The 110,991-nt window shown below is 42.8% G+C and overlaps 5 protein-coding genes and 1 long non-coding RNA gene across 13 annotated transcripts; 5 read left to right on the top strand and 1 right to left on the bottom strand.

Annotated features, from left to right (window-relative positions):
• The first annotated feature begins 4,166 nt into the window (after positions 1 to 4,166).
• CAMLG (calcium modulating ligand) lies at positions 4,167 to 11,129 on the top strand. Its single transcript, XM_065644099.1, has 4 exons — positions 4,167 to 4,358; positions 5,726 to 6,171; positions 6,841 to 6,906; positions 8,576 to 11,129. Exons 1-4 carry the CDS (start codon positions 4,193 to 4,195, stop codon positions 8,765 to 8,767), a joined length of 870 nt encoding a protein of 289 aa, XP_065500171.1. The 5' UTR covers positions 4,167 to 4,192; the 3' UTR covers positions 8,768 to 11,129.
• A 226-nt stretch (positions 11,130 to 11,355) lies between these two features.
• DDX46 (DEAD-box helicase 46) lies at positions 11,356 to 33,457 on the top strand. 2 transcript variants are annotated; one of them, XM_065643752.1, is made up of 24 exons: positions 11,356 to 11,455; positions 13,715 to 13,900; positions 14,174 to 14,314; positions 15,927 to 16,044; positions 16,356 to 16,521; positions 16,825 to 16,967; positions 17,324 to 17,434; positions 18,345 to 18,510; positions 18,881 to 19,001; positions 19,353 to 19,528; positions 19,965 to 20,086; positions 20,910 to 20,988; positions 22,827 to 22,909; positions 23,652 to 23,816; positions 24,180 to 24,342; positions 25,261 to 25,454; positions 26,028 to 26,165; positions 26,796 to 26,945; positions 27,606 to 27,803; positions 28,370 to 28,588; positions 29,885 to 30,029; positions 30,706 to 30,779; positions 31,537 to 31,615; positions 32,447 to 33,457. In XM_065643752.1, exons 1-23 carry the CDS (start codon positions 11,439 to 11,441, stop codon positions 31,582 to 31,584), a joined length of 3,123 nt encoding a protein of 1,040 aa, XP_065499824.1. In that variant the 5' UTR covers positions 11,356 to 11,438; the 3' UTR covers positions 31,585 to 31,615; positions 32,447 to 33,457. The 2 variants fall into 2 exon arrangements, with proteins under 2 accessions (XP_065499824.1, XP_065499823.1); XM_065643751.1 differs by lacking the exon at positions 32,447 to 33,457 and having other exon boundaries at positions 31,537 to 32,246.
• Positions 31,588 to 51,557, top strand: C13H5orf24 (chromosome 13 C5orf24 homolog). 3 transcript variants are annotated; one of them, XM_065643757.1, is made up of 3 exons: positions 38,349 to 38,447; positions 46,886 to 47,315; positions 49,179 to 51,557. In XM_065643757.1, the coding sequence occupies exons 2-3, from the start codon at positions 46,889 to 46,891 to the stop codon at positions 49,217 to 49,219; spliced, it is 468 nt and encodes a 155-aa protein (XP_065499829.1). In that variant the 5' UTR covers positions 38,349 to 38,447; positions 46,886 to 46,888; the 3' UTR covers positions 49,220 to 51,557. The 3 variants fall into 3 exon arrangements, with proteins under 3 accessions (XP_065499826.1, XP_065499829.1, XP_065499825.1); XM_065643754.1 differs by lacking the exon at positions 38,349 to 38,447 and adding an exon at positions 31,588 to 31,615 and having other exon boundaries at positions 46,886 to 51,557; XM_065643753.1 differs by having other exon boundaries at positions 46,886 to 51,557.
• On the bottom strand, positions 50,816 to 55,913 carry LOC135993730 (uncharacterized). The gene is made up of 2 exons (XR_010606914.1): positions 55,474 to 55,913; positions 50,816 to 54,004 (listed from the first exon to the last, which is right to left on the bottom strand). It is a non-coding gene; the product is annotated as an uncharacterized LOC135993730 (long non-coding RNA).
• A 71-nt stretch (positions 55,914 to 55,984) lies between these two features.
• Positions 55,985 to 60,130, top strand: TXNDC15 (thioredoxin domain containing 15). The gene is made up of 5 exons (XM_065644088.1): positions 55,985 to 56,077; positions 56,177 to 56,586; positions 57,153 to 57,316; positions 57,523 to 57,653; positions 58,533 to 60,130. Exons 1-5 carry the CDS (start codon positions 56,026 to 56,028, stop codon positions 58,727 to 58,729), a joined length of 954 nt encoding a protein of 317 aa, XP_065500160.1. The 5' UTR covers positions 55,985 to 56,025; the 3' UTR covers positions 58,730 to 60,130.
• A 491-nt stretch (positions 60,131 to 60,621) lies between these two features.
• Positions 60,622 to 88,320, top strand: PCBD2 (pterin-4 alpha-carbinolamine dehydratase 2). Of its 5 annotated transcripts, none has more exons than XR_010606941.1 (6): positions 60,622 to 60,714; positions 63,119 to 63,250; positions 80,851 to 80,931; positions 82,410 to 82,512; positions 84,975 to 85,127; positions 85,259 to 85,860. XR_010606941.1 is itself a non-coding variant. In XM_065644056.1 (5 exons), exons 1-4 carry the CDS (start codon positions 60,631 to 60,633, stop codon positions 82,503 to 82,505), a joined length of 393 nt encoding a protein of 130 aa, XP_065500128.1. In that variant the 5' UTR covers positions 60,622 to 60,630; the 3' UTR covers positions 82,506 to 82,512; positions 88,293 to 88,320. The 5 variants fall into 5 exon arrangements, 3 of the variants coding, with proteins under 3 accessions (XP_065500128.1, XP_065500126.1, XP_065500125.1); XR_010606940.1 differs by having other exon boundaries at positions 82,410 to 82,987; positions 85,259 to 85,829; XM_065644056.1 differs by lacking the exons at positions 84,975 to 85,127; positions 85,259 to 85,860 and adding an exon at positions 88,293 to 88,320.
• Positions 88,321 to 110,991: the final 22,671 nt, after the last annotated feature.

The raw sequence follows: 110,991 nt of genomic DNA, 5'->3' as shown, positions 1-110,991 counted from the left end.
GTTTATATGACAGGACTTCAAACCTAATCTTTTGAGACAACATTTAATATTGTGATGTTAAAATTGGAAATGAAATCATTTTTCCAAAGACAAAAATTTTATATTGTGTTTGAAGTTTTGTCCATGGTTTCAGACAGGTTTGAAGTTTTTAAACTTTCAGGTTTTTTTTACTGCAGCCGTGTCTAGGTCCAAAGCCAGTGTGCACCAAATAAAAGCTTTAAATATACTCTTACATGCTTGGCAGAGCTACAGATGGAGGTTGACATTGAACTTAAAGTGAAAATTTATGCACGAAAATAATTTTATAAAAATGTATTAATAATTGTTCTGTTTTGGATATTAAGCTATCATTGATGCCTAGCAATGTAAAGAGTATTTAAGTTACTGTATCCCTATGCCCTTGGAAGTCTTTCATATGGAAAAATCTTGATTTGTTTTTTTGGTTAATAGTGGTAAACTTAAAGGTCTTGCAAAACCTACTTCCTGGGGCAAGTAACTTGAACAGGTGAAACACTTCGAAGTGGTCAAACATACTGTGATGAGGCTAATTAACTTACATTTTGTGATATAAATGTCAAAGGACATCATAGGATAATAATTTGCTACCATTTCAGGCTGTAGCTTCATGTGATTGTCAGGAGTTGCCTTATTTCAGGGGAGGAGTTTCTTTGGGGAAATTGTTGTTGTCACTTGAGCACGAGAAGTTGAAGTTCAGAACGATGTCTGAAATAGCATGAAAAGATTATTATGGAACCAACTTAAGCTTCCCTGTCTGCTGGCTCCATAGCACACAGGAGTATATTTACTTGAACAGCTTTTCAGAGAATTGCACATTTTCTAGTCATAGCAAAGAGGTTTTTTAAGTTTCGACAGTCTGATTTTTTTTTTTCTTTTTTTTTTCCCTGGAGGAAAGGAGTCTCTTCATTTAAATCATAAATGGCAGTTATGCAGTTGCATAGGCTATGACTTAAAACCTGTGTTTTGGGTGTATTATCACTCAGATGTTGAAAATCATCCTTGCATCTAACAGGCCACCCAAAGTCTGTTTCTTACTATGACTGTATTTTGCTACTATTATATATCCCATATTTTTTAAAACAAACAAATATTGGAATTGGCTTCATTGCGTTATGTACACCAGCCTACTGGCTAAAGATGTCAGTCTTTGTGGCAGTTAACAACTTTGAATTAGGGTCCTTAAGTTTTACAGAGTAAAACATTATAACCAAGACTCAGATGAACCCTCTTTGGGAGTTCTCTTCACCTTGGAAGAAATTCTGTATTGACCTTCGTTAGTTTATTCGCTTGCGCTGGGAAAGTCCTGCTGGTTCACCTTGGATTGCCGTAAGGGCAATACAGGGCAGGTGAACATACAAACTACCTGATTTTTTTACCTACAATTGAAAAATGAGGACACTGAAGATTGAACTGCAAAAACAGGCAAGAGTGGCTCTGGTACTTAGATCTCAGCACGACAACTCTACCGCTGCAGATGTACTCTATTTTTCTAGTTGAAGACTTTTTTTTGTTTAAACTATTGCTGTATTCGACACATTAGTGTTCAGCCAACATTGTTACCATCCATTTTACTTTGCTTTCATTATCGTTTTTAATTTAATATATTTGAGTCTAAGTTCACATAGACTTTGTTGCAATAACTAGAAGGATTCACTTTTATTTAGAATTAATTTCTTAACAGAAACTAATCAAAGATGCAGAATGGCTGTTAGATAAGGGACCATTAAATGTGATTTTAAGGTTCTGTTTACTATTATGGATGTAATCCTTATAGTAAATTTAATTTTGTAAAGTAGTGTATAATATTGTAATATTAAATCTTTGTTTTATGAACTCAAACTTTTGATCTTCAGTATGAAGCTATAAATCTTCCCCCTTCTGAATTTGAGACAGGATTTACTTGTCCTCCTTTTTACAGTTTGTAATTTTCACTGTTTTATTCTGTAAAAAGTCATTTGTAACACGTGCAAATGCTTATTTTATCTGTGCTAATTTATCAGATTTGGCTACGCAATAAAATTAATTGAAAGAACTCATGCAAGTCCATCAGTCCTTTCTTATAAATAGAATAATATATTTGATTGGTCTAGATACCATTTACCAACAAGTGATAAATTCTACTTTTAGCTAAAACGTAATGTTTAGGTGATATAAACTGAGGGGGAAGTTGAGAAAATTAGTTGCAGCTGATCCAAACTTCCCTTCTGTCCCTGGCATTTTTTTGTCCCTCCAGAGCATGTCTTGTCAGTCAGCACAGTTAATTCCATCCTACCTTGGGGTTTGTTCTGCCAGTACCCCCACAGCAGGGCTGTCCCCTGCTGTGTGGTCCTCGCCAGCTGACATCAGTGGTTGGAATTTAGCCTTCAGCAGTGTTCCCAAGGTGATGATCAATTTTATTGTAGGTAATCCTAGATCTTCATTTAACAGCCTATTATTTCAACACCCTTTTATAAAAGGCATTCCATCTTCTGCTTGACAGGTTTTTTATGAGCTGTCATCACTGCTGCTTCTGGTTCATCATATATAACTTAATGCATGAGCTTGGTACTTTCATCTCAGTTTTTGAATACAGGATTGTATCATTCTCTAAATCACTTAGTATCATAGAAATACTAATTGGACTTGTCAATACAAAGGTTTTCCCCAATATGTGTAACCACCTCTGTCCTGCTGCTGCTGAATTTCATTAGCGGCCACATGTTCCATCCTGGCACCAGTCTGTGGAAATTCAAGAACAGGATCCTGAAGCCGAGTCTTGCTTCTAATGGAAGTGCCTGTGGTGCAGTCTGGGAGTTATGGAGTGCAAGTTGTTCAGTGTCGCGGATGTTAAGGTAATTAATTTGAAGTATTGATCCATGTCACTGTCTTCATTTGGTTTGGCTTTCGGGTGCTTTCGCTATGTGTGTTAGCCACAGAATGTTCAGCTAAGGGAAGAATACTGCAGCCTGGTTTTATCACTTTTTGTCAACGCAATTAGAGGTGTAATGGACTTTTTATTGTACATAAATATGAATATTACACCAACTGTATCTTGGTAGAAATAACTGGAGATCTTTCCTGGTTTATAGTGTTATGGTAATTCTGGAATCCTTGAGCGGTCCTTGTTCCTTGGTTTTTTTCTGCTCAGTATCCACAGTCAATCCCTTCAGATGCTTAATGTATTAACAGCTGTGCAGTGACACCATATGGGGAACAGCCTTTGGGAAGCGGCCCCGTGCTGCCCAGCAGCTCCCTGAAGGCACTTTCCTATGTTAGGATCCCTTTCATGTACACGTGAAAACATCTGTTTGCTGGCACTCCAATAAGCAGCATATTCTCTTCCCTCCTTTGGAGCGTGCCCAGAGATGACAGATTAATTTCCCAAATTCGGCTGTACAGCAGCACTCGCAGCTTTTCCAACAGCAAATCTCCACCCCCAGGCCTGCTCCTCCGTGTGCTGCTCTGCTGAACATCGTGTGCTGGAACTTGAACTCTGTTGATTTGCCGTTCTGAACACCTCTGATGTTCTGCTGCTTCTGCATGGTCACAATTTTGTAGAGTGTTAGGTAAATACAACTTTGGCTAGAAACATGCATTTTTGCTTATTCTAATACTGTATGTTTCTATATAGAACACTGCTCTCGTCTCTTTGTACGATAAGGAAAATGTTACCACCCTGCCCTAGTTTTTATATCGCATTGTTAAGCAGATTCTCCTCACTGAACACAAGGCGGATTTGCCAGGTTTACTGAAACCAGAATTCAAGCCAATTAAGGAAGAAGCTGGCCGCCGCTCGCCCTCGGAGGACGGCGTCACGTCACTGCTGCTTTGCTTTTCCTATAGCCATGCAAAACCCCTCGCCTTGACTGACGCTCTCAGTCAGGTTTCTGTCAGCGCCGAGTCTCCCCCGCCGCCGCCTCAGCTCTCGCCATTCCCGTCCCCTCACTGCGCAGACGCCATCTCCTCTCGCGCCGTAATGTCACTTCCGAGGCCGGAGCGGCCATCTTTAATGCGGGCACCGTACTGTCAGAGAGCACGGCTAGTGAAAGCGACTCCCTGCCTGGCCCGTTGTTCTGCCCTTGCGCAAGATGGCGGCGTCTGCTTCAGCGGCTGGAGGGTGCTAGCGCCTGCGCGCTGAGGCGGGGCGGCCCCATTGTGCGGCGCTGAGATAACGCCGCGGCCTTTTCCGCCGGGGATGGAGGACGGTGGCGGGGCGGGAGCGGTGCCCGCGCCCCCGGGGGCCCCCGCTGGCCCCTCGGCCTCGCAGCGCCGAGCCGAGCTGCGGCGGAGGAAGCTGCTGATGAACTCGGAGGAGCGGATCAACCGCATCATGGGCTTCCACCGGCCCGCGGCGGGCAAGGGTGAGCCCTGTGACAGGCGGCGGCGTGAGGGCTCCCGGCCGTGGGGCTGGCGGTGGCGGCCGGCGGCGGCCTCCTCCTGCCGGAGCCGCTCCCCGTGGGACGGGAGCGGCTGCTGTTTGCCTTCCCAGCGCGATCTCTCGTTTCAGCGATGCTTTAAGTGAAGCCCGAGCTTCTCGAGAGACCCGCGGGTAAAACCCAAATGCCACCAGAAATGTGCCGAGATCAGGTCACGGGCCTGTTGCTGTGCACACGCAGCGAGTGGACAGCCTGGCACTTCAAGTGGTTTTTCTTAGCTGAAGAAATGATGACCCTCCCCCACGTTTTCATTCAGTAACTGTTTCCTTCCATAGTTGTGTTTGATATCAAAGTTTTCTTGCATTTGGATAATAATCAGTCATAGTTTATTTGCGGTTGGCATGCAGCATTTTCTTGCAGATTTATAAGTTGGCTATTTGTATTTCTGCACATACTTGGAGGAGGCTGACTGGCTTGACAGGAAAGAGGTCTCAGATTTCAGTTTACAAGGATGCCCATAAGCCATGAATTAGTCTGCTTTAATGCTGAAAAATACTCCTTAAGTGTTGGACCAGACCTGTTCCGCATGCCCCTCCATTCGGTTTGTCTTCTCTGGCATCACTTCCTTCGCTGTAAGATGAGGCCTTCAGGTTTAATACAAGTTAATGCTGCTTTGCCTCTGACAATGGAGAACAAGCCAAAGTACACTTCTTCTATTGCCTGCACATTTCTCACTCTAATATTCCTTCTGTGTGACTCATTTTCTTTGAATGTTTGTCTTTTTTTACATTGCTCCCTGTATTTGCAACATCTTTCCTCTTGTGCATGCAATGTTGCTGCTTGAGGAAGTCCAGTATTTTCATTTCTCCTTTGCTGACTGACAGCTTCAGCTTCCAACCTGACTTGCACAGCTTGCTGTCTCATGTCTCTGCCATTTCTGAAGAGTGGTATGTGCAGGGTTCTTTGTAGGCTGGCGGAAGTGAGACAGGAGCGTGCCGAGTCTAGTTGTATAAAAGCATAATCTGGGTGAAGCTGATGAGCATTTAAGTCTAGTCCACTCCGTGCTCTTCCCTTTTCATTATCATCATCTGTGATGTGTGTGTGTAAACCTTTCCTTTGATACACAAACAGGTTGTGTATCAGCTGAACCCATTTCTTTTTATAATACGATTACTTCTATTCAGGTATGTCAAATGGCTTTGTGATTAATAATTAGCACGTTTATTAATAATAAATCTGTGCTTTCACTTTGGAAGTGGAGACATCAACCCAGGACCTCAGTCCAGTATGGCTAAAGTGTTGTTCCTTGTGGCCGGTGAGCATAACTCTGTATTTTTATTTCTCTTCTTTAGATGATGAAAGTCACACAGAATCAAAACTTCAGCACGAACAAGATATATCAAACTCCCTTCCCATTCCTTCAGTTTCCAAGCGAATAGTTCTTGGTGATTCTGTCTGTAATGTGGCTGGTGCAGCTGACCATGGAGGCAGCGTGGTAGGGGATAAGGACTTCTTCAGTAAAACTCCAGAGCTTATCAGTGAGGGTACAAGCGAGCTCCGTCACCGTCACAGAGCAGAGCTGCCATCTGAAGCTGCACCGCGACCACCTAGACGTGGATTAGACCAGTACTTATCCAGATTTGATGAAGCTCTGAAGCTGAGGAACCAGCTGATGAATGAGAAGCCAAGCCAAGAGAATGGGAATGCGGTGGAGGAGTTTGACTCTTTCCGCATTTTCAGATTGGTGGGATGTGCTCTGCTTGCCATCACAGTCAGGGCTTTTGTGTGCAAGTACTTGGTGAGTTCAGGGAAAAAACAATCCTATTTTGTTTTGCTAGTTAACTGCAAACTTACTGTGAAATACTCTTTATTTAGGGGTGAAATCTATCAGCAGTGACTGGGAACTTCAGCCACTCTTCACATTTCCAACAACTGTATAAAACAGTGTTTGATTGGTAGAAGCACTGGAATAGTTATTGCAGCTTAAGTCTCGTGCAAGTTTATTCCTGTCTTTGTGAGCATGAGTCAACTGCACTTCTAGTTTGGAGTCTATGAAAGAATAATAGAGTAAGAACAATAGTTGTCCCACTATAAGCAGATCCTACTCAATTATCAGTCTTCTGAGAAAAGTAGTTCCTCAGTATTCAGGGTGTCTGCCAGTACATCGTGCAGAAGTGTGTGGCTGGTACAGCCTTCCACCTCTGGGATCACTGGGCTCATTTTTACACACTGCTGTACGCTTCTGCAATTTCAGGTTTTTAGGCTCTAGTAAGGCAGAAGGTTATTTTTGACATGTAACTTGTCTACTTAGGTTTGTAGTATTCAAGAATACTGTTGCTATTGTCCACAAATTATTTTTTACCTGCTTAATTTTCTTTTATGACTTGGGAAGCATTAAATTTCTGTGTTTTCTTTGCTGTTACTTCTGACCAAGTTAATTTTTGTATATTCTTTTATGTTCCTTCAGTCAATATTTGCACCATTTCTTACTCTACAACTTGCTTACATGGGACTGTCCAAGTACTTTCCAAAGGTAAGGTATTTTTTCAGAATTAGATTTAAAATGTTTAATTTGAACTTGTGCTTAGATTGTCTTGTTTTAGAACCAACGCATGTGAAGTATTCTTCCCTTGTTTTAAACTGTAGAATTGGGAGTTACCAAATGCTGATAGTCTATACTAGTTTTTAATCTACCCGGATTTCGTCCAAATCTTTTTTAAAGTTGCTGTGAAAATGTATACTAGCAACTTATTTAGCTGTAGCCTAATTAAAAGCACATGACCAGGAAAGCCAGTTAGTTCATTCATGCATTTGGGAAACTTTTTTTTTTTGTCTTGTAGGTCATGCTTTTCTGTGGTTACTGCTTGCTCTGTCAACAGCTGTTTTGCATGTGATACATGGACGAAATTTGGGAGAGTGTTTGTTAAAAAATGAGACAGTCCTTCGGTTTTAAGGGCTCTGTGTTCCATTGCTAGTATCAGTTTGAATGGCAACTTGAAATAAGACATTTCTTCGTGTGTGAACCTTGCTGCTTATTAGCAAGATTTGCTATATCACCTGCTTTGTATATTTACACCAGTTAATTGTGCTGAAGTATTTGTTTGGTTAATGACTTGTCAGGTCTGCAGTGCAAAGGGGGTTTGAATGATGCTCAATCCGTACTTGAAAGCAAACATTTGCATTTAAAAAGGAAAAATAGATTAGCTGTAGCATGTCAGAATAAATCAGTGGTTCTTGCGTAGTTAAGTATCTAATTCAAAACTAAACTTCACATTACGCATTCTAAGCTGATGTGTCAAAACACGAAACACTAGAATTACCCTTAGACTTGTAGTAGCTTATCTGCTAGATCATCTTGATCTTGTTTCTATTGTTTTAAAAATCAGCTCTTCAGTTTCAGCATTTAAAGAGTTGGTTCCTTTCCACAACTTGCTTTTACTGCACTTATACTCAGATGAGCTCCATCAGCGTGTTATCCTTAATTTTTCTCTCATGAAACCTAGAAAGATTTTTGAAAACTTTAGATTGGATTAAATCAAGATATCCAGCAAGTATCATCAAATTACCAACCTTTTCAGCCACTATCATCTTTTCCTGCCTGTCAGACTTCCCATCCTTGGGATTCGTCATCTTAAGGACAGAAGAACAGCTTTCAAAAGGGTTTGGGGGCATTTCTGAGTTGAAAGGATAAAACTACCAAGTAGAGTCTTACTAAAATAGAAAGGAACAGTTGGTTTTCAGTTCTAAATAATTTTTCTGTATTAGAAAAGTAGCAGTATCCTTTGCCAAGCAGTGTGGTGAGATTAATCCTGTTCTGCCCGTGCAGATGCCTGACTTGCCTTCTTACACCCAAGTTACCCTTGTCTGGGACTCTTCCCACTCATGCAGAAGCTGCTGCGCTTCACAGCCTGCTTGGAGTGCCAGCATGAAGTAGACATATTATCTGTGGTAAATTTTATCTGCTGTTAACCAGGCTCTCACTTGGCTCTGCTGGATCCATCACAGCTTCAGTGTGTAGCTGGGCTAAGTGCTGTGAATCCAGGAGCCTGTCTGGAGAGAATGAGTCCACACCTGCTGCTCGTAGCAATGAATCTGGAACATGCCTGGCTAGGTGTGAAATGGACACAACACCTTAAAGCAGAATTGAATTATAACAGAGGAACTAACTTCATATTGTTGTGTTTTGTTTTGTTTTCTTTTAGTGTGAGAAGAAGGTGAAAACAACAGTACTAACTGCTGCCCTTTTACTGTCTGGAATCCCTGCAGAAGTGATAAGTCGCTCCATGGACACTTACAGCAAAATGGGAGATGTTTTCACAGACCTTTGTGTCTATTTCTTTACTTTTATCTTTTGCCATGAACTTACGTTGGTTTTTGGTTCTGAAGTACCATGATGGCTGTAGAATTCAACACGATAGTTACACTAAAGCTTTCTGGACTGTATTCCTTTAATGTCTGACTCTGCAGACAGGTTTAAACCTTCATTAAAATTCTTACCTGTTCAAATGCTTGAAAGGAGCCATCTTGGGAAAGGAAGAGCAGGTTCCCAGACTGCCAGTTGCATTGGTTCAGTTTATTTAAATACTGTGTCTGCCTGTTACAAATGTGAAGAATAGGATGCAAGTGTCAGTGGATTATTTCTTTGGTTTAGTTAATGCTACTCTTCTCACCCTCCTTCATAAACATTTACAAAGCTGCCTTTGTTCTTTTCAGTGAGAACAAAGAGGATTCCTTTCAGCAAAACCATATATATATATCTATATATCTCCAGTATCACTATAGCTAATAAGAACTGCTCATTTTGTGGTGTTCCCATTTTTTAAGCAAGCTCTCAATAAAAGAAATCCCTGTATTCTGTCATTCAAATTCAGACTGTTGAACGAAGTAGCTGCTTCTGGAGAATGTTGGTGAAACATGCCACTTGGTTGTCCTAATCCTTGCCTTGCTATACATAATTTGTTGTGATTGTGATTAATTTCATTTGATGATTATAATGCAAAACAGCTAAGCAAAACCAACAACAAAGTCCTGTTGCTCACAAATGTCATTAATCAAAAAGCAGGAAGAAACAAAATTGTTAATCTCACCTGTTTGTGAGTTTCCAGCAGCCTAGTCCTAGTGTAGCTCACACATGTGTTTTCAGTCTGATGTCTTTATTTTAACAGTTCATTTCATGAGGAGAAACTTGTATACGTTGGCAACAAACCTGCAGCATCAGATGGTTGCTCTAGTAGACTAAAACTGCCAAGGGAAGTATTTTTGGTTTTTTTCTAGCTCCTTCCCAGATTGCATAAGACAACTTTTAATCTGACACTAATTTCTGCAGTTTGTTTCTGTTTATTACCAGACATTTGCATGTAAACAGGATCTTAATTGTGGAGTTCTGCTCCTGCTATGTAATGCTACAACCCAACAGCATACAGCCTTTGATTCAGCAGAGCTATTTATCTTAATTTTTTTGGTGTGTTTTGGAAATTGGCCCAGCGAAATCACAGTAGCCATTCCTCTTTAAATCCTAAATACTCCAAGAGACAGTGAAATAAAAACCAGTGCTTTGAGTTGACTCCCACATGAAGATCTATGTATGAAGGGACAATAGTGCTTTGTATTTTGTTCTGTGGATGTCCAGCCACACAGGTGAAATAATGACAAATGCAGATGAATCCTGTCACTGGACGCAGTCATGAAGTAGCAAACTGCTCTAGTTTTCAGTCTTGTGAATTTTGCACGCTGAGAGGGAGTGTCATTCCATGTAGCTTAAACAATGATAATCTGTGAAGATTTCTATTGAAGCTAAATTTGCTATTATTTTCAACTTGCAGTTTTCTGTTTAGAATTTCGACTTTCAGGTAATCTAGGCCAATGCTTTTTTTTAACATAGAGAAACACCTATTTCTGTTGGTATTTGCAGAAATTTTTTAGGGAGCAAAAATGTTTGATTATGCCTTGTTAAAGTAAATAGCCCTGCTTTCTGCTTAATCTTCTCTGCTAAAGCTTCCTGCTTTAATTTTAGCACTGCATGTCTAACCTCTAAGTTAAATATATGTTTGTTTGTTGCATGAAAACAAAAAGCCTATGTTTTGATTTGACAATTTTCTTTTTTACTGATTATTTTACAGTACGTATCGTGTTACAGTTGTCCAGGGCTGGGCTGCAGAAGATTCTGATTTAGGTCTATTAGCACAATTATTTATTCGGAATCTTTAAATTTGTGTTAGGAACTTCAGCGAATTGAAATAGCTGTCATTTAAATTAAGGTTGAGATATGTAAATGAGTTTGCTCAAAAGTTAGACTTGTTCTGACTCTATATGCCCAAAAGTAATACAAATAAATTGCAAGAATACTGGCTACTAACACCTGCAAAGGCAATGTTTTTTTTAATCCTCAGTGTGAAGATTTTAATCCCAATGAATGAAATGCTAAGGAAAGAGCTGCCCCACCTGCTGTGTGTTCATTCAGCTCTGCAAAGCAAGCTGGAGTGGGTTTTCTTCTCAAGCAGTGACAGAAATCTTGCTGTGAGACCTGACCTGGAACTTTTCGGCCCATAAACGCTTATTTTTGTCCGACGAGCTCAGGGTGGGCTGGAGGAAACCTCCCTGGAACGGGCTCGGTGCCAGGAGGGGCTGGCGCTTCCTCACCTTTGGTCAAGGAATTTGTCCCTTTTATTCCGTTTTTAACTTATTCTGTTCATGTACATAATTATATTTAACGTTTCTTGCCAAAGTGTTTGTTTTCTATTAAAAGTATATTTGTTACCCCCTTCCTTGGCGGTTTGTCCTGGCTGGGGAGGGGGGTTGTGTCCGCCACAGGCGCCGCGCGCCGGGAATCCCGCCTGGGCAGCCCCGGGCGGGTGCGATGGGCGGGACTGCGCGCGCGGCCCGTTCCTGCCCGGTTTTTGCTGCCCCGCCCCGGCTCTGCGTCCTCCGGCCGCCAGGGGGCGCGGCAGGCGGGCGGCGGGCCGGAAGCGGGGGGGCGGCAGCTTCCCGCCGCGCCTCTCGTCGTCCCGGGCGCTGAGGCGCGGAATGGCCGCCGCCGTCTAGCGCAGGGCCCGCGCCGCCGCCGCCATGGGCCGGGAGTCCAGGTGAGGGCAACGGGGCTGCCGTCACCGGCTTGGCCCGCGCCGGGGCTCGCGGCTCCCTCGGGCCGGTGCGGGTGGCTGCGTGGGGGGAACAAAGGGCGGTGGCGGGCACGCTGAGGGCGGCGGGGCCAACGCGGCAGGGCCCGGGCCCGGCGCGGGGGCGAGCAGCTCGCTCTGAGGTGGATCGAGGCTCCGGGCCGGGCTTCAGAGCCCGTTCCAGCCGCCCGGCCGAGGCGCCCTGAGGGGCTTTGCGCTGCCCCGGGCGCTGCCCGTTCCCTCCGCCGCTCGGAGGAGCCGCCGTGGCCGCGGGTCCGGAGCCGCTCGGGCTTTGCGCGGGGGGACGCGGGGATAAAGCGCCTGGTTGCGGTGCGGGGCGTCGGGCCCCCCGAGCCTGTCCGGGCCCACCTGGACTTCGCTGCCTTTTAAAAATCGATAGCAATGGCATCACTAGTCGGGTAGCGTTTTTGACCTGGATTAGACGGTTTTGCTGGTTCTTTTGAAGTTTATGCAGGATCACGTGTCTCTTGTCCTCTCGTAGCTTGTACAAACACCTGATGAGGTGCTGTAATTAACTCAGCAGTAACGGGACCGTGCACTTCTGTGTGTTTCGGGCCAAGCCTGTGCTGCCAGATGATTTGGAGCTGCTCACACCTATCAGGCTTTAAACCGACTCCATAATTTACAAGTGCTGTTGTGGCATATGTCTTTATTTCCTATTTTAACTATCAGATTTTAACACTGCAGCTGTGACAGAATAGTCCTCGCATGCAGTTGTCCCCACACTGTTACAGCCTCCTTAGATCCGTAATTGAGATTTATACTGAGAGGGGCAGATGAGTTGAAATTTTAATAACCACCTTAGGTTCAAATTAATGATCCGGTGAAGAGCTGGGTCCCCCCATAGGTATGTCTAAATTAGTTTTGAAGTAGCTAGCGAATGAACTGTTGCCAACAGGACACCGCTAGAGACTCAGGCTGCAAAATCTCCTGGGAACTGAACGCCAAAGTGCTGGCACTCAAGCGAGCAGGACTCCCTTGTTTATCACAGTTCAGCCACTCTTCTGATAAATACAAGCTTTTTCTGTTTGGGCTAAAAATAATGTAAGAAGTGGGTTTCAACTTGTATTAATTTTCTATTTGAATACCTACAAAATTTTTAAAAGTGAAGAAATAGGAGGGTGAGAATGAATTGTGGGTGGAGATGAATTGGGTGGGCTGCATGTGGTGGAGTTGGAAATATTCATCGGACTAGGGCTTTTGAAACCTGAAACCATACACTCAGTTTTATTGCATGCTGTAGGAAAAAATGTTAAAAAAAAAAAAAAAAAAGTTTAGAAAAGGAGGGAGTATGGAGCAGATCTCATGACATTTTGTGACAGAGATGAGAAAGAAATTAGAGGTACTAACACAGATGTGTTTTGGATTCAGTTATACTGCTGGATATCATGCTGCTACTGTACTGATTCCAAATGTACACGATACCTAAATACACCAACTTGCTGAAATAAACTGTATTATTTTTAGTGCTGATACTGGTGTAATACAACCCTGGGTGGCAATGATGGAAGGAAAAGAAAGAGGTGGGGGGCCTGAGGTCTTGCCCTTGGTGCTTCTTCCTGCTTGCCAAGCGTGTCAGGAGAAAGGGTCTGCGAGTCCTGGGCTACGGGTGGTTGAACAAGGGAATTATTCTGACGTGGTGATTGAAAATCAGGAATTGGAGGAAGAGGAGATGGTCGTAGTCATCTGTGACTTGTACACTTGTCACTTGGACTTGGGGTTTTATGTTTCCATATATGATGTTTTGGCAGCTTTTCCATTGAGCAGAGGTATAATTTATCTAGTTTACCTGGCTAAAAATTATATATTGTATAAAAAACAACAAAGAACAGTTTTATTTCTTTGACAAATTTTGAGATAGCTTCAAAGGGTCTTAGTCTTTCCCTGTGTATAATGGAAGTCTGTGGATTTCCAAAAAGGAAATTGTTCTTGGTGTTCTAGTGTTCTCATTATGTGCTTATAGTAGTACTCTAACACCAAAACAAAAAATATGACCAAGTAATCCCTCTGATTTTAGCATTGTTAAGAGTATACATATATTTATCAGTTTGGCAAGATGATTACAAATGTTTAGAAATTTAAATGGTCCAAGGAGTCAGGATAAATAATTCTTTTTAGCCTGTCCACCTAAATATGACAAATGTCCTTCGACTGCAAATTGTTCTCATGCTCATGTTCATCTTTTGTTGTGAACTTACGATGCAGGCATTATCGTAAGCGCTCTGCGTCACGTGGACGCTCTGGTAGCCGTTCTAGAAGTCGTTCTCCGTCTGACAAAAGAAAACGTGGAGAAGACAGACGGTCTAGAAGTCGAGATCGAGAACGTAGACGTGAGAGGTCACGCAGTAGGGACAAGAGACGGTCTCGATCACGTGACAGAAAGCGTCAAAGGTATGAGTTATCAGTTCTAATCAAAGTAAATAAAAATGCCTGTCATCTGAATATTGATGTTCTTACACTATGATTAGTTACTTTGCTATTGTTCATGACAGACTTCACTATGCTTAGTGTTTTTAGTTATTAAACAGTTTCTAGCTGCTGGAATTTGTAAGCTCTTAGTGTTCTTGATGATTGTTGGATTTCTTTTACAACCTGTTCCTCAGTAGCAGCCTAAAATTATACTGTGATCACGTGCTAAATAAATACAATTTTGTTCTGTGGCAGACGTTCAAGAAGTAGAGAAAGGGAACGGAGCCGGGAGAGAAGAAGATCCCGGAGCCGCGAGAGGAGGCGCTCTAGAAGCAGAAGCAGAGGTAGACGGTCTCGATCCTCCAGTCCGAGCAAGAACAGGAAAACAGAAAACAGGTATTTGTGTTCTCTAAGGACAGTCAATGTCATAGTAACAAAATTAACACCGAATTTCATTCTGAAAGTTTTGTAGTGCTTCTTTGTTATCTCAGATTCCAGTATCAATAAGGAATGTTTTGTGTTCTGGCGTGTATGCCCAAATTAATAAAGTACAGGTGCTCTTTAGCACAGACATTATATTGAAGTGTAACTTTCTTTAAACTTGTGAATTATTGGAGAATAAGTAAGTTTTAGTTACCAGATTTGCTGAGGTTCAGTGTTCTCAGTGATGCACTGTATCATTTTCTTTCTCAGATAAAGCGCTTTATTTCTTTGGAAACGTACCGGACTTTTTAAAATGTGGGCAAGGTAGCAATACGGGATCTGTAAGCGGCATCATGGTGACATCTGTAACAGGAATTTCTAAACTGCTGAATGTGCCAGTGTTTGCACCTGAGCTCAATGTTTCATCCATTCTTTGCAGAAAAAGTGTTCTAAAGAATGTAAGCCAATAAAGTTTGGAATCTGCTTTTTCAAATTATATTTGTGCAGAAAAATAAAGTATATAGTGTTAACACTTCAGAGAAGCTCGAGGAGTCTGCTTTGGTAAAGCCATCACCTGTTTCTCTGCAGTTTGTTGAATTCTGTAGGTGTGCTTAGTGCTGCAACAGTTTGGATTTGACAAGTGCCAGTCTTAGGGACTTAAAATTGAATAAATGTCTAGTAAATAGGATTACTAAAGAGCTTGAACTCCTTTAGATGTTGGCTTCAGAAACATATAAAAACTGAATATAGGTTATGTTCTTTTCAATATATTTTAATGGAATCTTCAGATATAATTAAAACCAGCGTGTAATAATGCTATATTGTCAAATGAGTGCGAAGTCCCTAAGTCGTAACAGCAGTACAAAGAATAAGCAGGTTGATGACAATCTAGAAATTGTAACAAGCTGGAATCACAAAGTCCTTTGAAATAGGCGTATGGTTTGTATTAGAATAGCCCAATGAAAAAGGCTTAATGAGATTTAATTGGCTTGTTTTGGATGCTTTAAAAAAAAATGGAAGCAAGTCAGAATGATAAAATCTGTGATAAATGCATTTTGTTTTAAATGCAAGTCTGCGTGTTACATTGAGTTACAGGAGTAGCTTTTCCCAGGGAGAGGTGTTTTATGTCTTTCAGCCAGTATTGTACGCTCAGGGCGTTGTTCAAACTTCTATGGCAAGGGGCTAGATCACTTTACCTTTCTCTAGATGTTCCACAAACAGGAATTTTTTTAGTATCTCTTTTCTAACTGCTGTCTTCAAGGAGGTGTAAAATAAACTGCAGAACCACTGGAGTATCTATCGTGTGTTCTGGAAATAAGGTCTGCAACTTCCCCCTGTAAAGAAATGAGAAAAACAGAATCAAAGCATGTAAATCGGTGGCTTGCAACAGATACTACATCTCTGGTAGTCAAAGGGGATATTTCCATGAAATGGAAAGGTCTCTGGGAGGCAGTGAGCTTTGTAAGGTATTCGAAAACATAAACCTGTACATGGTGTTCATAGTTCTGTTTCTATCCAGCACATGTGTATCCTCCCCCTGAGAAAAGCTGTAATGTTCTCAGAAATCTTTGATCTTACTTTTTAGATCAAGATCTAAAGAAAGGACAGATGGTGTGGAAGTTTCCAAAGAAAAGAAAAAAGACAAAGACGACAAAGAAGAAGAGAAAGATAAAGATGCTACCACAAATACCGTGGCCACTGAGGTAGACGCTTTTAACACTGATAAATTTGAAAGAGAGAATTTAAACTGGGAATTAAATTAGTTGTAGATAACTGCATTGACAAAAGAAAACCTGTTCTTAGAGCTGGACAAATTCCCCCTCTGAGAGAGTATTCTCTTCAGTAATGAAGAATAAATCTATCTTGAAAATGTTATATTTGATGTTAGTATTTTTCACTTCTTTTGTGATAAGTTTGTGGATGTGCAGTCTTATACAGCATGTTCACACAACAGTTCTATTTGGCTAAAGCCAGCGGCCGTTAATTTTCACTATTTGGTTGTTTTTTACCATAGAATTTTGATCAGAATAAACTAGAAGAAGAAATGAGAAAACGAAAAGAAAGAGTGGAGAAATGGAGGGAAGAACAACGCAAGAAGGCTATGGAAAACATAGGAGAACTGAAAAAAGAGATTGAAGAGATGAAGCAGGGGAAAAAATGGAGTTTAGAAGATGATGATGGTATTTAACTTTTTATATATGACAGTTAAAATACTTTTGTTCCTAATGACGTTTTTATTACCTTATCTTTAAAACATTTAATTACTTTTCAGAATGTGAACTATAAAATAACGAAGCCTAAATCTGGTCATGGCTTCAAATGAGATACAATTGAGATTAACAGACTGGAGAGATTTGTATGAGGAAAAATGTTATAGTAATGAAACTGGACTCTAATTATTTGAGTAGACGAATAATTTAACACATATGAGCACTTTTCTCTTTCCCTGTCTGTTTTATTCCCATCTTTCTTACTTGTATTAGATGATGAAGAGGAAACTGCAGAAGGAGAAAAAGAAGGCAATGAGGTTGAAGATGAAGAGTTAGATCCTTTGGATGCTTATATGGAAGAAGTAAAGGAAGAGGTCAAGAAGTTCAACATAAAAAGTGTGAAAGGTGGAGAAAAGGTAAAATAACTTATTAAGATGTCTTATCTTTGTCTTTTAAAAGTAGCTTTATGTTTTAGTATCAAAATGACTTTGAAAAATGGCAAAAAAGCAAGAAATAAATTAGTTGCACTTAATGCCTGTTCGCCTTAACTTGAATTTCCTGATGTTTTTATCAAACATTATTCTGATAAAATTTCACTGAAGTAAGTGAAAACAAACCAAACCCACAAACAAACAACAACCTCCTGCCCCAAACAGACCAAAGAGCATAATGCATTCAGATATATTTTATACAGTTTGTTTGGTGGTGGTGTTGTTGTTTGGTTGGTTTTTTAATATGGTAATGCTATAATGTTTCTTAACTATTTTTGTAGAAATCTGGACCAACTGTTACCAAAGTAGTAACTGTGGTGACAACCAAAAAGGCAGCTGCAGAGTCAAAGAAGAAAGGGGAGCTCATGGAGAATGACCAAGATGCAATGGAGGTAATGAAAATGTCTTGTATTTCTAGTATGAAAAAGCAACGTGCTGCTTACAACAGGCAGGAGAATGCAGGTAGTCCTGGGATTTTTCTGTCTCCTAGGAGATAAACATTTAGTGATTCAATTTGCAGAACTGCGGTCACAAGATTTTTGATCTTACACAGTTTCTTGTTAGTTGTACTATTTTTTTCAGAAATTACTATCACAGCTTTGCTGTTCAGAAGTGGGGTTAGACAGATGAGAACTGAATGGGCGCGTCAGGTTGTCTGGATTTGAAATCGTTCTTAATATGGCTGGGCTGGTGTATGTCGCACGTGTGTGTTCAGGTCACCTTACTGAAACTGGGCAGGCAGTCCTGGTGACCCCGTGTGTGAATGTCCCATGAGACAGTATAGAGTGTTCATGTTTGCAGCTGTGTGTTCAGTTGCATGTATCTAATCTGAAAAAAATGAGGTCTTTGTGTTACACTTCTGCTGAATTTCCTTTTAGGTTTAAATATATTAATTTCTGAAACACCTGTAAGTTACAGATCTCACAACACTTCATAAATCAAAATGAGACATCTCTTTTAGCACAAATGAGAGGTGGATGTTCTCATTTTACAGTTTAGGAAACAGTAGAAAGGAATTTGATTCTGCCTAGAGCTACAAAATGCTATGCCAAGTCATGTGTTCTAGTAGACAGCACCCTAAATCAAATTTACAAGCATTTTCTTTTATACTAACTGTAAATAGAAAAGAAACATGAAAAAATGATGGAGACTCTTTATAGACCAGGAGTGGGTTTTCAGTATCTCGTCTAATAGGGTGAGGAGTAATTGTTGCTTCTGAGTCAAGTTCCTCTATAAATGAAAAAACAGAGCCTCTCAGAATGCCATTCGTGCTAATTTACACACAAATTATAATCTACACAGTATTCCTCAGAAGAGGAGGAGGTTGATCTTCAGACTGCCCTGACTGGCTATCAGACCAAGCAGAGAAAGCTGCTGGAACCAGTGGATCATGGAAAGATAGAATATGAACCTTTCAGGAAAAACTTCTATGTTGAAGTACCAGAACTAGCTAAAATGACTCAAGAAGGTAAGGACAAATAGAACCAGAACACCTTGGGTACCATTGAAGAGAAGAGTAATGGATTTTGATGTGCAAAGAAACAGCAAATTATTTTGCAATATAAAGAGCATTTGGAGCAGCTTGGTGTAGAAAAACACTGAATCAGCTGGATCACTGTTATTGATAACTTAATATAATTATCTGTGAGGCTTTGAATGAAAGATTTACACAAGTCCTTTCTACCTACTTCCTGTATTTATGTGTAACAAGCTAAAAGCTGTTTTTCTGGTCGTGATAAAATTAGTATTTCATGTTCAGAGACAGATCAAGATTATTATGATCAAAGTAGTAGAGAAATGTCAAGTTTGACTCTGTTGTAATGCAAACTCTGTTTCAGAGGTGAATGTATACAGGCTGGAGATGGAGGGAATTACAGTAAAGGGAAAAGGCTGCCCCAAACCAATAAAAACCTGGGTGCAGTGTGGTATTTCCATGAAGATTCTCACTGCCCTCAAAAAGTAAGCAAGCACTTTATGAACTATTTCATGTCTGATTTAGCTCACTGTGTTCTATCATACGTTTATGAGGAAAACCTTTTTCTTTGTTGTGTATTGCAGCATGCCCATGTTTGTAGATGTTATACACAATCATCAGAGTGCTTATCACTCAGTATTGAGCTGTTGTTATGAACTATTCCTTCTGCCGTTTGTAGCATGATTTTGCTGCTCATTTTTAAACTGTATTTTTTGAATGGCACTGATATGTGTATCTAAGTATGAATACGGAATTTTTTTTCAGCATGACTTTGTGATTCACATCTGTCAAACCCTATTTTGTTGTTAAAATATCTTTTTTTTTCTCTCTTTAAGACATGGCTATGAAAAGCCCACTCCCATTCAAGCCCAGGCTATCCCAGCCATCATGAATGGACGTGACTTGATTGGCATTGCTAAGACAGGAAGCGGAAAAACTATTGCATTTCTGTTGCCCATGTTCAGACATATTATGGATCAGAGAGCGTTAGAAGAAGGAGAAGGTCCCATAGGTACAAAGCTTTTATTTTCAAAATTGCTATGTAAATTAATAAAAACTCACACTCTTTAGAAGGATCTTCAGTTCTTCTATTGGTTATAGGGAGGAATGTTTACTTATTAATGTCCATTAATGAGCGGCTAGTTCTAATTTAGTTAATGATCACCATGCTGTTCAATGTTGTTTGTGGTGACAGTGCTGTCTGATGTTGTTTCAAGAGCACTTGCTTGTCCATATATCTAGGAGACCTTACTCTTTTGACTTTGAAACTTTGAACAAAGTTCCACCCCATTCTCATACTGTCTTTAGTCTCTTTTTCTTAAAATTACAGTTTTTAAAGTACATATAAGTGAATTGCTTTAAACATCATTACAAAAGATCAATTTTTATTGTATAAATAACAATATATCTTCCATTACAACGTGTGATGAAAATGCTGTGCTTTTCAGCTGTCATTATGACACCTACTCGCGAGTTGGCTTTGCAGATTACCAAGGAGTGTAAGAAATTCTCAAAGACACTTGGGCTTCGAGTTGTCTGTGTTTATGGAGGAACAGGAATCAGTGAACAGGTAAGCAGAAGACATACTTTACTTGTCAAATAACTCTTGAACTTCATTGGTTAATGCTACTTTTGCAGTGAGTTTAGTTCCTTTCTCTTTCCCATGAATTCAGTACATTTGCAGCCTTCATTATGGATTTTCGCTGTATGAATGGTGGTAATGCAAAAGTGTTGGAACATAATTTAGCCTTAAACATACTGACCTCCTTGAAAATTTAAAATTTAAAAAAGTATGGTCCTTTAAAGTTTGTCTGTTTCTTTTTACATATGTACTGAACATGGCAGCAGTTAAACTACTAGTGGGATGTGATCATTTGAAAGTTTTCAAACTATATTTTTATGAGTTCCCCTCAAGATGACAAAAGCCAGAAAATGTTAACTTTGGTTTATTGCATTATCAAATACTGCATGTTAGACTAATTTAGAGATTAATTTCAAGGTTCATCCTGCCCCCTCCCATTTATGGAAACAATAGGATTGTAAACTTCTGTGACCATCTGTGATGGAACATGATTTATTTAGTATCAGTTGTTCCTGATACAATATGACATTTTCTTTAGGCCCTTAAGTGTATAGAAGTTGTATCCCCATTATAACTGCTTCAGCTGGTAGTAACTTTGGTTGTCAGAGGTTATTCTTTTGGAAAGTAATAAAGTTTTCCAAAAACTTAAGGTAATTGCCAAGCGAAAGCTTTATATAAGCAATTTACATTAGTAGTACAGCTGTATTACAGTATATGTTGTTTTCTTTTTTGCAAAGTGATATATGTTTAAAAAAAAAAGAGAAACAAAGCAAAAAACCCACTCTAATAGTTTACTATGTTCTAAAATCAGATAGCTGAACTCAAAAGAGGTGCTGAAATTATTGTTTGCACACCTGGACGTATGATTGACATGTTAGCAGCTAACAATGGTGAGTAGAAAACCTTTTCCTATGGAGAATTTTTTAAATTTGTTGTGTAATTCTAACAAATTCAAAAGATCACGTATTTTGATAAATGGTCTTATGAAATTTTCTTATATCTCTTCAGGCTGCACTATCTAGCTATTGAGAATATATAGCACTAATAATAGGTTTAGTCTTATATTGGTTTGACTTTTTTGGGGAGGACAGGAAATACTACATACTTGAAGAGTTTCTGTGAATGTTTATCACTGTTAAACTTAAAATGTGCTGGCCCAAATTTTTTCACTTCAAGTAATTTAGGTAAAGGTTATTTAACAGTTGCTTATTTTGTCTGCCCATTGATCCTTTATTATTGTTAGTGTAGCTCAGCAGTTACCCACTTTTACGTAAGTGTCTGACTCTGCCTTCATCTGTTGGTTTTAAAAACCAGACAGACAAAGAAGCCCTCCCTAAATAACTGTTCAAAAGTAAAAGAACTGACCTTACATCAAATACTTAGATTGATTACACTGAGCCACTGCAGCTTTAAGAGGTTTTGTCCTAGTGTAACCATTGCATGCTTATTAGATAAAGTTTTATTATTAAATTATTCCACATCAAAACCTCTACTAAACTGTTGACATTATTTAACTTCTGTGGAAAAAGTACCTTCAAGACATATAGAACTGGGCTTCCAAGACTTAAATCGTCAAAGGTAGGTACATTAATGCTGTTCCCAAGTAATTTTACAAAGTTATTATTTGGGGATGAAAGTGTTAAGATGTTAAATAGATATGTAGATTTTAAGAAATATTTATTTTGTTGCTTAAGTATGAACTCCGTATCTTAAAAAAATGCAGCGCTGAATCTCTAAAAAATAATTTGAGTATTCAGGTATAATTTGCTGAGGCTGAAAGGACCCAATTCTACTGTAGTTTGATAGGCACAAGTCTGAGTGATAGTTGCAGAAAATGTGAAAAATCTGTTCCATTCTGGGAGCATTTGACGGTGTCACTCCAGAGTTGTTTGGAACTGAATGTGTTCACATTTGTATCATTTGAGAATATGTTTCTTAAATCCTCGAGTTAGATCCTTCTCATGAAAGACAATCTCTTAGCTATTTGTTTGGGAAGGCTAATTATCTAATTATCCTAATTAGCTAATTATCCTGTCCATCATAATTTCAAAATGTTCACAGATATACAACTTGCTTATTTTGTTTCCAGCTGTCCCAGAGTTTGGGGTGGTTCTTAGTGTTAAACTTAGTCGTGTTAGTGGGTAGGTTTTAATCTTTATATATTCGTTTTGAAGAGACTGCTTACTCTGTTTTATGCATATTATTAGCAGCTAACTAGAATTAGTATGATTATTTTCAAGTAGCTATTTCTAACTCCAAGGAAGCGTTACAGATTATATGTATGAAAGGAATTTTTCTGAGGCTGCAACAGTTAGCACTGGACTTTGCCTTCCACACATGCGCTGTAATCTCTAATATGTTTTTTTCTAGGTGGCGCTGTCAGATAATGGCTGATGTGGCTCCTTGCTTCATCTCAGTCTTAGTTTTATGATGTGTTTTGGCGAGGGCAGTTTTCTGAATTTTACAGGTTCTTCTGGCCCTATGATGGTATGCAAGAGAAGAGTTTAACAAAATAAAGGGCCTTGTGCATACTTACACATTTCCCAGAATGTATATGTGATTAAAATGAGAGCATTAAAATTCACATTTAGTGAATTTTTAAAATATTAATTAATGTATTTGTTAGAAGATAGTGAGACTATGTAACATTTTAAAAAAATTATTCCTGAGGGAAACCAGATTTCCATTTGATTTTGTTTCCCATGTGTTTTTTCCTCTCCTTTCACAGGTCGGGTGACAAATCTCCGCAGAGTCACGTATGTTGTACTTGATGAAGCAGACAGAATGTTTGACATGGGTTTTGAGCCTCAGGTAATTAATGACATGAGTGATAGTGCTACAAGATGTTATTTTCCACTTAAAGGATTTTGCAATGCTATGTTGTTATTACACTGCCAATGAGCATTCAAAAAGATGTGCTACGTATGGACAGCGGTTTAAACTGACTCTTTAGTTTTTCTGCTATCCTCATGTGCTTTGTTTTCAATAAGTTCTTAGATTTTTTTATTTTTCTCCAATATATATTTTTTTAAAATATTTTTTTTACACACTTGTTTTGGATACTTGTGACCATGTTGTAGCCCTATGTAATCCCTTGATGCAGGTGTCATGGTAGTAGTTGTATTCTGCTTGTAAAGTCTTCGATATCTCCTGGCAATGTTGTGCAGGAGACAGGAACGAACTGTTGGTGACAAATTACTTGCTGGCTTTGGACATCTGGGACTCATTCAGTTGTCATCAGGCTATGTTTTCTTCCCAAACTAGGAATATTCCTGTATTTCGTCTCTTGAGCTATAGGGTTTCTGCTGCATGTCTCAAGATTTCTGCTGGGCTGTTGTCGGGTTGCATATTGCCACTCAGCTTCCTTTCAAATCCAGCAAGTTTTGCCTGTCTTCAAATGCCAGGACCTGCATCCCAAGAGGAAATCTGTGAACAAATGCTTTGTGGTCTGTGTTGTGCACATCCCACTGAACTTTGAAAACGACAGCTCTGGGTGTGTATGAAGTTCAATTACAGCACTTGGGTGTTAACAAGGAATGTTCTCTTCAACCAGGTTATGCGCATTGTAGACAACGTCAGGCCTGATCGTCAGACTGTCATGTTCTCTGCTACTTTTCCCAGAGCTATGGAGGCATTAGCTCGGAGGATCCTGAGTAAACCTATAGAAGTGCAGGTGGGAGGCAGAAGTGTTGTCTGTTCTGATGTGGAGCAACACGTTGTGAGTATCGCACGTCTGCCTCGCTTACCTTCTCGTTTGCTTGCAAAAGATTAATTCCAGCAATATTGAGTGTAAACCAATATACCCGCAGAGATTTTATTTTTAGTTTAGAGACCGTATTAAACATGAACTCAAAATAAACTAACACCCTAATCTGAAGATGCAATGCAATCACTTTTTTTTAAAAAAACCCCTTGGTTTTATACCATTAAGCTGAACAGCAATTTTGCCACTGGCTGTGGAAACAGCCTGAAAAAGTCATCTTGTGTTCCTGATTTTTATTTTTATACACCCCGAACATGTTTAATGACTTAAGATACATTTCATACTTTTTCTACTTTGGTTTTTTATGTCTTTTTCCAGGTTATCTTAGAAGAGGAGCAGAAGTTTTTGAAGTTGCTGGAGCTATTGGGACACTATCAGGAGAAAGGATCAGTTATCATATTTGTAGATAAACAAGAACACGCAGATGGGTTGTTGAAAGATTTAATGAGAGCCTCTTATCCTTGCCTGTCTCTTCATGGAGGTAATCTGCAATCTTAAGGATTCATATTAACAACTTCAAATTAGAATATTTGTATTCGGTAGTCACAAAGAGAGGTTACTTAGTTCCTTTATAGTACCAATTATTATTTCTTCCTAAGCAGGTTTTGCTTTATAATTGGGAAAGATATCTGTCTCTTAATTTAAAATAGACATGATAGTTTTTCATCATTACTCTTTATTGTTCCCTGTGAGATGTCATCAGATGCCAAATCTTGTCTCTGTACAACAGGATTGTGACTGAGAGTTAACACCTCTCAGGGAATATCGCTACCTACACTATGGTAGTGACTGCCATTGAGGGAGTATTATATGATATTTTTATTTGAGATTCTGCAATAGTCGCAGCTGCTGTTCCACTTTTCTGCCATCAAGTAGTAATATAACGGAAGTAGTTTAAAGAGATTTCCTTCTCTTGCTATTAAAATATTGTACGTCCCAAGTACTTTAAAACTTTCTATATATGATGCTCCTAAAAATACTCTAACCAATAAGTACAAAACCACTATTCATTTAGTGCAACAATGGAAGAGAGAAAAATAGTCTGATTTTCCCAAGATTTCTGTTGCCTTTACAGAACAGACAAAGCTTCCACATGAGGCCTCAATTGAATATAAGAAGTCAAATAGAAAATCATAATAAATAAGTTTTTGAGAATCTCGGTATGGGGAAGACATCTTATTGTAGTGGAAAAAAATAAAGATTTTGTTATTCTGAATAATAGAGTAAGAGATTTATTATTCTGGCTAATGTATTTTGCCTGTAAAAGTGTGAATATATTGAAACTTTATTTGCTTAGGCTTTCCGTTGTTTGAAGTTGGAGAGCGTTTTGAGCTGTGTACAGATTCTTTTGGCTCAAAGAGCAAAGCTTTATAATTAACTTTTCTCTGGTTTCTTGCAGGTATTGATCAGTATGACAGGGACAGCATAATTAATGATTTCAAGAATGGAATTTGCAAACTTCTAGTGGCCACATCTGTAGCAGCAAGGGGCTTGGATGTAAAACAATTGGTGCTGGTTGTCAATTATAGCTGTCCGAACCATTACGAAGATTATGTGCACCGAGCAGGCCGAACTGGACGAGCTGGCAATAAAGTATGTATAACCAGTTGCCTGTTTCAGTTATTACTGAAATTTTTTCCTTATTTATTGTTTGATCAAGGTGTTCCCCAGGCATAGCTACAGAGGGACTAACTTACATTATTGGTGGGAAGAGGGTTTTCCTTTTGAGTGCATCTAAGGTTTTTGAGTGATGATGTGTGAAATATATTCTCATTTTTAGCACTATGAAAGTTGGAACTTGCATGTTCTTCTGATGTATGAATGTTCTTCTAAATCCCATTTGTGGCTGAAAGTCTAAGTGTTTTTCACTGGTGGAAATATGCCAGACTAAATTTATAAGACTTTATTTTCCAAGCTTTTAACAATGACAAGATTGAAAAGAAAGACTTCAGCTTCTACTGTCTGTGGTTGATGACCTCTGTATCTGCTTCCTGGGAAATCACATTATTCATTCTACATTCTTGCTAAACAAAGTTTATTCATGAGTATCATAGGTACTTTTATTGACCAGAACAACAACATCTGTGCAAGGGTGCTTCAAAAAATGTAGAGATAAAGTGTCTTTAGAGATTTTTCTTTATTATCTTTTAAATTAATTTTGACCAGGGGTATGCATACACATTCATTACTGAGGATCAGGCACGGTATGCTGGTGATATCATTAAGGCTTTGGAATTGTCTGGGAATCCAATTCCTGCTGATTTGGAGAAGCTCTGGGCTGACTTCAAAGACCAACAGAAGGCTGTAAGTAATTCTTCCTTCTGTAGTGGGCTTTGGTCTGGTTTAATGCGTATGCATGTTGGGTCCAATTGTACAGAATATACACGAGTCATCTCACTGACTTTATTGAGAACACACACGAATGCTTCTCTAAGTGTGTAAATGTTTTCAGGATTGGGATCTTGAATAATTTACAGGGTTTTTCTTGAGAATTTAATTCTTGTCAACTGGTATGTGACAGAGGAGCACCTACTGTATATAGGACACTTTGGCTTTTATCAAAACTCACATAAAATAAAGTTCTTTCACAAAATTTGTATTATTATTTCTAGAGCTCTCCCCATCAGAGGATCTTGCTCATGCTGAGAGTTTTTCCTGGAGGGTTTTATTTACTTACTTTGAAAAGTGTTTAAAATGTATATTTACAGAAAATCCCAATAATGTATTGTTTTTATCTGCTGAATTAACATAGCTTTCTATTACACTTCATTGTAAAATACAGTTTTTAAAATTTGAAGAGCTCTCTAAATGTGCTAGGATTTACTTTTTAAAATAAATAACCTCAAAATTATGTGTATAATTTTACAGTTGTTTTATGACTTGGAATTGGGGTTTTAAACTTCTAAGTATGAAAATATATGATTTTGTTTTCAGGAGGGAAAGTTGATTAAAAAAAGCAGTGGATTCTCTGGCAAAGGTTTTAAATTCGATGAAACAGAACAGGCGTTGGCTAATGAAAGAAAGAAACTACAAAAAGCAGCTCTTGGCTTGCAAGATTCAGATGATGAAGATACAGCTGTTGATGTAAGTACCTGAAAATCAGATTTAAGTTGTTTAAGGATTTCCAATATATTTGGTTTTTCACCAGTAGGTTATGTAACACCTTGTGGAATGCATGGATTTTTGTTACTCTATGTCCTACGCTACTGACTTAGTTAACTTCCATGAGTAAGATCCATATGTATTCTTTGATACAAAAGATATATAGCTACGAAGGTCAAGATCTATGGGAATTTTGAAAGTCTCTTTCTGACTTACTGGTATTTTATACTTAAAATATGTAGCTATGTAAATATCAGAGAAATTATTTTCTTTGTAATATTAATCTTGCATAAATGAAATAGAATGATTGCCCTCAATTACAAACATGTTTTTACTTGCAGTGTTTTAAAGAAATTCATGTTAGCCTTTTCTATTTATAAATCCCTATTAGATTCCTTTCTTAATGTCTTTTAGACTCCTGATCATGACATTGAAAGTAAACGCTATGTTCAGACTTTTTCCTGATTATTAGATCATCTGTTCCTTTTGTTAGTTGTAGTTCTCTGTAGGCTTCTACCATTTATACAAGATTTACTTCTTTAAAAGCATGTAAACTAAATGCACCTTAGTGTTTTCTTTCTTTAGTATGATAAGATTATGTAATGGTCAATGCAGTGATCTTTTAATTGTTATTTTCTTCAGATTGATGAACAAATTGAAAGCATGTTCAACTCAAAGAAAAGAGTGAAAGATATGGGAACACCAGGAACATCAAATGCTCCTACACCATCAGCTGGGAACGCAGAAAAACTAGAAATTGCCAAGAGGTTGGCTTTGAGAATCAATGCCCAGAAGAATCTTGGGGCAGAGGCACAAGTATTGGTCCCCTTCCACTTTAAGGTCAGGCTCTTTACAGAGCAATTTCTTTTTTTCTTTTAATAAATCTTGTACAATTACTTGTTCGGCAGTTGCCATTTTATTTAATGTTTCTGCACACTAATAACATACTGCATTATTGAGCTGATTTGTGCTGAGCTAACTCAGTTATAAGTTGTAGGATTTGTAATTGAGCTAATATAATAAGATTTAATAGAGAACTGGAAATTCTTTGTCTGCCCTGGCAAAGAGTTAATTCATTACTTATAAAATCACACAATTAGGTTTTGTCAGCTTTAGCAGAGTTGCAGAACATCTTTCTCTGCTGAAGCATGTAACACACAATCCGTTTAGATTTAGGTTAATGCGGTCTGGAATATCCAAAGGTATTTTGAGATGAAGATACAAAAGACCAGTAAGATCTTTTCTATGCGAGAGGAGTAACTGAGAGGAAGGAAAGAAGAAGAAATTTGGAGAATGTATGTGTTATGTGGACAGTTACATTACATAGAAAGCTTTAATGAAAGCTTTGGTTTGTATCGGACTTCTTTTGGCTACCTTGTTTTCAACATGGACTGACTTTTTTCCAGGATGTGATGCAGCAGGCTACAAATGCCATCCTGAGAGGAGGCACAATTCAGGCTCCTACTGTATCTGCCAAGACTATTGCAGAGCAACTGGCTGAAAAAATCAATGCTAAGCTCAATTACGTACCCATAGAGAAGCAGGAGGAAGAGAAGCAGGATGGAGGACAAAACGAATCCTTCAAGAGATACGAAGAAGAATTAGAGATCAATGACTTCCCACAGGCAAGTAACTATTTTGCTGTAATCAAGTGTAAATGACTGTTAAATAACAAAGGCTGTCTTTGTAGCTTAGGTTACACCAATAAAATATTTTGTCTCTATTTCTTATACCTAATTGAAATTACCACATTATCTGTGATTGCCTCTCAGCTTAGATACACAATGGTTTGGACATATTCCAGAGAATATCAGAAAAACAAGCATTCCTTATCATACAAAATTTTTTCCACCCTCTGCCACTGACTTCTCTCTTATCCAAATCTTTGACACTGTCTGGCATTTTATTTCAAAGGCCATACTACTGTGACTGATACTGCTTTTTTTATTACCTGAGTATTTTTGCCATTCAGAATATTGCTGCTCTAGTTTACCTCATCTATTATTTTGAGGATTTATATGCCACTGTATCAAGCACAAAGTCCTTGTATTTATCTTTGAGGTTCTGTCCAGGTTTGCCTTATTTTATCAAGTTGTTATTAGTTTATTACCCTTCCCTCTCCAAAATCCTCCTAATTTTTATGCTAAGCAGTTTCTCATCAATAGAACTTGTTCCAGATTTTATAATTTTGCTAAGGATCCTTCTAACCCTTTAAGGATATGCTTGCTGGGTGCAAAACATTATCTGCTCCTAAAAGCTAGTCAGATAACTGTTCCGTTTTCTGCATACGTGTGTCTGCAAATAAATTGTAATTTCATTGTCTAATGGGATGCACTTATTAAAATGAAATATTTTTGAGGATATTGTAGAGATTTGGGACATATTTTTCTGAAAAACACCTGGCAGTGTTTATTCCTTAAACTTTATTTATGGAGATTTTAAGGTTTACTTGTTTTTGTCTTTAACCAACGAACTGTGTAGAAATAAACAGCCTTTATTTTGTTAAAGGGAAATACTTGCAGCTAGTAACAATATATGTTTGCTCCTGAAGTCTATTGCTGTACAAAAAGTGCTAAAGAAATTACTTGAATGCTGCTGCAGAAAGTGGTAAGAAAAAGTTACAAGTTTTAAACTTCCAGTGTAACAAAATGGAAGGTTTTTAGAGTAGTAGTACTATGCATCCATTCGCTTTTCTCTTTTTTCCATAACTTTATCTTGCTGACACAAGAGGCGGATACTTTTAAATATACTTGCATTAAAATAACTAGCTAGAATTTCAATCTGCATTTTTTAAAGTAGAATGCTGTGACCAATTTTCACAGTGCAGAGTTCTTGTTGTCTCAAATGTCACGTAACCTTTGGCTTGCCGTTTTGTGTGATCCCTTTCTCTTGCTGATCCTCCCACATCCTTTTCCTTGCAGACTGCTAGATGGAAAGTTACCTCCAAAGAAGCGCTACAGAGAATCAGTGAATATTCTGAAGCTGCTATTACAATCAGAGGAACTTATTTCCCTCCAGGCAAAGAACCCAAGGAAGGAGAACGAAAGATTTATTTGGCTATAGAAAGTACGTATTCTTTTTATAAATGTCTCAATTAAAGATACAACCCTACTTTTGTAGTGAGACATGGAATCTCTATAGTCAGAGTGTCTGGATGCTCAGTTACAGACCCACTGTAGTTACTTTGCAAATTAATATAATTACTAAAGACACAATTGTTTGTCTTAATACACTTTGCCATATGATCCATGGGGATCACAGAGATGCCTCTCCTGAGAAGACTGACTCGCCACAGCAAATATGTATGGAATCAGTTTGGAGGAGATGGAAAGAAAGGAGGAAAAAAGTATCAGAATAAGCACAAAGATGTCTGTCCCAGTGTGAAATAAGGAAGAAAATGGAATTGTGTAGGTTTCAGCTGGTATAAGAAATTGCATCAACTACTAGAACAAAGACTTTGCATATATCAGGATGGTTGAGTAGAGGTTTTTCTCAAAGAAACCTCAAGTCCTAGGTGTTTCTGAATAGTGTCATTTATGACTGTTTTATGTATCTTCCGTGTAAAAGGAGACAGTCTGGCTGTGGCAGTCTATACAATACTAGAGTGTTCTTTGGCAAATAGTTGAGGATATTCAGCAATTTTATAGCATTTCTGAAAATAGCTTCACAGACAAAAAGTGCTTATTCTGTAGGCTTCACATACAGAAAGTGTTAAAGACAGTACTACTTGTTTTGTCTTCAGGTGCCAATGAACTGGCTGTACAGAAAGCAAAGGCAGAAATCACACGACTTATAAAAGAGGAGCTCATCAGATTGGTGAGTGAAATATCCAGAATGCAGAGGGGAAGGTGGCTTAATTTATGCTTTAGGAGATCCACTTCTGCAAATGTTGACATTTTTATTAATATTGGGGACTGGGACCTATAGATCTCAAAACCATTGTGTCATCGAACAGCCTAGAAAATAGATTGCTGTGTTTGATCAGCCAGACATAGGGCTGTTATCAGCCAGCAGGTGGAGGTAACACGTTAACAGAGCTTTTTGACTGGAGACCCCTTCGAGAATTATCTCCCAATACATTTCCTAATTTCAGCACCATCAGGCAGTGGGGAGGAGAATTATTCCCCTCATTTTAGTACTTTATATGTGCTGAGAGATTTGTTTTGCCATAACTTTACCCAGCTAATAATCTGCTGTGTTCAACATACTCTGTTTGCAAATAAGATATTGTCTTGAGAAATAGTATTTTGAGTTCTCTAGTAGAAGAAACTGCAGCTTTCACCAGAATAACGTTCAGTGATGCTGCATTAGACTGGACAGTGTCTTTGGCGTTTTCTCTTCAGCAGCCTTTCAAATCAGCAGCCAATTCCAGCAGTCCTGTTGAACCGTTATCGATAGTTTTCTTTCTTTTTCAAAATTGTTGACCTCCCCATAAAAATGTTTTCCAAAGGAAGGAGGTTGCTAAGGAACTGCTTATTTACATGTAATGTGGAATTATTGTTAATGGGATTTTATTGCAATTGATTTAGCCATTTTCACTTTTAACTGTGATTATTCTCTCCTTTATTTGCAGCAAAATTCATACCAGCCAACCAACAAAGGAAGATACAAAGTTCTATGAGTATTTGGAGTTTTCTGTCTGCCAGTGGCTGGTGCGTGAAACTTTGTGGCTTCTGTTGTTTTTGCTGTTTACACTGCTTATTGTAAATTAAGATTTTTTTTTTTTTTGTCTTGCGGACATTTTTTAACAGAAAATTGATACTTGCTGAAACGTCTTCATTCTCTCCACTAAAGTTATCAGTCTTAAAGCAGACCAGTTTTGGCAGAGCATGATTTAATTTAAAAGTGCAGTTTATATACTTTTCACCATAAAGAGTATAAAATAAAACAGATTTTACTTGTCCTGACAGACTATACTGTTAAGTAAATTAAACAATGTTGGGATTTGTGTTGGAAATTGTTAGAATGTACCTGGTTGGTTCACGCCATATCAGTTTCTACTGGAAAACTGATAAACCACCAAAATAAAGGCAGGATTTTCCCCTGATCCATAGCATCTCTCTGGCTGGTTCCATACACACTTGTGCCCTGTACAAATGTCCCGCTAAGGTCAGAGTCTTGCAGTGATCAGAGTAGAGAATTTTATCCAGAAATACTTGAGGTCTAGTTTTAAGATCATATTATCCTTTTCACATCTCATTCTGTCTTTATCATCCAGGTAATAGAATAACTCTTTGGGGTTTTTGTAAAGTGAAATGTTTTGTAGTATGAAAATAATTTTCCTGTTTTTTTCTAAACATCGGAATTTTAGGATTTGATTTTCTTTCCTCATTTTCTGACATAAGAATGAAAGCTTGTTTAGTTTAAAAAGAAATTCTCAGAAAAAAAGAAAAAAAGAGAAACCTCTTTTGTAATGAAATAAGACTTTGTCACTTTTTTATAGTGTTCTTATATATACATTTAATGTGATTTTTTTTCCCCAGGGTTGTCACCTTTACTATTGCTAGGACATGGCTTTAAGTAAAAATGAATAATGATATTTATGAGTGAATTCCACAAATATTGATTATCATTGCATTCAATAAGCTACTGGGACAGGCAAGACCTTTCTTTTTGAGGTCTCATCCCCATAACCATTAGTATTTACGATGGACACTTAACTACTCTTAAGCATTTAACTTTCCTGTCTACTTATCTGGAGCCTGGGCGGTAGCAATTTGAATCGTCTCATTCTAGCAGCTGCAAGACTTTCAAGATGAGGACTTTCAAAAGGACTTTTGTAGAAAGCTTTTCTTACCTGACACATTCAGAAGAAATGTGTTGTTTTAAAACAGCCGTGTATATACTGCTTTAACCCTCGTTAAGACAAATCATACAACCTGCATCATGGCTGTATAAATTCACAGCTTCTGTTTCCCAACTTCAGGTAATTTGAATGACTATTTCTGTTTGCATACAACTGTCTGTTACTCTCATGTCAGTGTACTTTATTTGCCATACAGGAAAGTAATGGTCATACCACGTTAACAGTATATATTTAGGATAAGAACACCCAATATTTGCCAATATTAATCGGTTGAGAAGGAGCACACACACAATAGCACTTCTCAAAATGTAAAGCAGAAATATCAAACTAAAGCCCTATGGTTCCCTTTAAATACATTGGGTTTTCTTCTGTTAAGAACAGGGTTTTGATATGTTCCACACAACTCGTTTGTTGAATTGTCTGGCTTTCTGACAGCATCCCCCCAGAAGAGTAGCAGATTTTGGTGTATTTAATGAAGGGCACTTTCAAGTTTGGACAGTCTGACGCTTCTTTAAAAGTCATGTTTCAAAATGTTCATATATATATTGGTATCTCCTAAAAAAGGCATGATGGAGACATTTTTGTGATTTCCAGCTTTGCACTGTTGGATTTCAGAAATGCAACAATGTATAATCTTCAACTTCCTGGGGTTTTTAAATACAATGTCAATATTACTATGTTTTTTAAATTCCAGCAAAAATAAAAATAATTTCAATGTATATTTTTCAGAAAATGTCTTTCTGAATAGCTCATCTGTTTTCTGCACTTACATTGCTTCTGCGTTTTTTTCCTATGACGGTTAACCCCATACTTTTTGGAGTAGGGTGATGTGTACAGTGCTTGTGTTTTTCTGCTAGAAATGCAATGAGGTGCAGCTCAGGCTCTGTTAAGAAAGTTGCAGCGAAGGCGTTTGGATACACAAAACCAGGAGCAAAGTCCACATAAGCCAGAGGAGAAAAATCTCTCCAATTAACAAACACACAAGTTGTTGTTTGTTTGGTTGGGTTTTTTTAAGTGGAAACAAGATAATAAAAGTAGGGAGAAGACACAATAATAAAAGATGTTATATTGGATGCTTTCCAAGTGTGTCCATGGCTATAGACAAGATCTTTATAAACATCACACTTTGGTTGCTTTTCAGGGAATCTGCCCTGCACAGATTCCTGTCACCAGTTGTTGGAAGAGCACAGGGATGCTGGTTTTGGTTGTTTGGTTTTTTTTCATTTAATACATATAAGTAGTGCTTGTTCTGTTAGCTGCCTACGGTGATAGATACACTGCCAGCTTTCTAGGTTGCCTTATGCTTTCAGTGCTTGGGCAAAGAGTGGTATTTTGGGTGGATAAGTGATAAGTATTTGATTCTGGATTATGAACGAGTTTTTGCTTGTGTGTTGCAGTAAGGCAGTGCTGACATCATGCTGTGGCGGTGGTGAAGGGTGATACTCTTGGGGTGTTGCTGTTCCCGGGGAACAGGACACTGGCACTTGTAGGCAGCAGAGAACTGTGTACGTGAAGGTCTGTGGATGTGGAGGAGACGGTGAGCACTGGGAGCGGCTCCCTTGTTCTCGCTGCAAAGTGGCACAGCAAAGATTCAGCACAGCAACATTCCTCACCACATTGTGAGGGGTTAGTAGACATCCCAGCTGTCACTGTGGTGGCTGTTGGTGTGCAAGAGCTGATGTAGCATGTCAGGGTACTCTCTGTGTGTCCAAGTGGGCAAATGGGCAGAGGTTTTGCACTGTGTCCTAGCCAAGAAAACAGGAGATGAGGACTAAATCCAGTGTTCTAGATGGGGAAAAAAAAATTCACAGCAAGATGAAAAATGGATGCAATCGCAGTTCAGAATTTTATACTGCTCTAACTATATTGCACATCGTTGCCACCCTTTGTTTTGTTAACTAGGCAGCTCAAGGCTTATTTTACATGTTAGTCCTTATGTTGTGAAAGTTGTAACCAAAGTATAATGAGTGTAGATCACAGTGTGGCACATTCCGTAGCTGTTCCCTGTCCTGGCTGCTTGAGATTTTACTTGTACAATTAAAGCAGTGCAGTCTAGGTAATGTGCATTCGGCTGCTAATTGAAAAAAAGATTCTGAGGCTTCAAGTATCATCTGTAGGAGCTTTTCTCACTCAAGTCTTCCAAGTGGAAGACAAAAGATTTTTAAGCAAAGCTTTGCTAAAATTCTGCAATTGTAATAGATGAATACAAAGCAAACACCAAAGGCTGGATTTGGTATCTTGCTAAAATAATATGTAAAACAATACCAGAGTGTCAGGGAGAGCAAGTGCACTCTGGCATTTCAGTCCTTCAGCTGTGTTTACATTTATAAGAAATGGTGGTTAATTTGGTGAAACAAGAGACAGGGTTACAGTGACAGGTACATGTATCTCTGAGCAGGGAGCCTGCGTAGCTTCCCAGAATTAGTTTTTAACGTTCTGCCATGGACACGTGCCATTGATGGCACAGTGCTGAACACCTCTAATAGAAAAGGTTTTCTTAAATTTGCCTGAATGTCCTTAAATAGGCTGATGAGGTTCTTCTCAGCGTGAACGTTGGTGTAAAACCAGCCCTTGCCACGAGCCTGCTCGCAGGGAGTCCCTCATGAAGATTGCACACAGCCCCTTCGCTTTATCCCAGCGTGAGCGCCAGGCTGTGTCTGCGCGTTCTGGCCTCCTCACGTGATGCTCCAGGAATGCACTTTCCTTTGATTATTTTTCTTAACCCAGATCTCTTCCAAATATGGTCTCAGCTTAAACAAGTTTGTGTACTTAGAGCTCAGGCATTTGCAGAAGAAATTCTGGCTTCCAGCTAACTGTGGCTGAAGCAGGGGGAAGTGGAGGCAGAGAGCAACCTAAAAATGTAAAGATAAAAGGCACACAGCTGGACTCAAATTGTCCCAAAATGTACATTTTGTAAAATGTTTATACAATGCTAGGCGGGAGGATTTGTTTTCATAATTTTAGCTGCAGGGGAAACAACTGTTTTTAAATAAATGACCATTAGTCTGAGTGATTGCCACCCAAACATTGCTTCTCTGAGACTTCTCATCTGAAACAGATTTAAATATTTTTCTTTAGTCAAAACGAGAGACACAAAATTGTCAAGCTGACCAGCATAAGCAGAGGTAAATTAATTAGTATCTCAGAACTAAGTAGCTCTAGTGTGCTAAGAAATTATTAATAACCTACAGTGGAGTGAGCATATGATTCTGAAGTAATTTTATACTTTGGCCATTTTAAGTACAAAGTTCATCTTCACAAACACATTGCTCAGAACAATAAATGCTACTGGGCAACTGTTCTGAAACTAACTGCTGAGGAAAGAAAACGTTACGCTTAAATAAAATCCTTAATCTTAACTTAAACCTCCATTTCCTGTGCTTGTGCATGTTAGCAAGCAAGTGACTTTGTAAAAATTATCAATGCTGATAATTCACAGTGAAAGAGGAGGTCGTGGCGGTTACGGTGCTGAATTCTGGCTTGCTCAGCCAGCTGTGCAGCTGAGAGATGGTGAGAAGCTCCTGTGTTGGTAGAAGGAGAAACTTGTGCTTTTAGGCCCTTCCTCTCCTTGAAAATTTGGATCCACCCATGAGAACTCCAGTGAGGAAGAAGGAAAATAGGACTTTGTGATCTGGATGCAGGAAGGGGCAACATTTCATTGTATCTTCTACCTTATGGCTAATTAACATAATCATTTGCTACTGCCAGTGAGAGCCGCCCTTCAGAGAAGGGGGGAGCAGATTCACAGCCCGAGTAGCGGCCGTGCTGCAGGCCTTGGGGACAAGCCGCAGACCAATTTATCTTTTGTTTGTTCCTGTTTTTATTAGCATGGCGTGCAGATGAGGAAACCGGACCCCACTGCTACCAGATTAATATTTGAGCACAGTGGGCACTGGAGTTGGCTCATCTGGAGCATGATCCAGGGCAGTCACACAGCACCCTTGCTGAGGCTTGTCCAGCTCCGAGGTCAAACATTTAGGTCTCGCTTTGCTGCCCATAGCCCTAAAACCAACCCGATTCAGGTTTCACAGCTTCTTGGGATGGAACCTTCCGCTGCTTCAAATTACAAGATCACTTCTCTCTATTACCTGACTGCTTCTGCATTCTGTTCAGATCATGATTTCTAGCTAAATCAGGAGCCTAAGCCTAGCCTGACTCCCATCACCTCCAGACTAAGATACTAAAAGGAAAATAAGTTATCAAAGAGGTATCAAACTCTACTGCTTTTGATTGGGAGCGGCTTTCCAACGAGAGCTAAAAAACAGCAGAAAGATGAGGTTTGTAAATAAACCGAATAATTTGCTAAATTAAGCTAAATAAATGCTGCTTTTCCTACTGCTTTCTTATATTGCAAGTGAGGATTCCTGTGTGCATTAGGAAGCACTGGCAAAAGAGCCATCGTCTTGGCAGGATGTTTCACAGCAATTTTCGGCCTGAAGAGCTCCAAGTATTATAGAAATGGAATATCACAGGGTTGGAGTACAGCAGCCAGCTCCCCAAACAACAGCAGGAGAGGAAAATATAAAAAACCAGAATTAGCTGTTTTTTTAAAAGCTGCAGGTTCTTTTTTGCCTGATCTTTCTTGCTTTTATTTTTTTAAGACCTTATCTGAATAACGCAGCAGATCTTTTGAACTCATGTTCAATCATGTAGGGACTTGCATGTTCATTTAAACCCTGTAAATTGGAGGTGTATATGCTACTGTCTATCAATGGCTCAAGAGTACTAGCAGAGTAACTAAACTCTCTAGTATGTAGATGGATGAAGTAGGGCAAAATCTTTAATAATCAACAGTACTTCATTGGAGCAGCTGCTGTAAGACACGAGTGGCTAATGGTGCATGGATTCGGTTCTGAGTTACATTGGAAATGGCTGCTGTCTTCATTGCAGAGAACTAACCTAATACATCATTTTAATACAGTCCTAAAGCTTGGCTATTCTATAATGGATCGCAGTGTGTGCACCTTTGAGACGGAAAGTATCATTCTTCTCCATCCAAATGAAAGTAGTGGGAACATCCTGAGTTTTCATGAATGTCCCTAAAACCCTTTATGGTATTTCAAATGTAGAGAACATGTTCTAGGATGTATTTCACTGTACAAGAAACCAGCGATTTCTCCTTCAGAGCCAGATGCAACGGCAAATGTGGATAATACTATTCATGAGGTGGAGAAGAACGGGAATGATGGACCAGAGCTGTTCCTGCTGCTCAGCAAAGCCTCCTCTGCTCCCGGGCCCTGTCACAGAGGTCCTGGGCGACGGGGATCGTTTGCCTGTGCTCAAGGCTGCTGCACGCCGTCCCGCCTGGCGGCCCTGCCTCATCCTGTGCAGCAAAGCGAGGCGCCGGCCCCACCTCGGCCCTCACCGCTCTGTGTGCGCCTCGCACGTCGGCCGGCTGCCCGCCCGCCGCCTTCCCGCCCGCAGGACAAAATGGCGGCGGGTGCCCGGCGCTGAGCGCCTGAGAGGCGGGAGGAGCCGCCCGCCGGCCCCGCCCCGCGCACGCTCGCCGCGCGCCCCCGCGGCGCGTCCCTGCTCGGGAGCGCGCCCCCGCCGTCCCGCCCGCGCCCGCCGCAGCGCCGCTCCCTGCAGCCGCCCGGCGGGGTGTGGGGGAGGCGGCCGCTCGCTCCCACCCGCCGCCCGCTCGTCCGCCGCCCTGCAGGTCGCCCCGATCCCCTCAGGTAGGTGCAGGCCCGGGGCTGCGTCCCCTGGGCCCTTCTCCGCGCGGTGGGAGGCGGCGGGCGGGCAAGATGGAGACGCAGCCGGCGGGGGAGGGGAGCAAGCTGCGCTCCCCTCCCCCGCGGGCCGCGTCCTGCCCCGCCGCTGATGGGGGTCCCCCGGTCTCCTCACGGGGGGCTCCGCCTGCGAGCCCTTCTGGGGTGCGGGAGCCGGGCCCCGCAGGGCCGCAGGCGGGGAGCTGCGCCATCGCCACCCCCGTCCCGCTGTGCCCCCCGCCCGGCCGGAGCCGGGTTGTGCCTGGGCCGGGGGGAGGCGGCGCAGCCGGGGCCGAGCGGGGCTTTGGGCCGGGCGCTGTTCCGTGCCAGCCGCGGGAGACAGGTGACACCCGAGGCCAGCACCCCGCGGTGGCCGCTGAGGCGGCAGGACGGGGCTGCGCCGCCCCTTTGTCCCCTCAGCTGGCCCTGGGCCCTCCCAGCCCGGCCTGTCCGCGGTGCGCAGGGACCGGGAACTGCCTTCAGCGCCCGCCGCTCTGGTGCGCGGGGACAGCGGGTACGCGGGGCTTTTTGCTTGGGACGTATTTGCATTGGCGTGGGGGGTCTTAATGCCTGCATACAGTGCGTGGGTGTATTTCCTCGGCACACCTACGTAGTGCCTTCATTCACCTGTATGTCAGAGTACCTGGAAAGCCTCTGCTGTGTTCCTTCTGTGCCTCTTTGCATTCTGGCGTGATGCATGTGAACGGTGTATATTCTTGTGGATAATTACAGATAGTTTAGTACATCCTTTTTTGTGCATAGCCCTTCTGGAGTAACTAATTAGTGGGTAGTTGCACCTTTAATTTGCATGCATTTCTCTCGGGATATCTCTAACGAAAGTAACAGCTATTTTGATCCATGTGGTTTTTATTTTTGTAAAATAAAAGAGTTGGAGGAACGCTCAGTTAATATATTTCTTAAATTATGGATTATTTCCATTTCAGTCTTCAGATGCCACAGTTTCTCTGACAACTTTTGCTTTGTTTTGTTTTTTGCATGTATGCATATCCTTCAGGTTCTAGATACAGTTTTAAAGAAAAAAAGTCCCACATGTTTGTCCATTGACCATTGTTGAATAGATTCAACAAGTGGACTTTGTCTTTCTGCAGTCCAGCATGGGTACGCTGCAGTGGCTGTGTTTGGGTGTGTTGACAGCTGTCTGGAGCTGTTCGCACTAGTCCTGTTGCTGAGAAACACCGTGGAAGGGCACATCAGGAAGGGGATGTTTGATCCATCTCTTAAGCTTCCAAATCCTTTTGTGGGAGGAGAGTAGGGAAAGAGGAGAGGGGAGGTGAGAACACCCAGTGAGATGAATGAGCACCCCTCACCTCTCCGAGCTATTGTTCTAGACTACAGCGAGGTCTGTTCCCTGGGGAGAAGAGCAAGTGGGTGAGAACACCCACGGAGATGAATAAGCACTTCCAGCTCCTCAAAGCCGATGTTCTAGGCTATGGCGAGGTCTGCTCCTGTTTACCTGAGAACAGCTCCTTGAGGTGAATGGACCATTTCACAAACACTAATAATCCTTTCTTTATAAAGATCTACCTCTACCTGCTCTGTCATTCATGCACGTATTTGGATTGCTTTGAAGTCTGGTAATTACAGAACCACAGAATAATCAGGGTACAGTTTCACAACCTCACTCTTCTAAGCCAGTCTATCTGGCCTGATGACTGCCTTGATTCTGCACTCCCCCGTTCCCAGCTGTAGGGTTTTTTCCCCAACCTCCATTGCCTTTGCTGTGTTTGGGACTTGTCATACTCTTCATTCAAGTCTTTTAAGTCCACTAAGATGTCAAAAATCATTTTTTTGAGGCCTGGTTAGGTTTTTAAGTAACAGGGACCAGGGGGGAGTGGGTTGGTGGCAGCCAGTGAGTAACGTGGCTTACGCAGACCTGGGACCTCTGTCTCTTTGCTTCTAATGGAAATGTGTGTTTCTGTTCTTCTCTTGTCTCAATGCCAGCCAACTGTTACTTTTTCTTTTTTGTTGGATTAGTTTTCACCTGGGTAAGGTCCCTGGTGTTAGTTTGTCCTGCTCTTGCACAACGGTTATTGTTGGCACAAGGAGCAGGAATGTGAGAGAAGAGGAAAGGGCAAGATTGTCCTGTGCAGTAAAAAAATGCAGATTAAGAGTGGTTTCTGTTGATTCTGAAACCAAACTGTCAATTGTGTCAGTGTAACTAGAGGTACACAGTTAATTAAGTCATTGACATGATCATCCTTAATTTTTGTGAAGCTGTCCTAACCCTTTCAAATGTACCATCATCACATGGTTATATGATCTTAATTTTAGGGTGGGAAGAAGCCAGCTGACATTCTTGCTGATGTTAGCATCTAGTGAAACTCCACCCTTAGATAGGACTTTTTTGTCTTTTAAGGTTAGAGAGCCTAACAATTAGTTGCTTGTCTGGTTTTGCAATCAAATCATGAATGATCCCTAAAAGTTCACAGTTTACTTGATGCCCTAGCTAGTGCCTGATGATATCTAATCTTTGCGAGAGCAGCGCCGATCTCAGTTTTTAATACAAAGCTGGTGCTTGGGCTTTGGAGAGCACTGTTTCTCCAAGAGCGTCTGAGCCAAAAGACTTGAACTTCTGGAGGCACAAGGATGTTCCCAGGTTTCAGCGCTCTGGTGAGGAGCAGGAGTTGCAGCCCCGTTGCGAGAGGAGGCTCCCCCTCCGCCTGACAAGTCTGGGGAAGAGGAATTTGAAGGGGGTGGGTATATCTGCTCCAAGTATCTCTTCCCTTCTGTCATTTAAGAAAATTACCCTGGGTCACTGGCAGAGGGCTGCACTTTTAAGTTGTTGTATTGTTTGGGGAACTCTTAATTTCTTAGTCTTTTTGCACTAAGAATAATTGAGAAAGAAACCGTTTTCAAAATCATAGAATCATTTTGGTTGGACGAGACCCTCAAGATCATTGAGTCCAACCATTTACCCAACACTGGCACTAAACAATGTCCCTGAGAACCTCATCTACACGTCTTCTAAACACCTCCAGGGATGGTGACTTCACCACTGGATGGGGTGGCATAAAATAATATTCTCTCTTCAATTTGCAGTCTCATGTTGTTATGTAGGAGCTCTAGTGAGTCACTGCTGTAAAGAAATTATTGCTTATATTTTGGCTGGTTTTAGTATATTTTACCTAGTGTCAAATGATGAGGAAAAAATGTATTATGCAATGAGCTGTGCAATGTGCTTTGTAAGCACACTTTGAAGAAACTGGTTATCCAGCTTCAGAAGTAGATTAGATTTCAAGTGCAGGTTCCAGGTGTTACAGTGCATGTTGTGCCACTGACAGGATTTCATACTTAGTATTTATTGTGAAAAAAACAGTTGTAAGTTTTTAAAAATTGGGTAAGGCCCTACTTTAGCATGAATTAATGTGTAGAAAAGTAGCTGACAATAAAAGGGACACTTGAAAAACATTTAAATTGATATTCATTCTTTTTACCAAGTGACGAAAGTATTTATCACACCCACTATCCTAAGAGGGAAAAGCAGAATCAATACCATATCTCTGTTGCAATCTTGAAAGGCAAAATATCTGTGCTGATTAAACTCCCCTTGCAAAGAAAATGAGCCCTTTGGTGTTCCCCAGGGCCTGCAGCCCCTGTGCTGTTGCACGTGGCATAGAGCGTTCTTTATGCAGAGATCTCAAACAGAGCCGGTCCTGTGCTCCACTCCAGCGGTTTTAATTGGTAGAAGTGATGTTGAGAGTACTAGTGCAGAAATAATACTTGTAGCTGCTTGTGGTTCTACGTAGTATGTCATATAGTTTGTATGTGTTGGATGATTGTGAAAATATACTGCTACAGCTTCCTGCTGCTCCATCAATACTGTTGAAGCTATTGCAAGCTCAGTGATGGAAAATGTCAGAAAAATTAGTGGGTTTTATATATTAACCCTCACTAAAAGCAAAATAGTCCCTGTTGGTGATAGGAGGTTACCTTTCCTGGTGTTCATCATTTGAAAAGCTGTGATACGGATGTACTTCCAGTTTTGTTCAGTTTTGCTCTGATTCAAGTGTGTTTTACCAGAAGTTGAAAGCACTTACTGGGTCAGGTCTGTTTTGGTGCTGACCTGGTGTAGTTACAGAAAGCAAGCCGGAGGGGTGAGGCCAGAGCAGTTGCCACCTTCTTATGTTGGAACTGATTATTCTGCTTAATGCAGATAATGGGTCGCAGGTCCAGTACGCAGTATAACAGTGTCTGTTCCAAGGGGCTTGCGTACTTTCTCTGCTCATCAAAGTTCTTATCTTGTCTACACTGGCAGCTAAATTCTGCCCATGAAGAAGGTAAAGGGCATGATGTTTGAAATCCAAAGACAGCATCATGTCACAACCCAAAAGGGTGTTTTTATGTAATGTCATTTGAGTAGCTTTGATCCTAAAATTTTGTGTAGTGAACAGGACAGGAGTGGAGATTTTCTGCGTAGTTCAAGCCTAGAGAGAGATGGGTCACACGAGTGACAGAAGCCTTGGCAGTTGTAAGCTACAACTATGCAGTATGCTAACCTGTATTTAGGGATACGAGGATGCACTCTCTCTGTCCAAAACCCGTAATACCACTGGAATTAAACAAGATTTCTTAAGTGTTTTGCTGCATCTGTATTGCCTAAGTAGGGTTTCTGTTTCAGCTCCCAGCAGAAGAAAGCAAACAATACCATGCTTGACTGTGAAATACCAAAACTCTTAGTGGCAGCCTCATACATTATGTATTGACTGATCAGCCTGGCTGTCATCTGAGCAACCCAAAACTTCACACTCACGTGGCCAGCGCTAAGGCAGGTTAACTTGGTGGGTGCTCGGGAGAGTGGCAATGCAGCTGTGCTTCAAAAGGAGGGGTCCTCACCACGTCCAGAAATCCCCTGCAGCAAAGCTCTGCAGGTCCTGGATTGATGGTCGTTTCTTTCTTTTTTTCTAGCAGTGGTGGAGGTTCTGCACTTCATTGTGTCGGAAGCTCTAATGCTGCCTCTCTTTTTTTCAAACCTGGTTTATCCAGTCATCTCCTCCCTTCCACAGCATTGTATAAAAATAAATTACCAGATAGGAAAGGATCCATGCAGAAAATCCTCTACGCCCACTTTCCAGTAAAAATATCTTTGAGATATTAACTAGATTGCATTACTACAATCCCTCATCTTAACTACTTTTTTACACTCACCCTCAGCCAGTCAGTTGAATCAGTTTAGAAACTGATTTAAGTAAACTGTTGCAAATATCTTTTACATATCTATTGACAGGTTTAAAACAAGGAAGTTCTATTTCTCTGGAAACTTTTCTGGCCAGTTTTATTTGAGAGTGCTAGCACACAAAGTTGTGTGTGTTTGGCTATACAATTTAGCTAGAGTGTGATTTTTAAGTTGGCATAGCTTTGCATTTTATACCAATTCTCATTTATACTGTGTCTCCCTGCCAAGAAACCTGCTTCCACTCTACAGATAGACTCACTGCATTCTTTTATTCCCTGCTGTAATGTGAATGAAGTAAAATTATGCTGGAGATGTCCATGGTAGGGTAATTAAGCTCGATTGCAGATTTCCTTTTTTAAATTTTTCACAAAAACGTCTTAAATCAAACAACACAGAATACAAACTTTGGCTACTACTTGAAATTTTCATGGCTTGATGAAAAACGGTGCAGAGAGGAAAAAAACATCCCATTGGCATTCTTCCATCAAGATCGTGGGGGTTTTTTTAAGCTTCCTCCTCTTGTAAGAAATTTTAAACAGTTCCTGATTTGTACGTTTTTCTTCTTTCATCGGTTCCAGTGCTACTGGCTGTTGCCAGATGGAAGGTAAACTGGCATCAGCTAGGTTTTGTATGTAAAGTTTGTGTTTGTCAGGAGCTCTCAGGGATATTACAGGAGACAAAACACAGGCATATGATGCTGAAGCTCCAACGTTTGTCAGTTACAGCAGGATACAGTCACTGTCTGGGAGTACCTGTGATGGTTCTCCCCATGAAAGATGGATGGTGTCTGTAGGAATAATCCCTCTGACGGTAACGAGGAGAAAAAGCAGAGAATTGGAATATAACATAGAGAGGAACGAGTCTGAGCGGTGGTTGGTCTCCTGAGAAATCCCAGGGGCCTCCACTGCATTCAGCGCCTTCTCCCTGCTCTGGTGTGTTCCTCAGATACTGAGCAGCTGAACTGATCCTCCTTTGTGGCAGTCGAGCTCGGAGTGGCTTTTTGGGGCCGAAGCCAGTATTCCTGCATTTAAAGTGAGCGCTGAGACAAGAATAGCTGCTAACCACTCCAAGTGTCGTCTAGTGTATCCACAAACAGTTGAACAGCCTTTCAGAGCCACTGGGCTTACTCTCTCGGCAGCAAAAGTACATTAGCAGAACCCTTATGTTTGCAATTATGTATCATGAAAAATCTCAGGTATTTTTGTGATATTGTGGGCCCTATTCTAGTGGGGTTAAAGAAAGGTAACTTTTTTTTTTTTTACTGCTAATCGTAGAGAAGCTTGAACTTCCTTTTTATTGCTGCACAGAAAAGTCTGGCTTGTAGCTTACCTGTCTTGACCTGTAGCTTACTGCCTTTGTTTTTTGCAAAGTGCAGGCTTGCTAATTATTCTTAGTTGTTTGGTTTGCTAATCAACACCCGCGATAACAGTGGTTTCACATTCGTTCCACTATAGCCCATTCTACACACCAGAACTGTAGCACTCAGATAATCTCTGCTAGAACCATGTCATAGTGAAATTATTATAGTAATATAGTTTAAATATTTGACATAAAACCATATTCATGTATTTGCACAAGAGTAATGCCTACACTGTGATGTGCATTTGACAAGCCAAGGTAAATTGGGTATACAAGAGGGAATGAATGTATCGTTGTAATAAGAAGAAAATGGCACGGGGATTTACTCCTGAGTAAATAGACCCTCTGCTCTATGCTTTCTCTCTGACTGGGAGGAGACATTCATAACTGCCAAATAAATTCAGTAATCAATGGTAGCATTTAAATCGGGTTGCTCTAGGTGATATTCCAGAGCTACTGCAGGGAAAATAAAATACATCTTCCAGGCCTATCTAGTAGAGCAATTTACCACAGGAAGAAATACTTGTTGTCCTAAGCATGACTATAGGGTGCAGAAATACTCTGATGTGCCAAATATTGATGGGCTTAATCTTGTCTTCAGCATGGCTAAATATTATTATCTTAAACTGAGTATTTGCATCTCATCGAAGTTGTAGAACCAATATAGTTGTTGGGTGAAAATACCGTGTTGCTCCTTGAGGGGCTTGCTGGCGTCTTATAGTATTGCCACTATGAAGAAATCTGAGGCAGTATCTGTGCAGTTGCTGCTTAGAAGCATTAATACTAAAAAAGTTTTAGAATACCAGTAGAATTCTTAATTGTTGTGGTTCCGTGCCAGGACATAATGTAGCAGGGATTTGATATACGGATATAAGCATAACCTATTTACTCAGGAATAGTTGCTTGTAATTATGATGGTGACCATATGTGGTTTCTAGTAGCTGGGTGACAGTTTGTCCATTGGAACCAGGTTCACCTGCAGTAACATGCAGGTGAGAGTCACCCTGCTGCTGTCCTGAAGATGGGCTTTGATTCTTGTTTAAAGAAGTAAACCTTTGTAAACAGAGCATAGCTCAACTTGGTTTTGTCTAAAGAAAAGAGCAGGCTATATAAAACAGTTGTTGACATCAATGTGCCACGTTTGTTTTCCAGAATATTTGGAGTTGTGTGACAACATGCACGTCTGTAATGGGAGTTGTGGTGTTTTTCACAAAGTTCTTATCTTAGAGTTGGCATTGCCAGCAGTTGGTACCTGCTTTTCTGACTAGGACAGCAGTGGCATTTCTGCAATCTAGCTTCTCGCACTTTGCAGTAGACTCATTTTGTACCTCTGCTTTCCCAACTATGGCACTATCATCTTTACTGAATGCCTTACCCGGTTCTTTCTTTCACATTAATTGTGACAAGAAATGACAAAACTGATGAGTGTCTTATTAATTTGCTGCAGTTAAGCAAAAAAAATAAAAAAATAAAAAATAAATCTTTAGGAGCCTGTATCTGCTAAATCAAGAGAGTGATACCATGTTTTTCCTTGGCTCACAGGTGATAGGTTGATCTTGCAGCTAGAACAGCTAGAATTTAGATGAGATTCTGTTAGAAGGGTTTTGAAATGGTGGTAGGTGAGTGGATATTGATTGTCTTGGTTGCTGTAATCTAATCTTCCCTAATTACACCTATCTGAATAATACATAGTTAAAATTGCCATTTTTAAATATGTGTAAAGGTTACTGTGTTTTACAAAAAATAAAGTAGTTTCAACTAATTTTAAGAAACAGAGGTAGCTTTTGTCACTTGTGGAACGCTGTGGTATTCTTATATACTGATACATATTTGCCTCTCTTATTTTTGGTAGAAAATGATGCACCCGGTTGCCAGCAGCAATCCAGCTTTCTGCGGGACTGGCAAGAATTCTTGCCTTAACGAAGACAACGTGAGGGCTGCCGATCAGTTTGACTTGTACGCCACGCAGCAAAGCAAATACGGCCACGCGGTCAGCCACAAACCGATTGCGTGCCAGAGACAAGATGCGTTGAACGAATCGCACTTGCAGACCACAAGTGGCAGGAATATAGAGACAAAAGATGAACTAAAGAAAAAGAAAAACCTCAACCGATCTGGTAAACGTGGAAGGCCATCAGGGACCACCAAATCAGCAGGGTACCGAACCAGCACAGGTCGACCCCTGGGGACCACCAAAGCAGCTGGATTTAAGACAAGTCCAGGCAGACCCTTGGGTACAACTAAAGCGGCAGGATACAAAGTCAGCCCAGGCAGACCTCCAGGTAGCATTAAAGCTCTATCACGGCTTGCAAATCTCAATTATACTTGTGGTGGTACAGCTTTTCCCTATCCTATGGTGCATAACAGAGGAGTACATGCTGCTGGTGAAACTAGTAGCAAAATGAAACAGCCTAATGAATGAAAGGAGGGAATTAGTAACTCCTTACTAATCCACTTCACTCTGAGTTTTGGCATGTTTCTTGCATTTTGTTGTAGTGTTTGCCTAAGTCTGAATTTCTAGATTTTCTTTTTATTCAAGTAATGCCATAGCCTACAGGTGCAATTCAGTAACTATTAAAGCAATGTTGAGGAGGCACTGGTTTAAAGGGAGTTTTGTTGGCTTTAAATCATAATTTATAAAGAAGTCTGAAGTGACGCGTGTACCCTGGTGTTGATACTTAAGTAATGTCTATGTCCCTAGTTTTACATGCAATTTCTGGTAAATCTAGTTGTGTGGTTATGCATTATATAATTAAAATAAAGAGGACAGAATTAGCTGGCTATTGGTTCATGATGCGACCTGTCCCACAGTAAGGAACGTAGCCACATGAGTTCTTACTTGATAAGAAAAATTGATAAAGCAGTAAGTTACGTTTTCCACTTCTGCAAGAGCTTCTACAGACCTCAAGTAGATACTTAAAAAGCAAACAAAGAAACTCAAGCTTTTTTTTAAAGTGCTGATTTCAGGTGGCTTTTCTTTCTGGAGTTGTAGCAGTAAGACAATTTCAACTAGTGCTCCAAAAATATTTTTGAAAATATTAAAGAAAACTGAGCATTTGTACAACACATTACAGCTTCACAGCACCTTATTAATACAAGCTAATTTGCCTTTAGGTGATAGCTGTTCTTTTAGTTCTGCTGTTACAGGATTCTGCTGTGTGATTTTGAAATGCCTAATAATACCTATACCAAACCACAAGTAATTCTTTGAAATTTGAAATATTTTATAAGAAATTAAGAACTGTTCATTGTAGTTATGCACTTGGTTAATATTAAACAGTATGTTCTTAAATCTGTAAATAGCTATTTACACTCTTTTTTGCCTTTAAAATCTGTGTTTAGGTGGTGACAGTTTAATAGCTTTTAAAGTATTAATCTATAATGTTTACAAATTAAACTTTTAAAATAGATGCTGTTGCCAAGTTTTCAGACTTAGTTTTGCCAGATATTCCTGGAAATAGAGTTATTTCGTTGTTTGACACTTATACTATATTTAAGTTATGGAAGCTTATATATCTACCAAAGGACACCATTTTCATGATTAATAAAAGCAAACTGTATAGCTGGTGCAAACAGGATGCAGTTTACTGCACTGCCAGACCCCAGATACAAAGTAATTCATCTATGCACACAAGCTGAAAAAAAATGTTGTTGGTTAACTATAAATACCTTTCTTGACTCAAACGAAAACCTTTCCTCCTTCTAAAAGAAATGTTCCATTTTTCAGCTGTGTTTAATTTTTTTTTAAGTGTGAGAGAGTGTGTGAGTGTGTGTGTAAAATACTTTCATCTAGACTTCAAAAAATTAGTCTTCAATGTTGCATATTGTTTGTTCTAAAATTATTTTACTGGAATTAAAGCGTGGTTTTTTTCATCTGAAAGTAAGTTTACATTTAAGCTGTTTCATGTATAACATGACATTATGATAAATTTGTAGCTTCAAATATCTGGTTGGGGGGATATATAGAGTTTGCAGATTTGGGGAAGCAGAAAAATTTGGGTTAATTGAGCTTGTGCTGAATGAGTAATGATGCTGATAATTTTTGTTAACATAAATGCCATTCTGGCCTGCTGTCATTTTGATGAGAACTCTTGATTTCAGTGATGACAACTTAAGAAACAGATGTTTCATACCTTTTTTATCAGGAAAAAAGCAGCAAGCCTTCAGGTGTTCCAGTGATGCCTAACACATATTGAGCTGGACTTTATGCTGTACTTTACAATAGGTGTGTTGAATTGTTTTGGGGGAACTGTGTATGCACTGGCAACTAAGACAATGAACCTCAACGGCTCCTTAGTCGATAGATGAACTAACGGCAGCTAAACTGCTACTAAAAATAGTTTCTTCATGCTGAAGCTACGAAATCCAGTTATATGTTCTGTTCCTCAACAAACTCGCAAGTCTGAAATTTAGCAATCTTTCTCAGAACGATGTAACTTCCGACACATGCAAAATGCTAACGTGAGTTAATTCACCCTCAGGATCTGTGTTGTATTGGCTGTTTTTAATCAGATGATTTTTCAACAAAAGACTGCTTTAAGTTCTTTCCTGAACTCAGCTGGGAAAGCCGTCCTCTTCAGCTGAATGTAGTAACTGCACCTCGCTGCAAGGAACAACACATGTTGCATGTCACCGCTGTACCTTGGAGAAACTCCATGTCTTACCTCCTCCTCTTGATCCTCTTTGCTCCTGTTTTGTTTCTCACTTTTGCATCTAGTCAATGGTGCTGTGCTGTGTGTCAGGAGATAATGCAGATGTATTGCCATTCTGCTAGTATAATGAATTTTGTATTCGAGTATGCTGACAAACTAATGAAATAATCTAAGCAATTTCTGTTCATTACAGTGTTTATTAATTAGATCAGATGGAATATAATCCCAGAAAAAAACCAACCAAACAATTAACGTTGTCAGTTGTGAAATGATGAACATAAAGTAGAAAAGTGTTCCAAGAGTCTGTTAACGGGCTGCTTGGCACTCTAGCTTTAGCGAGGAGACCAGAAATGCACTGCTGAGCACTTCCTAATTCTGGTTTATTTGATATCTGACTATAGCTTCCTGGTGCCGCGCAGTGAGGGGAAGAAAAAAGAAGTTAAGAGATTCAAAATAAACTAGAAATGGAATTTTCAAATACTTCTGCTTTTCCTATGTATGATCTGCAGAATACATTGTGCTTTTTTTCAACACTTTTCTTTCCATGAGAAACACTGAAACAGCATGTTAATGCCTAAACTTTATTAGTACCAATGGGAAAACTGGTCTTTTCCCCCTACAGTATGAAAACATTACTTGCAAGGTAAATTGCTTATTTTATATATCATAATTCAGCTATTCATAAACTAGGGTCACTGTTGTGTGTTAACACTGTTTGGAAGATCTACATGTCAAGTTTGTTTTTTAATAATTTCTTTTAATTATCAAGTTTCTAACGTCTTATTTATGCATAAATAAAATGTATTAGCTTGCTATTATTCCTTAATGATGCTATACAGTTCACTGTTTAATATACATATAACAACTGCTATTCAGTTTCTGATCAAATTTACTTAAACTTTAAAACCAAATAATTTTGCTACTATAAAGTCTTGCACTGGACATGTTCAAGATGCTAGCACCATATTTTGGCAGAAAAAAAAATGAGATACCATCAGAAGTGGCTGACTTTGATATCAAAGGTAGTATTTTTTAAATCAGCAGTTAGCTTTGTCATTAAAGCAATGTTTTTTATATCTTGGATTTAGTTTAATCGAAATAACAGTATCAAGAGCCATTAAAGATCTCTGTTCTGAATGAATATATTTTATTTTGTCTGAAAGATCTTAAGAGTTCAGTCAGGACGAAACCAAGCCTTGTCAGTGAAAAGTGATGTGTCTGTGAAAAAGAATTACTTGGAACTACAATACACAGAGTAATTCAGATGAGAATTTAACTCCCTCCCCCATTTTTGAAGAGCTTTAAAAGGCAGAGCAATGTGAAGTCATTTGTCCGATGGTTTCATTAGCTGTGACTCTGCTATTTTTTGTTATATGTGTAATAATGTTTCACGCTATCCTTAGAGTTGACAATTAAAACAGTTGATAACAATCATAAATACTTTGAACTGCAGACTTCATTTCTGACCACAGAAGTTTATTCTTCTCTATTTTAATGCATATATTTTAACACTGCTTAAATATATTTATGAATTTAGTAGAGACTAGACCTTTTTCCTTGTGATTTTTTTTTTTCCAAATAGATAAATCTGTATTCTGAAATTTGAACCACTTTCTGATACTTTAATCTTTCATCATTGGCTTTTCCACAGATCTACTTTGCGGGAAACAGTAATCTATTAAATAACTAGTATAAGCACCCCGTCCTCTGCTGTAAAAAGCCTGATTAGATACTGTGTATGTTTTCTATGTCCATGAACTTGAGCTACTCGTGTGCAATTATGTGTATGGGAATGGAGTAGTGTTCATGATCTGTATTTACATCATCATATGGATGTATATTTATTAATAAAGTTAATACTTTAAAACCTAACTTTTTTTTTCTGTGGTCTTTTTTTAATGTCTTTTAAATTCTGGCTGAAGATGCCTATTGACAGCGTTACCAAACTAATAACCTTAGTCCTTTCTTGTGCATGAAAATACTGTTTGTTCTCCTGATGTCTCAGTCATAGTTAAGTGACTCCAATGGGCACTGAAATGTTTTGGTTCACCTTGTACATATTTCACTTAAACTTGACTTGTTGTGTTTGTCCCTTTCCTCCCTGAAGTGTAATCGAATCTGACTACAATAGACTGAGTGTGTTCATGCCTGTGTAGACTTCAAAATGCACACAGGATTTGTGAGAGCCAGGAGGCCACTGTATTGTATGATTTTAAAATTAAATAAATAAGCACACCCTTTCAGTATACTTTGCTTTCTGAATTTCAATGTAAGACATGAATTGCTTGTCATAGGCAAGTCCCATATGTTTGAATTAAGGCAAAAAGCCTGTATGAATTGCAACGTGTTCAAAAACAGAGGAATGTTGCTTATTTTTTAATGATTGAAAATGCTGCTACAGTGACTTAATTGTTTTTATCATTTCACTCAAATATGAGGAGAGGGGAGGGAAGGAGTTATAGCTGTGTACATACAAGTAGTAAGCTGCTTTTTTGTGTGTGCGTTGCACATGAAAATCAATTTCAAATTAGTCAAACTAAACTTTTTAATGGAATAGTCATCATTATTCATTTTTGTGATAAGAGGTATTTATCCATGTATTCTAACAATATTCCAATTTATGTGTGTTAGTAAGATGTGCTCTGCACACCACCCAACCCCTTTCCCTATCTCCTCCCACCCCGCTGAGGTTTTCCGATAACTCTGGGGGAAGACGGGCAGTCCTACCTACCAGAACCTGCATCCAGGACTCCTGGGTCTGCATCCTCCCCTTGCTCTCCAACACCCTCTGTTTTCTCTTACACATACTTTCAAAGGCCCTGAATACATCTAGGGCTGAAGTGTTTTAAATGTCAGCTGCAGTTATTTTCCAGACTCTAAGTTGCTTTTACCTGAAAAAGACATCTGATGCCTTTTGTTGTTGGCCATTCTGGTCATTGTAAATATTTGGCTTTCGAGTTGACTGGATATGTTCAGAACAGAGTTTGACTACAGCCTACTACATCCTGATCTAAAAATCAGTTCCTGGATGTGATTCCTTGAGCAAAATGGATTATTTTCTTGGTCGTAATGAAAATGCGAGTATACATAAATCGGTCATAAATTACATCGTACAAGAACACAGGCTTTTCAGCTGTGGTGGAAGTTGCTTGGCTGCTGCGTTCTCTGCCGGGTAATGACCTGATCAATGATGTTGCCCCGTGGTCTGTTCCCTCGACTCACGGTGTGTTGATGCAGGTTCTGATGACGGGACCAGTTCATGATTTCTTCGTGCTGACAGACTCAGTGCTGGGGTGTCAGCTGTGTGAGCTGGACATCTTGAAGGAGTCTTTAAGATGGTAATATCTTTTAATAATTTCACTTATATGTATGATGAGACACCAGGGCTTGACTTGGGCCTGAACTGGTATTTTTACGGTTTTGTACGTCTTTGGTGCGACCTCTTAAAGTAGCACAAATAGTACAGTGTGAATTAGTGATATCGCACCTATTGAACGTGCCGGCTCAACAGAGTGTGTTTTTGGACCAAGACAAAGACTGTTCTTGACAGTTCAGCATTTAAAGCCTAAAAGCAAAGGGCTGACTTGCCGCCTTATGTTGCGTGCTATTTTTATGCAGGTTCTACCTGTGGCTCTGTGTTTATTATTTAAGATTTAAAGAAAATAATTGGCAGCCCAAAAGCTACCGTGTTCTGGAGCTGGTTCTCTCACAGGTTCCCTGCACAACCTAGGGACAGTAAGGTCTCCTTTTCCCTGTCAGTAAAAACGTGAAAGTATCTGCTTATTCTTGCAGGGTTGCTGGATCATTAGTTAACAACTTTTAACTACTTTGAAGCTGAAAAATGTTGTAGAATTCTGAAGTGTTGTTTAAATGATCTGAGGCAAATACATCTTGCCTTTCATATTCAATACCACAAAAGCTTGTTCTAATTAGTGAAAAATATCACAGTAACAATTAGCGCAAGTTTGATTACTTAGAGTAGGCCTTTGAGATATGCATAATACTAAAATATGTATTTACTGCTTCAAGTGGCCATATTTTAAAATAATCAACTGCAGCCACATTGAGAAAACAAAGATTACACAGTCACACATCCCAGATTTAGGTGTAGGTGTAAGTTCCCTGTGTGACCACAGCCTGTGCTTCTGACTTCAGTGCCCGTCATGTTTTCTTCTATGTCATCTTTGCGCTGTTGAACGTTGCAGCTGTGAGGACGTCAGGATGATACATGAGTGGAAACCTTGGTCTTGGCGAAGGTCCTGGCATTGCTTCTTTGTCCCAGTCCGTGTCCTCTTTGGTTCTTTCCCTCACCACATTGCCTGTGAAGGAGTTTGCCCAGAGTGACTGAAATCTGAAGGATTTCAGCTGCAGAAATCTGAGATGCACAAATGAGTTTGGGTGTTTATTCATGGGTGCAACAAAAGACTCATGTTTTGCCAAATCCTCCTCTTTGCTGAATTTTGGCTCCTTCGCTAACAGAGAAAGCTATTCTAATGTGCCCAAGTTTTTTTTAATAGATGCAACCCAATGTATTTTTTAGTAGACTTTTTCCTCAAAACAGACATCTTTAAAAATCGGAAAAATGTAGGCCACGGAAAACAGTTTTGCAAGAAAACTGGCAGGTATTGTGAGCAATGTGCCTTCTCTGTAGTAAGCACTGGGACAGTCTGTTTGTTGTGAGTTGAGTACGACAAAGCCTGACTACCTGTAATTCTTGGGAATTCATTTGTGTTCCATTAGTAGATTACTTAGTAGTGCCATGAAAAAGGAAAAAAAAAAAAGCCATTTTGCACAAACCTCTTGCTGTTACGGTAGGAAGAATATTATGTTAGGACTAAGTCCACAGATGTCTCGGATGGAGGTACGCTGCCAGAAAGCCGTCTGTTATTTTAAAGGTTTGGAATGTGATCACCTGTCCTTAAGGTCTGAGCCCATCCAGGGGAAACGTGGGACCCTGATGGTGGCACAGAGCCACGACCCGGGAACTGCGTGCCTGGAGATTGTTTCCAAGTTGAAAATGCTGCTTTTGTCAAACTCAAAGATAAGGACAATTGGGAATGGGGCAGTTTTTTCCTGGCTAGTCCACACCAGCTGGGATTCCTTGATGTGCTTTTGCTTTCAAGCTTGGTTTGTATCAGCTGCTTTAATCAAATGTTTTCCTTCTTGGTGCAAACCTCATGTTTTGTATTTTTTTTTCTACTTTTATGCCCTCAATATTAATGCTTATGCAAATTGGACTTTGAAAGGAAAAAAATTCCAAGCAACAAGAAGGATAGACTAGGGGAAGCATCCCCTGGTTAAAACAAAAATCCCATTTTGTAATAAAGCTGACACCTGCTTTCATTTCTATGCATGCAAAGTGTTTTCCTTGTTTTTTTTCCCGTGCATGTGTACGGGTCATACTCACATAGTTCATAATTCTCACTTTTGGACAGATGCAGAATTTTGGTGAAATACCATTGTGTGCTGCTGGCAGTTTTAAGGAACACAGTAAAAAAGGGGGCATGAGCAGTTAAGTATTACATTCCTTTTCAAAATGCCACAAATAGTCCTGAAGCTTTACTACTAAACTGAAAGTAAGAATTCTGCGTCAGGAGGAGTATTATTTCCTAAAGAAAGAAATACCAGAATACTTATCTTGCCTTTCAGCTTGGGAGCTTGGGCGATAAACAGATGGGGAAGAGCTCATATTTTCTTTTTAGCTTTAAAAAATAGGCTTTTACCCTTACCCCAGCCTGGCTGTAGGTTAAAGTTTAGTTTTCACGTGAAAACCTGTGACAACACAAACCTCCGTGCTCTGTGGCGGGTGGCAGCAGGAAAATCCTTCGGCGGGCAGACGCGGCTGTCGGGACTTGGTTAAAACAAAAAAAGATAAAATCACTATTTGTATTTAATAGCGGCAGGGAGCGGGAGCCGAGCTGAATCCTGTGTATTGTTCTGTACCGCTCTCTGAACCCGCAGCCTCCTGTCCCCTCAGCGAGGGGCCCGGACACACGGCGCTGCCTCCGGAGCCCGCAGCCGGACGCGGCTGTGCCGATCGTGTCCCCGCTGCGCCCCCACCCCGAGCCCGCAGAAATACAAAGGGGGCGGGCGGGGGAAAAAGAGCGCAGGCTGGGCGCTGCCCGCCCTCACGCCGGCGAACGCCTGAGCCGCTGCCCGTGCCCCGCCGAACCCGCCACCGGCAGCGCGGCCGCCCGGAGCCCACACAACATGGCGGCACCGCGCCCTCACGGCGTTACGCACGCACGGCGGTGGCGCGCCGGAAGCGGAAGTGGGTGAGGGCACCGGCGGAAGTGGCCGTTGTCCGGGGAGACGCAGCGGGGTGGAGGCGGCGCCGGGGATGTGGCGGCTGCTGCTGTTGCTGGTCTGGCTCGGCAGGCCCCTTCCTCCAGGTGAGCGCGGCGGGCTCCGGGGGCTGGGCGGCGTGTGCGGGGAGGCCGGGGCTCGGCCGCAGCGCGGAGCTGACCGGTCCCCTGTCTCTCCCGGCGCAGGGGCGGTGACGGAGCACAGCTCCGGCGGGCAGGGCGGCGGCGAGCCGGTGCGGTACCGGACTGCGGAGATGGCGGACGCGATGCTGGGCAGCGGGCTCCCCGCGCAGCAGGCCCCGGGGCTCCCGCTGCTGCCGGGGGAGGCGAGGGACGGCCCCGCGTCCGCCGTCGCCACGGAGGCTTGCGATGCGACGGCCGGCGGTGATGCTTGCGGCGCGGAGAGCAGCCCCACGGCTCCCCCGGGGCAGGCGGGCGGCCGGGACCGGGAACAGGCCGTGCCGGAGCCGGTGCCGCCCGCGCCTGCCGAGGAGTCGAACGGCACCGACAGCGCCAAAGCTCCCAAAGTGAACTGCGAGGAGAGGAACGTCACCGGCATCGAGCGCTTCACGCTGCAGATCCTGAACGTGTCTCAGGTGAGCGGGTCGCCTGACGTTGCTTTGAGCGTATGGGGCTGGTGCGAGATGCCCCGTCAGCACCGCGTGTGTGTTTATTTCAGTGTTTGACTTGGTGAATTGCCTTGTATAACGTCCTGTGCGCTGTTGAAAAGATTAAATGTCTGGGCAAAGAGGCTTTTTTTGTCGTTCCGAGTAGGGGGAAAAAAAAAAAAAAAAAGGAGATACAGCTTTGTCCACATGCCTGTGTCTCTCCTCTGTGCGCCTGCAGTGAACTGTCAGTGTTCCTGCTGCAGGGATTAGTGTCTCTCTCTCTGAACTTGTTAATGGTGTTTACTGCCAGTGCCCATTTCTAGTTTGTTTCTTGTAATGGATATGTATATAGATCCATACATATGTAATAAACTTTTAAAGCTACCTTTATCAAAGTTTAAATACACTTCTTCTGTTTTAAAAAGGTTAAACAAATGGGCAAGTACTTGATAAATATTGTCAGGTATCTAACCAGTTTCTGAATGATGGATTCCTGTGTAGAACAACTCTATTAATAATTTGTCTTTGTCTGCTTTTATTCGGCTTTCTCGAAGGACCTGATGGAGTTCTTAAACCCAAACAGCAGTGACTGTACGTTAGTCTTGTTCTACACGCCATGGTGCCGCTTTTCTGCCAGTCTGGCACCTCATTTTAATTCTTTACCTCGAGCATTTCCAACTCTTCGCTTCCTGGCACTGGATGCATCTCAGCACAGCAGGTAATTGGCACTTCCTCTGCTTTAGCATCAGTTTATTTCCATTAGCAAGTTGTGTTTTAAAAACAGGAGTGATTTTTTTATTATTATTATTATGAAATGACAATGTAATTTAGTAAAACTGACACTTCTTGTATCATGACTATCTTTGTTCCTTCCTCCAGGGGATTTCTTTTTGTTCATACCTTGTATTTGCTTTATGTCCACAGTTTATCAACTAGATTCGGAACTGTGGCTGTGCCCAATATCCTCCTTTTCCAAGGTGCTAAACCTATGGCTAGATTTAATCACACAGAGAGAACACTGGAAACGCTGAAAGACTTCATTTTTAATCAAACAGGTATGTAAATCAGCCCTGATGTGTCAGCGGGAATAACAGGTTGTGTCTTAGCTCTGAACTGGGCTTTCTTTTCCCTGCTGTTTGTTCTTTAAAATGAATTCAATGAAGATCCTGAGAGGACCCGGCAGAAGTTTATACAATCAGCTGCTGTAGCGAGCTGGATTTTGGGGTGTACTGAGGGCAGAAGCTCAGCTCCCAGGGCTGCTGTCACAGACTGGAGGGAAACAGCGGGGTTTAGCTAGGGAGGGTGCTGGAGGATCAAGCACATCTTCCCACCCAGATATTTAATTTGGGAACAGTGGCAGGTGAACCTCAGCATCGTTGCCATAGCCATGTAAGGCTGACAGCAGCTGGGGGACAAGGGGTTTTCAGACCTTGTGCTGGAGGTGACAAAAGAATTCCAGTTTCTGTGATCTGGCCGTTCATGCTGTGAGCTTCATGCCAGCCAGCTCGCGGTCCTCTTGTGCTCTATAAAGAAAAGTCAAACCAAACACACGTAAAGGCCTATCAGGGCCTTCATTAGAGGTGAGAAATTGATATATTTACTAATACAGCAGAAACACTCAAACAAAAAAAACCTCCAGAGAAAAACAAACAAAGCAACCAAACCAAAACACAACCCACAAACTTACCCAAGGCTGTGCTGTGGAAGGGCAGAACAAGCCTTCTGTTAAAAAAATATGTATAAATACTAATATGTTTTTATGTAAGTAAACTGTATGCTAGACATGTGTTAACATACAAGGACTGTCTCTCCAAAATTTTATGTCTAACTGTACATGCGCCTTAGTCTGAGAATTGGAACAAAGCTCCAAATGCAACCAGCTTCTCTGTATTTAATGATTATTACCGGTGTTGATCGAGTGTTTTCTTTTTCAGGTATAGAAGCTAAAAGCGACGTGGCTGTGACGGAGGAAGACTGGGAAGGGCCCCTGCCCAGCGTCCTGACAAAAGGCATCGACTGGCTGCTTCTGTTTTCTGTGCTCTTCCTGGCGAGCTTTGTCATGTACGCGACCGTTCGGACGGAGAGCATTCGGTGGCTGATCCCAGGACAAGAGCACGAACATCAGGAGTGATCTCAGGTGCTGAAATAGGGACAGAATTTCCTGCTTATTGGTAAAGTAGGACTTCATATGGACTAGAAGTACATGAGAACGAACTGTTGAATTTGTTCATTGTAATTAATATTCCTGACTAAAAGTCTGCTTTATTTATCAACTACTAAATCTGTAAAAAGCAAATTCGTGGCGATTAATGTGGTAAGTAAAGAAATATGAAAAAATATGAACTAAAATAGTATTAAGTTGCTCTGGTTTATTTTTCATGGACTTTAATGTAAATAGGTGATACGGTTCTATTTTATTCTCCTGAAGAGGTCCCTGAGCTTTGTCAATCACATAAGGTTTTTACAGCACATGTGTGGCACTGCTTGGCATGGGAGTGGAGTTGCTTCCATGCAGTCTGGGGATCTTCCTTATACATCCCACAGATGTACGGACTAAGGCTTCTACACAGATGATGTGGTAAATGCTACGGAATTGGGATATGTTACCCCACACAGAGATCATGTTCATGTGTTCTGAAATAATAACGTTTTAAAGGGATACACCAGGGAATGGTGATGTTGTTGCATTAGTTTAATTGTCAGTAAAATGAACTATGAAGAAATATTTTTTTTTTAAATAGTGGACTTCAAATGAATTATTCCATTGTTGAAAAGATGTTAATATTACCAGTGTGTATTCCAGCAATAGCAACAATTCCAAAGCATGTTACACAACCCTTGGCAGGGTGACTGTGTCCCACTTTTAGTGCTGGTTTCCTTGTTCACTGTGCCCATGAGTTTTGACTTAGTGGCAGTTCTGTATAAGATTTAGCATAACTTCCCAAGCTCACCTCATTATTTTTGTGTGTGTATGCACAACTTATTTACCACATTCCTCTAGAACTAAATTGCATTCATTGTCCTTACTCATTTAAATAAACCACGTTTTTACTGTAACCTTTTAAGTCACTTTCTCACAGGACTGAAGTAGGGATCACCTGCCTAAATTAGCAAGACCAGTCCTGAGACTTATTTACATTTCTACGAGCATGTTTGATGGTTGCACAGTCTACAGCGGAGGCTACATAAAGAATTAACATGGTTTTTAGTTATAATTAGTGTGGAAGACTTTGAATTAGGTATGGACTGGTATGTTATGTGGTTTCCAGATTATTTGATTGCATAGCACTTACAGCTGGTGGAGGTTTGCCACAGTACCCTGATAGGAAGCTTTAGAGTGTGAATTAAGCTAAGAAGAAACAAAGACAGTTGTAATATTTATTGTTTGACAAAGAGCTCATATCCCTGCAACATAATTCTTCAGGTATTTTTCTGATGGCCACATCTTTCCAGTTTGGAAAGCTGAGGTCCTGTATATCTGTGTGTTAAAAGGCAAATGCACTGATAAAACTTTGGTATTACTGCAGATAAAACTAGAAAATATTTTATTAATAAAGATTCAAGATTTTGAACATTAGTTGGAGTGTTCTTCCTGCTACCATCTGATTAGTTGGAGGGGCCCAGGCTGGATTCTCCCCAGGAATTATCTCCATACCTCTGAAGAAACAGCCCTGTCCTGAAAAACGCGGTGCCTCCTGCTCTGAAAAGTGCCTCTTGCAGTGCGTTCCCGTGGAACGGACAACGAAACGTCGCTCGGGGTTAAACAGAAGCCACGGATCATCTCGGGAGCGCCGGGACCGCAGCCCGAGGCGGCCCCGCTCTCCCGTTCTCCTCCGGGCTCGGTGTCGTTCCCGGCCGGTGGCTCCTTCACCGGCACCGCTGCTGTTGCGAGGCGGGGGGGTAAAGCAGCTCCCTCCCGCCGCGTCCCCCCGCTCGGTTCCGCTTTGCAGCCGCGGTTCCCGCTGCGGGATCCGGGCGGCGGCTCCTCCCGCTGCCGGAGCGGCGGAGGCGGGGCCGGGGCCGAGCGCGGCGATGCCGGGCGGCGGGGCCGGGCTGCGGCGGGCGCTGCTGGGAGCGCGGCGGGCGGCGGGCGCGGCGGCCCGGGGAGCCGCCATGGTGAGGGGCCCGGCGGGGCGGGGGGGCGGCCGGGACCCGCCCGGGGCGGGCGGCGGCGGGGCCGGGTCCTGCGGGCCCGGCGGGAGCGGGGCGGAGGGGCCGCCCACGGCCACGCGTGCTCGGGGCGCAGCCTCCGGCCCCGCTCCCCGCCCGGTGGCTGGTGGGTGTTTGTGCATGAAGCTGATCGCTAATGGCTCTCACCCATCAAACGGGCAATATTTAACACTCATTTTTTTAATGTAATTAATGGCTGCTTTTCCCCCCTGAACTTCTAGATGAAGGTTATCGATGACGGAGGTTAAACCTCACGATGATTACGTGTCGCCCGTGTGTTGTGGGTCAGGTCATGATATTTTGCGCTAGGTCAATATTGGCGTGTCGGTGCCCACACTGCACGTTTCTGCTTTTTGGGTGGGCCCCGTGACTGTGGGCGTGTGACTGAAAATGTAAATGGCATCTCCCACCTTCTCTTTTTCTTTTTGCAAGCAAGTTCCTGCTGCTTTCTGCTACATTTCTGAATATATTGTGGATGTGTTGGAGGGACTAACGCGGGTAACTTATTCCTTATCAAAACGCTGCAATTGGCGCGCTCTGGGGCCTGCATCAAACTCACTCTCTGTATTTCTATTAAAAACTACACCATTTAATTTGAAGGCACAGCACCGCCTTGGCAATGCCTGTGTGTCTCGGGAAGGTGACTGCAACGTCCCTAAAACCAACAGAGATCATCCACTGCCCGCCAGGGACTGAACTTGGTGCTGCCTCCTGGTTGCAGTCCTGGACTTTGCTATCTCAAAAAAAGAACGCCCGCATGATTTTTTGTAAATTAGCCTACTCATTTCATCTCTTGCCAGATAAAAATACATTTCAAGACAGCAATTAGCTTTTGCATTTTTTGTATGTGCTTGGAAAAAGAAGAGTGTAAGAAATTCATGCCTGCAACTGCAGTTATAGCAACAACAAATCTGATATTTGTATTCTCACAAGGCCAAAGCTGTGTTTGAAGCGTAAAGAGCCTAAATTAGTTCATTTTGGGATCTGTAAAACCCATCTATTGGACTGGGTGTATCCTGCTGAACCCGAGCGGTGGCAGTGATGCCGTCAGATCGACTTATGCCGTTTCGGGGTTTTTGGCCCTTGTTATTGGTGAAAATGTTGCTCCTCGGCTGTCTGCACGTCCAAGCCTTGCCGAGGTCGCACTAATTGCGTTAATTCCTGCTCTGCTCGGGCTCGCAGCCCCATCTGGTGGCACTGGGGCTCCGGCCGGTCTCTGCAGCGGAGCTGCCGGCGCTGCCAAAGTCAAAGTCACCGCCCCCGAGCTGCCGTGGTGCCCACAGACCCCCCGCGCCTCGGGGGTGCTCTGGGGCAAAATCGCTCAGCCCTTTTCTGGAGGTTCTCACAAACCTGTGCTGGCTGCTGATTTAACGGCTACAGCAGCCTGAATTTTGTTCTGCTGGGGACAGAAGTTCATCCCATTAAAGCATGGTGTTTATAATGTGAGTTTTGAGACCCACTTGTTAGAATGTAGCGTCTAAGTAATCTCTGATGCCCTTAGTCTCTGCTCTTTTTTTTTATATATCAAAGCTCTGAACACCCCGCAGAATTCTCCTCTATCTGCGGGTCTGGCTCTGGCCTCATGTGCAGTTCAGACAGTGATTCGGATATTTAAGCAGATGGTGTGATTTGTTACGTCCGTGTTCCCAGCGGCTTAAGAAGGGCTAATTTGCTTAAAACAGGACATATTTAAACATAGGTGCTTTGCAGAATCTAGTGCTTATAGAAGTAACTTGTAGCATATCGTAATTGTGTCTTTATTGTATTTTTTTTTCTTTTCATTGTGAGTTAAAAAGCTCTTTATTGCTTGCAGAAACTCCACAATGTGTGCTATCTTTAAATCTGTTCCAGCTCCCTTAGGAATAGCAGCATGCAAGTTGTGGAGAACACAATTTCCTATTTTGCTTCTGTCTTTTTAGATATTCCCCTGATATCCCTTTTAACCTTGTAATTGTACATTTAGCATATAATGTAACTAATCCTTTATTTATGTGACAGAATGGAATATCTGAAAATTAATTCAGTTGTTATGGCATTTGGATGATTGAGGTGAACGAGGGTACAGGTGTGCTGGTGTCCATGTTCATTCCCATGAAGGAGCCTGATGCTCTTCGTTAGCTTTGTACAAAAGCATTTGCTGAACTTAATTGACCAAACAGAAATGGTCTTTCTTGGCCGTTTTGAGTTAAGCTGGTCTGTGAAATTATAGATGGTACGAAACTGTACAGTGAATTTTCTACCTCTTTACCTTTCTACAATATATAACCACAATTTCATTGTGTGGTTTTCTTATTGTTGGACAAAAGAGAACCTCAGCCTCACTCCTATAATGTTTTTTTTTCCTCAATAGTCTTCGCAGTCTCACTGGTTGACAGCAGAGGAGAGGAACCAAGTTTTACTTGATCTCAAAGCTTCTGGCTGGTCTGAGTTAGGTGAAAGAGACGCCATCTACAAAGAGTTCAATTTCAAAAATTTTAATCAGGTAATTCTTTTTATATACCACTTTGAATATAAAGGAAATGTAATTGCTTTGATTTCCATATGATCCTGATGGGAAAGTGTTTATATTCAAAATTTGAGAGCATCCTTGTGGGGCCAAACTATCTTGGGTTTGCCTTGACAGATTGCTCTCTGATTCTGATCTCATTAGGTGGACTAAATTAATTCTGTTTTGTAGTTGTTAAGTAGATTTTTTTCTAATATTACAATTTCTTGATTATAATAGCAGGGCCAGTACTATGGGATTAGACAAATATTATTTGATCCTGGTATTTTTTTCATTACTGGCACTCATAAATGAATGCTAGAAATACATAGCTGATGTACAGTGGGGTTCATTTTTGACTGGAAAAACTTGAGAAAAATGGGATCAGAACAGAAAGTTTTGGGAAATAAGGTGGAGAAAATACGATACGTTTTGCCTTCTCAGCAGGAAGGCAGAATTCTGGTATATTCTGGAATGAATTGTAGTAGCTGATCTCGCAGTGTCTTCAGCATGGCAGGCTGGAGTTAGACCGCGTTGGGTTTTCATTTGGAGTCAGGATCCTGAGCCGTGTCTCAAACTCACGGTAACACATCTTGGACATCAGTCACAAACTTGCTTTAGAAATCCTGACTGTATCCTGAGATTTGCGGTCAGCTACATTCCGCTCAAAAATTGCCTTCTGAGGAGCCATGACATTGCTTAGGAAAAAGTCACGTTCCAAGAGCAGGCGTTTCCCTTCTGTTTTATTTCTGAAGGGGGTGAGCGCTGTCTCAGTAGGAGAGGAAACCTCAGGCTTTGTTCGGGCGATGGCTCCTGCCGAGCTGTTTTTTCCCGCTGTGAGGGGCACGGGGTGAGCTCCAGGCTTTGTCGGTGTGCGGGGGGACCTGGAGCTTTGCTCTCAGCTTCTCATTTACATGGCTGTGCCTCAACCCTGATCAAGATTTTTTTGGAAATCACAGTGAGCTACATAAACAACAACTTGTAAGGCTGGCTCTTTATTTTTTCCCCATTTCGTGCAGTAGCTATCATGGCAAGGAAAGCCTGGGCAGTAGAGAGAAGGTGGGTGAGGAGCTGGCCCCTCTGAGCTGGGGGAAAGCAGAAGAGAAAACTTCAGACAAATCCAGCTCAGGAGCAGAATGGTGCTGGCCCAGGGAGCACATCCAGAGCCCCGAGTACATCTTTTCCTGGATTGCACTTCAAACCTGAACGTTAATACAGAACAAATAAAACTGTATCAGATAATTCAGAGGGGAAGGAAGGAGGGAAGCCCGTGAGAGGGAGCTCACATGAAGCCTCGGTGAGATGTGCAGGCAGCTCCGAGCTGGAGCAACCAGGAGAGACTGGCACGTTTGATACCGATGAGGTGGAAGTAACCCTTGGAAGAGTTGAGATTTTCAGCCTTTGTGCTTTGAATATTCATGAAACTGCATCTCTGCAGGGGCATGGTCAGAGTCTTTGTTGGTTCAGCACAACTAGAAACGACTTTTTTTCCCAAAGTTAATAAAAAGTGGTTTTGCACACTGTAAATAAATCGGTTTGATCAGAGGGACTTCTGTGTGCCAACAGACAGGTCAAGAGACAAACCAGTGTGCCCCAGCAGCAGATATTTAGAAAACCCATTGCTATGGCAAAAAATTACAAAATTGTGGGGTTTTGACTGTGCATGTTTGTCTTACAACATAGGTAGATATCCATATGTCTTCCTCATTTGAAGACTGATGAAGCACAGTATGTTTAATATGGTCATTAGGAAATGATGTAGTATACATTTATAGTTCTGGTACATGTCATCTTAGGGTACTCAAAAAAAATTGCCACTTGAATTGTTTGGGAGATATTGGTACAGGCTTTTTCATTCTTGGTTGCCCTTCGTGGATGTTGGGGAAGGCAGAAACGAGAACAGAGTCTGGAAATCGGCTTCAAAACTGAACATTCTGTGTCCAGCCAGGAGAACGAGCTGGGCAGGTGGGTCCCCTGGTTGGATCAAGGTTTATGTGCAAACATCTGAAGGCAGAATTTCACCTGCTGATTTGTAGGAGCTACTGCAGTGTCCCCGTTTGCAGTCGTGGAGGGCAGAACCTGTTCCTGTTATCGGAGTCCCGGGAAAGGGCTCAACGTGCAGATCCAGAGGGGATGCTCAGAGCTGGTATTAGGGAGCAAGTATTTGCCTTTCGATAAGTTGAAGCTGAAAGTAAATTAAAATTATGGATGTATGCTTATTGATGCATATGTTTATAATAACTATTAATAAATATTGTGCTTATTACCACCTAGGGAACAAATGACAAAAGCGGAGCTATATCTGCATGGTACTTTGGGAGAATTTAGTCCTGCAATGAAAAAAATCAAACTTGCAGATACAACTTATTTCATTTCACTTAATGAATATTCTGTTTGCGTTATTTAAAGTGTGAGTATTCAGTAAAAGTCACAGGACTGAGAATTATCATTTCCTCACTGATCTTCCTGCTGCCCTTTTACAGATGGTGTAAAATCAGGTGTGTATAAAAAAAGAAAAAAAAAAGAAGAAAAAAGTAGTTGAGCTGACATGAAAGGTATTTCAGATTTATGTTTTGCAGATGATATTGGTATGATTAATGTATTCATTGCTTTTTTTTATTGCTTCTCACAGATAATGTTCATGATGCATGGAAAATTCTGTGGCTTTAAAATCTCTGCCAGGTTTACAAAGTCTGTGTATGTCAACAGATGTTAAGAATATAAACACAACTTTTATTATAAAGTCCTGCAAATGTGTAGACATGAGTTTGGTTTATGTATATTATTTTCAGCATGAGAATGAAATGAAACTTCTGTGAAACAAGAGTTATTTAGATTCCTGAAGCTTTCAGGCTGAGATTAGCTCGGGTAAAAGCCATCAGCGACGGGCTGCCTCCGTTAAGGCTGACGAGCTAATGACACCGCTGGCTTAGGGAATTAGTTTGGAGCCCAGAACTTGAAAATGCTGGTGCCGTTAGTTAGTCGGAAGATATGTTTTCATGAAAATGGGCTTTTTGGGTACAATTCTCTACAAGAAGCTGGAAACCAGCCTGGGCCCCAGCTGGAAGCCCTTTGGTTGTGGTGGGTGCCCATCACACACTGGTCCTGGACTGGGTGCTGGTCTGTGTTCCTATTGCCTTCAGCGTGAGATGGCTGGTGGGTGTTCTGAGCCTTGTATGAAATATGAAATACTTTGACAGTGAGGGGAAAACCGCAAATGTAACTCAACTGTGGAGGAGGCACTTTGGAAGAGCCACCGCGCCGATCGCACCGATGCATCCATTCCTCCTTACGCCCTGCAGTTGCTGCGGGTTATTGCCACTGTTGAACAGCAGGTAGGCAGCGAGGAGTTAAACTCGGAGTCTTTTACCTCCAGGACCGTCGCTCGGGTGCACTGACCCAAGGACCCACATGATGCTCGGCAGAAACCTCTGACCATGAGCGAGATCTTGGCGAGCGCGTGTGCTCGGACCACGCCGTGGCAAGTCTCGAGCCCTGCCACAGGTCCAGGGGCTGCTGAGCTTCCGTGAGCCCCACAGCCACGTCAGGGAGCTTATTCAGGGCCTTTTTCCCTGGCTGCAGGGAAGAGAAAAGCTGCTAGTGATGCTTTCGGGCCGCTGCGTAGCACCAAACAGGCGCGCTCTAGTCCAGTCGTGTCTTTGTGCTACCAAAAACACTTCTCTTCCAGCTGTGGAGCAAGCCCTCTGCTTTCAGTCTGCCCAAGCAAAATTCAGAATCCTGATAGAAAGTTAATTTACACCTTCAGACCACGCTGGTAACTTCTCCCAATTATTGTTCTGCATGCTCAGAAAAGAAACTGCAGAAACGTTGGGACTAATGTTAAAAGCTGGTCATCGAGGGAGGGAAGGGTTGTTGAGGACCTCGATGTTCTCGCCTGTATCTCAGGAATTTCCTGGGATTTTCTCAGCAGTTCGGTACCTCTCGGGAGGGCTGATCCTGCAAAAGGTACAGAACTGCCTTAAAAATCAGAGTTTCCCCGGGTTCATCTTGAGCCCGATACCCGCAGGGCAGGTGGCTGCCAAGGGCTCCAGGGGATGGTGCTGAGCACACAGTTTGGCTCCTTTGCCCAGCTGCTCATTTTTGCCAAATTTGCAGGAACATCTTAACTCCGAGACTTCCATGTCTCTTGTCAAAGCTGGTTGGATTTGATCAGAGGGTTTAAGGGGCAACTGCCTGTGTGATTGCATTTCCTTCGGTAATCACGCCAAGGCAGAAAATGTAGTTAGGAAATTACAAAGGTGGGCACATTTGCTGATGGTCAGGTTCAACGTTTACAGCTGCTTTCTTTTATAGGGTAAGTTTTTAATTAAGGTTGGTTTCTTAAAAAAAAAAAAAAAATCATGTAGGAAGTCTCCATAAGACCTCTAACGTCATTTTGTAAAATGACAGGAAATCAAATGCTCTAAGAGATTTAAAATAGCTTTTAAAAATATCTTCTGTTTTGGGGCTACAGGACCAGGCAAAAGATGAGCCTGAGTGGAGGGGACAGTAAGGAAATGCCTTGGAGGACAGTGCTTAGCGAGAGTAGAAGCACATGTGTTTTGTTGGAATTGTTGCTTTTTGAGAACTTATTTAAAGATATGCAAAAAATCTAGAACTGTGTAATAAATTGTTATTCTCACTTTGCATTTCCTTTCTAAATTTTCTAGCTCTGTTGCTTGAAATCCAGAAAAAAAAAAAAAAGTAAAAAACCACAGACGAAACATGTTACAGTAGATGCCTTTTTTTTCCCCGTCCTCATGGAAATGCCAATTATTTTCCTTCAGCTGTAGGGACACATACTCAGATTTGTCCCTTTAAATTGATAATCCTTATTGTAGTATCACAATTACACATCTGAAGGAATTTTGTAGGATATGCAATGAATACTCTTTATTTATTTTGATGCTGGTACTTGGGGCCAGTCCCTGTAACGTCATCTGTCTCAACGTTCCCTTTTTCTACTCCCGGCACGTTGCTTTGTCTTCTGGATTGATCAAAGATTGGGAAATTTGTTTTTATGTACATAGGCAGTGTATTTCATTGCTGCTTTATGTACTTAATTTTTTGGCTGTTTGGCTGAAATCTGTCCACGTCTTTTACGTATTGAAAACATAATATCCTTTAACCTGCAGTCTGCAGAGTTAAAATGAATTTTATGTCAAATATTCGGTTGTGGACCACATCTCCAGCTTTTTATATGCCACAGTGGTCTTGTGGGTTTTTTTCTTCTCCATTGTCTGATAGTGAGGTCATTTTCAGTCCTCTGAGAAATTTTATTCCCAGCCAGATGCGGGCCATATATTAAAAGTAGCACCTGTGGCTAATATCACAGCAGCTTACCATAAATTTACATGGTAACTAGGATTATATCTGTCAAGACTGTTAAAAAATGTCTAGATTTAATTTGATTTCCAGTATTGAAGGAGCTCTCCAACATTTTGCTTCATAACTATATTTTAAAAGTTAAAATCACTCCATTGTTAAGTTTTATAGCACTCCCAGTGCCCATTAAGTTGATTTGTTAAATGGGGGTCAGAATAAAGCAAGCTGGCTACAGGAGGATCGGAAACCAACCCATTTGTGACAAATTTAGTCCTCACGTGTGAATCTTCTCAGAGCCGGGGACTGATTGGATTCAGGTGCAGCTTATGTCGGTTGTGTTTAACCTCAAAGCCTGAGCAGCCTCAGCCCCTGACTGTCACTTGTGCAAATCAAAAGACGAACCTGTTTTCATTTGTTTGGGGAGGAATTGCTATTTTTATTGTAGTATTTTAAATTTGGGTATTTTTAATGTAGCGGTTTTAATTTTCACTGTTTTTAATGTAGTATCAGTCTGCTCGCTCCCTCTGCTAGAGTTTTCATTAGATTGCCTATCGAACGAAATGTTTTTTTTGTCTGCCCAGGTAGGTGCTGGTTTTCATATAGTCATTCCTAAACTGGTTCATTTTCCATTATCCTTTGAATCCTCTCTCATATGCTGTGATTTGTGCACCTGCAAAGTTATGAAAGTATTTCTTTTAGTAGTTATGTTGTTCACTAACTTCCCTCAGTTTATGAATACAATAACCGATTTACAATAAATCAGAATTATTTATGGGTGGATTTATGGAGTTGAGAAAAACTTTGTATCTGAAAATAATGAATTTCTGGCGTATCTTCCTGTCGACATTTTCCTTTATTAGAAACTGATAGTGAAGTTTTTGGGACTGGCAGAGGTTGACCTGCTGGCTGAAATGAAGCCAATGAGCTGGCTCAAGTGTGCACAGTAAAATATATATGATTCCTGGATGGTCCAGCCTTCTTGTGATTGAGTAAATGACGCTCTCGCCTCCGAGTCGGCGGCTTGAGGTGCAGCTGTGGGATGTGGATGTGGTCCCCCTGCCCGCGCCACTGCCCGGCCCTGCCCGGGGAAGCAGGAGCTCCGGGGCTGGTGGAGCATGACGGGGGCTGTTCTGGGGAGATGGTTTGTTTGAAAGCTTCCGAGTCTCCTTCCCTGGCCTTAGAGGAGAAGATGCTGCTGGTGGGACACGGTGTGTCCAGTGATGTTCCCAGTTACCGGCCAGCGAGCGGTTCGCTACAGTGGGAAATTCTGCAGAGCTCGGAAGTCTGTACTGGTGGAAATAAGGAACTGGGTTGCATCTAGGCAGAAATTAAGTCCTTGGTACTGGGAGCCGGGAAATACTGGATTTATTTTCTTCTCATGGCCAGCATGACTGGCAGGGTATAAAACCACGTGTAAAGCCAGCCAGTGCTCCAGAATATTTTCAGACCAACGTTTTGCACTTGGCAAAGTTTCTCTGTTTCAGATAGCCTTAGTGCATGAGCAGCTTCTTGTGCCTTTTAAAGTCCTTCACAATTAGCCTTTCCTTATATATCTGGGAACTCTTGTTTTGTCCTTCAGTCCCTTCGTTAAAACTTTGGAGTTTAATGCATATGAGAAATTAATGTCTGATGAAAGTCAGGCAGGTGATGAGCAGTGATTGCTCCTCTTCTCATTGTGGGGTATCTCGTCTCCTCTTTGGCCAGGGTCTGTGTGTACGGGTCGCACTGCCCTTGTGTCCCATCTGTTTGGGACAAGTTACAGTACCAGTGTCACCGTTATAATGTCGTCCTGGCAGTACCACCAGTATCGGGCTGCCAGGATTGTGTAAAATTTCATTATATTAGTCATATTTAAATAAAACTAATCATGTTGAAGTTAAAGGTTCGGAGTAGGAATGTCCTTCATCTCTTTCATCATGCAAGGTGGCCCATCATAGGTGTTGGAGAAGTTGCATCAGTTTAATTTTTCTCGTGACTTAGCTGTAATTAGGGATGCTCATTTTCTTGATGAGCTAAGTCATATTTTGCCCTAGAATAAACCATTATTTTATTGGTTATAATTATTTGGGGCGGTGGTGTTCCTAATGGCTGAGTTTGCCCCACTGAGTAGACCTGTTGTATCTCCATTTAAACAGGCCACTGCTTAAATCTGCCCATCTGACCTTTGGGCTGCTCTCCAGTTGGCTCTAATACAAATGCTTTCCTTAAAAGATGAATTTATTATCACTCATGGAAAAATTATTACAGCATTTGCCTTGTGCTTGTTTCATGCATCGATCTGAAAGTGCAAAAGAAATTATTTGTCAAAATTCCTCTTGGACTTCACAAGCTGTCTTGTAGATTTGGAGTAGAAGAAATGTTTCTCCTTTTTTTCAGCTGCACAGATTGATTGCTCACTCTATTTGAATTAAACAGAACAAATGTTATATCAGCCATGTGGGCAGGGCCGCGGTACATTCATACCAAAGTACCACAAATGTGAGCAGGTCAACTTGATTTTAACTAAAGTTCAGACTCTTTCCTTGTTAAACCACCTTTGGAAAATGTCATAATTTTGAATTCAGTTGGCCACCTTCGTTTGGGGAAAACGCAAGTGTGACTGATGCTGCCTTTTCTGAAGATGGTCACTCAGAATGATTTTTTACTTTTTCAGTTAAGGAAACCTGGTGTCTTGCTACTCTCTATGCATTAAAATTTATTGTTATGAGAATGCTGGAAAGATGCTGATTAAATGCAAACAGCACATCTCTCTGTCTTGATTGTTTAACCTTTTGCATCCCCTTGCTTTTGGAATAATGCCTGACTGTGTTTTCCAACCATTAATTGCCTTTTACGCCAGCAGTTCTCACTTTCTCCTACTCCCATGAAGGAGGGAGAAGCTTTGGGATATTATCCTCTGCAATTGTAATTTAAAATGGACGCTGGCTGGCAAAATCAACTAAAATAAAACTGCAACGCCCCTGTTTAAAACTTAACCATTACTCACCAAAAAAGCACATCAAACCCGCTTAGCGGACATCCGTTAATCCCGCGGTGAGCCGTTTCGGGCTTTAATGCACACTGTTTTACACGTTAAGGGGTTTGAAGTCGCGGGCCAGCGCTGACCTTTCACATCTGCTCCCCTCGCAGTCGGAATCTCCGCTCGCCGCTCCCCGTCAGGCCGGATTAACGTGATGAAGTGCAGCGCTTCTGCTGGCTGCAATTTCGGGGTTTTGATCAGAATTATTTCTTTCACAAACAATCACGGTTGGCTAAAACGTTACATCTGCTCTGAAAAGCCACTGGCAGGCCCGTAGTTTATCGAGGTGACCTGAGTGTAATTTTTTTTTTTTTTTTATTCCTCTTTATTCCCACAAACCTGCTTCATATGGGCTTACCTAGTGCTAGGGGTGCTGTGTAGGAAAAGGTGGTTTTATTCCTCGGGTCAAAGAGGAATGTCCTGATTTCACGATTTAGTATGATTTTCCTCATGCCCTGATAACAGTAGGCAGTTAAATGTATGTCTGTGTATGACCAAGATGTCCGTGGTTGGGAGAATCTTTATTCCATGATACAGTAGGCGGGTGGGTGGTTGTAGCAAGCAAAACCAGCATTGGCTGTACAAGCCCAGGATGTTGTGTTTCTGCATGCATCTTGTAATGACCAATCTAATGAAAAAACAGAGGTGTACAAAGGGTTTCCCTTTGTGGTGTGCTTCTATGAATTTGTAAAAGAATTTGATGTTTGCTAGAGGACTGAGAATTAGTAGTTGTCTCCCCTTGTGAGCCCATCTCTCTGTTCCCAGGTGTACCAATGTACTAATGGTGTGGATTACCCAGAGGAACCCTTGTGTCTTAGTGAAAAAAATCAACCAGCCAAAAAAAACTTCGTGGGACCTCTCAAAATATTATACATTGAATGTACTCTGCCACTTCGAGCACATGGAGGGGTCTGAAGACAGCTGAAAATGTCAAATATAGCTTGTCTGTCTAAATTGTTGGCACTTAAATGAGCCTGGTTCTTAATAATGTGACTTAAGGCAGTTGTATTCCTTATTTCTCCATGACCTGCTCCACTCATTCTTCCAAATACCAGGGACAGGAGGTGAAACACAGGTCCAGGTGGCCTACAGGTCACAGAGGGACCAGTGGGCATGGGAAACCAGGCAAGGTACCAAACTGCTCCGAGACCGAAGGATGCCGCAAAGAGGAAGACGCTTGCTCTCTCCTACTCTTTCTTCAAAGGATTTGTCACTTCTAGAGTTGAAATGTCTGTTTGCAAAATAATGTTTGAATTTTATAGTGCAATATAAATTAAAAGCCAAACATGAAGACCTATTCTGACAATACAGCAGGATGCTTTCAGCATCCCTGGCTGGATCTGCAGTAAATGTTCCTCAGTTTGCTTTGTTTCATAGCATTAGGTCTTTTTAGCTTCTGACTTGGCCAAGAGGGTGATCAGAAGACCTCTTGAGAATTCCTCACACCTCCATTGTGATTTCTTTGTCACATCTTTGAATTGTTGACCCTGTCTTTAAAAAAAACCAAACCAAAACAGAACCAAAAAGCTGACAGTGTAGTGGGTAAGGGGCATAGTGGAAGATGGAACGGTCATGAGACCAGGCGCTTCTTCTCTTAATCCATCAGAAAGCAGTGCCTTTCTTATCACTCTTTGATGTTTTCCTAGGATCATAAACGGCAGAGATTTAGAGGATTATCAGATGCAGGATATGATTGCCCTTGGATACTCAGCAGAGAAGATTTTGGATATTAAACTGGTAGTACGTGTAATCTTGGCCAAAAGACCAAGGAGAATTTTGTCTGAGCACTCACTATGTTATCCACAGCACGCATGGCATGTGAACTTCGTTTTCATGTCTACAGAATGAAATCATTCCTTCACGTGTGTTTAAAAAGAAACAGGGGTAAACCAGTAATATTTTGTCCTGATTTCACCAGGTCTGTTCCATCCAAAACATGGTGCGATGGGATAATGAATGTCTCTGTTCTTCTGCACCGTACCTGAGCTCTATAACAAAGTCAGAGGATTTGAGCACCTTTTCTGAAGTGGGGCAATTGCACAAATTAATTCTGATTTAGGCCGTTTTGCCACGGCTTCTCATCGCGGCTGAGGCTGGTTCATTGCCCAAGGGGCAGCACCCTTGTGCAGCACGAAGGACGTCGGTGGGCAGCGCCCTGGCAGAGGGTGCATGAACTGACAGGGCTGCAACTGGAGACCAGCCGCACCTTGTTACAGGTTTATTTTTGTGGTGGCTTGTGTGATGGCTTTATTACAGTACAGCCAGGGGTTTGATTTGCTGGTCCAAACATTTGCTTTAACAGGTGAAGTTATCATTGTTCTTTCAGTTGTGCAGCCGAGAGAGTTTATTATTTGAAGTGACTGATCACTTTAGCAGGTGCTTGGTTAATGGGGGCTTCACTGTATTATTTAATGGTTTTAGGTAGAGTGCAAAAAGCTCATTTTAAAAAGTAATGCTTCTCAAAATAGCCCTTTTATTTGGTGTAAACCTCCTGAGTGCAACCGTTATATTCCATTTTTGAGCACAAAGCATACAAAATTGGCTTGGGAGGTGGAGAGTCACATTTAGCTGACTATGTGGCTGGAGGACTTATTCTGTGTTCTAGTTCACTCCTGAAAACAGGGATTATTTTCCTTCTTTCTCTCTAAAATCTAATTTAGAGTTCTGTATTTTTGAATAAATAATATTTATGAGGCTATGTTTACCTAGAGAGCTAAGGAACTGAAACTGGGGGGAAAAAAAGGCATTTATTTTGAATATTTCTATGAAGTGATATATCACAAATATCATGGGACCTTGTTCCAGGCTTGGTTGGGATTTAGGATGTCTACTGATTTTGCAATAGTCTTTATGTGCAACTGTAATTATTTTAATCTACCTATAAGCAAATGAATGTGTTTTGTAATATGGTTGTATTAAGCCAGCAGAGTCTAGGCTTGAAACTTTTATCACTCTCAGAAAAAAGTTTTTATGCCGTTTTACGACATCTCCATGTTCTCTCACTTCTACTGCATCAAGTCTGTAAATCTTTTTGGTGCAATAGGTGATTAATTTTGGCGTGAAGTCTGTTCATTGAATCACCAAGAATATTATCTGCCTTCTGTTCACGAAATCCAGGTGCAATCACTTATTGTAATAAAAATGAGAACAGGAAAAAGGATCCTCAGCAGTGAGGCTGCTGGGAAAGTCAAGATGTGATGAGGAAGATGGTAACAGATGTAACATTTTGTGTTATTAGCAATAAGAGAAAAATATATCTAAAGTCAGCGGTTATGAAAATCCTGATATTAATAGACTGAGAAAAGAGAAAGTTGAGGTTTGTTGTGCAGATTGTGTGTATGTCACACGCTTAGCGAGCACGAGGGGAAGAGAAAAGGTGAGCGAGGAGAAGGCTGTAGGAGCAGGTCCCTGCTCTCTGCCTTCCTTGGTCCCTTTGCTCGTGTTGATCCCATGTCCCTCGGCCTCAGATGAAAATTTGTATTTGTTTTTCCAGACCAGTTGAGTCTCAGATGGGGCAAATGACTCTTGCACCTGCTTTACGACAAACTGATGTCATCACTTAGGTTGCTGCTGAGCTTGGGAGTTGAAGCCCTTGACTCAAACCTCTCTTGGAGAAGCTGCATCTCGAGCAGCATCAGGACGGTGTCATGTCTAGTGCCGCGCCTGGTCTGGGTCCTGCTGAGCGAGTGTAAAATTCCAAGTGGTTTGGGCTTTTCCTTGGACAGAATTCCTGAAATTGCCTTCTGTCATCTCCTGGAGCTCTTGACATTGTGCCGGTACCTGTGTGAGAAACGTCCCCATTGAGGAGAGGCTGTGCCTCCCAGCTCCGCTCCTCTTTGCCTCCATTTATTCTTCATGTTCTTCAAATTGGTAAATCATATGACAATAAACAGAAATACCCTCAATGAAGAGAGAAGGGGAAACTGTTGTTTATCTGGTCAGGTGGTTTAGATTAGCGGTGATGCTGGTCTGTATTATGTTACTTTAAATCATAGTGTCCCAACAGGACATAAATTATGAAGATTGTTACAGTATGTTTCATCCAATGTAAGATCAACAAATTGGAATAATTTTTTTTTATAGGAAAATCAGTGCTTTGGCAAGGTTACTGTTGAAGAATTTAATTTAACTTGAGCTTTGCTTGCATTATTTCTTAATATATAAAAACTATTTGCATAATGTATGAAGTATAAACATTTTTAGAATCAAAGGCAAGAATGCCTTTTCCAAGATTACATAGAGTGGCAAACTACTTAGAATAGATCAGTGTTTGTGCTTTTGCTGTCAAAAATGTTTGATATAGAGCTGGTGAGCTAGTTTCTTCACCGACATAATTGTAAACAAGTCTTGGGAGACAGAAACAGCATTCTTTGCAGAACATGGTGTAAAGGTCTTCACAGATCTAACATGGAGAGCAGTGTTTACAGCTGTAATATGAATATAAAAAGGTAACTTTTTAGAGAGCAAAGCAGCATTTCACTTTTGTATAAATGATGTGTGCAGATAAGTATGGGGGATGCGAGCAGTTGGTGCTGGATGTTAAAAGGATATTGTAAACACAGAAAAGCATAGGCAAATTACATTTGAAATTGTAGTTGTGGGGGTTTTTTTTTTTCAGTTTCACGTTTTGTTACGAAGACAGAAATGGCAGTATGTCTGCTGTATTCCTCTCCCATCCTTTCCCTTTATTAGTGTCGTTTGGAATTGAGAGTATGGTTTTCCCCAGTCCTGAGTGATGCCTGGGGAGTGGGGAGATTGGCTTGGGCTATTAAAGGGGCGAAAAAAAAATATCTGCCTGTGATGTGTGAGATGTTGCTCACCCCTAGACCCTTCTGGCTGCCCGTGTCTGGGTGGGGTGGGATGGAGAGAGAAGGGAAACGCGGGCACAACGCTGGAGCTGGCGTGGCCATCGCTTCCACTCTCACCAGAGAGATGGGGACGAGAATAATCTGAGTTTAGCTCTATTTCGGGACATGATTTAGTTGCATTCTCAAGGACTGTCCGGCTGTTCTTGGAATGGTATTAAAAAGGCGAAGAGCAGTGGGAAGGCGTTCCCCTGGTTTATGGCATGGTTGAACACAGGGCTAAGAAAAAAGAAGAAAAAATGAAAATATCTAATGCCACATGGATGTGGCGTCCCTGGGGATGGTTCAGGCAGATGATGCCATCAGGGGAGAATCCCACAATGGGCACCTGGTTTTGAGAATGAATACCTGTCCTCCTGTGCTGCAATCACCTTCCTAAATACCAGTTGGATTCCTCTTTTTTTGTGTGTTTTAACCATCTTGTCCTCTTTAGATGAAAAGTGTAGCCTTGTGAGATGGTTTTTGCATATTTGTAAGGTAAAAGTCTTTCTTAATGGAGTAAAGAGAGTTAAAATAAAACAAGCCCTGCATTTTTCTTGAGAGCACAACAGAAAATGTCATGAGATTAAGTCAAACCCTTGTGACTAGCTAAACATAACTTAAAGTAGCTTGACATTAATGAGATTTTTTTCCTTTTATCTACTGACCCATAGCTCACTGTTAGGTAGTAATGTCAGCTGGATATGTGAAAGCTTCTGCAGTTTGGAAGTGAACCTTAAGGATTTGAGTTTATTGTTGTTACACGTGTCAAACTCCTCCGGAGAACACGTGCTGTATACTGGGTGGTTTTTACTGGGGCGAATGGAAAGCAAATGTGTGAGGCGGCGTCATCATTGCCTTGTATGACAATGTCGCTATAACTTGTTTTATTTCTTCACTTCCCACTGATAAATGATACAGATGCAGGCTGGGTGGGTGGGGAAGGGAAGACAGGTAGCCCTCGCACGCCAGAAGGTCAAGGTTAATGCTACCTCCAGTGTAATAATGACAGATGGGAGGCAGAAACCTTAATGTACTTGTGATTAGCATATGGTTTCCTTGGCTGAGCGTCCGAAGGATTTAAGAAGCCTGGGTATGCTCTTCCTAGCATACGCATTTTAGAACAAATAAATAAAAAGTGTGTATGGTTATATTGTTGAGCCTTTCAGCTGTTTTTCTTGAATATCTCCACTTTTGAGTCAAGTACTGTCAGCTGCTTTGTTCTGGAGATGCTCTGGGATAATCCATCACTGGGGACTTGCGGGCGGTGATGTATTAGCACGACATATCGACCTGTGTTGCTTTGATGTGTAACTCATCAAGATAATGTTGGCAAGCGTTATACAAAAGCAGCATGTTTAAAAAGTATTAAGATGAATTGATTCCTTGCTTAAGAAGTGTGAAAGGAAGAATAATAGCAGATTAGCTCCGGGATGCCGCGGTTCTCCTGGAGCCGTGCAGCCACGTGCGGCGCAGAGGGATGGATGGAATTTCATTTTTTTCCTCCCACTTCTGACAGCAGATTGTCTGGCCCTGGTTTTCCCATTCTCAGGCAACAAAAGCCACATCAAGTTTTATTTTGTGATGGCATATTTTGTCACTTTCAAAAGAAGTTTGGCCAGTCTCAAACCACTATGTGATAGCCGAATATTTTAAAGTGGGGGGGAGGGTGTGTTTGATTGGCTTGGGGTTTTTTTTTACTTTATTAGGTTAACTTGTTCTTCCAATTGTAGCCCTGATTTGTATCTCATAGAGGCATGCTATGGCTGGTGGTATTAAAGAAACATTTTTAGAAGTAATGTTATGACTGAAACACCAGGTTTTAGTTCCTTTAGGTCCTTCTTTCATGGTTTTAAAAGATATGAAGGGAAGAGACATACTGGTACACCCAAGGCTTCTCCTTGTCTGTGCAGGATTCCTTCACTTGTTGCCTTTTCTAATGATGTTTGTGGCTCATTGAGGGGACCCTCTGTCTGCCGTCACTTGGGTGACATCATGAACTTATTTAGAGTAACCTGTATGTCTGGATGTTATTTTAGCCCAAATGTCCTAAAAGGGTTAGACTGAAAATGTCTGCCTGATGTGCCTGTTACTGAAATGTCAGAATACTTGATAATATTTAATACACCAAAGCCTCTTTTAACACTTCTTTATGCCTTCTAGAAAATGCACAAATCCTTTCTTTCTCCTCTATTTTTTTTCAGGGAAAAATCTGAAAAAGTTCTTGGTAGTGGCTGAGGGGCTGCAGATCTCTGTTACTAATATAACTAAAGTCGAGACTGTATTGGGTCTCGCTGTGGTGAATGAAGTACTTGCCCCACTTTCATCAAGAAATGTGTGATGGTCTGATAAACTCTGCCCACCAATGCAGTCTTGACAATGATCTTGCACTGCAGACTGCTTAATAATTTTCATTATTTTTAATTAAAGTTGAAGAAGTGCAGACTCCTACTCAAATTAAGGTTGGTTGTGTTGCCGGAATGTGGTAATTACTTTAATTGATCACAAGATAGTTTCCTCGATCACCAATTAGACCAAATTACTGATCAAGTTTCAAGACGTGAAGAAATGTCCAAGCTGATTTTATGTAATAGTGTTTTCATATCTAATCAAACCTAAATATCTTTTCGTTCCAGAGCCAATTGTATTTTCCCAAAGAAAGGTTACGGCTCTACAAATATAAAGGTGATTCATAAACAATAGCATTCCAATTCATTTAATTAGCAAAGGAAGTATTTAAGACCTTAATGGAGATCGTGCAACGTGTAATATAACCTGCATATATATGTAGGTGGGTGAGTTCCTCAGATGGACAGACAGACACTGGTAGAGCACACATGAACTTGGTAGGGATTTCATAAGTTTGATCTATTTTCCCCCTGCTGTTTGGTTGCACAGAGGCAATGTAGTTGCAGATGCATGTTTTAAACTTTTGGGGACATTTCTATATAGATTGCTGTGTTGGAAATACATTTCTATTAAGCCAACGAATACCCTAAAAACATTTAAATCTAGTATCGTTCAGCACTATTAATGCAGAAGTTTTGCAAATCATTGCTAACATCTAATGCACAACTTGGAGCTTTCTGCTTCAGACGTGCTGCTGAAACATTTGCAAATTTTTAAAAGTAATTGTTCACTTGAAGTAAAACTAAACCAAGTGAGAGCTTCAAGGGAAGTTAGGTTTTTCCCGAATTTTTGAATGCTCCCGGGTCAAAGAAAAAAGCTTTTTAATTGCTGACAGTTTGGTGATTTCCAAATGACAAACCTCATTGGAATGATTTCCCCTGATTATAACGTTTGCATTCATTTGACTGGCAAAGCAACTAACAAAGTCATACTTCATCCAGGCACTGATTCTTTTTTTTTTTTTTTTTTTTTACTTAAAGGTTTTTGTAATTTGTGAGAGGAAAAAAGACTGAAACTATTATCAACCATTATATGTTATTCATTGACCACATGTTTGTTTGAAACTGCCATCACTTGCTGGAATGCAGGCTATATACATTCTCTTCCATAAATTAGCACTAAAAAAAATACCTAAATCAGGTAGGGTTTTGTTGAGCTTGTTGTATTATAATATGAACCAGACTATAATGTGGATGTTACTTTTGCTTTGCATGTTAATTCAGGTCCAGAACCCCAACGGATGGTGCTCAGTATGAACAAAACCTGCTGACTTAGGGGTGTCCTGCTCACGCACTGAGGCCCTTCGGACCCTGCTGCGTAATTGTGTTCTTGATTTACATGGACATTCTAATTTGCTTTATAATGTAGTGATTTGCTTCTAAGTATTTTGGCAAGAGCCTGCTATTATTTCCTTCTTGAGCCTGTGATGAAACCTGCATCTTGAGGGAGCATGCTGTGCAGAATACAGGAATGGAGGATTGGGAAACCTATTTTAACTCATTTTAAGGGAAAATATTTTCTCATAAATCAGAGTGGCAAACTCCCCTGCCACCTTTCTCACTCCAGTAAAATAAATAGCAAAATAGCTACGTGAAAGGATGTGTTTCTGGAAGTGGTATCAGTAATGCTGTGGTGTGATGCGTAATTGGAAACGGCACATTTTGAGGATGCAGTAAGGGATGAGGGGTTTGGATGTTTAAAAATCACTGTTGGATGCCAAAGGTAGAATCATTGCTCTCATGCAATGGCTCTGAATCCTGGAGTAAGTAACATCGAGCAGTGTGATTTACTGGGGTCTGAAGGGGATGATTTCAGGAGCCTCAGGAAATGCATCGCTATCGTGAGAAGGTGAAATGCTCCTTGAATGCGCACAAGGCTGCGGTGCAGCAACCTGGAGCATCTCCAGGAGTTTTTGAGATTTTTTGGGGTGAATTTTGCAGATCCGCTGCCAGTCCTGGCAGGTGGAGGAGTATTTTCCTCTTTGCTCTTTCTCTCCTTAGGCTTTTGGATTTATGACACGTGTTGCTCTACAAGCAGAGAAGATGAATCACCACCCAGAATGGTTTAATGTCTACAGCAAGGTAAGATGTTCACCAGCCCTAGTTACAGGCATAGCAAGTTAAGGAGATGAAACCACTAGCTTTTTTTTTTTTTTTTTTTTTTTTTGTAGTTTATATGCGAGGAGGAGGTAGGGGAATGGAAAGAGGTGGTGTGTCTTTGTAAAGATATTTGAGATTTTAAAGACATATGGAGATATTTGTAGTGGTGATATGGCCCCAGGAATCAAACTCTTTGCAGTTGTTTGCTACCAGCTGCATGGTTGGGACCTGTCTTTCACCACACTGGCTGGGATCTAAAAGTAAAGTAGAAGCCTTTAAACTCATATTTAGCGAACCTGAATGAATGACTGTTTTGAAACTACCCACCAACCCTCGTTCTTTTCTGTGCGACAAGTCGAGAGCCCAGCGGTGCAGGGTAGCAGACTGTCGATGTATAGCTACCTAAATGGGAGCCTGGCAGTCTCAATTTAAGGTTGACTTTTTAAAAATTGTAGTCTCCAATGTCTCAACATAGCAGCTTATAAAATTTATTTATAATATTACCTGATGGTGGTCTCGTATTTACAAGGCTTGTAAGGTATACTGCAACCCCCGAATGAAAGTGCCGTGTGAAGGGGGAAATGATTGCTCTCCCTTTATTTTTATTTTCTAATACTTCTCATTGCATTGTAGCGAGTTGTTTCTTTTAGCATTTCGCAAATATATGGCAATCCCACTAAAAATATACCAAAAGGACACGTGGACAAGCAGCCTGTGGCTGGGAACCACCACCCCCAGAGCAGAACGTTCCCCCTAACAGAGGCATCCCAGCACAGGCTCCTCCTCATCAGCCCTTCAGGTCACCCTCTTTAAGGGGACATTAAATGATCAGCAGACAAAGTCCTTATCACCTACTCTTCATTATTTTCTTGGCTTTCCAGAATATTCAGAAATTTTTTCCCCTCCCTCCCCAAAATCTCAGTCAAAAGCGAGACAGAGTAACACCCAACGTGTCATCTGGCTTAGTCTAAACAAACCCGTGCAGGCAGCTGCGTCATAGCAAAATGCACCAGTCCGTTTGTTTTTCTTTTTGAAATTAATCTGCAACAAGCTCAGCGATGAAATTTTTTTTTTTTTTTTTTCCACCTTCAGAGTGCTGGTTTTTAACAAAACACATGGGCCCCTGACTCGGCTGTTGGCAGCTTGGTCACTGGCCCAGGTTCTTCATGAAACCAATCCATGGAATTTAAATGTAAAGATTGAGTTATTTAATCAGACACCTCTTGGATGAAGCCCAGGAACGCAAAGGCTGTTTTATTCTGCAACGGGGCTCGCTTTGGTCAGACTTCAGGCTCTGTTAAGCCTCCTCACCTCCAATGTCTCCTGGTTTACGTGAGCAGTAAGCATCATGTAAAACCAGTTCACTGCAGAGACACACAGCATTCCCAATGAACTGCTGCTCAGCCTATGTGGCAGAGATCAAAATGGCTTTGTAACCCCTTTCCTTTCCTTTGTGACAGGTTCAGATCACGCTGATTTCCCACGACTGCAGTGGACTGACCAAGAGAGACGTGAAGCTGGCTCAGTTTATTGACAAAGCCGCTGCCTCAGTGTAACCGAAATGTAAAGTGCTTTAGTAGAGTGTCCACCAGTATTTTTTATTTAAATGGTGTTCTTTATGCCTTGTAACCTTGATTTCACAAAACCCTTGAGACGAGAAATTTTGTAGAAAGAGTATCTTGGGCTTTTAGTCCAAGACCCCTCTGGATGCTTGTCCTTTGCCATTGTTGACTCCGCCTAAAATATTTAGCAGATAAACCAGCAACAAATCAATTTCAAACAATCCTTTTCTAGAAAGTAAAATAAGCTGGAATGGAAGGAGTAGCCCGCCCACACGTGTCGGTGTTCCCCAAGCCCACAGCAGCCGAGGCTGATGGCAGCTGCCACACGAGCCTGCCCTGTGCCCTGCCACGTCCCTCCTATAGATCTGTACATCTTGGCACTGCAGACAGCGTCAGAGCAGCCAGGCTGGGCCAGTCCCCTCTGCCTCAGTCCCTCCATCTCTACCAGTGAGCAGCGGCAAGTGCAAGGGATGCTGGTAAGAGCAGCGCAAGCAGCTGATGATCACAGAATCACAGAATGGTTTGGGTTGGAAGGGACCTTCCCAGCTCCCCCAGTGCCCCCCCTGCCACGAGCAGGGACATCTGCACCAGCTCAGGTTGCTCAGAGCCCCGTCCAGCCTGGCCTGGGATGTCTCCAGGGATGGGGCATCCACCACCTCTCTGGGCAACCTGGGCCAGGCTCTCACCACCCTCCGTGTAAACAATTTATTAAGTTGTGTTTCCTTGGAGTTTGCAGCTCAACCAGCAGTTACAACTCTTCGTTTTGGTGTTTATCTTGTGCTTGTCCAACAGCTCCTGCACCTCAGATGGGGAACAGCCGTATCCAGAAAAAAAAGTCTTGCTGTGTGCTTGAGAACCATTCCCCGTCTGTGGTGCAGGACTGGATCCTGCAGTTCCTGCAAACTTCAGCTCTCGTCCAGCAAATACAAAAGAATCCCAGTGAGCTCCTGACGCTCACATCATTAAATGAAGCATCCGCTTAAGGGCTTGGCTGGGTCAGGTCAGTGCTCAGCACCTTGCAGGATTATTTGTGTTGTAACGCTCCCCTATCTGCCAGATTGTTGGGGAGCAGCTTGGCCGAGCGCCCGGAGCACCGATGGGAGCTGCCGACAGCGGAGGAAGCAGCGTTCGCAGGATTCTTGCTAAGCTGGACTCAGCTGAAGCTATGCTCACCCCTTTTTTTTTTTTTTTCAGTAGCTACAATTACTCATTGCAGGCATTGTTGCAAGAGCTGCAGATCCCACTGACGAGGTTAAAAACACTTTCTTCGGTGGTTTCAAAGTCTTTGTTTTTATCCTGTGATCCTCACCGAGACAGATTTCCACTGCCGGCATGGAGATTTCATCCTGCTTAAGGCTTGCAATCCCACTGCCGAGTGTCCCTAACGTGCACCATCATGCCCTGCAAGCAGCTCTGGGTGCAGAGCTCCCAGGAGATTGACACCTCCGAAATGCCTGAGTGCATTGCTCGAATGACGCCGCGGCAGCACAGTTACCGAGAAGGGAGATACACAAGTGCCAAAATCTGTATCGGGTGTATATGCGAGGTGTGTGGTCTCTCAGATATTTGGGATACAAAATGCCACTAGCTGCCACGCAAGGATTCATGTGGATAAAATAAGAAAGGTATTTTTTGTTAATCCTTAGCAAGTGCGCTGTCATGTGCTAATTGATCGCGGTAAGCAAGATGTAAGATGTTGGGGTTTGTTGTCAGTAACCCTACTTGGGATATCGAGTTAATGCCTAAAAAGACCCAAATTCAGACTACGTGCGCAAATGTTCTTTGCTCACAAGTGCCTTTCCCCAGCGAAGCAGCAGATTTCCCCGATATGGCTTGAAAATGGTCACTGTTGTGAGGAATGAATAAAACTAAAACAAACAAGCAGGCTGTGATGTCTCCTGTTACGGGTGGGGAAATGAAATGAGCCTCACCCAGAGTTTTGACAACATCTCTGATGAACTGTGAAAACTCCGTTAGAAATTGATATATAATGCAATCACTTTTAATAAAACCAATAAAATCAAATTCCTCCTTTGTAATTTGTTTCTTTGTTATTATACATATGTGACAAAGCTGTTTAGTTTTAAGATAAATTTAAGATAAATAATATTTAGTTACTGGGAGGTCTTTGGTTTAGAGTATTGATATTTATTTACATACTCGGAGGAAAAAAAAAATCCCTACCAACTAATGTAGCTCAGGGAGCTGCACTGTCCAGCTACAGCATGGAGCTGTGCAGCCGTGGTGGTTTGAGGATCCTGAACGGTGAAGAGGCAAGAATACTCAGAAAAGGGGAGGGTGGCTTTGAAACACTTATGGTTTCTAGGTCAGTGCTTGTTTAGCCATAATTTCTTGTTAACTTCTGGGGCATCCCCTGGACCCGTGAGTGCCTTTTGTGAGCGTTGCTGTGCATAATAAATGTAATAAAACTAGTGAATAAACAGCTTCTGCTTTCTTTTCCAGTGAGTGCTGACTTCAGGGCAGTCTGAGACATGGAATCCTGGCTGTGCCGATGCTGTGAAGAGCTCTGCCGTCGCTGCTCACGATGCAGCTTCCCTCGGGGCTCCCAGCCCATGCCTTTGCCTCCAGCCCCGCGGGGTTTTGTTCGGCTGCAGGGTCGGTACCCACGCTGCTCACCTCGGGAGGCGGTGGCACTCTCCTGGGCTTCCCTTCGCCTTGCAGGCACTGGGAATTTTTTTCGTTATAAAGGCACCTTTTATTTTGATTTTGGTTTTTTTTTTGGACAGGGTTCCCAGCATTTCTGAAACTCATCCCAAATGTGCGATGAACCCTCATTGAACTCTACCTCCTGCCGCATCTCAGCACCATTTGCCACTCGCTGATCCCTGCAGAGCCGGGCAGGGGAACCTTGTGATGCTGAGGAGCCCTGAACCCCCTTCACAAAGCTCCCAAAATGCACAGCAGCCAGCTCACACCCGCTCCATGCTCCCACGTCTCCCCAGCTCCTCTCCATTTGCACATAACTGCTGGTGCGGCGAGAGCAGGATGCGGAGGGGCACAGGGAGGGGATGCACAGTGTCCCTGCCTGAGCTGGAACTTCATGGGAAATTTATAACAGCGAAGATTTAATGACAGGCACTGGACTTGGGATGGTAGACTCAGCCTAAGGCAGCTTCTGTTGTGAAGAGCATCGTCAGCTTTGTTCTGAACACAAGTCTTCTGCAGGTGATGGCATTGCTGGAGCTGTGCTGCTCCAGGACGATACAGTTTGAGCAGCTGCCCAAAATACAGCTTCCTTGGCTGTGCCAGCATCTCCTCGGGGTTGGTTTGGTTCCTGCTCCCAGCGTGGGTCGCAGCCTGACGTGGGATGGGGCCGCTCCTGCAAACTGATCGCGTTTCGCTGTCACTGCAAGGTTCAGCTCCTGGCTGGTAGCCACCAGCTTAAATATTCCCCTGGAGCCTTTGTAGTTTTGGTTTGGGTTGGGTTTTTTTTGGTTTTGGGGGTTTTTTTGCGTTAAGACTGATTGTGGCTTGAAGTATTGGGATAATCTATCATGGAACAGCCTTCTCCTTGCAGGTAACTTCCCTGCATTGAGTTTGATTTAACTCGGTGTGTCCCCTCACCAACCCAGTCCATGGCGTGTGGGAAATGCCATCCCTGGGGGACCCTTCGATGTTGCTATGTGGCCACAGGAAATTAAAAAGCAAAAACTTGAGGCTGAGAGAGCAGAGTAGGAAAGATGCCTGCGGCGTGTTGTGTGGTTGGGATGGCTGCTTGGGTCCTGTGAGGCTGGAGATCACACCTCTGAAACAGAGCCAGCGAATAATCCCTTCCTCAACATGGGAGCTCAAGTCCAGTAAACTGCAAAAATCACACTGGGAGGGCAGCGTTGATGTTGGATGTGCTCTGGAGCTCTGGGGATGGGGTCCTACAGGCAGCTCTGCAGGAACGTGTTAGAAAATAAACTTCTCTGTCTTGGTTTGTGAGTTATGGCCCTGTCTGACCGTGCTAGGATTCCTTCTGCCCTTCCTGCTCCTTCCAACTGCCCATACTTGTGGCGGAGTGTTTGAAGAAAAGGTGGGTTTTCTGTTAATTAACCTCTCTCATCAGGGGCAGTTTGGACATTAGAAGGCTAACGAGGATGTGTCTTCACCCAGCTGCTTCTCCAGGCTGGAAGCACGGACTGACATGGTTATTTTTCAGAGGCTTCCCTATTGGCTGTGATATGTCCCCTGTCCCAGGATGGGACTGGAGGGGTCACAGCATCCCCTGGGACATGTGCGGGCTGTGGTGCTGGTGGCCACTTGCTCGGCATCGTCCCTTCCTGGAGCCGTAAGGGTTCAGCAGAACAAAACCACAGAGTGGATCCTGTTGGACTGGAGTTTTCTGTTGGGTTGTGTCCCCCAGATGGCTTGGCCCTGGGTCAGGGATGCTTGCGGTGTCCCCAGTTAGCGGTGATGAGCATGATTTCTGGGTTTGCCCAGTTCCCTGCTCCAGCACTGCCTTCCTGCTCAGCCTTGCAGCCTGCCACGTCCCCAGCCCCACTCTGCCTTTTCCTCATCTGCAAGTGCTTTTCAATCATGCAAAACACAGTTTTGAAAGCCTCGAGCTTTTTGCAGCTTCTGATAGATGTGTGCATACCTGGCCTTTTCACCCCCAGGTTAATGAAGGGATTTGCCAATTAACTGAAGCTCATGAGTTCTTCTGCATGAGCTAGTTCCAGTTTTTCACAATTGTTTGTTCCAAGAAACGAATATTCGTGGCTTGCTCAAAGCTGCACCTCGGGATTAGCCAAATGTGTGTGTGTCCTGGAACAAGTGCTCGCAGAGCATCCAGACTAGCAAGCACAGAGATGCTGACTAATTGAAATAAATTGGCAATTGTTAATACTCCTTCTCTTAAAGAACAAAGACAAGAAGAAAACATGGATGTGAGTTATCCCACTGACATCAAAGGCTGTGTTTACGTAAGTGCTGCTCGCACTGAAGATCTGTTGCAGAGTTGGACTCTTTGGTGAGAGACTGACAACTTGTTTGCAAATGAACTTTGGAAGGAGCCCAGGCATGGCTGCCAGCAGTCCTGTGGTTAGAGCCAGGCCAGCATACGCGGCCTCTGGGGATGCTGGAGCCCTGGGAAGGGTCCCCAGGAAGACGAGAGGTCTCTGCTTGGGCTCCTGCATCATTTCCAGACCAGTGGTGGGTACACGAAGGAGGATTATCCCCCTAAAGCTCAAATGCTCCCCTCGTTGTAGGAGCCCTCATCATTTTCTTTTTGCTGTTAGATGCTAGTGCCAGGCTGACGTGATGGTGTGATGCTCCTCTGCGGGTCTGGCAGCGTTTGACCACTGGCTGCTCCCGCCTCAGCCCAGGGTGCCGGGGACAGAATTTTTATCTGGGCCTGTTGCGACAGTACAAGGGATGATGGTTTTAAACTGGAAGAGGAGAAATGCAGGCTAGACATGAAGAAGAAATTGTTTGCACTGAGGGTGGTGAGAGGTGGTCCCAGGTTGGCCAGAGAGGTGGTGGATGCCCCATCCCTGGAGACATCCCAGGCCAGGCTGGACGGGGCTCTGAGCAACCTGAGCTGGTGCAGATGTCCCTGCTCATGGCAGGGGGGGCACTGGGGGAGCTGGGAAGGTCCCTTCCAACCCAAACTGTTCTAAGATTCTGTGCCGGGACGGATGGGGCCCGCTGCCATGCAGCATCACGCCAGATCATCTCCCCCAGGTAGGAGGGGGTTTGTGCCTAAACCACTCAGCAACGCAAACACAGTAATATCTGCTTGTTATACTGCTAATGCAGAAATTTTTCTTTATCTAGGACTTGGCCCCGGCGCTTGCCCATGTGGTTTCTTCTTCTGGAAGTGACCTCGTAAGGTGGTGATGTCAAACAGCAAGTTCTACCCTCTTGAGGAAGCTAAGGAACACCTGGCTATTTCATGGAGCCATCAGGGAAGCTGCACACGGAGCATCCAGACCATTCCCAGAATGGACAAGTCACCTCCAATTTTCTTATTAGATCCTTCCAGCGTCTATTGGAGGCTGTTGCAAGTCATGCTCCCTTCTGCCAGCTCAGGTACACACAGAGCAAAGCCCTTTTAGTGCAGAGCTCCCCCCAGGTGATGCCGATGCTGCCGGACCTGCTGATTTGGGTCTGGTTCAGCTGGGGTGAAGGGAGGACTCAGACAGGGGCAGGATCTCCAGCTGAGTCATGCAAAAAACAACAAAAAAAGACATCAAACTGTAAGAGATCCCTCTAGCTCTGCTGGTTTTTTGGACAGGAGAAAGGACACCAAGTTTTATGCCTCCCCGCACAGGCTGCTGGCCAGCTGCAAGTTCACGATGCTCATGACCTGCATCATCTCCATCAATGCCATCTCCCTAGCCATGGAGACCAACTGCCGGTGGTGCTGGGTACCTTTTTCGAGGTGAGACATGGTGGCATGTTCCCACATGTCATGACCGGGGCGGGTGGACCACGGCTGCTTGAGGTGGCTGCCAGCCTGTCATTCTCCCCCGTGCCATTGCTTCCACCAGCCCAGGGCCTGGCTGTATTTCAGCTTCAGATCCCTTCATTTATTCGATAATTATGGTTACTAAAATGCAATTGTTCAGTCCTTTCCATGGCAGCCCTTTCCCCCCTCGTGGTTTTTTAGCACAGCTACTTTTAAGCACACTTTTAATACTCAATTTTGACATTGAAAAAATCCTTCTTGGTCACACTCCTTGATTTCCTCGTCTTACACAAGCCAGCTACTGTATGCAAACCTCTGAGCCTTAATTATATATCCCAGTAATATATAGCCAGGCCTGGCTAATGTCAAGAAACCCAGTCCCGAGTGTGGGAGGTTTCCAAGAGCTCTGGCTGCAGGACCAGGCTCCATGCGGGAAGCAAGCGGCACGTGCCCGGTGGGGTACACGGTGCATTGGTATGCGGCCAGGACCCTCCTGTGCTGAGCAGTGACCCACGATGATAACTGTGGTGGAGTGAGCTTGGCTCATGTTTGAAATGGTCACTGTGAGCAGAGGGATGTTGTTGGGGACATTTCCCGTGAGAGCGAGGGAAGCACCAACTCAGTGCTTGGGGTCTGGCAGCTGCAGGCAGCTGCCTGGGTTTGCTTCCTCCTCTTTCCAGGTCACAGACGCCTTCTTCATCACTGTTTACACCACCGAGCTTTTGCTGAAGCTCTACACAGGCCCCATTGCCTACTGGAAGAGCAACTACAACACCCTGGACACTGCCATCGTCCTCATTGCCTTCCTCCCACACCTCTTGCCCGTGGACCTGCACCCACCTGGAGGGGACAACCAAAGGTCTTCAGACCCTCCACACACTAGAGCTCAAGTCCAGCAGCAGGATGAGGGTAAAGCTCTGCTCGTCAGTTAAGTCACAGCAGAGAGTGGGGATCCCAAGCCCAGGAGCAGGGGGAGGTTTTGCTGTACCCAGGTTTTGGGGGCTGCCTGGCCCAAGAGAGGCTGATGCTTGCAATACCTCATGAACAAAGGCAAAAACTAATAATTCCTGATTTTTTAAGAAACCTATGGCTTGGCCATTAATTCTTTCCCCTGGTTATCCTTCCCACAAGGAGACAAGAGATTTTTGGTTTTGCTGTTGCAGAGTAGATGCAAAAAAAAAAAACCCTATAAAACGTGGGTCATGTCCTATTCTTGGTCCGTGTGTATTTTTCTCTCCAGCACACCATCTTATACTTAGTTTTCTCGTGACGACTCTGGAGGTTTGTTTTTCAGCAAGGAGCTTATGTGGGCAATGAATGCTCAGCCAGCATTTCTGCGTGTAATTAATTGGCTGGGTAGCCCACCAGAAGTGGGACATTTATGGGCACAGGGGTCTTATAATGTTTACTTCTGAGCCTTCGTTCCTCTGGTTTGGATCGTAAACTTCACTTATCACCAGACTTTTATATGTTAATTATTCTGTGTCTTTGGGAGAAGGGAAAACATGTAGAAGTGGGTGAAATAACGAATGGTTTAGACATGATGGATCAGATGCTCCTCTTTGGTCCGTTTGGTTTTATGGGAACAGATCGATGCATGGCAAAATGGGGAGACATTTAAATCAGTTTAAGTTTGTGTTGGTGGGAGCCTCATGCTATGTGCGTTTGGAACTCACTGCCAGGAGATGCCTCATCTAGGGACCATAAAGAAGAAAACCTGTAGGATGAGATTTGGCACTGTTCTCTCCTGAGACACTTAAAATATTGAGGTGCTTTGAAAAAGAAAAATCCTGCTTGGCACAAATTTTCAAGTTTAAGAGACTAAATGCCTTTCAAAATCTGGGCTGTGCAGCACTGGGTTTTGATGGAAGTTGGATGGACTTAACACCCAAGGGACAGGGGCCACTGGAAAATTGCATGCTGGCGTTGGGTAAGAATGCCTAGAATGGCATTATTGGGGGAAAAAAATACCAGAGGAAAATTCTTTAGGCTGTCACAGTCCCTTCCTGTTTCAGGGATGCTGTAAATACCCTGCAAAGCCCTGCCACACCACTGCTTTTCAGTGCCAGGGGTGTCTGGTACTTGCCTTTGTGTCCTGACCTGAAACGACAAGTGCCCTGAGCCACGTGGCATCTCAAGAGACGCCGCCTCTTTGCTTGAAATTTATTTTAAAATGTGATATGGCTGCCTAAATTAATTTCGCTGAAGGTGTGGGAGGCTGTTTGTGCCTCTGTGTGTATTGTAATTTATTAATTGAAGCCTAAATTAGCCCTCAACAGGTCAGCAGTATTTAATGCAGAGAGCTCAAACATGCAACACATTCTTGGCACGTTTCCCTTTATTAATTAAAAACCTCTTTAAAACACTCTGCCTTCCACCTTGGAGCAATAAATTTACACCTTGAGGAAATAATTTCCTTGTTGTATTCCATACAGAGACGTTCTGTTAGCTGCAGTCCCTGTTTCAGTGTAGGCCCCATTCGTCCTTATTTCAATTTCAAAATAAACTTTGAAAATGCCAGGTTGTTCTGAAAAAACAAAACAAAACAAAACAAAACTTTTCTGTTTTTTTAAAAAAATATTTGGGATTAATTCTGATGTAGTTTACTACCTGTGCAGACTCGAACCACAAAGCTCTTTCTTAATAAAAGCTCATAGGACTCCACAGTGATTCCTGAAGCAGCCAGAGAAGCCTTGGCAATCGAAACGAGGTGATGGTCCTGCATGGGAGGCACTCACCAGTCTGCAGGTACTGGAAGCATTTTACAGCCCTCCTGTCACCCCCAGCTCTGGGTGGCTGGTTTTCTTTATGACCACGTGTCACAGCCCAAACCTGCCCAATGCCATGACATAACTTGGCAAAAATGTCACCTGATTTTGGGGGTTGAATGGCTTTTGTTCCCCTGCTAGTGCTGGGCTGCGCCTGCTGAGAGACCTATGTGTGCAGGGAGGTGGGAAAACCCTCCGCTGGTTCCTCTGAGAATTTCTGTTAAACTCGGTGGGTTTGGTGCTCCTTCTCATGATCTCAGAGCCCGTTGATGTGACGTATCCAAAATATTACTGCAGGCTTGAAACTCATGCCACAGTGTCTGTAGGGGAGCTGTGTGCTGCTTGATAAAGGACTTTTGCAAAGCTGACTTGAAATAAATGTAGTAAAGCTGTCACTGAAATGTAAATGATTAGAGCAATGCGACTCCATGTTTTCCCCAACTCTTCTGCTCATTCTTGCTTTTAGCAAATGTAATTTAAAAATAATCGGTTCAGGGTGGCTTGGTTGAGAGTGTTCTTGCGTTTGGGCCAGAAAATCATTGGTTCGAGTATTAGACTGAGTGACCGATTTGGGTCAGTGGTTTGGGTCCCACCCCAAGGGCAGGGGTGGGGGTCCCAGTGGGGGTCCCTGCAGAACCCAGGTGGGTGCTGGGGAGACCCTGGGACTTCTCATGGGACATATAACCCCATCCCCTCAACACCCAGGAGCTCTGGCACCGCGTGGCATCTCTGGCAGCTCCAAAAGTGCCTTGGGGACAGGGGTCACAGCCAGCCCTGTTGCCAGCCCGCAGCCAGCGCAGAGCCCATGGAGGGGTCTGCAGGGTGACAGTCCCAAGTGTCACCTCATTCTTGCTAACAGTGTTTTCTTCCTGGGCTTGTTCTTTTCGACAGTGCAAAATCGCTCAAGGTGAAGATTTCAGTGAGCTGCTGGATGACATCAAAAAGGCTTTGCACTCCTCTGATATCATCATTATGGAGGGTTTTTGTTTCACTGTCCCATTTATTGATCTGTATTTGCTGTTCCTGGACCTCCAGGATGACACATGGAACAGGTCAGTAATGGGTGGAGAAGATGACTACAGGAGAGACTCCAAGTTACAAAAACAGATGCTGTTTTGGTGTACTGAGTAATTTTCTTGGAACGAATGGATATTTTGAGGCTGTTCTCCCTAGGGCAAATCCTGCTGGTCTCAGCACAAGCACTGCTGAGGGTGTAGGAACCTACCAATACACAGCACATGCTAGAAATGGGACTGGTTTTCTCCCCGTCATGCGGTGTCAGTGTGGGATCGGTGTCCATCACGAATGTACTCCATTTCCTGCTGGAAAATTCACTGTTCTTCACTGATCTTCATTGCACCTCAGCTTGGGATCATAGAATCAGAGAATGGTTTGGGTTGGAAGGGACCTTCCAAGCTCATCCAGTGCCCCCCCGCCATGAGCAGGGACATCTGCACCAGCTCAGGTTGCTCAGAGCCCCGTCCAGCCTCGCCTGGGATGTCTCCAGGGATGGGCATCCACCACCTCTCTGGGCAACCTGTACTGGTACTTTACCACCCTCATTATAAAAAAATTTCTTCCTCATGTCTAACCTGAATTTCCCCTCTTTTAATTTAAAACCATCACCCCTTGTCCAGGGGTCCACAGATTCCCGGGCGTCCCCTGGGTGCACAGCCCTGACCGAGGCTCCATCCTCTTGCTCCGGCTCCCACGTTCACCCCTCAGCACGCCTGGAAGAGGTGAGTGCACGTCCCAGATTTCTGGAGGCAGTGGAGTGGGAGGACATGTTTGCAGCTGAGTTTGGGAGGTGAGGACTTACCTTCTTACAGCAGCAGTCCAGGCTGACCTGTGCTTTGCCTCAGCAATGGCCTTGTCTGGATCTTGTTTGGGGAATGACCAACCCCAGGCAGTGAGTCTAAACCACGTAACCAGAAAAACCTCTCACAAATCCCCCAAATAGCGACTGCTGAGTTTTACATGGTTTAGGTTAACCTTAATGTGATGCAAGCCTATGATCATGGCTTAGTACCTATTGTTTAAAAAACCCGCAGTCTGGCCTGGTGTCCAGAAAAAATTCCCTGGATATCAAACATTCCCTTTTGCCCCATTCCATAGATGACTGCAGTTACTGTCAGGACTCTCTGTATTATTTTCTCCCGTACTTTGAAGGCACTGACTGAGACTAGTGCTTCCGAAAATCTTTTACTGTACACATGGCACACAATGCGGAACCAGTCTTGGGGTGCATTTCTGCCATTCTCCTCTGATCTTTTGGGAGAAAAATATTTACAAGGATGTTAAGGAAAATCTGCAGACCCAGAGGGCTCGACATCATGCAAAATACTTGGGATCTTTCCATTGCTCCTTGCCCTGTGGGGTGAATGGAGGGGTGTTTGCAGAGAGCGCAGTTCTTCATATGCCTTAGACATGGTGCTTCCCATCTTGCATGGTATTTGTGGATCTTTTTACCTTCCTCTTCCCTCACTGCAGGTTGCAACATCACTATTACAAACATATTGGCATATTGAGAGAGGCTGTGCAAATCATGAAAGAAAAAAATCATCACCAGCTCATGGGATTAAAAGCTCTTTAGGGGGAACGTGATCCTTGGTGGCTGTCAGAGCTCTGCCTACAACCTCTTCTTCAAACCTTCATTAACATAAGCCAGAAACATTTATAATTAAAAATAATTCAGAAAATATCTGCTCTCCTTTCTTCTTGCAGACCGGGTGGAAGCGCAGCCGCTGGCCCTGTGCTGCAGGCAGCACGTTGTCGTTCAGAGCTGGAGAAACCATGAGCTGGGAAAGGATCAGAGCCCAGGTCCTTTTCCTGGAAATCTTGTGGCAAAGCTGGGACTAGAGCCCAGGCTTCTGGTGCTCTCCCTGCCAGCTCCCTCTTTCTAAGATCAAGCATAGCTCAGGGGCTGCTCTGAGTCAGAGCAAACTGACCTGCACTAAGGAAATGGATCATGATGTCTCTAAACAAGGCAGCTCTCCTTTCTGTGCTCTGATGGTAATGAGCATCTTGAAATAACCTGCTTAGGTTCGTCTGGCAGTTTTAACGCAAACACACCTACGCAGCTTTGGGTAATTGGAGAAGGAAAGAGGAGACCTGCAGAGCCTCTGCACGGCACGGGGTGTACTGGTACGGAGATACGACCCCAAAGCCCAGGTGTGATGGCCGTGACAGCACCGGTCAATCTGCCCGAGATGATGAGGAATGAGCCACCCTGACACCTTCCTGGTTGTGCAGGCAACAGGCATTAGCAGAGCGGGGCTGGCTGCTCGGCTCTGCTTTGTCCCCGACATGGTCCCCCGTGGGCACGGTACAGCAGGAACCAAGCAATGAGGGCTGGGGATGATGAAAGGGAGGAAAATGCCTGGAGGATTCTGGGTTTGGAGGTTTGGCTCTTGGGCTGGATGATCTTTCTGATGTGGGGAGAGGGGTGGGTGCTTTGTGCTGGGGACACAGGGGGTTCACGGTAACTCCCTCTGCAGCGAGCGGGCAGGACCGAGCCTCTGTCAGCCTGAATATGAGGCTGCTACATGTTTTGCCTCTGATGGCACTGCTGGTATAACATCAAGTGTTGAGTTTTTCTCAATCTCGATAGTTTTTATATGACCAGTTCTTCTGATTCTCCATAATCTATGAGAGTTCAGTATTACTGGAGGAATACCTAGAAAACATCCTCTTCACTGCTACACTTTGGCTTCCAGTAGCAAAATAGATGAAAGCCAGACATGAACAGTATCTAAGACAAAATTATTGATGCATCCCTATGGAGAGGGATGGGTTGACTTTGTAGAGCTCTCTCCACCGCTGCCGTGGCCCTGCCTGCCTCTCACCAAACCCACAGAGCTCATCTCTGGGGTTCTTTAAAATCTGGGTTTGATACCAGCCCTGGGGCTGCTGCTTGCAGTGGGTTTGTGCCCCAAAGTCTTCGCCTGAGCTGGCCAGCCCGAGCTGGTGACAAGAGCTCCTTGTAGAAGGGCTGGGGAGAAAACAATGACACGAGCTCCTGCTGAATTTGTTTTTCATGTTCTCATTTGTAATAATTTTGTGGTTTATGAGGGATACTCCCTAAAACTTTCCCAACATGACGGAAATACATGTGGTGCTATAATACCTGATATTACACGAATACATAATACATGAAGGCAGTCTATATTATCTAACATGACCCTTTTGGTGGAGAAACGAGATTAAAACCTGTTTTTCTCTGACAGCTGTGTCAGATATGGTCCAGCGAGCCAGAGAATCAGCAGGGCATGGTGTATCTGACCTGCCATCAGCTATGGCCACACTGTTCTTCCCTCCAAAAATACTGCCTACATACCTGTGCATGCACAATCTCCAGGTAGATTTTCTTGTTAATTAATTACTTAAACTTTTCACCTTTTTTTTTTTTTTAGAGGTAACCTGGCTCTGTGCCTATGCATGTCCACGTGTCATCCCCCCAGGTGACATGGAAAGCATCGCTTGGGATTTTAGCCGAAGTGCAAGTTTGCTCCTGTGCTCACTTCAAGGACAGAACCAAACTGAGGAAAGCAAACACCAACCCTAGAAATGGTTTCTGCATTCCTCAAAGTTAATAATGCCAAGGTTAGAGGACCTTCACTTATTTGAATTAGCAAATCCCTCTGCAAGGATTATGGCTGAGGTATCACCGTCACTGGCTGTATTTGAGCCACACCACAGCAGGTGTCACTGAACCGGGACAATTCTTGCAGTATTTGTATTTGGGTGAGTGACCAGGGTCACCTTGCCCATCAGCCAGGGCCACTGGCATCCGCTTCCCTGCAGCGGTGGGTGCAGAGGGTCCCCAAAAATGCAGAGCTGGCTGTCACCAGCAACACCGTGGCAGCACCCCATGCAGCATCCCCGGCTCAGGATGCAAGTTGTCAGTAATCCTGGTTTTCATTATTTTAATGGTAACATAACAGTTTTGTATGGTGTGGAAAACAATCCTCAGCCTCCCTGTGTTTATAAGAAGGGCTCTGACAGGCTGAAAAAATGGCATGCAAGAGTTGGAGACCACAGGACAGCAACCAGCATGAAAAGACACCAGTCACAAGTGGTCTGGGGATATTTTTAAAGGATATTTTTAAATTCCAATGCCAGGAAAGTACAACAGTGATATTGGTGAGTCATTTGGGATGAATGCAGAGGCTAGCAATCACAGGCGGCAATCAAAAAGTTGGAGAGTGGCAAAATCTTCCAGCCCTACAGCAGATTTCCAGGTTCCAGGTGGAAATGGCAAAGCACTCTCAAGTTTTGCAGATTCCTGGCCTTGCTTGATCACCAGAAACATTGCTGCTTTGGAAGAAGCCTCTCTGCCTCTTGTTGGACGGGGGCTGGAGAAGTTGTCTGGGGGCAGATTCCCACCTCTGCTTGCTTGCTGCAGGGCAGGGCTCTGCCCCACGATGGCTCCTGCCAGGGGGGATTTGGGGTTTGTTTTTTTCCTATGAAAGCCTTTGCTTTGACCTTCCACGTGGGACTTGTCCTTGGTCAGTCCTGGGCATTTCCCACCTTCAGCTTAATCTCACATCCCAATAAAGCTTTTTCTCGCTGCTTTTCCCTGCGCCTCTGCGTACCTTTGAACGGGCTGGCCTGAACAAAGAGCTGCTGAAACACTTTGAGAAATGCTCTGAAGGTGTTGCGACATGGCTCAGCTGCTTTGCCCAGGCTGGGCAGTGTGAAGCAGCCCTCTGGCTGGTGTTTTTGGTTTTAGGAGGTGCCAGCAGCCTTTCTAGTGCCCAACATGCAGCATGATGCTGCCCCTTGGCTTTGTCCTTCGGAGACTTGGAGAGTGACCAAATATGAAATGAGGGTACTCAGCAAAGAGACCCCCATATATTAATAAGGGATATTAATGCATTTTGCGAGTTAGCTTCTCCTGAACTTTGGGCTGGCATATATGAGGACCAGGCCAAAGAAGTCAGGAGGGCTGCACCAGTGTAAACCCAACTTCATAAAACAGAAAGGAGAGGCCCCTTTTGTCAGGCGATGGCTTTTCCTCAGAAGCTAAATGATACATAATGTTTATATAGTGTTTTGCCTCTTCTAAATGCAGGCTAGACATTAATTGATTCCAGGTTTGCTCTGCGAAGTAGGTCAGCTCTTTCCATTTTGCAGATAAAGGAATGGTGGGGATTGCCGAGGGGTTCCCAGGGGTCAGCGCCAGTGCTGGGGCACCTATACGGACCATCACCCTCGCCGTCAGACCACGCTGCCTCCCTCAATGTACACCACTTGTGATGTATGTCGAAATCAGCTGTGACTCTGTAAACCCAGTTACATTAGGCCTGGTTCAAATGAAATCTGTTTATGTCTTCAACGCTCGCTGCTGGTCAAAGCAGGACTTAACTAACCTAACACTGTTTGTTTTCAAAGCCTCTTAGACCTCTGCTTCGACCATCTTGAAGTGAAATATAAAGTACTCACTGGGACCTGGCCGGAGTCCAGGGAATCATTTCTCTCTCTTTTGCTAGTGGGGCCGTTTAGAAAAAGTATCGCACATTTTAAACAATCACAGAAAAAATTAATTTTAATTCATTTCTGTTTACATAGCATTGGAATCTTGTGAAGGTTTGTAGAGACAATTATTCATGGTTTAAACTGGCTCAGTAAAAACGTTGCCTTGGTCTGGAAACATGAGCTGGTTCTCAAGCCCCAGCTCTGGTTTAGCCAAGAACAGGCCCCATGGGCTGTGCCAGGGCAGCCACAGAGGGACGACCCAGTTATCTCGGTGGGTCCCACCGTTGTGGTTCCTTCTGGCATCTTGGAAACAGCCTCCTGCCCCTTCTGCTGATATTGAACTACTAAAACCCAAAGCATGGATCTGGGGAAACACCTGGCTCCTGCTGGTTGCCTTCACTTCTGGATGGCCAGCTTGGAGGTGTCAGGTGTACACATGCTCGGAGCACCGCTCCGTCACTGCTGTCCCCAAGCCGACCTGCGAAGCCTCGCTGTAGCTTAATTTCATAAATTTGGTCCAGCTTTTTGGGAGCATGGCCATTTAGTTCTGGTTTGGACATCGTGTGAATCACCCTGTGCTCCTCCAGAGCAGGTGGAGTCATGCCTCAACGTGCACTAGATGGATGTGAGAGGGGAATTAGGTTCCATATAAAGTGCCCTGATCTCTCTCTGACCGGCGGAGGTGATGGGGATGAGCAGGCACACCTGTGTGTTACACATATCCTTGCACATGTCCATCTGAAGACTCAGACACAGTTTTAGTGGTCTATCACGCACTGGGATCTTGCCCCTATAAAGCTCCTCTTAATTACTTCCCAAGTTACTAACCAGGGTGATGTTGATTTTGTCTTATAACCCAATAGGACTTTGTCTGTTTCGTGTAAACCTCTGCACACCATAACTTTCTTGTCTGTGTATATTGCTGTATGATCATACACTGCATGCATGTGTCCGTGGCTGGTTTTTGGACACCCATTGACCTGCTCTCCTAAGCTGCCCATGTCGATTTTGCCTGCCAGCCTGTGTCCACATGCTGCAGCACTTCCAAACACAGAGCTGTGATGCTGCTGTGGGGCTCTAGCAGGCTGGCAGCTGCCTGCATGACGGGTAATACAGCCTGGGAAGAGCCTGGTTTGGCGGGTGACAAGCTCCAGGTCCTCCCTCACGGTGTAGCCAGCTCACGCGTGCACTGGGAGGAGGGATCATCTCCTATATCCATGGCACTGACTGCTGCTGATCCACTTTCACCCTGCTTTGCCAGCTCAGTTTGAAGCAATGGCTGTAGTAGAAAAGAAAATAGCAGTGCAGAAAATGATAGGTGGGAACTAAGTCCATGCCAGCACCAGTTCCTGCAGCATCTAGACTCTACTTTGAAGCTCTGCACTCAAAATGCTGCCTCTGTGATCCCTAGGGATTACCGTGCACCCTGGTACTCATCCGAGCGCCAATATTACAAAATGCATAAGCCCACAATTTATCCGCCTACTTTGCAAGTCAGCCTTGCACAATGGATTACGGGGGTGCTTGGAGGCATGTTGGCTTTGGAGGCTGGATCACTGTTATTATAATACTGCCACCCTAGCTCTAGCTGAAATAAGTGTAGGACTAATCTGACCTCATTAATGTGTCCTAAAAACAAGTCTACAATGTGTGAAACATTGCATTTAAAAGAGAAAAAATGATTTATGAGGCTGAAGAAGTTTGGAAGCTTTTGCATACAGACCAGAGACTGGTCTTTTCTAGAAGACTTCCTTGAGTGTCATGACATGTATTTCTCCAAGGCTGCAGACCCTGAACAACACAATTACATGGCAGTGAGACACAGATAGAGAAGAGGCTTTTCTCTGCAATCACTGAGTTGCAGTATGGTTTTTGCCTGTGGTGGGAGAAGGCACTGGGTGAAAGTTCTGTAACACAGGGCTGAGGAATGCTTCGTGTGCTTAGTCATCACCTGTATGAATCAGACAAGGAGAACAAGATTTATTCTGTGAGATGAGCCCATCCCAGAGGGATTTTCCTTGAAAAAGGCTCAAAATTTGTTCCAAAAATGTGCTACTGGATGGAGTCCAGCCTCGTCCTGCGCAAGAGGGAGTCTTCAGATGGATGCTGTGTTTGATACAAGGCTCCTAGGCAGCATGACACTCTGAAACGTAAAAGTCATGAGACCCAGAGCCATCTCTGCTGCCTTCCCAGCAGCAAGGAGTATTGTGGGAGAGGGTTTGAACTCAGTGGAAACTTCCCCGAGTTCAAGGAGTAGAGAGTTCAGTTAGAAGGAGACTAAGAAAGGGCCTGAAAATGGGCTTTCTGTTGTAATAGAGATAATTACCTGAATCCTTCAATTCATGCTTCTCCTATGTACCCGTGCACCGGGGCTGATTCCAACTGATGAAGTTATTCTGGACTAATGCTGGTGTGGGAAGAGGATCAGTCCCAGAGTTTTAAGGCCTGACATGAATGACCACGGGGAAAAAAGCAGTTGGGGACAACTGTGATAAGAAGCAACACAAAATCACAAACCAGCACAGAAGCTAGCTGTAGAAAGGTCCAAGAAATTGCCATGAATGTTTCGCTGCTTACCATTCTTGACACAGCGTGTACCCTGGGGGCCTTGTTTTCTATCGAGTTTTCCATTTTGCACTGAGATTGGGCACTTCTGAACAGGTGCCTGTGAAGTTCTATTGGCCTGATGGTCCACTCGATGCACTCTCCTCTGAGATGCTCCCCTGGTAGGCTGTGCCTGGTGCCTGCCCCACCACGGGGTTCCTGCATGTGGGAGCAGATCCGTAATCCAGACGGAGACCTTCAGGATTCAGTTCCTCAGCCTCTGGGCTTAGGTGCTACAAAGAAGAAAATGGTGAAAAAAACAAAAATTAGGAAATCTGTTTCTTATTTACTGTACTGCCAAGCTGCTGTAAGACTTGCTGGAATCACCACCCCAGAGAAACAGAGTGGAAAGGATTTTCCTGTTGATACTGTTGGCTGTGGGAGAGACCTTGCTGCCTGCTGCTGGCTGGGACAGGTAGGGACAGGGATGTGCCTTCTGCTTGCTTGTGAGGGTGAGGAAAACATTTGTAGATGTTTTGGTTTTCTCCTCAACCCTTTCCAAGAGGGAAACATATTAAATATTGTAAAGAACTGAAGGCAGACTGAAATACTTGGAGAAGGAATACCTGGAGAGACACTTCACGGATCAGTTTTTGGTGGTGATGAAGGGTAAACATGATATCACTTGTAATGGCAGGAGAAAAAATGTCGGATGCTCAGGCTGAAGCAGGTTTTTGCTGGATGTTTCCATGCTCGTGGCATCACCTGAAAGGATCTCCCAGCACTTCCTAACCATGAGGCACCAAGGCAGATGCCAAGGCAGTCTCTGCTCTGCAGACTGTGAAGCAGAAGATATTTGGTGGTACCAGGGAGATATGTGGTACTACCAGGGAGCTCTTCTCAATGCAGCAAGGTCTCGCATCTGCCATTTCCACCTACAAGCGCCTGCATCTCTCCTGGGAACACCACACATCAGCCCCGGCTGCTCGCGTGCGCTGCAACCAGGGAAATCTGAGCAGGGAAAGTTTCCCAGAGGCTTTTGGGCTATGACGCCAAGACTCATAATCACCTTGGCAGAAGTGGCCGCAGTTGTTCAAACCTGCCCTCTCACCCATGAATCAGAGTGGAAGTGCCAGAGTCGTGGGATGGCTTGGAGCAAAGATGCAAAGCTGGGAGTTGCTTTCAGAGGTTTTTATTTCCATGAAGGCAAGTCTGAAAAACATTAGTGCGGGAGCAAGAGAGACTCCAGCAGTGTCAGATCCTGCCTGCCGCCTGCGGGGATGGGACAGTCTCTGGTGTCCCCAGCAATGGCAATGCTGCAGCAGGGAAAGCAGCCGTATAGTTTGTGGGCACCCGTGGGTGAAGTGGGTGAGCCCTGGCTCTGGTGACGTGTCCCACAAGCTGTTCGGGGCATGTCTTGCAGAGGCAGCATTCACCTGGCAGCCACCATCCTGCTCGGAGCACAGGAGGGCAGAGCCTTGGCTCACGCAGGAAGGTCTTAGGGAGCACCGGGCCCCCGTATTTGGGGCTATATATGTAGAGTGTGTCCTGTTTAGGTCAGAATGCATCAGGAGATGGCTCAGCAGGGTTTCCAGAGCAGAACTTTTGGTATCTCTGAGGATGTTCTGCAGTGAATGCACTTTTGCTCTTGGGATTTTGCCAGTCCCTCTCTGGTCTACGCAATGGAGCAAAGAGCAGAGCTGAGGGAGGATAAAACCTCAGCATCACCAGCCCAGGGAGAAGGGATGGGAGCTGTTCACTCTCCCAGCATCATGTCCTTGCCCATGACACCCAGCTCCATGTGAGCACAGGGACAGAGGCAGCAGGAAGGGCTGAGGGGGTGGATAGATGCTGGTGGAGCTGGCGCTTCATGAAGCCTCTGTGGGAAGGACTTGGCACATGAACCACTTCTAGCACACAGAAATCATCACAGGTCAACCTGGCTCCACAGGATGGCTGAAGTGGTCGGAAACTGGGTATTGGGTTTGTCTGGAGACAGGTAGGAATGGAGACCCCAGTACCAAGCTCTCCCCAACCCTGGGGAGGTCCTGTCACCTCCAGACTCCAAGTTCATGGCTCAGAGCCATCTCTCGTTTAGTCCCAGTGAATTACTGAGCCCCAGGAAGCCTACCTTACTGAGGCTTTTGTAGAAGTCAAGGGCTCAAATTGAGCAGGAGCTTGGGGAAACCGTTTCCCTTGTTAAAATAAATGTATTAGTTTAATACGTACCAGGAGAGGATAGGGAGTTCTCCTTGTTAAATATTTACCAGTCAAACCCTGCTGAGGACTGACTTGGAGCAATTCAGCTTTAGTGATTTCCTTCTATTGTGGTCTAGGTCTCCAGCATCGCTGGGAAAACGCCTGGCAGGGCCAGGAGGGCTGGCAGCAGACCTGAGCCCCGGGCAGCGAAACCATGGCTGGGGTGGCTGCTTGTCATGTCCAGGACACCGCGGAGACTCAGGGGGCCCCCAAATCCTCCCTGGGACATCCACAGGGATGCTAGCACCCGCCTGGAGCAATGGAGCACGCAGCCTTGTTTCTGAAGGAGAGCGAGGCACAAGAGAGATGCTCAACAACCAGGTAAAATAAAATTTTTTAAAAAGTAATTAAAAAAAAAAAAAGAGTAGAGGCACAAAATGTTGCTCGGTGCCTTACCCATCCTGGCAGCCCCTGAGAGCATCCCGATAGTGTTTCCCAGACACACGGCAGTGCATTTTAACAAGGAGTGTAATTTCTCTAGGAGCCGATCCCCTTGGAGGTGTGTATCTTTGAAAAGAACCCAAATTGTGAATTATCTTAATTTCCCTAAGATGTCCCGCCTGCTACCTGATGGTGGAGTTAAGCCATGTTCCCATAATCTTCTGTAGTTTAGGATTTCCTGACATAGCTGTTCTATTTATACGAACAGTATTATATTTATGTTATTTACATGTATATATACTAATTTGACACACATTTACTGTAGCAATTTAATCGTAATTTACAAGTTTATATTCCAGCAATCTCTGATGTTTCAAGATTTCTTAACGTTGGTAACACATTTTTTTCTAATCAAGCTAAAATCAGATTATTCGTATTTTTGGTGATTCCACACTGTTTTGTAACCCTGTTGCTTCTCCTTAAACTCCCTAGAATAAAATAGAAAATAAGGAAAATATGGGGGATCTTTATGGAAATGCTCGGGACTTGGTCACTCACTCTCTTGAATGCCGCGATTGCAGATTTTCAAGGATCGTGTTGACATGTATTTTTTTAAAGAATTGTTCTATTAATAACGTTAAGAGAAAACAGATGCTTCAGGTTTGCAACCAGAAATGTGGATACTCCAGGAGACATCAATTGTTAGAAGTAAACAACAGTCCTGATTCAACAAAGCTCTTAAGCAGACACTTAACTTTAAGCATGCACTTAACACCGGCTTCGGCGGGGCGTTAACATATGTTCTGCTATATAAGGAGGGACTTAAGTACGTACTTACAGTTAAGCTTGTGCTTAAGTGCTTTGTTGAATTGGGGCCAATGCTTCAGCTCTCCCTCTGTCTCCCTGACACTAACTGTGTCTGACATCCAGGAAATTCAAGCAGGGGTTGCTGTGTTCACCTACCGGCATTTCTTTTCCCTTCAGACAGTGGCTGCATCGATTTTGCAGCACGTTTGGGTGGCAGGGTCAGGCCACCTCAGGCACCTTCGTGCCCCCATCACTCCCCACCCCTTGGGAGCCCCATGTGACAGTGCCCATGGGGTCACCTGTGGAGAGACCAAGAAACGGTCACATTTGTAAGTCTCTATGAAGACCCCACCTAGAAATCTTTTGTCCCTTTATTTTTATTGGTTTTTAAGTCAAAATATTTTTCCATAATTTTCTGGGTGTTCACAAACGATGCTTGCTTTCTACGTGTTTTACATGCTTTATTTTCAGGTTTCTTTTTTTTTTTTTTTCTATTCCTGAACACTAAGTGCACTGTGCAATGCTTTAGCCTCCCTGGTCAACCTTTATGCATGAAAACTTAATTTTGCTTTATTTTTTTTTTTCTTCTGTAGATTTTTCTTTTTTTACATCCTCCATCCACTGAGTTGTATGTATCAGCAGGTGCATAGGAATGGGAAAGGCCTTGGAGCCTTCACAGGTTACTGATGACCTCCTGAACCAGCCTGGATGCTCCAAGATGCCCTTCCAACTAGCTTGAGGTTCTTTTTCTTGGCTGTAGGTTATCTTCATTTCAGACTGAAGTTACTGAGAATGAAGATCTTCTCATTCTCGTCGCTGTCATGACACTTTGAATCAACGTCACTGGAAACCCCCAAGTCCAGCTCTCAGTCATTTCTGTGGCTTGGGACCAAATCATCAGAATCTGTCGGCTTTTATTTGCAGTGAACCATATTTCTCTGAAAACTGAACAGATCTTGTTTTGTGAGCCAGGGAGGGCTCATTGAAAGCAGAGACCAGAGTTGGTACTTTGTAGGTGAAGTTCTGTGCTTCTTGCAGTCAAAGAGAACTTTTGCATTTGCTTCAATGGGGCCGGAGCTTCTTTCTCCCCAGGATTTTATTTCTGGCCAGTTTTCAAATTGTGGGTATGGCAGCAGCTCTCTGGATCAAAGGAGCCTGTTGGACATCAAACCCGCTCCCTTTCCCAGCCCCAGTTTTCTGTCTACATCACCTCTCTACCCAAAAGGTCATGGCTAGAGAAGGATGATTACTGCGAAAGGGAGGATTTTGTTTTACCAGTCAAAGCCAAGTATTATGAACCTGTGGCCTTTGGTTAGACATGCCTCAGGGAGCATCATCTAGATACTGTGCTAACCTTTCCTGAATAAAAAAAATAATAAAGACGTCAAGGACCAGCTCTTCACTACTTATTTTCTTTGCAGATGGCAGCATCCAAGTTCCACTTATTTCTGCCTTGGAAAATAACAAACCCTACCAGAAGAAAATGAATGTGTGTTTGCAGCACAGTTTGGTACCTGGAAGATTCCAAGCTGGAGTGCACACTCCTGATTTATGGTGTACTTGTTAAAACCACTTGTTCTTGTCATAACAAACCAGATCGAAGTGAAGCTGGGTAGAAGGTCTCCTTCTAGTTGGCACTTCATCATGGCTTCTTACTCTGTCTTAGGTTCTGAGGGTTTACAGTTATATAAAACTTAATGAATCAGTATACTTTAGATTTCCTTCCTAATGCATATGGGTTCAATTAACTACACTGTTTGCTTATTTAAGCGTTTTCATTAAATTACTTTACTATATTTTCCCGCAATTGAAGGGGAACACGGTGGGGCTGATGCCATCTGCCACCATCAACTTAGCAGAAACTTTTGTTTTGTTCTGACCCATTCTTTTTTATTAGAAGAGACCCTCCTACCCCCAGTTCCCTGTGTGCCACGCACTTATTGCATTCTCCTTTTCTGACTGCAGACTGATAAATAAAAAGCTTGTGCAAGGACCTTCATATATGGTATTTTTTTAAGGCTCTCTTTTACAAGATCAGGTTGTGTTTTGCTGCCCCTTCTCTCCCCCTGCTCGCAGATCCCTTTTTGCTCCAGCTTGTGAATAAATAATTGTTGCTATTGCAATAGCTAGCGGCTCTTGCTGCCCGGCTCTGCGGGATGGGGGATTGCTTTGGCTAAAACACCTGGCCAGGATACAAGGCTCAGCCTAGGACAACAAGGACAAGGCAGGAGAGGCTTTTCCTTGTTTTTAAGGAATAGCTGACCCTAGCTGTCTCACCAAACCTTCCTGAAGACAGTGGTCTCCCTGTCAGTGTCCCATGGCTTCGTTTTTGGATCCAGTGTCATTAAGATGTCCTGTGCTGTCTCCCCCCCAGCACAGTGTGTTATTAATATTACATTCCTTCTTGTTGTTTTAATCCATCCTTTCAAGCTGCCTCGTGCCAGCATAAGTGTTCACCGTGAGCAGCCCTGTGCTTCTCGAAGGGCTGCCAGTCCCACGGGGCTGCTGCTGGCACCTCACCGAAAAACCTTACACCACCACGGGGATGCCTGTCAGGGACTGACAGTGCCTTGTCCCCATTTTACAGACAAGCTAAACTGAATAAGCTCATCCAGTTAGTTTGGGATGCAATCCGCAGGTTATTAAATCAAGTGCTTTTTAGACACCGCTAATAGGAAAAACACCTCCTGAAGAATATAATAGAAGAAGAAAAAAACATTTGTCCTTGAGGGCTCTTGTCCAAAGGCTGGCTTTTGGATTTGGAAATGCAGCGTTTAATATTGTATCGGTTATCTGCCATCTGCCGCTTAGGGAACAGAGGAAGGCATTCTCTGCTCCTGGAGCAAACCGATATTTTGCAATATAGTCTGGGAGGAAAACACCCTGAGATTTATCATTTTCTGTTCCCTGCTACAGGCATTTTGTGTAAGGGAAGATGTAAAGAGAATAAATAACTTGCCCTAAAGGTACACAATGAATCTGTGGCAAGGCCGGCAAGAGAAATGCTTTTAACTATTGCTTGCAAGAGCCTTGCCCAAGCAGTAATTTCCGTAGGCTGGTCGTAGCCCCATGTCCTCCCCAAAGTCTAAGGAAAATGCTTTGGCAGGGAAAGACCGGAGGATGATGCTGTGGGACCCTCGCCCAGCCTGTGCCCCTTTTGTAGAGGGGTTTCAGTTTGTGGAGCAATGTACCAGATCAAACAGCTCCAAGAATGAAAAGAAATAAAAGAAAAAGGGAGAGAAAGAGAGAGAGAGAAAGAGAGTAAGAGAGAGAGAAAGAGAGAGAGAGAAGAAAGAAAGAGAGAGAGAGAGGAGAAAAAGAGAGAAAGAAAGAGAGAAAGAAAGAGAGAGAGAAAGAGAGAAAGAGAGAAAGAGAGAGAGAAAGAGAGAGAAAGAGAGAGAGAGAGAAAGAGAGAGAGAAAGAGAGAAAGGAAGGAAGGAAGGAAGGAAGGAAGGAAGGAAGGAAGGAAGGAAGGAAGGAAGGATGGAAGGAAGGAAGGAAGGAAGGAAGGAAGGAAGGAAGGAAGGAAGGAAGGAAGGAAGAAAGAAAGAAAGGGAGAAAGGGAGAAAGAAAGAAAGAGAGAAAGAAAGAGAGAAAGAAAGAGAGAAAGAAAAAAGAAAGAGAGAGAGAAAGAAAGAAAGGAAGGAAGGAAGAAAGGAAGGAAGGAAGGAAGGAAGGAAGGAAGAAAGAGAAAAAGAAAGAAAGAAAGAGAGAAAGAGAGAAAGAGAGAGAGAAAGAGAGAGAGAAAGAGAGAGAGAAAGAGAGAGAGAAAGAGAGAGAGAAAGAGAGAAAGAAAGAGAGAAAGAAAGAAAGAGAGAAAGAAAGAGAGAAAGAAAGAGAGAAAGAAAGAGAGAAAGAAAGAGAGAAAGAAAGAAAGAAAGAAAGAAAGAGAGAAAGAAAGAAAGAAAGAAAGAAAGAAAGAAAGAAAGAAAGAAAGAAAGAAAGAAAGAAAGAAAGAAAGAAAGAAAGAAAGAAAGAGAGAAAGAAAGAAAGAAAAAAACACCTTCCAAACTCTTTGGTTTTCTGTACAGTGAAATTTAAGAAAACGCAAAATGTATTGAAATACGTGGCAAAATGTGGCAGAATACATTTAAACATTTCCCCCCATAAGTGTATATGGATTTTTTTTCTTCCTTTTCTTATTTTCCAAAAGGTTTTCCGATTCCTGTTGGTTTTTTTCAATGAAAAATGCAGCAAAAGCAACACAGATTTTTCAAAACATCACAAAGTTGCCAAATTAACCTTTGGATGGGGGGAAAAAAAAAAATAAAGAAGGGGGGAAAAAAAAAAAAAGGATCAGCTGGAAAAACATCAGCCAGGACCCTCGGCTGCACCCCGGTAGCCCTGCACTCTGCCGGTGCCCGCTGGCACCCTCATCTCTGCAAACAGCCCTACAGGCAACTGGTTGGTTTTGCACCAAAATTGTAAAGAATCACCTGAAAAAAACCCAAACTGGTGCAGAGACCCAAACTGGTGCAGAGCCTGGGCTCTGAGAAACTTTCTGAGAGAGTGGCTTGACAGTCACCGACCTCTGGTGCCTTTTCTTCTTGAAGTGAGGCACAAAATAAATTGAAGCTGCTGGCTGTGGTAAACATTCCCTCCAAACATGCCTGTTCTTGATACCCTAAATGTAGATATTCAATTGTGGAAGAATGGAAGAAAAAGGAGAAAGAAAGAAAGAAAGAAAGAAAGAAAGAAAAAAAAAAGAGAGAGAAAAGGAAAAAACCCGACGCTTCCAAGACACTAAAAATAGACTCTGATCACTTACCAAATGGTAAAATGAAAATGATTTGCTTTGAATAGTCTCCAGAAAGGCTCAGATACAATGTCTTGTGGAGCAAAATTGAATCAGTTGAAAGTGCAGACGCCAGCTCAGCCTAATCCCTCCCAGCTGCTTTGCTTTGCTTTTTTTCCAACAAGCAGCCCCTAAAAGTCGTCTCCCTAATCCTGCAAACTGAAATTCAATCTCGTATTTTTTTTTTTAAACCAAGTTTCAAGCCTGGGGCTTGCAGGGTGGGGGAAGAGGAGGAGGGAGGGCTTTGGGGTTGCCTCCTTCCCCTCGCCCTGACTGCAGTAAACACAGCCTTGAGTTCAAGGAAAAGCTTTAGACTACAATTCGCTTGGCTTGAGCCAAACACACAAATCTGATGCCTTTAAAGCCCCTCCAGCAGACGGTAGATAGCTTTGAGATGCTCACTAAATGGCTGTCTGGTTGCTGCCTTTTTTTGTTGTTGATTGGGGGCCCAAGGAAATCTTGTCTCTGGGTTGTTTCTTTTTTTTCTTTTCTTTTTTTTTTTTTTCGGTGTCTGCTTTAATCAGTGAATTTGGGTTGGGCATTTGCCTAATGCAAAGACCAAGACGAATGATTTCTCACACAGGCTGGTGATTGTGGCCAGCAGTGCATGTATGGGCTCTGCTATCTCAGTGAATATCGAGAGGTATTTATGACACTTTCCCAAGAGTTTCCCAACTCCTGCCCTCCTCTTCCCCAGCTCCTATGACTTGCGAGGACTCAGCAAAGTCATCCAGGGCATCCCGGTCCTCAGCTCCCTCTGCAGCACCTGGGAGTGTAACTCTATGCACTTTCAGACTCGCCTTGTCGCTCTTTGCCACCTGATGGTTCAATGATCCCCAATTTTTTTGGCATCAAGTGATACTGGTATGGTTTTGGGGAGTAATTGAGAATAGATAAAATAACAGCAAAGCATTCAAAACCAAATCCTGTTGGTCAGCATCCTGATAATCCAAATTCCTGGGTCTGAACTCTTCCAAACTCAGCACTTTAAAGATTTTCACCCTTTCAGCCTTGCAGGTTGGCCCTGCAAGGCTCTCGTTTGAACCCAGGTCAAGAAGAAATAAAAAAAAAAAGATGATTAAAAGTGAGAAGAGAGAGGGTATCTATTTTTCGGTATAGAAACTCCCCTAGGAACAGCTGCAGGCATGTGTAGATTTGTTTGGTCAAGGAAAGGTACGGAGTACCACAAAAAAATAGGAAATCCAACTTGTAAGGAGAGAGTGGAAAGCTCAGGTGGGAAACTTTGATATCAGTTCTCTTACCCTGATATATATGACAAAAGACATACCTGCATAACATCACTGCAGCTGCCACACCCTGCAGATATTTAAAGTTGGAAAAATCCATCCCATACCACAAAATCGCATATTTCATAGATGCAGAGGTGATTATTGTGTCTGTTCCTAATGTCTGCTTTTCTTCAGCTTATTGGCATAATAGTCTTGACCCCCTCTCCAGAGCAAACCTTTACTTTTTTTGCAAATTACTGTTATTTCTGGTTTGAGACACCTGGGGTTACATGACGTTTACTCAGACAATATCCATTCTTCCTCTCCACATCCCTGTATCCATCACTCTGATACAAGGCTGGGTCTCCAAGAGTGATACAAACATTATTCCTGAAAGTTACTTTGAACTAAATTCCCTCTTGTATAAGGAAGGACAGCAGGTTGGGTTCCTGGACCAAATGGCTACATGTTGGTTGCTGGATTTTATAGTGTAAACTGTTGGACTGATGGACAGTTTAGATAAACATGCAAGAATAAATGGGTAGAGAGATACAGACAGTTACATGGGGGAATGGATGGATCAGGATAATTGGCATAATGACATAGATATATACAGGGTCTGTGCACAAGATGGGTAATTTGACATTAATCCAGAAGAAGTGATAATGAAAGGAAAGCATGTGAAGAAAAGAAAATGGGCAAATGGATATAAGGAGGAAGAGGTGATCCCCTAGAAATACTGGAAATGTTCTGGGGTTAGGTCAGCTGAGTAGAAATTGGATTGATGTGTGAATGAAGAGATGAG

Source organism: Caloenas nicobarica, chromosome 13 (genome assembly GCF_036013445.1).
Source record: "Caloenas nicobarica isolate bCalNic1 chromosome 13, bCalNic1.hap1, whole genome shotgun sequence".
Lineage (NCBI taxonomy): Eukaryota > Metazoa > Chordata > Aves > Columbiformes > Columbidae > Caloenas > Caloenas nicobarica.
The sequence above is the reverse complement of the archived record's forward strand: the minus strand, read 5'-3'. Positions and strand labels throughout refer to the sequence as shown.

Bases quoted from the DNA above. Each gene is read 5' to 3' on its own strand.
- CAMLG (XM_065644099.1), top strand. From the start codon at position 4,193: ATGGAGGACGGTGGCGGGGCGGGAGCGGTGCCCGCGCCCCCGGGGGCC. The intron at 4,359-5,725 runs GTGAGCCCTGTG...TCTCTTCTTTAG, and splicing joins CCGGCCCGCGGCGGGCAAGG to ATGATGAAAGTCACACAGAA. The intron at 6,907-8,575 runs GTAAGGTATTTT...GTTTTCTTTTAG, and splicing joins TGTCCAAGTACTTTCCAAAG to TGTGAGAAGAAGGTGAAAAC.
- DDX46 (XM_065643752.1), top strand. The intron at 13,901-14,173 runs GTATGAGTTATC...GTTCTGTGGCAG, and splicing joins CGTGACAGAAAGCGTCAAAG to ACGTTCAAGAAGTAGAGAAA. The intron at 30,030-30,705 runs GTACGTATTCTT...TTTTGTCTTCAG, and splicing joins GATTTATTTGGCTATAGAAA to GTGCCAATGAACTGGCTGTA.
- C13H5orf24 (XM_065643754.1), top strand. From the start codon at position 46,889: ATGATGCACCCGGTTGCCAGCAGCAATCCAGCTTTCTGCGGGACTGGC.
- TXNDC15 (XM_065644088.1), top strand. From the start codon at position 56,026: ATGTGGCGGCTGCTGCTGTTGCTGGTCTGGCTCGGCAGGCCCCTTCCT. The intron at 56,078-56,176 runs GTGAGCGCGGCG...CTCCCGGCGCAG, and splicing joins CGGCAGGCCCCTTCCTCCAG to GGGCGGTGACGGAGCACAGC. The intron at 57,317-57,522 runs GTAATTGGCACT...TTATGTCCACAG, and splicing joins GATGCATCTCAGCACAGCAG to TTTATCAACTAGATTCGGAA.
- PCBD2 (XM_065644056.1), top strand. From the start codon at position 60,631: ATGCCGGGCGGCGGGGCCGGGCTGCGGCGGGCGCTGCTGGGAGCGCGG. The intron at 60,715-63,118 runs GTGAGGGGCCCG...TTTCCTCAATAG, and splicing joins CGGCCCGGGGAGCCGCCATG to TCTTCGCAGTCTCACTGGTT. The intron at 80,932-82,409 runs GTAAGATGTTCA...CCTTTGTGACAG, and splicing joins GGTTTAATGTCTACAGCAAG to GTTCAGATCACGCTGATTTC.